The sequence below is a fragment of the Phytophthora cinnamomi genome (assembly GCF_018691715.1).
Source record: "Phytophthora cinnamomi strain GKB4 chromosome Unknown Contig39, whole genome shotgun sequence".
NCBI classification, from domain to species: Eukaryota; Oomycota; class Peronosporomycetes; order Peronosporales; family Peronosporaceae; genus Phytophthora; species Phytophthora cinnamomi.
In genome coordinates this window covers 428,714-553,588 of record NW_027150972.1, presented here as the reverse complement: position 1 = coordinate 553,588, position 124,875 = coordinate 428,714, and the positions used below count along the sequence as shown (strand labels likewise).

Here is a 124,875-nt window from a genome sequence, read left to right as displayed (position 1 = left end):
CGAATGAGGCAGATTCTGAAAAGGCGGGGGAGTGGTCCAAGCAATTGCAGACCAGTCGTTGGGTGGAGTGTCACACAAAACCTCGTAGAGCTGATGCAAGTCAAGGACACTCCTTGCTACCCACCATAACTAATAATCCGAATTTTGAAAAACACTTGTCGTTGTCCGTGTGCAAATAAAAAGGCGGGTACAGAAAATAAACAACACCTTATCTTAAAGTTTGTATACCCTTGTTGCGGGGGAAAGGACACCAATACAAATTTCAAGTCAAAAATCGCTTAAACTGCATATATGCAGTTTAAGCCTTCAAATCTATGCTGCATTATGCAGCATCCGGTTTGGAGGGGTTAAAACATATGTCAGAAAAATAGACGGCTATAGCCGATTATTTACGTATGGGTGCATTTGCTAACTTGCTTTTTGTATGGACGTCACGTACGTAAGCTTGCACGGAACGTGCATCGTGTTTGTGAATGTGGTCAAGTTTTTTTTCCTGGTTACTCAGTTAATTCCCAGTCTGAACCCACTAAACTTTTCAGCAAACCACAGTATTTCTCTCGACTAAGTTTATAGTAGATCTGAGTTTGTATCGCGATCGTTTTAGAAATGTAGTTACACGCGAATGAACGGTGCCACGGTTTCAGTGATGTGCGCCACGTTTGTAGCGAAGGGTCGCGAAGTATCCAGCCAAATGATCCACTTTTGGACCAATGCGAAGGGACGTCTAAATACGGGTTCTTGCACCTTGAAGCTTTGGCCTAACAAGTTGGTTTAGTATGAGTGATTTTTTCAACTTCAAGTTGGGCGCCCAAGTGCAACCGAAACGTTTCTAAGCCATTCCTGTGGAAGTAAAATGTTTTTGTCATGGGCTGCAACACAGTTTACGTAGTTCACAAGAGTAGAGCGAGATATTCTATTGGCTATTAATACAACTAGTGGCTTTCAGTTGCTGTGAAGCTGATGCTATAAACATCTCGACTTGAAAGTATCTCGCTTTGCGGCGTTAGTGATGCGTGAGAGTCGTGTACTCACGTATGCTTCGCAGCAACGTCCACTATGCGCACGGTGCTCAGGTACTCGAGGGCGCTTTCGATGTCGACCAGGCAGCCAGCTTGCCGTCACAGTACGCCCAAGGCATGGGCCTCATGGGCAGTGTGTATTAGGCAGTATAGAAAAGCTATAGCGTTGTGTGATTGAAGCTGGATGCCGAGCGTGATGTTTGCAGGTTTAGAGTGTTTGGAGTAATGGGTGGGCTCCCACCTCCTTCTGCGAATACCTTCTTCACGTATTAGTATGCTCAAACATCCCGACGTATTTATTGAGCATTAAAAATCCCTCTAACTAATCAACCCGTGTCTTCCTAAACCAACAGCGTTACTGAGCGATGAAACCAGTCCATCATATCGACCAAGTACTGAACCTACAATTCGAAGCTTTGTGATCAACAAAAGACACCACCTTCGAGTGGAAGGAGGGAGCTTCGACAGTCCTATGGGTAGTATGTTGGCATAATCCTTCTTATCCCTAAATAAGTTTTGACCTATAGAAGACGTTTGTCGATTTATTGCCTGCATGGCGTGAAGTGCTGTACACAGCGTAGGTGATATGGCAGCACCAATTACGTAATCGTACATAGGAAACCGCAGCTTTTAATGATCGACGTATGCCAGAGTGGGAATTAATGAGCGCAACTCCGCTCCCGACAACGATAATGCGTGATGGCAACGTCTCCGACCGCCATTCACTGCAGCACGGGGGAAGTAAGAATACGCGCGGCTTACAGGTAGCCGTATGTGTTTGACGGTACGAAAGACACGCATAATGATATGCATATGTGATCTAAACTGAGGACTGGTTGTTAGACACACAGTTCTGGTCGCCACACTGGCATATGAATAGGGATAAATTGTTCTCACGGTAGCACCGAAGTCATCAACGATGTTCAACGCCGCTTGGCGCCACTACATACCGCGCATGTAGCTCATCCGCTTGAATTCAATCACCTCCAGCTTTCAAATGATACGAATAGGCAGTAAAAACAATCTGATTACCAGTAGTTACGTTTTTTTATACATTTTTGCAAAATACCTTTCAGATCTGATGATATCATATCTGATCTATTTTGCCATATATGTGGTCTACATACCCTTGCGAATCTGATCAACCCATATCCTATCTCTTTTGCTATTTTGAAATTCCGTCATTCCAGCCACCTTTTGATTGAAGATAAGCCTGCAAATCACAGAGGCTACCTCGCAGCTACAGCATGGCGTGACTCAAGCGCCAAGCTCATTCAGCCGCAACGGACACAAACTCTAACTCAACCACCTCCACGTCGAAGCGGCGCAAGATATCGGGACGCTGCGGTGCCAGAGTGCCTACCCACATGGTGGCCACGGAATGTACATGTTCTCGTGTGCCAGCTCCAGCTCCAGATCCCGCACCGGAAATGGCGACACCGGAGGTGAGGGAAGCATGCGACCCGCTGGAAAAGAAATTAGCACGGGGTAGACAAGGACGGCGACAGAACGGAAGACGCTCCAAGTCAGAAAAAGTCCGCTTAGCGGACAATCAGAAGTTTTATTCGCGAAAGTTTACAAGGCCGCTCGCAATGCAGCGAGGACAGTAGACTACGTTATCCTATCCAACAGCTACCATTTCCCTACGTTCCGAGGGTACCCGCGCGTGCTGGCCGCCATGGAAGCCTCCATCATTGCAAAAATGAAGGCGGCGCTTGAGGAACAGTGCGCACTTGATGCCAAGGCCCGGCCTGATCGAAGCGCCGAGTGGATGGAGGAGTTGGTTCGGGTCCAGGACGCACATCAGCGCCAAGTTGCAGAGATGGATCGGAGAATGCTGACGCAACTGGCTCGACTAGCAAGCTCAGAGACGCTTGTTGAGGACCTGCGCGCGCAACTGATGCGTGCACAAGAAGAACATCGCGCATCGCCCCAGGGGATGGTTTTACCGCGATGCCTCCAGGTGCAGCATCGCAAGCTGCTGGCTCACGCAGCACGGCTCTCACTGAGCAGGGCTTAACCGCTCTCAGGGAGCGCTTACAAGAACAAAATACGATACTTCAGCGAAAGGAGTCCGATCTCGCGGCATTTGCCGCCTCTCTGAGTGGAAAGCAAGCTGCGCTGTAAGACCTAAATCGCCTTCAGGACGAAGAACGGCACTAGCTCAATAGCCGGATTGCTCTCAATGAAAGATTGGAGCAGCGTTACCGTGCGTCACTTGCTGCAGACCAAGAAGAAAAGAAAGCTAGGAAACGACATTAAACCGCAATTCAGAACGAAACGACCCTGCTGATTTCCATGCTCAACGAGCAGAATGCGTTCAACGGATACGCCCCCGCAATTGCAGCATGGAAGCAGAAATGTGATATTGAGCAAGACGTGAACCGAGCTGCGCAAGCAGCTCTCAAGAATGCACTGTGTGACGCAACAGTGTAGTGGGTCTAACTTGACTCACTACTTTTGCTTACACGTTGCGCTACGTGTATGAGGAAGCGTAGGAGTTTATTAATAATTTGAATTAATTATACTTGAGTCCACAAGTATAATATAAATCAAATAAAACACCAAGTAGCTAGTTTAAGGTAAAATGAGAACTGTATTGTTTGTAAATTGATCTTCCTCCTAAATCTGGTAAAACTGTTTATCATCTATGAAAGGGGTTGACAATGGCTGGCTGTCAGAGCCCCGCCAATATGCACGTCTCTAATTGGTAGAAAGATGCTGCTTTGTACCAATAGGATCCTTGGGTAGGTGTGAACCACTCATTGTGGTGGCCCACTTCAATGTATCCATTGGTGTGACTTACACCAAGGTGAGGAAGTATCTAAAACTTTTAACACTTATTTTATCTGCTAAAATCACAGCTGGCTTGTAGCCACTTGTGCGTGTGACCCCGTTACACCATCCCCCCCCCCTTAAGGTTAGACGAGCGGGGTCCCCGCACGTCAATCTCAGAATTGACCGTTCGTCAATTCTCCGCGTTCGGAGAAGAAACCCGCGCTCATTCAACGATGAGCGCGCCAGAAGAAGAACCCGAAGCCGGTGGAGAGCCATCTCTCCATCGATGACTACTTCGAGCGTCAGAAGGCGAAGTATGGCGACGTCGTTGACTTCGACGACGATGATGAAGACATGGCGGACGAGAAGGACTCGTCCTCAAAGCGCAGAGACTCAGTGCCGAGCGATTCGCTCGACACCCACGCTAAGATCATTCGCCCGCGTGAAGGGGACGAATCGAACTGAGAGTGATACCCCACTCGCTTCCACTGGGGCTCTCAGTTCTCCGCGCGCTGCAGTTGCAGCGCGCGATTCCAAAGCTCATGGCTCTCCGCACGTTGCGCCTGCAGCGCACGATCCGTGGATGCCGTCCGCGTCCGAGATCTCGGACCGATATGGGAACTCGGTACCTCCGAATGAGGTGTCGTTGTACGTATGCAGAGCCATCAAAGATGACGCCGTGGCTGCCGAGCTGCACTTTGATGCGGAGACGCATCAAAGGCGCGATTATTACATCGGACGCTTCCATGAGCTCCGATGGTTTCAAAGCAAGAAGACATCTTCTCGCAGCAAAATGCCCGAATGGCAGGCACTTTGTCAAAGCTGGAACGCCTTTGTTGAGAACTTCAACAAGAGGCCGAGTGCTTACCGTGATCGGATTAAGCAAGCGCGTGATCGCTTCGAGACGTACTCGAAGCGTGGAATGTTGGAGCAACTCCACGTTGCTGCGAAGGAGGCAAATGTGCCGTGCGCTGTGCCCGAGGGCTTTCAGTGCACGAAGTGCTTCCCAGGCGCGGTCCGCTTGAGCGACCGCGACTGGAACGGGTACACGTCGTTCCGTGTGCCCGAGAGTCTCAAAGAGCTCCGTGCTAAGTTCTTAGCACGTGAGGGTTCGGGCACTAGCGATGACCGCAGCGCTCGCACTACTTCCGCTGCGCCAGCGCGTACTGCTCTTCGTGCGCCCTCACCATTTCCGGAACGTCCTCCAGCAAGACGTTCCGCGGCTCCCATGTATCTCGATGGGGAGGAAATCCTCTCCAACGAATACGAAAACGAGCCCCTTGAGGGTTCGTTTTCGGGATACTATGGCCACCAATCCGCTCAACAATCCAGCGGGTTGAGCCGCGGGCGTCACAGATCGGCGGTGGCGGGGGTGGGAACACGCCCCGGGTATGATCAGCTCCGGGCTGATCAGTACGCGCCTCTCCACGACCGGGTGCCCGCCGTGGAGCGTCTGCAGGGCGCTGAGTTCGCCGTCCTGAAGCAGGAGCTGGCGAACCAGAAGGCCCAAGTCGCGGCGGTCTCGTAGACCGCCTCGAATATCCAGGTCGAGTTGGGGACTCGGGTGAAGAAGTTGCTCCGGCGCGTCCGCGCGTTGGAGGAGAGGCTGGTCGTCGCCGAGGCCAAGGCTTCCGCTTCTGCCTCGGCTCCAACCGAGGCTTCGGGTTAGCCGAGGTAGATGCCTCGTGCTGCAGGTATTGCTTCAGCCGTCCGACGTAAAAGTCGGATGGAGGCGCACGCTAGACGGTATGTCTAGCGTGTAAACGTTGCCATGCCGTGCCAACACGGTGAACGGCCCGATGAAGCGCGGAGCAAACTTACTTGCTCCGAAATCGGAAACTGCATGTTTAGGCAGGTTTTGAGTAGCTAATGAAACCAATGAACTAACTTTGAATTCATTTGTGTTGCCTCTACCCACATTGTAACGGGGTTACACGCACAAGTGGCTACAAGCCAGCTGTGATTTTAACAGATAAAATAAGTGTTAAAAGTTTTAGATACTTCCTCACCTTGGTGTAAGTCACACCAATGGATACATTGAAGTGGGCCACCACAATGAGTGGTTCACACCTACCCAAGGATCCTATTGGTACAAAGCAGCATCTTTCTACCAATTAGAGACGTGCATATTGGCGGGGCTCTGACAGCCAGCCATTGTCAACCCCTTTCATAGATGATAAACAGTTTTACCAGATTTAGGAGGAAGATCAATTTACAAACAATACAGTTCTCATTTTACCTTAAACTAGCTACTTGGTGTTTTATTTGATTTATATTATACTTGTGGACTCAAGTATAATTAATTCAAATTATTAATAAACTCCTACGCTTCCTCATACACGTAGCGCAACGTGTAAGCTAAAGTAGTGAGCCAAAGTGGGCCCACTACACCTGGTAGCACTTTGCAGTCCGTCCAACGACCGACTGCTTGACGTTCGTACGCGGTGTACGAACGCGGAGCCGAGAACCACATGAGCACGGAGGTGCCCATGGAGAGCTCCAACACGCCTGCAACGCATGCTGCACGCGCTGACTGCCCCCACCTGTCTGACCCAGAGTGGGAGGCCCTCCAACGACTGTCAACAATCATCGGAGAAGCGGCGATAGCTACGATGCTGCGTATGCTATCGCCGACGGAGCAACATGGTGTTGATCTAGGTTTCATCATGAAGGAGCAGCGTGATGCTGCTTCCTCAGTGACGGCGTCTTCAGGGACGACACCGCGTGCTCAATCATTGAAATTGAGCGTAAGCAATTACGTGGGAAGTGAGGGTGCGCCTCTCCACCGCTGGCTTGTCGAACTCGACACAGCCACAGCGACACAGCCATAGCTGCTCGACGCATCGTCGATCCGCTGTTGGAGGTCGCGTTCGCCATGTCTTGCATTGACGGACGAGCGAGGGGTTGGGCGTATGGACGCCGACTCTCAGACCATACGTGCTTAGCACGTACGAAACATTCAAAGAGGAGCTCAGACAAGCGTTTGAGCCTCCGCAAAATGAGTTCCGGTCGAGGGCGGAGTTCCTCGACCTTCAGCAGGGTAAGTATGGCGTCCATGCTGACGCGCAGCTGCGCACGATACTTGGTCTCAAATATCGTGACCAATCCAATTGACGAGGCGACTAAGGTCGTCACGTTCATGAAGGGACTTAGAGATGGGCCCGTGAAGACCTATCTCTTCGGAGAGTACCCGAGTACTCTCGAACCTGCAGTCACCCTTGCCATACAAGTGGAGTTTAGCCTGCGGCAGGCTAAACTCCATGTAAACGTACCGAGGCCGCAACCGCGCCCGGTAGCGAGGACGGGAGGTCCGGAGCCGATGGACCTCTCGAACGCAACAACTGCTGGTTACCAGCAGCAGGGACGTAATGTGCGATGCTTCCGTTGCGGAAGAATCGGTCACTTTGCACGGGAGTGCACAGCTCCCATGCCCCCTGGAGGTGGCCGTCGTGGCGATGCTAGATATCGCCGCGGACCAACAAAAAACGCGAACATCCAGTAGGCGCGGAGCGCCCTACTGGTAATGCAGTCACGCGTGCCGACATTGGGCACGCGACACTGAGGACTGCAGCCCCCAGTGAGACCAGCTCTCACTGCAAGAAACAAGATGACAGGCCGAACCTAGTCATCTTGAAGGTTTACTCGAAGAGAGCGAGCGACTCTCTTCGCGCTTTGGTAGATTCGGGCGCGTCGAACAACTTTGTTCGACTGCGGAGCCTGCCGAGCCTTGACTTCGACGAGGTAAATGTACCTCGAAGTCTTCTGGAAGTGCGACTGGCAACAGGGACATCATGAAGACCGAGAAGCGCGTCGTGAACGTGCGCTTCTCGTACAAACAACGAGTGTTTGTCGAACACTTTACCGTCCTGGACCTGGACGATAAGTTCGACGTGGTAATGGACATGCCGTGGCTTGCATGGCATGATCCGGTGATAGACTGGAAGAAGCGCACGCTCGTGCGCTTCGGTCGCGACAGCGGGACAGAGAGCGATGACTCTGTTACCGCAGCGCACGCACCAGCAGGTGCGCGCGGCTTACCAGTCGAGGCAGCGCTTAATGCCGCTGTCCCGGTGTGCCCAGGAAGTGCGCGAGGATGCGCACAAGTGGGATCCACGTCGGCGGTGCTGCCGACGTCGGAAGATGAGGATGTGTCGGTTCCGGGAAGCAACACTGGCGTTCAAGTACGCATGGGACAGTCCCTGACCCGAAGAGGTCAGGTCGACGACGACGCGTCGACTCCGGGAGTCGACGCACCCTCAGTGATGAGGGGCTCCGCCAATAACTGGCGTCGAGGTGACAAAGGCGTGTCAACTCCGGGAGTTGACGCTGCAAACAGTACGGACGGTTGCAAACGTCCCGTACTAACGCAATTTGCATGCTGTCGTGCAGCCGGGCTGCACGACGAAGCGCCATGCGATCAAGCCGGGCTTGATATCGCGCGCCCAGCTGGAGCTGGAAGCGCTTCACGCGCGACTTGCACGATGGACGCATCGAGCAGGTCTGCGTTCTTTCGAACTGCGAAAGAACGGAGGGCGAGAGCGAAGAGCTGAGGCAGCTCTTCATGGGAAGTACCACTGAGAGTGAAGACTCTCAGTGCGAAGATGAAGCGAGAGCGCTTCGAGGAACAAGGTTGGGCCTCGCTGAAGTCGAGTCCCTATTACGAATTACTGAAAGAGTACAAAGATGTACTCCCGGAAGAGATTCCTGCGGAGCTTCCGCAGGATAAGGGCGTTCAGCACGAGATTGATCTCGTGCCGGGCACGAAGTACTGTGTCACGCGGCAGTGACCACTGCCGCGAGAGCAAGTAAAAGCAATCGACGACTTCTGTGAAAGTCGTCGCAAAGCAGGACAAGTGCGGGAATCAAAGTCCCCGCACAGTGCTCCGACGTTCTGTGTCAAGAAGCCACAGGGCGGATGGCGCATCGTTCATGCGTATAACAAGCTGAACGATGCGACGGTACCGGCGCAGACGCCGATACCGCAAAAAGATGTTATCATCGATTCGATGGCCGGGAGCACCGTTTACAGTGCTCTCGACTTACGAGATGGATTCTATCAGATCCTAATGCGTGAGAGCGACATCCCTCTCACGGCAGTGAGCACGCCAAGCGGCATGCTCTGGGAATGGCTAGTAATGCCACAGGGGCTTAATAACGCCCCTGCGACTTTCAACAGGTGCGTGACGCACTTGTTGCGCTCGGTGCGCGACTTCGCGCCGAGCTACTTCGATGATGTGTTCATCCACAGCCGGGCTGTGGACGGGAAGACCGACATAGAGATGCACCGGGTGCATCTCCGAAGGCTACTTGAGCTTATGCGAAAGCATAAGCTCTACGCGAACCTGGAGAAATGTATCTTCGGGGCGAGCGAGATACCCGTCCTCGGGTGTCTCGTAGGGAAAAATGGTGTTCGCCCTGTCCCGGAAAAGGTCAGAGTGATTAATGAATGGCCAACGCCTTCAAGTGTCAAGGAACTGAGGCAGTTCCTTGGCTTGGCCACGTACTTGTGCAAGTACGTGGAGGATTACGCGGGCAAGATCCGCCAGCTGTCACAGCTGCTTAAGAAGGAAGCTGTGTGGAATTGGACACCCGATTGCCAAAAGGCATTCGATGCAGTCAAGCGGGGCTTGACTGAGGCGCCGATCTTGGCGGTGGCTGACCAAGATCGTCCATTTCACGTCGTATGTGACGCATCTGACTTCGCGATCGGATGCGCGTTGATGCAGCACGACCACGAGGGCCGTGATCGTGTCGTCTATTACCAGTCGCGTCAGCTGAAGCCAGCTGAGTGCAACTATCAGGTAGATGACAAGGAACTCCTTGCCATGAAATACGCACTCGCAAAGTTCCGAGTGTATTTGATTGGAAGTAGACCGTTTGTGGTCTACACCGACCATGCTTCACTGCGCACCGCAGTGAAGTCGCCACACATATCACAAAGAATGGCGAGATGGCTCTCATTCTTTGCAGAGTATAACTTCCGGGTCGAATACAAACCCGGAAGATTGAATGTGGTGGCCGACGCGTTATCACGTCGGCTGGACTACGCAGAAGCTGCTGACGTCAATGCCATTGACGCCATGCGATCGAGCAAACCCACATCGTCTCTATTGGACGACGGGAAGGCCGCGTACGCGCACGACGCGGACACGAAACTCTTGCTGGCCTATGGCACAGCGCCTTCTGACAAGGCTCGTCAGAAGTTGCCCAAGCACCTTCGTGCGCGTGCACACCGCTTTCAAGTGCACGACGGACAGCTTCGTTATAATGCAGTCGACGACAACGCTGACCGCGTTGTCGTGCCGAATGACCATGACCTGCGACTCAGGATCATGTACGAATACCATGATGCCCCGACTGCGGGACATCTCGGACGTGAGAAGACATACGTCCTTCTCACGCGCGAATTCTACTGGTACCACCAGTATAAGTGGGTGCGCATGTACACACGTGCTTGCGAGGTATGCCAACGCGTAAAGTCTGGCCATTCGCGCAGGCTCCTTTGCAATCACTACCGACCCCGTCGGAGTGCTGGAAGTCCATGTCTTTGGACTTCATCTTTGGTCTTCCCCCGGACAGCGGAGGGAATACCGGTGTTGTGGTCTTCGTCGACCGGTTTAGCAAGATGTACCATCTTGCCGCGGTGCCGGCAGAGGTAACCGCGAAGCAGACGGCCCGTCTGTTCGTCGACATGGTTTTCAAACACCATGGCATGCCGACCAACATCGTGTCGGACCGAGACCCACGCTTCACAGCGAACCTGTGGCAAGAAGTGTTTACACTTCTTGGGAGCCAGCTTTCAATATCGACTGCGGATCATCCGCAGACGGACGGTCAAACCGAGCGCGTGAATGGCGTGCTCGTCGATATTTTGAAGAGCTACGCTCACTCGTTCCAATACTGGAGCGAGTGTTTGTCGATGGCGGAATTCGCCATCAACAACTCGGTGCATGCCTCAACCGGGCATACACCGTTTTATGTGAATGCCATGCGGCATCCCCGTCTGCCGAGTTTACTCGGAGTGATGGCTCCCACTTTAAGTGGGGGAGGATCTATGACTGCAACACAGCAGCAGCAGAAAGCCGCTGACACCTGCACAGTGTCAGCCGCGACAACAAGGAATAAGACAACCAGGTCTGCGCGGGGCGCATATCTTGGTAGGAAGAACCAAGGGTCTCAACTCGGTTTTCAGCTCCTTCCGCACTCGGAACTCCACCATTTTTCTTGGTGTTTCTTGAGTCAGAAATTTCTCGATACATTAAGCGATGATGCTACCGAGTGGGTCCGCTCGATAGCATCATCGCTCTGTAGTTTCACGGTTCACCTCATGTTTTCGAACCAATAATTAGCAGGAAGGTCTTCACACATTCTCGGCTTGCAACCTGTTGCGTGTACGTCAATGCTCATCGTGAGTGCATGAAGGCCTAGCATTTGACGGGCGTGGCTAATCCAACCTGTTTGATCGACGAAGCACGCTGCCAAGCCGGAAGCAAATACGAATGTCCATTAACGGAGGCTCAGTGCTCACCTTTTCGTACAGCAATCTTTCTACTTGTGCCAGTAGTCGTAAACGCTGCAGGTTTTGCCACACTCCCTTCTGCACAAAGCATAAACCAAGCAAGTACGCATCGGGATTTGAACGCTTCCACTGTCTATATCAACCCGTGTAAGCGTAAAGAAAGACAGAACTGTCCGACGTGCCCAGAAACATTACTCAACATGTGTACCGATTGCTTCGCGTAGACACAGAAGAAAACTCGCAAAGTACGCGGCTGAAGTGTGGTGCTTCAAGCTACAGAAGCTATGCGTTGCTAGAAAACATCTTATCCACTTGTCAGTTCACATGTCACTACCAGCAACGCAAGCATCAAGGGTTTCACAATGTTGCTGCCAGTTGTCGTGTTCCAGTGAACTGAGCCTTTGCTGTGCAAATGCCAGGACCCTGTCGTGGCTCAGCATTTCATTTCCCTCATGAATCGCTGGTGGTGGTAGTAACAGCAAGTTCCAGGCATACCTGGCTACTGTTATGAAAATTGTTTGGCAGTACATGTAGTGAACAACCAGGTAAAACCTTGCCATTTCCCCTACTATTTATCGTGCAAGACCACGCGAACGTCTCTAGCAGGCACCCTAAGCATTCGAGGCTGTTGAGAGGAATACTATTCCTCCGCCAGCAGCCTGTGCAGCGCACTATATGATGCATTTGATTATTCACAGCAGTGGACGCCACCGTCTGGCGTGGTTTGGGGAACGAGTAACACGATCGCAGCCAGTGATGGCGTGACGTATCTGATTGCTCTGAGCTCATCACTTCGTAGCCCTACATTGCACCGCTGCATCTGTTCCAGAGGCACAGCTGCGGCGACAGTCTTAAAAATGGTGTCTACAATTGATCGATTTGATCAAAGTTACAAAGTGACGGTGTACGTCATTGCCAACCATGACGCATATACATGCACGGGTGTGCTGGTGCAGAGCTGTGCCGTCCTTTTGTCTCCGTCATGTCCGTTCATGACGTATACATGCGCAGACCCGTTCTGTCGAAGTAGACTCACGTCACGCCAAGTCATTCACTCGACGATAACCATGGTCCCGCTAACGCCATGCACCAGGGTCATCCAAAGCCTATACAGTCAGCTTGCTGCTAATTGCATCGACTACGACTTCGAAGACTCTCATGACATCATACGAACCACTATCAAGCTGGAGCAAATGCGGCGTGAGCAGCAGCGCCAGCGGATGGTGCATTATCGGCGCAAGAAGAAGGAGAGTGTGGCAGACATAGCTCAGGAACTACGGCGACTCGAGATGGAGCTCCAAGCGAAAGTCTCAGCCATTGGCCTAGTAGCTGAAACTTCGGTGAAGATGTCGCCACGACCGGTACAAGACGCGTCTCGGCAGCTAAGGATCGAGCGAGCTGAGTTGGCAAGAGGAAACCTGGTGCTACTGCAGCAACTAGAGCGACATCGCAGCATCCGAAGGTGTATTCGGCGCGAACATGACGAATTTCTTCAGACTAGCCGCCCAGAGCTGCCATCTTCGGTGACTTCAAACGCACAATGTGAAGACAAGGAGAGTTGGCGAGTCCATTTCCCGAACAATGAGCCATCGTTCGAGTTTCATCCATTCTCGCGTGACGATTTTGACGAGATTCTAAATCTCTATGGTGTTTCGTACGTGGACCAGCTCCCATGCAGTAAGGCGGTGGGGGCTATCTTCGGCTGGAAAGTGAATTTCGCACAGACTGTGGACGGACTGGCTTATATGGCCCACGCTCGTTTCACAAAAAGGCTACGTTGCTCTGTGGATGATGCCGAAAAAAAATTACAGGACTCAGGGCCCACTTCTTGGCCTATCGTTGTACCACCAAGAAGTTGGGGCCGCGCTCAAAAAGCTAAATTGGATTACCAGGTCCTGCAGAAGTTCGATAGGGACGCGCAGGTGATGGTGTGCAGCATCCCGACGGAGGTTCATCTACGATACATAGCACTGGTGCGGCATCTCAGCACAATTCGTTCAGATGGCAAGCGGGTCGACACGTACGCGTTTGTCGTTGTCGATTCGAAGGACAATGCACGAAGTCGCCAGGCCGAGGGACCGCAACCAGACGTGCAGTGGGTCTTCGAAGGTGGTTGCTTTGCGACTTTCACCGAGGTGGATGACAACACGACTGATGTTGGGTATGACCACTGGGCTGGGTGTCTTAGCGAGGCCCATGGACGCGATCTCTACATCGATTGGGTTAAACAAGCTGTCAATGTAGAGCAGCTCGTCTCCCCAACGAGATTCCTAGGGAATTGAGTCGAAAAGGTTGTGTAAGGTCAAGGTAAATAAATACCCGAGACATCGGTCATCCAAGCTAATTGTTTCCGTCACAGTGCTATACGCTAGTACTTCGAAGGAATGCGTGTTCTTCACTGTGATTCCTCCTAATTACATGGATTGGCGAACATTGACCGCCATCTCTCACAAACCCGTGTTGACAAGCACATTCATCAAGTCAAATGTTCAAATATTATCTATACGAATAACACATTGATGGGGGTAGCTGGTGCTTCCTGGCGAACCTCAAGTCTATTGTGAGTACTAACAAGTAGATTCTGTTCTGCCTGTTCACTGCCCAGCACTGCCTGTCGGCCAGGCAGTTGTTTCTTAACGCTGTAACCAGCACGATGTGAATCGACCTTAGATCTCTCCGGAGAGATAATGAGTTGAGACCAAAAGCATAATGAGCCCATCTTATTCATACGTATAAATGCTTTGCGTGCAGCTCACTCTCACTCACGGCCCAGGGGTCGAAAACGATATCAATTGTCGTAAGGTTCACCTCCGTAAACTGGATAGAAGTATCCATCGGACATTCGGACCCCGATCTCCAGCGATGCGACTTGTTGTCACAAGAGGCCAGTCGTTACTATGATGGAATCAGAGTACAGCTGATGCGGGTAGTATCATCATATAGTGCGCTGCACAGGCTGCTGGCGGAGGAATAGTATTCCTCTCAACAGCCTCGAATGCTTAGGGTGCCTGCTAGAGACGTTCGCGTGGTCTTGCACGATAAATAGTAGGGGAAATGGCAAGGTTTTACCTGGTTGTTCACTACATGTACTGCCAAACAATTTTCATAACAGTAGCCAGGTATGCCTGGAACTTGCTGTTACTACCACCACCAGCGATTCATGAGGGAAATGAAATGCTGAGCCACGACAGGGTCCTGGCATTTGCACAGCAAAGGCTCAGTTCACTGGAACACGACAACTGGCAGCAACATTGTGAAACCCTTGATGCTTGCGTTGCTGGTAGTGACATGTGAACTGACAAGTGGATAAGATGTTTTCTAGCAACGCATAGCTTCTGTAGCTTGAAGCACCACACTTCAGCCGCGTACTTTGCGAGTTTTCTTCTGTGTCTACGCGAAGCAATCGGTACACATGTTGAGTAATGTTTCTGGGCACGTCGGACAGTTCTGTCTTTCTTTACGCTTACACGGGTTGATATAGACAGTGGAAGCGTTCAAATCCCGATGCGTACTTGCTTGGTTTATGCTTTGTGCAGAAGGGAGTGTGGCAAAACCTGCAGCGTTTACGACTACTGGCACAAGTAGAAAGATTGCTGTACGAAAAGGTGAGCACTGAGCCTCCGTTAATGGACATTCGTATTTGCTTCCGGCTTGGCAGCGTGCTTCGTCGATCAAACAGGTTGGATTAGCCACGCCCGTCAAATGCTAGGCCTTCATGCACTCACGATGAGCATTGACGTACACGCAACAGGTTGCAAGCCGAGAATGTGTGAAGACCTTCCTGCTAATTATTGGTTCGAAAACATGAGGTGAACCGTGAAACTACAGAGCGATGATGCTATCGAGCGGACCCACTCGGTAGCATCATCGCTTAATGTATCGAGAAATTTCTGACTCAAGAAACACCAAGAAAAATGGTGGAGTTCCGAGTGCGGAAGGAGCTGAAAACCGAGTTGAGACGCGCATACCGCCGTCTAGAGCTGAAAAAAAAGCATTTCACTTATTGTTGGGGCGCAAATGTTGGTGTATTGGCACTTCCTCCTACCCGGGTTGGTGAGGAGGTTGCCCTTGAAGAGAGTGTCGATGCAGCGAAGAGTTGAAGTCCATGCCCACCATCTGGTTCGACATCGGTGACGTGACTTGCTCATTGATGCGCGTGTATCTCTCAAATGTTGGTGTATTGGCACTTCCTCCTACCCGGGTTGGCGAGGAGGTTGCCCTTGAAGAGAGTGTCGATGCAGCGAAGAGTTGAAGCCCATGCCCACCATCTGGTTCGACATCGATGACGTGACTTGCTCATTGATGCGCGTGTATCTCTCGAATGCTGACGAACGCCACCTTCCGAAGAGCTTGATGGGCAGGCTGTCGACTCCGGCCGCGAAAAGTGCTGTTGCTCCCCCAATGCAGAGTGAGTGAGTAGAGAAATTGCTCGGGTCTTGGCCTGTAGCACTGGCCGCCGCCTTGATCCACATGGATACATCACTTGCTTGTAGAAATTCACTGCCACTTATCTTGCAGAGGAGTTCATCAGGGTCGTTGCTAACAGTGCGGTGATGTTTCACAAGGAACCAAACCGCACGTACTGGACAACACCATGCTGTTGTCGTGGTGGTTAGTGAACGTTCCACACCAACACCAGCTTGGTCGTTCTTGCCACCACGGAACTTTATTTGCACTCGATGGACCTGGCTCTTGGTCATGCAGAGACGACCGTCTCGATCGAAGAAGGTAACATCGGATCGGCGAATGGCAAATCGATATTGTTTGCTGCCTTGCCGGAGGTACTCGCTCCGTGTCAGCAGAAAGAAATAGCCCCTGACCGCAGCCCCCCATAAGACGCGGTCATGGGCTGAATCGAAGTTGAGTTGCTCGTAAAGTGTAGTGGGTCTAACTTGACTCACTACTTTTGCTTACACGTTGCGCTACGTGTATGAGGAAGCGTAGGAGTTTATTAATAATTTGAATTAATTATACTTGAGTCCACAAGTATAATATAAATCAAATAAAACACCAAGTAGCTAGTTTAAGGTAAAATGAGAACTGTATTGTTTGTAAATTGATCTTCCTCCTAAATCTGGTAAAACTGTTTATCATCTATGAAAGGGGTTGACAATGGCTGGCTGTCAGAGCCCCGCCAATATGCACGTCTCTAATTGGTAGAAAGATGCTGCTTTGTACCAATAGGATCCTTGGGTAGGTGTGAACCACTCATTGTGGTGGCCCACTTCAATGTATCCATTGGTGTGACTTACACCAAGGTGAGGAAGTATCTAAAACTTTTAACAGTTATTTTATCTGTTAAAATCACAGCTGGCTTGTAGCCACTTGTGCGTGTGACCCCGTTACACCATCCCCCCCCCCCTTAAGGTTAGACGAGCGGGGTCCCCGCACGTCAATCTCAGAATTGACCGTTCGTCAATTCTCCGCGTTCGGAGAAGAAACCCGCGCTCATTCAACGATGAGCGCGCCCCAGAAGAAGAACCCGAAGCCGGTGGAGAGCCATCTCTCCATCGATGACTACTTCGAGCGTCAGAAGGCGAAGTATGGCGACGTCGTCGACTTCGACGACGATGATGGAGACATGGAGGACGAGAAGGACTCGTCCTCAAAGCGCAGAGACTCAGTGCCGAGCGATTCGCTCGACACCAACGCTAAGATCATTCGCCCGCGTGAAGGGGACGAATCGAACTGAGAGTGATACCCCACTCGCTTCCACTGGGGCTCTCAGTTCTCCGCGCGCTGCAGTTGCAGCGCGCGATTCCAAAGCTCATGGCTCTCCGCACGTTGCGCCTGAGTAGTTGCATTATACCACAAATGACCGCCCGTTTTTTTTCCAACGAATATATTACCACCTACAGGTAATATAACCGTCGAATACCAAAAGTAGTCAAAAAATGGGCAAGACCTCTCGATACCTTCTGATGCAAAGGAGCATTCTCTAATTTTTCAGACGCTACAATACTTCTAAATATTGTTTTAGCTAATGCACAAATGACTGCCAGTTTTTTTAAATATAAAGAACGATACATCCTGATAGATAAAATATAAAGATATAAATAATCATATATACGATCCAACGATCCAGCCATAATTATGTGTGAATATATTATTCCAAGTTCAGGCAGGAAATGTAAAAAGGCACCTAGTAAGCCATTTTGTCATATTGAGAGCCATCATTCGGATTATAAATCATTTACAACTGAATATCATATCCCGAAGCATGGTATTGACCCCTTTAGGGAAAGAAGACACCTATCAGCAATGGATAGAGCGTGACTATTGAAGCACACATAAATTGTAAATATTTTTTTATCAAGCTAACAAGGCTCTATTTTTTTCAAAAAAATTACTATCAGCTTACAGCTCATTTAGAGCAGTAAGAAGCTTATACATTTTAGTACGAACGAAATCATTCTTCTTAAGCCATTCGATATAGTTAGGATCAAGGGCTTGGATCTGTTTGATCGCTTTATTACGGTACTTGCCCCAAGTTAGCAGGAATGATCCATCATCGTTGCTGAATTTAGACTTGAGGAATTCAGCAATATCTGGATTGGAATCAATAAGAATCTTTGATTCAGCAGCCAACGACAGTAGCCTCGATCAGAAGCATATACATCTTCAATAACCTTTCCTTTATGCTTACCAAACGTTAATTAACTCATGATTATTATCCAGTCTATCTATATAGATAGGCATCAGGAATTATTTGAAAAAATAATATTCAATTATGGGCATTCATGATCTTAGAAAAAGCAAATCAATCATTAGCATAACTATGAATAACTTCACAGATAGAGGAGTCTTACACTTACTCGTGTCCCAGGTTAGTATCGATATAAAAGTTAAGCAAATCGCTCGTGGGTCAGGTAAGACGCTCCTATTAGTCAAGACTAATGATGATAGAATTATGTTAAAGAAGGGCGATTATATAATCGTTCGATCCTACAAACGAGAACTTAGTTAGCAGAATATTCGATCACTTCACCTGTGAGTCTATTAAACGTCATCTCGTTCTCGAATCCAACAAGAACCAACATGTTGCAGCCTTGTGTCGAGGCGTTCGTCCCCATTACCTGGATACTCAAGGAACATCCTTCTCGGTCAAACGTGACACATCGGCTACGAGGACACGGTTAGTCTGCTGCCAGGTTTGGTAGTCAATAAGGCCGTTCGATAACTCCTTTATTTGGTCACCATTGATCGAGACGAGCTTAGAGAACTCATTAATGAAATCTTGGAAATCATAGTCATAGCTGATATCAAACACTTGCTGACTACCAATACGTACATTGAAATTACGAATCGACGAACCAGGCTGGACGGTCCAAGGAGCGCTATCGAAGCAACTTTGGAATTGCTGAATGGTAGAGGCATTGAAGTTGCCTGAAGAGGTCTCCCCGAATGGACGTAGAGCAACTACCTTAGCGTTTTTCAGGCTTGCCGACAGCTGTAGGTCAAACACAGTATTTAGCTGAGTAGAAGATACACCAGTGCCAGCTCGCTGGTAAAACCACTGCGCGTAGTAGTCCATATGTCTGATAGTCTTGTTAGGCTTACTGATGATAGCTTGGGGGTTCTCAAGATCAAGGAACGGAACATAGAGACGGGTAGTCGTGAATGGGAAGTATGTAGAATAAATAGTAGGCTCCAGGGAGTTTGTAATTGCACCCCACGCAAACGAGATTTGGCCTGCGGTCGTAGCATTAGACACACCTGAGTTCGGAGCAGAGCCAGCAGCAGATGCTACCATAATAGGACAGCTCTGACCCGAAACAAGTGTAGTTGATGATAGAGTCATTGACTTAGTCGCACCAAGTGTGATGACGGACGCACCCTGATTCACTCGGAAACGAAGCTTGATCTGGGGGTTAGCCATGAGGTCCAACTCCTTGAAAATCGGGTGAAGATCGACGAGTTTGATCTTAAGCATATAGTTCCACGTTCCTGCAACAGCACCTGCAGCAGTTGAACCAGGTACAAAAGCACCACGTCCAAACTGGTTAGCGATCGTATTAGCAGCACCCGATGCGATAGTAGCCCATCCGTTCGTGTTCTGACCACCACCTACTGGAGGGTTGCTTAGAAGACGCTTGACGAATCCATCATTTACAGGGTAGGAAGCAGCACCGGTAGAAGACGTCCCAAGAGCTGGAGTAATATCCGCAGCAGTAGCGCTGTAACCATCACCATAGAGACTACTGGCACCAGATGTGAATAACAACGAGCCCGAGCTATCAGGGAAAAGGAAATCTTCTGCACCATGCTTATTTACATAGTCGAGCGAAGTCTCCGCCTGAGCTCGTAGGTTGTTAGCAAATAATTTGTACTCACTCATGCTAATGACAGACTTACCATTGAGCTCGAGAGACATACCATCGATAACATTCCAAACACCACATTTAAGACCAACAGATAGACGGTTGGCTACAGGTGCAAGTGTTGTACTTGCGTGGGTGTTCTTCATGCTAACTTTGTACGGGATTACAACGTACGCATCGCGAAGGCATGCGAAACCCTCCGCCCCATTGAGCTGAGCAGTAGCATCGATTGTAATAACGCCATTCGCGTATGAACCCTAATTTAGATCGATCACATACGGAACGCACTTGCGTGAACTGACCTTGACGGCCGGGTCGCTCTTCTGCGAAGACTGATATAGAAATTGATCGGCGAGTTGAGTTTCCGACATACTTGTTGAGAGCACTTATATAGCTCTCGATATAGGATCTACGAAAAATAATTAAATGAACTTAGTCAAACCAGTCTCCTCTGATCACGAATTAATATCTTTAGCGAAGCAGCTGGATATCCATCTTGATCACATCTATGAGTCGAATGAGATCAAATCGGTTCTCCCAAGGAACGGATCATTTCTGGTTCTACTACGCAAGCCAAATCAGCATGTAGGGCATTGGACAGCGGTCCATGATCATGAATACTACGACTCAATGGGAGAAGGCCCACCAACAAGCTATAGTATCAACAAATATAGCGAAATTCAAACCCAATCCGCTCATGGATCTTATTGCGGCATATGGTGTATCCTTTGGTTATATGCAAAGCAGCATAATCACATGGATATCTTCAAACAATTTTATAATTTAAATATCGTTGTGCTTTAAAAATCTGAGTTAAATATACTACGATCATGTACCGTGAACTTATCATCTCAAGCGGTGTCCCCGCACATAAGCTACGTAAAGCTGTCAAATCTGGCAAGCTATCGCTTACAGCAGCCGAACTGGCTGGAACAGGTGCCAAATTACACTTGCACCCTGAATCTCACGAGAAGGCGTTAAAAGCCAAAAAGAGCGGTCGTGGCGTCCGGCTTCACATCACGAAGCATGAAATTAAGACAGGCTACAAGAAGGCTCGGGGAGGCTCTATCTGGAGTAAAATTTGGTCGGGAATCAAGTCTGGTTTCAAATTCGCCAAAGACTCAGGACTACTAAGTAAGGCTGCTGATGCTGCCATTCCAGCTGTTGCTACCGCAGTTGGTGCTCCTGAAACTTCTGTACCTGTTAGAGCAGGTCTAAAGTCTCTTACCGGAATCGGTATAGACAATTATGATAGTGATGAGGAAGGAGGTCGCGTTAGTTTCGCAGATGTCAAGCGACATGCGGGCAACGCCCTCCGATATGCTAAGACAAAGGGGATCATCACTGACGTCATCGATGAGGGCGAGTGTTTCTTACACTCTAAGGCAACCAAGCCTGAACATCACGAGCTCATCAGCAGTGTCCGCAAGGGTATCAAGCATCGTTTTGGAGTAGGTCTAGCACCTAAGCGAAAAACCAAGTTTTCGAATGGTTCCCGTGAAGCTAAGGCTCATATGGCTAAGCTTCGTTCTATGCGTAAAAACAAGACCGGGGGCTCTTTCCCTATGTGATCGTACTAAGAAGAAAAAAAACTTATTTTTTTAGCTTCGTTTCTTACGTAGTAGAAGCATGATATTAACGCAATTATCACGAAATTTCACTGGTTGATTGTTCTGGTTCCATATCGAGAGGGTAATGCTCGCCCGAGGGTTGTGATGCGTCTGGCACCAAGTTTCATGCGATGGGAAGTACTGAATCTGCTGACCTATACCAGCATTTCCTTTATCAAAACAGGCCATCGTATCTCCCGAAATCACGAAGTCATTCCTGATAAGATCACACCGAACTATGTAGCTCGTAGAAGGGCTGATAGCTACAATGGTATTGCTCAGAAGACTCGTAGAAGTCGTCTGAGATGCACTTGGATATTTTCCTGTTGTAAAGCCAAGAATCGAACCAAAATTGGCATTATTGATGATCAAACGCGGAACTCGTGTCGTCGTTGGGAGACCAGTTCCCGTTGTCGAATACAGACCCGTTGCTGGTCGCGTGTATCCAGTTGGAAGCGATGTGGGCGTAGCTGAGCAATCAAGCTGGCACGCATAATAGGTTGAATTCTCTTCGATCTGAATGTAGAAAACATTGTTTCCATTACTATCAATCAGATACGCCCCAGCTGCGACCAGCTCCGTTCGTATATTTCGGTTGATATCGGAGTACAAGTAGTATCCGTCTTGGAGATTGACACTAATAGTAGAAGTGGTAGCAGCAGTAGGCACTTCAATCGTGAAACTGGTGTTACCGAACTGCCCTGAATCGATGTTGAACTCGGAGTTGTACAGTGAAATCGATTGAATCGAAGCCTCGACATCTTGGAAATTACAAGCTGAGCCTGGAAATTGATATCACCAGGTATTATTCAAGCCGTTTTGGACTAAGTTAGTATTATCAATCTTGACGAAACTACTCATATTTGTTATATAATCCGACTAATAGTTTTCGCCAATTTTAATCAATTGATCAAAGTTGTACCTGATTTGACCCTTTACAGAGTCTATGAACAGCCTCTGGCCCTTTCCGCGCCCGACAGCTCGATTATAATAATGCAGAATGCCTTCCTCCGTGAGACCAGGAATGTTGAAATCGGTTATTAGTAGCTTTAGATCACGACGAGAGTTAGCTCTCAGTATCGCTACATACTCAGTATTCAAACGAATCATCTTATCAGTACCAAACCAGCTGTGGCTCAGAAATATCGTACTCAACTTATGATGGCGACCTCTCGTGAAATAATGGCTGAAAACGTTCTTCTGTAGACTCTTATCGTTTGAATAACCATCGATGATGACAAGTTCGGGTTTGCTTCCTGGAGTGTGTCTGATGGCATCGACTTGGGGAGGAGTCTCATGAAACGTGATGAATCCTTCCAATTTGTCCTTGAGATAGTCGTACAGCTCTTGATGAGGATTCCTCGCGATGATGTGAAGATGACTGAAAACATGAGGTGAATGCTATAGAATATGAAAAACCAGGTTGTTCTTGCCTGAGAACGATGGGCCAAGGATGGCCATTCTAAATAGCTGTTTGATACCAAGCTCTTTGACATCACCTACCGACTCAGCCTTGTATTTCTTAGGCAGAGAACCTCCATAGTCAGGAATAAGCGGGATTAGAGACTTTGTCTCGTGGCTCGCGCCACTTGACTTCAGTCTAATAGAGCTCATGATTAAGAAAATCGTTCGACGTATATAAGAGAGGCTAAAAATGACAGGATTTAGTTATCCGCCACCATTATTCATTTCTAATTGCTATAACCCAGCATTCTACCTCTCGCTTGATCAGACGGGATACTTGACATATGCATACGCCCAAACACTATATCTGGGTATTAATGATTATAGACTGAGCTACATTACGGGCATAACAGCTGGAACGGCTACTCCTGGAGTAGCTCTTGTCGTTGCTCCAGATGGATCACTCAGCGGATTAGGAGCACTAAGTTGCTCAAGTCTAACTGTTAACGGTGCAGCAGTATCATCGGCGCCAAGCTACGTCATTGGTATTACACCTGGCACTGCAGCTTTATCGAAATCACTGGTACTTGATGTATCGGGCAATATCACTGGAATCAATTTCGCTATCATCTGCAAACCTTACTGGAACCATCCAAACCGCAGCCCAGCCTAATATCACGTCGTTAGGTACTCTAATGGGTCTTACGGTGAGTGGAAACATTAGTGGTACTCTGAGTACATCATCTCAGCTTAATATCACTTCCGTTGGTACGCTAACCGGTCTTACGGTGAGTGGAAACATTAATGGTACTTTAAATACATCGGCTCAACCTAATATCACTTCCGTTGGTGCGCTAACTGGTCTTACCGTGAGTGGCAATATCAGTGGTACTCTGAGTACATCATCTCAGCCTAATATTACGTCTCTCGGCACTCTAACTGGAATAAGCTGCTCTGGTAACATTAGCGGAACCTTAACAACTGCTAGTCAGCCTAATATTACGGCTCTTGGAACTCTTATCTCGCTTGCAATTGTTAAAAATATCACGATTGGAGGCACAGCTGGAGCATATTATCCATCCTGGGGAATTAATGGAATCCAGCACAACTCATTGGCGACAACCTACAACATTAATTCGTCAGGCACCTTCCCGAGCTCTGTAGTTACGAGCTATGCACAGCCTACTATTGGTGGTTTTTCATCAACAACCGTTACAAATGCTGCCACTGTATATATCGATAATAGCCCCGCTCCTGGTACTAGTATGACGATTACTAATGCATACAGCTTATGGATTAATGCTGGGAAAGTACTACTTGGAGATACAACAGCTTCGAGTAGTATCACTACTGGAGCTCTAGTTATTTATGGCGGTCTTGGAATAGGAGGATCATTCAATCTAGCAGGATCCATTACTGGAGCAACCACTATTGGAGCATCTGGCATTGTTACTTTGAGTAATAATACATTCTCATCAAGTCCTAATTTTGGAGCTATTGTCGTATCAGGAGGAGTTGGAGCGCGTAATTTATTTGTAGGGCTTTCTACTACTTTGGCATCATGGACAATTCAGGGACCGCAAATAGCTACGTTAGGGCAAACGTATACTAATAACTCAACAGCTGCTTCTGGCATAGCTGCATCTGCTGTAATGAATAGTTTTGCTGCTTGCAGCATCGCTGCAAGTAATACTGGCGTTACTGTTACTAGAGCATCCAGCGTATATATAGCCGATGCTCCATCGGCCGGGACCAATGTCAGTCTAACCAACAAACATGCTCTCTGGATCAATTCGGGCAGTACTTATATGAGTGGAGCTATTGCTGCTACGAGTCAAGCTACAGGTACGCTCGTGGTCGGAGGCGGTGTTGGTGTTGGCGGCGATATTTGGTATAATCTAACTCAAGCTGTATCAGGCGTAATAATCAATCCTACTCAAGCGGCGACTCAATCCGCATTTGCTACGACTGTGTCCGATGGATTACAATGGCTAGATGGTAGTTTCACAATTGTTCAAGCCTGGTATGGCAGCAACGCAACACCAGTACGAGGAGTTATCGAAATTAATAACGGTAGCAAGAGTACTTCAACCAATTCTTTGTATATAAGAACCTTTACCAACAATGATTTTAGATTAGGAACCAATGATCAAACTAATATTACTATTCAGGCAACTACTGGTAGGGTAGGTATTGGTAGTACTTCGCCTCTATATGGATTGTACGTGGGAATAACCGTTTCAACCACTATAGACGCTAGGGCAACTGGTGTAGCGTACTTCAAGCAATCAGGAGGTCTTGTCTCGACAGTTGGTCCTATAAGCTCTGTTCCAATAGCTATCGCTTGTGCTGGTTCAATGCTTAGCTCTACTGCTTATTATACATATAGTGATCGACGTCTAAAGCATTGCTTTGAACCCGTGGAGGACTCTGTGTGCGATGGTCTACTGAAAATTGAGCCTTGTATGTTTAAATACAAAAACGACTCGGAGGACACTCCTATGCACCTCGGATACTGTGCTCAGGTAATGCTGAAGGCAGGCCTCTACCATTGTATCAACTACGTTTCAAATCCAGATTTACACGTCGAGGATGAAACAGTTGATCTGGAAGGTCTTCAGATGACTGTTGACTATGGCAAGGTCTCCTGTCTCCTTCATAAGCTGGTTTTGAGACAGCAGACTGAGTTGGAGATTCTCAAAGCGGATCGAGACGATGTGTATGCACGTCTTGATGAGTTAATAGAGCTGACTAAGAGCCTTAAGGGAGAGACCAACGAAGTTGGTTGATCGTGCCCTTTCAGGGCTCTCTCCGCACTTGGCGGAGTCGCGAGGCGAGGGTGTCCGTATGACCCCTGAGGGATCTTCGATCCTCTCCCCCACCATCGTGAAGTCGCTCCGGGCGGGGCGTTAGCCCGCGCCAAAACAAAAGTTGCTTCAATGACTTCATAGTGCAAAGGTCTTGACCGATCGCTTCTTTTTTTATAGGCCCATACGCCTGATCCGCTAGTATCACTGTGCTTCTCCCACTGTTCGCCAGAGGCATCAGTTTGTGTTGAGACAGTCTTTTTCGAGTATGGCTTAGAATCAGTCGCCCACACTGTCGGACGATTACGCGATGGAACCTCCTTAACGAGGAGATCCTTCATGATGGATTTGAGCTCTGTTAGATTATGATCAGCATTTAGATTATAGAGCACTCCGCTCTTGGAAATATTTCGTGGGTCGAGTACTAACATAGCTATAGTAGTCGCGTGATAATCGATTTGAATTCAGAATCGGAAATCAATCGATTCGAGTACATATCCACGCAAACGACCTTGAGTTGCTTCAGGATCGATGGATTGGTATTACCAAGCATAAGTTCTCCCTTGAGCTTATCGTATTCCATCCGAAGCGACTCGAGCGGATCCTCAAGATGCTGATCAAAGTTGTATTGAAGATGGGTCATCTCAAGTATCTCTTTGAATAGCTTCTTATCATCAATAGCTAGATGATCATACTTCTCCTGACTGATATCGTTTCTAAATACCAGATCCTTTATCATGGTCTGTAGAGAATCACTGATCTCACGCATCGGACCAACCTTTCTGCGATTTGGCTGAACGATGGTCAGCGTCCTCTTGTCAAGATCTGGCAATCTGATAAATTTAGAACCAAGCTTGCGATAAACATATTCTGATGGAGTCGCTTTGCCTTGAATGTCATTCAGGTTGTAAGTCCTACCTTTACGCTCAACACCTTCCGATGGCACGACACCTGCCCCTTGTAGTCCGCGACCTTTCAGCCCATTTGCCCGTTCAACCTTAGCAAGTGCTGAAGCTGACATTAACGTATCATTATCGCCCATTTGATCATTTTCTCGCTGCTGCTGAAGCTTGGATTTGTAAGCACGAAATTTGATTGAATATGCTGTTTTGGTAGCTTTTACCGCTGCCCTTAACGCTCTTACTGCGTCTTTATCAGCCTTTGATTCCGACTTCTTAGAATCGTGTATATTCTTCTCCAAGCGGCTTTGAGCTTCTCCATATTCTTGAAAAGCAGATTCTGCGTCATCGTGTAGCTCTTGAAGGGTCTCATCGCCATAAGCTTCATATCCAAGTGGTGTTTTGATATCAGCAGCGTTGCTGAAGATGGCTTCTCGTAGCAACTTTAGATTATCATTGAGGTTTTTTTCTATATTTCGATTTCCGGTATCATCAACATATTTCCCACAGTCTTCTAGCTCAGTTAGTAAGGATTGGAATGTGTCCATCCATCAAATATTTCTCATCAAATGCGACATTGCGTCGCCTTTCACAGGCTTGTGCTGAGCGTTTCTAAAATATAGGGGTTTGTTATGAGTTGGCTCACCTAGGTAGTAAGTCGGGTGGATCTTCGAACCTTTATCCGAATTAACAATCGGACGTAATCTTACTATTATCTTCACTTGATTATCAGCAAGCTTCCTGTAATAATCCGTGAGCATGGTTTTAGCTTCAAGTTCTGGGATAGCAAGCTCTTTGTCCATGTATTCATCTTTACCGGTTTTAACACCGGGTCGTTCATCGATGAGATCATCTGCTAATTCATAAGGTTTAGCAAATTTCTCGTTAGCCATCTCAGTATTTGATACTAAGCTAAGTCCTTTCTCCTTGACAATGGTCAAGAATCGTTCGAGCGTAGCAGACGAATTTTTCATTTTTTTGCACAGCGGGGTGATGCTTGTTAGAATCTATACCAAACACGAAGATCCTAAAATGGCTGTCAATCCATAGATATCCACCCAAATACACCTTACCATCTCTAAGAATATGAGTTATGCGTTTTTGTAGGTTGTTAGCCTCTAACATAGCTTTATTCTCAATGATAAACCATGTCAGCTTGTATTTAGCCTCACCATCATCGAGTTTTGTCGAAGTCGATTTATTTAAATATTTTAATGTAAGCCGTGGATCTTTTAGCGCTTTATCGAGATCTTCAATATCATCTTCGCCCCTTCTCTTTCTATCTGATCGCGGTTGGGGAGGCCGACGTTGTTGGCCGATCGAACGCTCTTCGAGCGTTCTCTTATCTTCGGCGCGCATGGCACCAAGTTCATCAATCGAATTGCTTTCACCATCGTAGAGAATATCTCGTATTTTAGACTCCGTAGCGACCCAATCGATTGAGCCATAACTTTTAATTTTTTTGCCACTCTTTACCGATCGAAGAGATCCATTTTCCCGAATGACACGTTTTCAATCGTCTTCACCATCCTTCCTAACTGGGTTGATTCCAATGGTCGCCCAGTTTGGATTAGCTTTGTAGAATGCTTTAATCCAATTTCTTGATGCAACTTAAGCTTCATGATCTCGAATGACCGCGGTTGCTGAGGTCTCGATCCATGCATCAGCGGTATCAGGGTTAACACCGGCCGATCTATCCATCACATTTGGTTTAGCTGTAGACCCCATATGTGCTATAGATGGTTTAGCAACTGCTTCAGCGTCAGCCATGTCTGGTCTGGCAGTAGTTTCAGCATCAACCATAATAGGCACTTTCAGTGGATCAGTATTGATTCCAACCGATGATAACTCAGGTATTTTCTGGGAGGATTTTAGTGAATCATCTTGATTTTCAGTTGCTACTGAAGGCTTTTTTAAATCACCATCTCCAGCTTGATCATTCGAGTCCTGAGTGCAAGTGAGATGGTTTTGCCTGCGTCCGATGCCCATGATGCTTCCGCGTACATCTGTAGAACTGCATATTTCTGTCTGACACGGAGCTTCGTCCGCTCGAGTAGATCGATACGCTTTTGCTCGCGTTTAGCAAGGGATGTAAATGATGGAAACATGTCGAATGCTATTAGATTGAAAATCGAAGGGTCGCAGACCTGAAATTGAAATCTCTAAGCTCTGCTCTATATGTGGCAACCGATATTATTAATAAAATCGCTTCTTATATTCGATAGTTTCAGGTACTTCGTCTGGAGTGTCCCTAAGTCGCATTGTGAATTTATGAACAATTGTGTTGCGCTTCTCGAGTAGCCTTATATAAGTTTCTTGACATTCATCGATTGGTAGCCCAAATATGTCCTCGACTTCGACTTTATAAACGGGATCGCAGCATAGGTAGCGGTATGGGTGTGTTGTGTCTAACTGCTGAAGTCGATACTTGGTGTAGTCAAGGCGGCGGATATCACTGAGCATCGTATTCATTTTATTGAGTTTCTCTGCGTAGAAACGCATCCTCTGATGCCTTTTCTTGAGTTCCTTCTTATACATTTGGATCTTGTAATCTTTCGAGTGTTGAGTACAGAATCCACAAGCGAGAGGCTCTCTTGAGCATGGTTTATTGGAAAGGGTGATCGCGATGCAAGGCATGTTGAACTTATGTATACATATAGTATAGTTACGAAAATTATGGATATTGAGTATATTGACTACGACCCGCTGTCCGCTTACATATATGATAATAGCAAGGTCGTTGAAGAGGCTGAGGGGCTTAGTAAGCATAAGTCTAAGAAAACAATAGATCAGAGGATTATTGAGATGCCTAAGCCAATGCCAGCATGCTTGCCTGATCTAGCTTCGATTACCTTGTGAAAAGAGCCTTAACGGAGAGACCAACGAAGTTGGTCGATCGAGCCCTTTCAGGGCTCTCTCCACACACTCGTGAGGCGAGGGTGTCCGTAGGACCCCTGAGGGATCTTCGATTCTCTCCCCCACCGTCGGTGAAATAAGTTTGCTCCAATTTACTTCTTCGATTCTTATTGATCAATCTCAGATTGTCTTGGGGCTCCCAGGTAGGTTCATCATATCCCTTCCACTTGACTAAGTACTTGAGCTTGCCAGATGGCATTTTGTTATGCTTCAATAGTCGCCCAGCTTCATAGATCTGTCCGTTTTCGAATGGTGCGTCAGTAGGTTTTGAATTGAATAGTTTGATATCGTTGGGACTCTTATAGAGGGTATGTCCATTTTTGGATCGAATCTGAACACGATATCCATCGATACCAACGATCACATAGACGGTATTGCTCCATCGAGCGTTTTCCTTATCAAATACACCTTTAGATAGACGATAGGGTACTGTAGACTTGATTGGTAGATTTCCTTCTACCTTTTCAATTAACCCACGATTATGATCAAGATCTTTTTCTATGGTTGAGCCTTTGGCTTGATTTGGGGTCATTTTGATAGAACTATACCAAGTGTTATTATATCCACTTACAACGTCGCTAAGTAGTTTCTCAGTGATAGGCGGATAAATTTTAAGTAATCGCATCTTCAACGTTCGATTGAAACGTTCAATCTTACCCATTTTAGCGTGATCGCCAGCATCGTTATTGTAGTGTGTGATCTTTCGCTCTTTGAGGAATGCCTGAAGCTTACGATTGAGGAACTCCTTACCATTATCCGACGTTAATACATGAACCCTCTCTTCCTTAACAAATTGCTTGATTCCACCTAATACTGCGATAGCTCCCTTGTTTTTGAGGATCTTCGCGAAATCCAGTCGAGAGTTGATATTGATAGCTGCTAATATTGGAATCTTGTGCCAAAACGCAAGATCCATTTGCCATGAATTCGGGTCGTGAGAGGTGATTCTAAAGTTGTCGTATGTATCCTTCTGCGATACATGTCTTTGGATGTCGAGCTTGTCCTTATACCACTCCTCAACATCTTTTAAACGGATAGATGAATCTCTTTCCTTAGCTTTCCTAAATAAGGCTTTTGCCGATATGAAACCAGTGGCTGGATCATAGTATAACCCCTCAAGTAGATCATCCATAGCTTTATATTATATGATTAAAAAAATGGCAAATGTTTCCCCTTAGATATTGAAAGGAACGGTAGAAATACCATCCGACAGTACTTGTCGCTTGTCGTAGTAGTAAGAAAGGGCTGTCTTTGTCTGAGAGTAGGTAATGATTGAATTAGTCTCTTTGCGAATGCGGAAACCAGTGTTATTTCCCTCGAAAGTGATTTGTTGTCCCTTGACAACGGCTTCAAAGTTGTCAGAGCACAGATCATTAGCATTCTTCGATTTTTGCACACCCTTAGCTGATAGCTTGATCTTCTCCTTACCAGTCTTATCATCGATTTGCCCACTCAGGTAGCAGATGTAGTTTTTGGACGATAGACTGACCATAGCATTGCAACGAAATTCGTCCTTGAAAAGACCTGGCGTTCTTCGATCGAAAGCAGCATTCTCCTTGGTATCATCTCTTGGGAACCATTCATACTTATGTTTGTTGAAATGGTCAAGAAGCTCAGGCTTGATGAGATTTGGGAAAGGATTATCATTACTAAAGGCAATATCTACTATCGGTATCCATCTCCTGATACTGGAAGTCAAATCTATCGAAGTAAAAGTCAATGCAATCGTTGTAAAATTGTAGCATACGTAGCTTAGCTAACTGATTTATGGCAATAGAAATATGGATAGGATTGGTAAGCTTGATTCGTCGTTTATGCTTAACTAACTCAACAGTCCCATTGGAAAACTCCGTTCTTGATAGGTGTGTGAAATGCTCGATAGACTGCTTCATTTGCTTCTCATCATTCAAGAATTTAATTTCCTTGTGGTTGCTCATATCCATGCCAGAGCGACCGAAAGCGGCATTACCGATAAGCTTCATCATATCAGCAATCATAGCTTTGCTATCATCAACATCACCTTCTCGCCGTGCAGCAGACACCTGCTCCATGAATGACTTGAAGGGTCGATGACTGTGAGCCTTGATGAAGCTATACGTCTTAGTAATAACTAATCCATGCTCCAGATACCACTTGAGAAGAGGTGTATAGATGAAGATTTGCTTGCCAAAGTAGCTCCCAATAAGCTTGCGCCCTGCTTTAGCCATGTTCTTACCTCGAGTTTGATTGTAGTCAAACATATGCTGACCAATGACTTCAGCTGTCGGCTCGATCTCAATATTTTTGAAAATAGGGGTCATCTCACTAAAATAGTCTTTTAAGTGGTCTGGAGTTTCTATATCGCATTCAAGAAACCAAAAATCTTATCGTCTTTGATATCGTCAATGATCGTTTCGTAGGCGTCAATAGTAGTCAATCGTCCGCAAGGCATCTCATTTCCTAGACACCACAGTATAGAGCGTTAGCGTCGTATCCAATAACCTTCGTACACTTTTTACCACCAGGACCACGAAGTTTCGTCTCATTACGCTTTGCATAGCGATTGAAGATGATTGATGGTCCGCCGGCGATATTGGCCTTCATTTTGTAATAGATGTCTGACTCTTCCTTATCGATAGAGAATACCAATTGATTGGCATTGTAATCGAGTAGCTTCTTGTATCTGAAAGCCCTAATATCCATGTCCTTGCGTGCGACGTTGCATTTAATGCAAGTAATCATGACATTGTCACCGATATGCCCGAGCTTATTATTGATACGATCGACTGAAACAATCTCTTCATTTAGCTTGCAATAGCATAGGGCACAGAGATACCTCTGCTTCTTCATTAGCTTAGCGATGTGATCTTTCGTCATATCGAATTCACGTTTAGCTTCCTTGCCTTGAGCGATATAGCCTTGGAAACGCTTCGCAGGGAAGACGAATGATTCAGCCGGCTTCTTAGGCGGAAATTTGAGTTCACTCATTGTAGTCTGATACATGACCTTTTCGCTCAACCCTGGCAGAGAGACACCATCACAGAACATATTCAAATCGAAACGCTTGAATAGCTCACGATGCTTTTCGATTGCCATCACGAATGGGGCAACGTCGAGGTTGTTATACCAGATGAGAAGGTCCTTGATGGTCTTCATTCCATAATGCCTCCAAACGAACTGTAGGCGGGCATAGTCCTTATCCTTGATATTGATCTTGCGCCATTTGCTGTAGAAAGCTGATTTAGGTGGAAGCTCAGTCTCATTGAGAACATCATAACTGGTGATGTATTCGTATGGGAAAACACCTTTAGTCATACCACAGACACAACGAATGCTATCAACACATTTACAGCCACCGAGATAAGTTGTGAGATACTTATCAAGAGATGTTCCTGCTGGAACATAGTTGATGATATCGAGAAACTTATAATCGTCAGTCGATATGGCCATGTAGCCACCATTTTTGATGACCTTATCGATACGGCCTAAGACTTCAAACAAATCGGTTTTGATCATATTGATACCATAGCTCCCACTGTTGAAACCGAGAACTGGAACTTTCTTAAGAATACCCAATAGATGCTTAGTTTTCTTATTGATGAAGCAGTCGCAGGAACAATCAACGAATTCGGCCAAATTCGAAAACATTCCGGGTTTGATCCAACGGTGCAGATCCTTACTGAAGAATGTGTCGGTAAGTTCTTCGCCTGGAATCATAGTCATGCCAAGCGAATCCATTAGAGTGATAATCAGTTTCTCATACTTGCTGACGTTGTAAGCAAATATTTTGTCCCTAACCACTTTGATGTAGCACATCATATTAATAACAAGCTGCTTCGGGTCAGAATTGACAAAGCACTTAACCTCCCTTGTCAAGCTGTCGCAAACGCTTGCTGAAACAGGAACGTGTTCATTGAAGAATTGAGTTTTAGCTTCCTTATCGAAGTCTTGAGGTGCTAAAATGGCTTCAAGATCGAATACGATGAAATGATCAATGTAATGATTTACATTCTTCACTTTATAAGACTTCAGAAGCGACTTAATGATGTTAACGTTAGGTTGATAGATCTTAGGGGCCTTAACAAATGATCCGATATTGATCTTATCACACTTACACTTACTGTGCTCCCTCAATCTGATGCAGTTATCAAACGTCATCTTACAATCGGGACAAACGTATCGAGACTGGACCTTGTCTGGGGTTGTAATATAGTGTGCGTGATTAGCATGAGATAAGATATTGATCGTATCTTCGAACTTACCGTCAGTAGGGCGAAAGTTCTCAACAGCTCCTGTCTCTTCATCGTATGTATACACATTAATGTTGAGATTGAAGCACTTCTCAAGGTTATCAAACTCAAGGAGCTCGATAGGCTTAAAGTTCTTATAGAGACTGAGAGAGTATTCAAAACCCTTGAACTCACAGTATTTCTTGAAGGCAGCTTTGACCTGGGCCTGAATTTTTCTTGAGTCCTTCTTCTCCGAGAAATGATATGCAAGGCAATGGAATACGCACTTGTTGTTAGTCTTCGTGAAATTAACGATATATTTATGTTTCTTAATGAATTCAGGTACGAGAGCATCGCTGTCTCCAAGAGCATGATCGCGGTAATCGATTTGAATCAGAAAGCCCGAGATAGCTTTGAGCTTGACACCTGACTTCGGATATTTAAGTCCGTCGGCCAGCTCACGGATTCTAATATCCGAAACAATTTTTCGAGCATCAGCACGGCTATTGACGGTGAATGGCCTGTCGTACACCGCCGTGTTAGCAATGTTTGGATAAAAGCAAAATTCTTCATCATTGACTGGGTCATAAAGCGTATAACCCAGTGCGATGTTGATCTTATAAGCCTTAGGCTGATTTAGAAGCACGTTTTCGAGTTTATCATAAAATTCTCTCGTTGGGATGTATTCATAGAAGTGTCTCTCACCATATTTCTCCTTCTTGAAAATGTATTGCGTGTCGAGTTTGTAGTCGGGTGAAAGTTGTTTCTTGAGCTCATCGATCGAGACATTGTATTGCTTGGCAATGAGCTTCATATTCTTGGATAGGCTTGGTTTTCCAATGAAAACCATTCTACCAGTGCGTCCACGCACCTTCAAACGGTAAGAGGTTCCCCATTTGATGGGCTTAATATCGAGTCGGCGTAGTCCTTCGAGTTCGTATCCAAACATAGCTATCTATGGGTGGCTATATTTCGTCGCGTAAAAATGTCTTTATATTAGTTTGATCTTCGCTTAAGATAGACCTTTATATCTGATTGATGACAAAAAAATGAAACTAATTAATTCGATTCCTTGGTTTCATTTGCTGTTTGCGCTTCCTTGAGTGCTCTACGCCTCTCACGACGTCGAGCATTGATTTTGTCTTTGTTAGCAGTATCATATTCCTTCTGCTTGGCGACGAGAGCTTCATTATTCTTTAGATATGAGCGCCTCATATTCTCTTTGAGGCGATCCTTGTTAGCTTGGTAGAATTCCGGAGTATAAGTCATGACTGTCTATATATTATTGAATACTTTATATCAGGTTCGATGATTTTTTTTTACTATTTATTGATTTGCTAACCATTTCTGATGCTTCTTCGTCAAAAGGTGTTTGCCTTCGTTATAACGTGCAAATGTTGAGCCACAATCACATAGAAGCTTCCTCTTCGGATCAAACGTAGGATTTATGGTTGAAATCTTTTCAATGCCTATTTTAAAGCTGCTGTTGTTGATGCATTCGGTATTATTGATCGCCACTTGCTTGTGTTCATATATATCAGTACTATTAGTTAGCGCATGCTCACTTAGCAGTTTGATATCGAAGCTATCGATCCCATCCCTTTTGAAATAATCAAAGATTTCTCTAAAATATGTTTTTGATTTCAGCCAGGATTTGTAATGGTTTTTAACCTCCTTCCAATAGCATACTTGTGATTTAATTGAACTTCCAATAAAGACAATAGAATCGTCGGTATTCGAAATCTTATATAAGTATCCTTTCATGGTTATGGTTGGTTGGATCGTTGGATCGTATATATGATTATTTATATCTTTATATTTATCTATCAGGATGGATCGTTCTTTATATTTGAAAAACTCGCAGTCATTTGTGCGTGATCTGAAACGATGTTTAGAAGTATTGTGGCGTCTGAATAATTATAGAATGCTTCTTTGTACCAGAGGGTGTCGATAGGTCTTGCCCACTTTTTGACTACTTTTGGTATTCAACGTTTATATTACCTGAGGGTGGTAATATATTCATTGAAAAAAACGGGCGGTCATTTGCGGTATAATTCAACTACTCGCCTGCAGCGCGCGATCCGTGGATGTCGTCCGCGTCCGAGATCTCGGACCGATATGGGAACTCGGTACCTCCGAATGAGGTGCCGCTGTACGTATGCAGCGCCATCAAAGATGACGCCGTGGCTGCCGAGCTGCACTTTGATGCGGAAACGCATCAAAGGCGCGATTACTACATCGGACTCTTTCATGAGCTCCGATGGTTTCAAAGCAAGAAGACCTCTTCTCGCAGCAAAGTGCCCGAGTGGCAGGCACTTTGTCAAAGTTGGAATGCTTTTGTTGGGACCTTCAACAAGAAGCCGAATGCTTACCGTGATCGGATTAAGCAAGCGCGTGATCGCTTCGAGACGTACTCGAAGCGTGGAAAGTTGGAGCGACTTCATGTTGCTGCTGAGGAGGCAAATGTGCCGTGCGCTGTGCCCGAGGGCTTTCAGTGCACGAAGTGCTTCCCAGGCGCGGTCCGCTTGAGCGACCGCGACCTGAACGGGTACACGTCATTCCGTGTGCCCGAAAGTCTCAAAGAGATCCGTGCTAAATTCTTAGTATTTTAGGGTCCGGGCGCTGGCGATGACCGCAGCGCTCGTGTTACTTCCGCTGCGCCAGCGCGTACTGCCCTTCGTGCGCCCTCACCATTTCCGGAACGTCCTCCAGCAAGACGTTCCGCGGCTCCCATGTATCTTGATGGGGAGGAAATCCTCTCCAACGAATACGAAAACGAGCCCCTTGAGGGTTCGTTTTCGGGATACTATGGCCACCAATCCGCTCAACAATCCAGCGGGTTGAGCCGCGGGCGTCACAGATCGGCGGTGGCGGGGGTGGGAACACGCCCCGGGTATGATCAGCTCCGGGCTGATCAGTACGCGCCTCTCCACGACCGGGTGCCCGCCGTGGAGCGTCTGCAGGGCGCTGAGTTCGCCGTCCTGAAGCAGGAGCTGGCGAACCAGAAGGCCCAAGTCGCGGCGGTCTCGTAGACCGCCTCGAATATCCAGTTCGAGTTGGGGACTCGGGTGAAGAAGTTGCTCCAGCGCGTCCGCGCGCTGGAGGAGAGGCTGGTCGTCGCCGAGGCCAAGGCTTCCTCTTCTGCCTCGGCTCCAGCCGAGGCTTCGGGTTAGCCGAGGTAGATGCCTCGTGCTGCAGGTATTGCTTCAGCCGTCCGACGTAGAAGGTCGGATGGAGGCGCATGCTAGACGATATGTCTAGCGTGTAAGCATTGCCGTGCTGTGTCACTACAGGGAACGGCCCGATGAAGCGCGGAGTAAGCTTACTTGCTCCGAAATCGGAAACTGCATGTTTAGGCAGGTTTTGAGTAGCTAACAAAACCAATGAACTAACTTTGAATTCATTTGTGTTGCCTCTGCCCACATTATCGGCGTTCAGCTTCTGTTAATCAACGGAAGCTGCAATCGTGTCCTGGACAAACCGGATTACGGTTTGTCCTTTGGTAAGGAAGTTGATCGCATTCGAGCTGAACTCGTTCAACTCGCTCTCCGCTAGAGGCCCGGCCTCTGCGTGGTTCTTCGCGGTGTCTGCGCCCTGCGCAGACACGTGGTCCTTGTTCCTTGTGGAGTCTGTGCTCTGCACAGACTCGTTTTCCTTGTTCTGGGGGTCAGCGCAGTGCGCTGACCCTTGGTTCCTCCTGCCAAGGTCTGCGCCCCGCGCAGACCTTGTTGGCTTGTTCCTTGTTGTCGCGGCTGACACTGTGCAGGTGTCAGCGGCTTTTTGCGACTGCTGTGTTGCAGTCGTAGCTCCTCCCCCACTTAAAGTGGGAGCCATCACTCCGAGTAAACTCGGCAGACGGGGATGCCGCATGGCATTCACATAAAACGGTGTATGCCCGGTTGAGGCATGCACCGAGTTGTTGATGGCGAATTCCGCCATCGATAAGCACTCGCTCCAGTATTGGAACGAGTGAGCGTAGCTCTTCAAAATGTCGACGAGCACGCGATTCACGCGCTCGGTTTGACCGTCCGTCTGCGGATGATCCGCAGTCGACATGGAAAGCTGGCTCCCAAGAAGTGTAAACACTTCTTGCCACAGGTTCGCTGTGAAGCGTGGGTCTCGGTCCGACACGATGTTGGTCGGCATGCCATGGTGTTTGAAAACCATGTCGACGAACAGACGGGCTGTCTGCTTCGCGGTTACCTCTGCCGGCACTGCGGCAAGATGTACCATCTTGCTGAAGCGGTCGACGAAGACCACAACACCGGTATTCCCTCCGCTGTCCGGGGGAAGACCAAAGATGAAGTCCAAAGACATGGACTTCCAACACTCCGACGGAGTCGGTAGTGATTGCAGTGGAGCCTGCGCGAATGGCGCAGGCTTTACGCGTTGGCATACCTCGCAAGCACGGATGTACTTGCGCACCCACTTACACTGGTGATGCCAGTAGAAGTCACGCGTGAGGAGGACGTATGTCTTCTCACGTCCGAGATGTCCCGCAGACGGGGCATCATGATACTCGTACATGATCCTGAGTCGCAAGTCATGGTCATTTGGCACGACAACGCGATCCGCGTTGTCGTCGACTGCATTGTAAAGCAGTAGTCCGTCGTGCACCCGATATCGGTGTGCACGCGCTCGAAGGTGCTTGGGCAGCTTCTGACGGGACTTGTCAGAAGGCGCTGTGCCATAGGCCAGCAAGAGCTTCGCGTCCGCGTCGTGCGCGTACGCGGCCTTCACATCATCCAACAGGGACGATGTGGGTTTGCTCGATCGCATGACGTCAATGGCATTGACGTCAGCAGCTTCCGCGTAGTCCGGCCGACGTGATAACGCGTCGGCCACCACATTCAATCTTCCGGGTTTGTATTCGACCCGGAAGTTATACTCCGCAAAGAATGAGAGCCACCTCGCCATTCTTTGTGATATGTGTGGCGACTTCACTGCGGTGCGCAGTGAAGCATGGTCGGTGTAGACCACAAACGGTCTACTTCCAAGCAAATACACTCGGAACTTTGCGAGTGCATATTTCATGGCAAGGAGTTCCTTGTCATATACCTGATAGTTGCGCTCAGCTGCTTTCAGCTGACGCGACTGGTAATAGACGACACGATCACGGCCCTCGTGGTCGTGCTGCATCAACGCGCATCCGATCGCGAAGTCGGATGCGTCACACACTACGTGAAATGGACGATCTTGGTCAGCCACTGCCAAGATCGGCGCCTCAGTCAAGCCCCGCTTGACTGCATCGAATGCCTTTTGGCAATCGGGTGTCCAATTCCACACAGCTTCCTTCTTAAGCAGCTGTGACAGCTGGCGGATCTTGCCCGCGTAATCCTCCACGTACTTGCACAAGTACGTGGCCAAGCCAAGGAACTGCCTCAGTTCCTTGACACTTGAAGGCGTTGGCCATTCATTAATCACTCTGACCTTTTCCGGGACAGGGCGAACACCATTTTCCCCTACGAGACACCCGAGGACGGGTATCTCGCTCGCCCCGAAGATACATTTCTTCAGGTTCGCGTAGAGCTTATGCTTTCGCATAAGCTCAAGTAGCCTTCGGAGATGCACCCGTGCATCTCTATGTCGGTCTTCCCGTCCACAGCCCGGCTGTGGATGAACACATCATCGAAGTAGCTCGGCGCGAAGTCGCGTACCGAGCAAAACAAGTGCGTCACGCACCTGTTGAAGGTCGCAGGGGCGTTCTTAAGCCCTTGTGGTATCACTAGCCATTCCCAGAGCATGCCGCTTGGCGTGCTCACTGCCGTGAGAGGGATGTCGCTCTCACGCATTAGGATCTGATAGAATCCATCTCGTAAGTCGAGAGCACTGTAAACGGTGCTCCCGGCCATCGAATCGATGATAACATCTTTTTGCGGTATCGGCGTCTGCGCCGGTACCGTCGCATCGTTCAGCTTGTTATACGCATGAACGATGCGCCATCCGCCCTGTGGCTTTTTGACACAGAACGTCGGGGCATTGTGCGGGGACTTTGATTCCCGCACTTGTCCTGCTTTACGACGACTTTCAAAGAAGTCGTCGATCGCTTTCACTTGCTCTCGCGGCAGTGGCCACTGCCGCGTGACACAGTACTTCGTGCCCGGCACGAGATCAATCTCGTGCTGAATGCCCTTATCCTGCGGAAGCTCCGCAGGAATGTCTTCCGGGAGTACGTCTTTGTACTCCCTCAACAATTCGTAATAGGGACTCGACTTCAGCGAGTCCCAACCTTGTTCCTCGAAGCGCTCTCGCTTCGTCTTCGCACTGAGAGTGTCTTCACTCTCAGTGGTACTTCCCATGAAGAGCTGCCTCAGCTCTTCGCTCTCGCTCGTCGTTCTTTCGCTGTCCGAAAGAACGCAGACTTGCTCGATGCGTCCATCGTGCAAGTCGCGCGTGAAGCGCTTCCAGCTCCAGCTGGGCGCGCGATATCAAGCCCGGCTTGATCGCATGGCGCTTCGTCGTGCAGCCCGGCTGCACGACAGCATGCAAATTGCGTTAGTACGGGACGTTTGCAACCGTCCGTACTGTTTGCAGCGTCAACTCCCGGAGTTGACACGCCTTTGTCACCTCGACGCCAGTTATTGGCTGAGCCCCTCATCACTGAGGGTGCGTCGACTCCCGGAGTCGACGCGTCGTCGTCGACCTGACCTCTTCGGGTCAGGGACTGTCCCATGCGTACTTGAACGCCAGTGTTGGTTCCCGGAACCGACACATCCTCATCTTCCGACGTCGGCAGCACCGCCGACGTGAATCCCACTTGTGCGCATCCTCGCGCACGCCTTGGGCACACCGGGACAGCGGCATTAAGCGCTGTCTCGACTGGTAAGCCGCGCGCACCTGCTGGTGCGTGCGCTGCGGTAACAGAGTCATCGCTCTCTGTCCCGCTGTCGCGACCGAAGCGCACGAGCGTGCGCTTCTTCCAGTCTATCACCGGATCATGCCATGCAAGCCACGGCATGTCCATTACCACGTCGAATTTATCGTCCAGGTCCAGGACGATAAAGTGTTCGACAGACACTCGTTGTTTGTACGAGAAGCGCACGTTCACGACGCGCTTCTCGGTCTTCATGATGTCCCTGTTGCCAGTCGCACTTCCAGAAGATTTCGAGGTACATTTACCTCCTCGAAGTCAAGGCTAGGCAGGCTCCGCAGTCGAACAAAGTTGTTCGACGCGCCCGAATCTACCAAAGCGCGAAGAGAGTCACTCGCTCTCTTCGAGTAAACCTTCAAGATGACTAGGTTCGGCCTGTCATCTTGCTTCTTGCAGTGAGAGCTAGTCTCACTGGCGGCTGCAGTCCTCAGTGTCGCGTGTCCGATGTCGGCACGCGCGACTGCATTACCAGTAGGGCGCCCCGCGCCTACTGGATGTTCGCGTTTTTTTGTTGGTCCGCGGCGATGCCTAGCATCGCCACGACGGCCACCTTAGAGACAGGGGCATGGGAGCTGTGCACTCCCGTGCAAAGTGACCGATTCTTCCGCAACGGAAGCATCGCACGTTGCCTCCCTGCTGCTGGTAACCAGCAGTTGTTGCATTCGAGAGGTCCATTGGTTCTGGACCTCCCGTGCTCACTACCAGGCGCGGTTGCGGCCTCGGCACGTTCGCATGGAGTTTAGCCTGCCGCAGGCTAAACTCTTCTTGAATTGCGAGAGTAATCGTAGCTTCGAGAGTACTCGGGTACTCTCGGAAGAGATAGGTCTTCCCAGGCCCATCTCTCAGTCCCTTCATGAACGTGACGACTTTAGTCGCCTCGTCTATCGGGTTGGTCACGATGTTCCAGACCAAGTACCGTGCACGCTGTGGACATCTGCTGCAGGTCGAGGAACTGCGCCCTCGACCGGAACTCATTTTGCGGGGGCTCAAACGCTTATCTGAGCTCCTCTTTGAATATCTCGTACGGGGAGCACCGTTTACAGTGCTCTCGACTTACGAGATGGATTCTATCAGATCCTAATGCGTGAGAGCGACATCCCTCTCACGGCAGTGAGCACGCCAAGCGGCATGCTCTGGGAATGGCTAGTGATACCACAAGGGCTTAAGAACGCCCCTGCGACCTTCAACAGGTGCGTGACGCACTTGTTTTGCTCGGTACGCGACTTCGCGCCGAGCTACTTCGATGATGTGTTCATCCACAGCCGGGCTGTGGACGGGAAGACCGACATAGAGATGCACGGGTGCATCTCCGAAGGCTACTTGAGCTTATGCGAAAGCATAAGCTCTACGCGAACCTGAAGAAATGTATCTTCGGGGCGAGCGAGATACCCGTCCTCGGGTGTCTCGTAGGGGAAAATGGTGTTCGCCCTGTCCCGGAAAAGGTCAGAGTGATTAATGAATGGCCAACGCCTTCAAGTGTCAAGGAACTGAGGCAGTTCCTTGGCTTGGCCACGTACTTGTGCAAGTACGTGGAGGATTACGCGGGCAAGATCCGCCAGCTGTCACAGCTGCTTAAGAAGGAAGCTGTGTGGAATTGGACACCCGATTGCCAAAAGGCATTCGATGCAGTCAAGCGGGGCTTGACTGAGGCGCCGATCTTGGCAGTGGCTGACCAAGATCGTCCATTTCACGTAGTGTGTGACGCATCCGACTTCGCGATCGGATGCGCGTTGATGCAGCACGACCACGAGGGCCGTGATCGTGTCGTCTATTACCAGTCGCGTCAGCTGAAAGCAGCTGAGCGCAACTATCAGGTATATGACAAGGAACTCCTTGCCATGAAATATGCACTCGCAAAGTTCCGAGTGTATTTGCTTGGAAGTAGACCGTTTGTGGTCTACACCGACCATGCTTCACTGCGCACCGCAGTGAAGTCGCCACATATCACAAAAGAATGGCGAGATGGCTCTCATTCTTTGCGGAGTATAACTTCCGGGTCGAATACAAACCCGGAAGATTGAACGTGGTGGCCGACGCGTTATCACGTCGGCCGGACTACGCGGAAGCTGCTGACGTCAATGCCATTGACGTCATGCGATCGAGCAAACCCACATCGTCCCTGTTGGATGATGTGAAGGCCGCGTACGCGCACGACGCGGACGCGAAGCTCTTGCTGGCCTATGGCACAGCGCCTTCTGACAAGTCCCGTCAGAAGCTGCCCAAGCACCTTCGAGCGCGTGCACACCGATATCGGGTGCACGACGGACTACTGCTTTACAATGCAGTCGACGACAACGCGGATCGCGTTGTCGTGCCAAATGACCATGACTTGCGACTCAGGATCATGTACGAGTATCATGATGCCCCGTCTGCGGGACATCTCGGACGTGAGAAGACATACGTCCTCCTCACGCGTGACTTCTACTGGCATCACCAGTGTAAGTGGGTGCGCAAGTACATCCGTGCTTGCGAGGTATGCCAACGCGTAAAGCCTGCGCCATTCGCGCAGGCTCCACTGCAATCACTACCGACTCCGTCGGAGTGTTGGAAGTCCATGTCTTTGGACTTCATCTTTGGTCTTCCCCCGGATAGCGGAGGGAACACCGGCGTTGTGGTCTTCGTCGACCGCTTCAGCAAGATGGTACATCTTGCCGCAGTGCCGGCAGAGGTAACCGCGAAGCAGACGGCCCGTCTGTTCGTCGACATGGTTTTCAAACACCATGGCATGCCGACCAACATCGTGTCGGACCGTGTAGTGGGTCTAACTTGACTCACTACTTTAGCTTACACGTTGCGCAACGTGTATGAGGAAGCGTAAGTACTTAGTAATTACTTAGGTTAATTATATTTGAATACACAAATATAAGTTAAGTAAGAAAGGATTCCAAGTGACTTAGATTAGGTAAAATGAGAACTGTATTGTTTGTAAATTGATCTTCCTCTAAAAGCTGCTAAAAACTGTTTATCATCTATGAAAGGGTTGGCAGCGGCTGGCTGTCAGACCCCCGCTAATATGCATGTCTCTGATTGGTAGAAAGATGCTTCTTTCTACCAATAGGATCTTTGGGTATGTGTGGACCACTCATTGTGGTGGTCCACTTCAATGTATCCATCGGTGTGTCTTACACCAATGTGAGGAAGTATCCAAAACGTTTAACAGATAACCTATCTGTTAAATTCACAAGTGGCTTGCAGCCACTTGTACGTGTAACCCCGTTACACCATCCCCCCCTTAAGGTTAGACGCGCGGGGTCCCCGCACGTCAATCTTTGGAATTGACCATTCGTCAATTCTCCGCGTTTGGAGAAGAAATCCGCGCTCATTCAACGATGAGCGCGCCTCAGAAGAAGTCCGCAAAGTCGATGGGGAGTCATCTCTCCATCGACGACTACTTCGAACGCCAGAAGGCGAAGTACGGTGACGTCGTCGACTTCGACGACGACGATGAAGACATGGAGGGCGAGGAAGACTCGCCCTCAAAGCGTAAAGACTCAGTGTCGAGCGAATCGCTCGACCCTCACGCCAAGAACGTTCGCCCGCGTGAAGGGGACGAATCGGACGCTTCGAGTTCGAAGCGTTCGCGTACTGAGAGTGATACCCCACTCGCTTCAGCTGGGGCTCTCAGTACTCCGCGCGCTGCTGCTGCAGCGCGTGATGTTAAAGCTCAAGGCTCTCCGCGCGCTGCACCTGCAGCGCGCGATCCATGGATGCCGTCCGCGTCCGAGATCACGGACCGGTATGGGAACTCGGTACCTCCGAATGAGGTACCGCTGTACGTATGCAGCGCCATCAAAGATGACGCCGTGGCTGCCGAGCTGCACTTTGATGCGGAAACGCATCAAAGGCGCGATTACTACATCGGACTCTTTCATGAGCTCCGATGCTTTCAAAGCAAGAAGACCTCTTCTCGCAGCAAAGTGCCCGAATGGCCGGCACTTTGTCAAAGCTGGAACGCCTTTGTTGAGAACTTCAACAAGAGGCCGAGTGCTTACCGTGATCGGATTAAGCAAGCGCGTGATCGCTTCGAGACGTACTCGAAGCGTGGAAAGCTGGAGCAACTTCATGTTGCTGCTGAGGAGGCGAATGTGCCGTGCGCTGTGCCCGAGGGCTTTCAGTGCACGAAGTGCTTTCCAGGCGCGGTCCGCTTGAGCGACCGCGACCTGAACGGGTACACGTCGTTCCGTGTGCCCGAGAGTCTCAAAGAGCTCCGTGCTAAGTTCTTAGCACGTGAGGGTTCGGGCGCTGGCGATGATCGCAGCGCTCGTGTTACTTCCGCTGCACCAGCGCGTACTGCTCTTCGTACGCCCTCACCATTTCCGGAACGTCCTCCAGCAAGACGTTCCGCGGCTCCCATGTATCTCGATGGGGAGGAAATCCTCTCCAACGAATACGAAAACGAGCCCCTTGAGGGTTCGTTTTCGGGATACTATGGTCAACAATCCGCTCAACAATCCAGCGGGTTGAGCCGCGGGCGTCACGGATCGGCGGTGGCGGGGGTGGGAACACGCCCCCCGGGTATGATCAGCCCCGGGCTGATCAGTATGCGCCTCTCCACGACCGGGTGACCGTCGTGGAGCGTCTTCAGGGCGCTGAGTTCGCCGCCCTAAAACAGGAGCTGGCGAACCAGAAGGCCCAAGTCGCGGCGGTCTCGCAGACCGCCTCGAACATCCAGGTCGAGCTGGGGACCCAGATGAAGGGGTTGCTCCAGCGCGTCCGCGCTGGAGGAGAGACTGCTCGTCGCCGAGGCCAAGTCCTCCGCTGCTGCCTCGGCTCCTGCCGAGGCTTCGGGTCAGCCGAGCTAGATGGCTCGTGCTGCCGGTATGGCTTCAGCCGTCCGACGTAAAAGGTCGGATGGAGGCGCATGCTAGACGGTATGTCTAGCGTGTATGCGTTGCCGTGCCGTGCCAACACAGTGAACGGCCCGATGAAGCGCGGAGCAAGCTTGCTTGCTCCGAAATCCGAAACTGCATGTCTAGGCAGGTTTTGTGTAGCTAACAAAACTAATGAACCAACTTTAAATTCATTTGTGTTGCCTCTGCCCGCATTGTCTGCGTTCAGCTTCTGTTGATCAACAGAAGCTGCTATTGTGTCTTGGACAAACCGAATCACGGCTTGTCTTTTGGTGATGAAACTGATTGCATCCGAGCTGAAGTCATTCAGCTCGCTCTCCGCTAGAGGCCCGGCCTCCGCGTGGTTCTTTGCGGTGTCTGCGCCCTGCGCAGACCCGTGGTCGTTAAGCCATATTGTTGGGGGAGTCTGCGCCCTGCGCAGACTCATGTGGTTTGTCCATTGTTGCAGCTGACACTGTGCAAGTGTCAGCGGTTTTCTGCGGCTGCTGTATTGCAGTCGTAGATCCTCCCCCACTTAAAGTGGGAGCCATCACTCCGAGTAAACTCGGGAGACGTGGATGCCGCATGGCATTCACGTAGAACGGTGTATGCCCGGTCGAGGCATGCACTGAGTTATTGATGGCAAACTCTGCCATCGATAAACACTCGCTCCAGTATTGGAACGAGTGAGCGTAGCTCTTTAACATATCGACGAGCACGCGATTCACGCGCTCGGTTTGACCGTCCGTCTGCGGATGATCCGCAGTCGACATGGAAAGCTGGCTCCCAAGAAGTGTAAACACTTCTTGCCACAGATGCGCTGTGAAGCGCGGGTCTCTGTCCGACACGATGTCGGACGGCATGCCATGGTGTTTGAACACCATGTCGACGAGCAGACGGGCTGTCTGCTTCGCGGTCACCTCCGCTGGCACCGCAGCAAGATGTACCATCTTGCTGAAACGGTCTACAAAGACCACAACACCGGTGTTCCCTCCGCTGTCCGGGGAAGACCAAAGATGAAGTCCAAAGACATGGACTTCCAACACTCCGACGGAGTCGGTAGTGATTGCAGTGGAGCCTGCGCGAATGGCGCAGGCTTCACGCGTTAGCATACCTCGCAAGCACGGATGTACTTGCGCACCCACTCTATACTGGTGGTGCCAGTAGAAGTCGCGCGTGAGAAGGACGTAAGTCTTCTCACGTCCGAGATGTCCCGCAGTCGGGGCATCATGATACTCGTACATGATCCTGAGTCGCAGGTCATGGTCATTTGGCACGACAACGCGATCCGCGTTGTCGTCGACTGCGTTGTAAAGTAGCAGTCCTTCGTGCACACGAAAGCGGTGTGCACGCGCTCGAAGGTGCTTGGGCAGCTTCTGACGGGACTTGTCAGAAGGCGCTGTGCCATAGGCCAGCAAGAGCTTCGCGTCCGCGTCGTGCGCGTACGCGGCCTTCACATCATCCAACAGAGATGATGTGGGTTTGCTCGATCGCATGGCGTCAATGGCATTGACGTCAACAGCTTCTGCATAGTCTGGCCGACGTGATAACGCGTCGGCCACCACGTTCAATCTTCCGGGTTTGTATTCGACCCGGAAGTTATACTCCGCAAAGAATGAGAGCCATCTCGCCATTCTTTGTGAAATGTGTGGCGACTTCACTGCGGTGCGCAGTGAAGCATGGTCGGTGTAGACCACAAACGGTCTACTTCCAAGCAAATACACTCGGAACTTTGTGAGTGCATACTTCATGGCAAGGAGTTCCTTGTCATGCACCGGATAGTTGCGCTCAGCTGGCTTCAGCTGACGCGATTGGTAATAGACGACACGATCACGGCCCTCGTGATCGTGCTGCATTAACGCGCATCCGATCGCGAAATCGGATGCGTCACACACTACGTGAAATGGGCGATCTTGGTCAGCCACTGCCAAGATTGGCGCCTCAGTCAAGCCCCGCTTGACTGTATCGAATGCCTTTTGGCAATCGGGTGTCCAATTCCACACAGCTTCTTTCTTAAGAAGCTGTGACAGCGGGCGGATCTTGCCCGCATAGTCCTCCACGTACTTGCACAAGTACGTGGCTGGCCAAGGAACTGCCTCAGTTCCTTGACACTTGAAGGCGTTGGCCATTCGTTAATCACTCTGACCTTTTCTGGGTCAGGGCGGACACCATTCTTCCCTACGAGACACCCGAGGACGGGTATCTCGCTCGCCCCGAAGATACACTTCTTCAGGTTCGCGTAGAGCTTATGCTTTCGCATAAGCTCAAGTAGTTGTCGGAGATGCACCCTGTGCATCTCTACGTCGAGTCTTCCCGTCCACAGCCCGGCTGTGGATGAATACATCATCGAAGTAGCTCGGTGCGAAGTCGCGCACCGAGCGCAACAAGTGCGTCACGCACCTGTTGAAAGTCGCAGGGGCATTTTTAAGCCCCTGTGGCATTACTAGCCATTCCCAGAGCATGCCGCTTGGCGTGCTCACTGCCGTGAGAGGGATATCGCTCTCACGCATTAGGATTTGATAAAATCCATCTCGCAAGTCGAGAGCACTGTAAACGGTACTCCCGGCCATCGAATCGATGATAACATCTTTTCGTGGTATCGGCGTCTGCGCCGGTACCGTCGCATCGTTCAGCTTGTTGTAGGCATGAACGATGCGCCATCCGCCCTGTGGCTTCTTGACACAGAACGTCGGAGCACTGTGCGGGGACTTTGATTCCCGCACTTGTCCTGCTTTACGACGACTTTCAAAGAAGTCGTCGATCGCTTTCACTTGCTCTCGCGGCAGTGGCCACTGCCGCGTGACACAGTACTTCGTGCCCGGCACGAGATCAATCTCGTGCTGAATGCCCTTATCCTGCGGAAGCTCCGCAGGAATGTCTTCCGGGAGTACGTCTTTGTACTCCCTCAACAATTCGTAATAGGGACTCGACTTCAGCGAGTCCCAACCTTGTTCCTCGAAGCGCTCTCGCTTCGTCTTCGCACTGAGAGTGTCTTCACTCTCAGTGGTACTTCCCATGAAGAGCTGCCTCAGCTCTTCGCTCTCGCTCGTCGTTCTTTCGCTGTCCGAAAGAACGCAGACTTGCTCGATGCGTCCATCGTGCAAGTCGCGCGTGAAGCGCTTCCAGCTCATGGCTGGAAGCGAAGTCAACTCCGACGCCGTCGTCGGAGGACTAGCGAGTTCCATGTCACGATACTGGAATCCAGTATCGGTGCGCGTCAAGACGCTTAGCGTCTTGACATTCGGCGTCACCGCCGCAGTCTGCCCAGCAGACTGCTCTTGTTGCGTCTCGGTCCCGGACCGAGACTTGCGCAGCGTTTTCCGCTTGCGCCGTCTTCTTGTTGTGCGGAGCCCGGCTCCGCACAGTTGTTCTTCTTGTCCAGGCCCGGCCGTGGACAGTCGTTCGCCGACGGACCCTGTCCGCGGGCGCGCGGTATCAAGCCCGGCTTGACCGCATTTTTCTTCGTGCAGCCCGGCTGCACGGTAATGTGTCCCTTCGCCGGCAGACCCTGTCTGCGGGCGCGCGATATCAAGCCCGGCTTGATCGCATGGCGCTTCGTCGTGCAGCCCTGCTGCACGACAGCATGCAAATTGCGTCAGTGCGGTACGTTTGCAACCGTCCGCACTGTTTGCAGCGTCAACTCCCGGAGTTGACACGCCTTCGTCACCTCGACGCCATTCATTGGCGGAGTCCCTCATGACCGAGGGTGCGTCGGCTCCCGGAGCCGACGCGTCGTTGTCGACCTGACCGCTTCGGGTCAGGGACTGTCCCTTCCACGCTTGAACGTGGGTGTTGGTTCCCGGAACCAACACATCTTTTTCTTCCGACGTCGGCAGCATTGCCGACGTGGGTCTCACTTGTGCGCGCCCTCGCGCACTTCTTGGGCACTCCGGGACAGCAGCATGAAGCGCTGTCTCGACTGGTGAGCCGCGCGCACCTGCTGGTGCGCGCGCTGCGGTAACAGGGCCATCGCTCTCTGTTCCGCTATCGCATCCGAAGCGCACGAGCGTGCGCTTCTTCCAGTCTATTACCGGATCATGCCGTGGCTTGCACGGCATGCCCATTACTACGTCGAATTTATCGTCCAGATCCAGGACGATAAAGTGTTCGACAAACACTCGTTGTTTGTACGAGAAGCGCACGTTCACGACGCGCTTCTCGGTCTTCACGATGGCACCTGTTGCCAGTCGTACCTCCAGAAGACTTCGAGGTGTATCTACCTCCTCGAAGTCAAGTCTCGACAGGCTTCGTAGTCGAACAAAGTTGTTCGACGCGCCTGAGTCTACCAAAGCTCGAAGAGAGTCACTCGCTCTCTTCGAGTAAACCTTCAAGATGACTAGGTTCGGCCTGTCATCTTGTTTCTTACAGTGAGAGCTGGTCTCACTGGGGGCTGCAGTCCTTAGTGTCGCGTGCCCGATGTCGGCACGCGCGACTGCATTACCAGTAGGGCGCCCCGCGCCTACTGGATGTTCGCGTTTTTGTTGGTCCGCGGCGATGCCTAGCATCGCCACGACGGCCACCTCCAGGGGCATGGGAGCTGTGCACTCCCGTGCAAAGTGACCGATCCTTCCGCAACGGAAGCATCGCACGTTACCTCCCTGCTGCTGGTAACCAGCAGTTGTTGCGCTCGAGAGGTCCATTGGTTCCGGACCTCCCGTCCTCGCTACCGGGCGTGGTTGCGGCCTCGGCACATTCGCATGCAGTTTAGCCTGCCGCAGGCTAAACTTCTCTTGCATTGCGAGAGTGATTGCAGCTTCGAGAGTACTCGGGTACTCTCGGAAGAGATAGGTCTTCACGGGCCCATCTCTAAGTCCTTTCATGAACGTGACGACCTTGGTTGCCTCGTCAATCGGGAGTTAGTCACGATATTTGATACCAAATATCGTGCGCGCTGCGCGTAAGCATGGACATCATGCTTACCCTGCTGAAGGTCGAGGAACTCCGCCCTCGACCGGAATTCGTTTGCGGGGGGCTCAAACGCTTGTTTGAGCTCCTCCTTGAACACTTCGTACGTGCTGAAGCACGTAGGATCGGAGAGTCGGCGTCCATACGCCCAACTCCTTGCGCGTCCGCCAAGGCAGGACATGGCGAACGCGACCTTCGACAGCGGGTCGACGATGCGTCGAGCCGCTATGGCTGTGTCGAGTTCGACAAGCCATCGGAGGAGAGGCTCGCCCTCTCTTCCCACGTAATTGCTTACGCTCAACTTTAATGGTTGAGCGCGCGGTGTCGTCCCTGACGACGCCGTCACTGAGGAAGCAGCGTCACGCTGCTCCTTCATGATGAATCCCAGAGCAACACCATGTTGCTCCGTCGGCGATAGCGTACGCAGCATTGTAGCTATCGCCGCTTCTCCAATGACTGTTGACAGTCGTTGGAGGGCCTCCCACTCTGGGTCAGACAGGTGGGGGCAGTCGGCGCGTGCAACATGCGTTGCAGGCGTGTTGGAGCTCTCCATGGGCACCTCCGTGCTCATGTGGTTCTCGGCTCCGCGTTCGTACACCGCGTACGAACGTCAAGCAGTCGGTCGTTGGACGGACTACAAAGTGCTACCAGGTGTAGTGGGTCTAACTTGACTCACTACTTTAGCTTACACGTTGCGCAACGTGTATGAGGAAGCGTAAGTACTTAGTAATTACTTAGGTTAATTATATTTGAATACACAAATATAAGTTAACATGCGGACAAGACTCAAGTGAGCTAGTTTAAGGTAAAATGAGAACTGTATTGTTTGTAAATTGATCTTCCTCTAAAATCTGCTAAAACTGTTTATCATCTATGAAGCAGTTTCGGATTTCGGAGCAGTGCTTGCTCCGCGCTCGGGCCATTCACGGTGATGGCACGCCACGAGCCCCGCTAATATGGCTCGTCTGACCCGAAGAGACAGACTCGACAGGGGCCCTCTCTCCAGCGCGTGGTTAATACAGTCGGGATGCACGTTGCTTTCCACGACCTACCGTGGAGCAACAAGTTGATCTTTGGGTGCGAGACGCACGCATGAGAAATTCGCTGGATCGTCCAGCGAATTGTTGATCATAGGAAAACAACGAGGTCCGGATTGTTTTCGCATTCGCTGGAGAGGTTTCTCCCAGCAGGCACTACCAGCAAGAAGGTAGTGCGAGCGCTGTGTGTCTATGTTGTGGTCGCGGTTGCTGATATGCACCGCCACCTAGACGAAGTATCCAAAACGTCAGAAATTCGCTCGACGCACAGACGCGGTCGACATCGAAGAATCGTACATAGACACTGGTAAGTGGCTTGCAGCAGAGAGTTTACACTCTGTGTGCCAGTTACGAGATGGTAAGTAACGGGGATGGGTAACGGTTACACACAAGTGACAACAGTCACTTGTGCATGACAACGGTCACAAGTGACAACTGTCACTTGTGCATGACAATGGTCACAAGTGACAACTGTCACTTGTGCATGACAATTGTCGCTTATGGTTTAACAGATAAATATCTGTTAAAGGTTTTAGATACTTCCTCACATTGATGTAAGTTACACCAATGGCTACACTTTCAGCCACCAGAATGAGAGGCCTGCATATAACCAATAATCCTATTGGTACAAAGCAGCATCTTTCTACCAATTAGAGACGTGCATATTGGCGGGGCTCTGACAGCCAGCCACTGTCAACCCCTTTCATAGATGATAAACAGTTTTACCAGATTTAGGAGGAAGATCAATTTACAAACAATACAGTTCTCATTTTACCTTAAACTAGCTATTTGGTGTTTTATTTGATTTATATTATACTTGTGGACTCACGTATAATTAATTCAAATTATTAATAAACTCCTACGCTTCCTCATACATTTAGCGCGACGTGTAAGCTAAAGTAGTGAGCCAAAGTAGGCCCACTACACATGTGCTGGATGATGTGTCCTTTTACACGAGCGTCCAGAGAATCAGGTGCCGCATGTGCCCGGGAGCCGAAGGCACACCGAGTTGACGAACCCGGGCAACCCAGCACGGAGACATAACGTAGACACACCGACGATCCATTGGCGGATGGTATTAGGTCAAAGATTGCGGCCGGTATTCTTGGTTGACGTGGTGTACTTCGGTCACGCGGTGGACCCCCATTGGTCTGTCGCTGGTGGTGCATACCGGACGTCTGTGGCTCGTGCGCGGGACTGCGAGATAGAGCGTGCATGACGTTCTGAAGTTCCCCGTCATTGAGCGATAGCCGCAAGGCAATCTGAAGACTAGATGCTTGAATGTTCTCTCCGCTGGAGTGGATGAGAGAACGGAATTGTTGGAGAATCGAATTGATCCAGTAGACCAGGTGGTGTATGTCGGAGGTTAGCCAAGAATGTCAACCGTCCAGCTGCTGTTAGAAGACGAGATGGGACTCGAGAACGTCTCGAACCTCTTGTACAAAAACTTCTTGTCCATAGCGGCACAATATTCTTGCCGCATCGACCAGCTCTCCCATTGAGGAAACCACGGGAGGTTTTGGGGCGGAAACTCCAGCAGAGAAATTCTGCATGTTGGCACCTCCTGCGTTTAACCACGCCATCCGTTTGTGAACCCCAAATGGGACAAAATGTAGCAGTGATAGTCCATACACTCCAAACTGAAAATCAAATAGCCGAATGAGGATCCCTGGATGGGGCTGAAACCGCACGGCAGCTGCATACACGATGGTTTCAATAAAGACCGATGGAGAGTTTCCTCTGTGCTCCGGCGACGTGATACTATCGTGAACCATGACTTGGACCGGCGTTGGAGCAAATGCATACTTGGAAGTTCTGGGAGCTGATTCGGCCTCAGGCATCGGGACTTGTGGGCGCGGCCGCGCGTCCGACTACAGGACTTGGGCAAACCGCGTCAAAAGGTCGGGGTGATGTAAGAGCAGTTCCATGATCCTTGCGTCATGGGATTGAGATGCTTGTGGTGAGACTTGGTCGAAATGAGAGCCCGGCTGGGGGACGGGGCCGCGTGTCGGCTGGTGCTGAGCCCAGGCTGGCCCGTCGTTTCTTCCGGGAATTATCCCCGGGATAGGGACGGGACGGTCCGCTTGGCCGAAGAGAGACGTGATGCTTTCTGCTTCGTCGAAAGCAGCTGCGTCCGGGGAGATCCCTGATTCGCGGACCACTTGAGAGCCGCTTGGATTTCTGGACAGCATCGTTGGATCGCGGCAGAACGAGGAGCCAATTGAGAGCCGGAGAGCTGGCGGAGCAGGCTGGTTCCATCGACGGCGAAGGCGTAATCGACCACGTGTTGTAGGCGACACGTGCACGCGCACCCGGTGCGGGGGTCGATCCACTGGCCAGACGATTGACCGTCTGGCAAATCAGTTGGCGAGATGATCCCGTCAAGAATAGCCGAGATGGCGTTGGACGCCGGGTTGTCCGTGGTGCCATCCAGGATTCGAGAACGAATTGTAGTTTGCATGTCTGCTAGCTGATCGCGCGACAGAGAGGCGGGAAGGGGCATCCGTTGGAGCAGAAAGGCTACCACTGGGGCGACCGGCGTAAGACGAGAGGGCTCCACCAGAACCACACGGTCTTCGAGTTGCAGGCGCGCCAGACGGCCTTCGTAGCCTATGACTTGGCCGTGCCAAAATCTACCCACAGATTCTGTCCACGCTGCTTGGCGAAGCAAATTGCGGAAGCGGTTGTGTGCGCCTTCAGCCTTTGGGACTACCATAGAGCGAGCCAGAGCTTCCTCGATGTCGCAAGTAGTCGGGTCATCCAGGTCGACAGAGCGAATTGTCGCCGTGTCCGGTGACAGGGCCATCACCCTTGCGTAAAATGGGTACTCGGCGAGACAGCCGACTTGCTCGGGCAGAACCGAAACGTAGCCGTTGACTTGGAGTGAAGCGCGGCAAACCATGACGAACCGTCGGAAGAATGAGTAGATGAATGTAGTTTCTTGTGGACTTGAGGAGTCGAATGCAAAAGGCAGAATGAGCATACTGTTTGCTTCTGCAGACCTACGATGAGAACGTGAGCTAGTAGCCAACCTTTGCTCGGTGGCCAATGACTGGAGTGCAGGGGTGAAATCGCAGCCGTTGAGCGCTTTATGCCGATGTCCGAACCCTTACCACACCGCGTAAAAAGTCACTTCCATTGGGATAAACTCAACAAAAGTACACAATACGTTGCTGCGGCCGAGAGCGATCCCGTTCTCAGCGCCGCCTGCAGAAGTTCTGATGAGAACAAGGCTACCTTGGTCCGTAAACTGCTCCTGCGCCAAAACGCGACCCTTGAAAATAACTTCACGATCAAAGCCTTTCACAACGTGCTGACAAACGGGTTTAGCATCGTATCTAAGAGCAACACACTGCCAAGCAACGACGCAGGATGCTAGCTCAACATTCCTGGTCGAGTGTCTGGCTTCTACTACACCCATTCTCGGCTGAAGAAGTGAACGGACACAAGATCCCCTTGACCCTGGCTTCACCTCTTCATCAGGGACGGTGTCATTCACGGGGTTTTTCATCGGCTGGAACGTCTACCGAGAGCTAACCTGTTCCAACGATCCTCAAACGAGCACAGTCTCATCACGGATGAAATTTACTAAGCGGGTCGGTTGCTCCATTGATCGAGCCTACTCGGCCGCCTATCTTCGCAGCTCATTACTGTATCAAAATGGTTGGAGAAAGAAGCATAGCCACAAGGTCACCGCGCACCTTCTCCAATCCAAGACTTTGGACCTGAAGCACGAGTAATGCTGGGACCTGAGGCACCGAAGCGCGAATAATGCTGCACGATATTCACTTCTCTCCGAGCGTGCGATACATTTCCTTAGCACGAACCAGCCAGTGGCAGCTCCCAGACGGGAGGCGCAAGATGGGGTTAAGTATGATACGGTAGTCACCGAGTCGCGACGTGGCCACGAAGTTGTAGAGCCGAACGAGAACGTTGAGTGGATCAAGGACAGCTGGGCAACGTGCGTATTCACGGAGGCGAGTACCTGCCCAGTAGATGTTGGTTATGAGTCATGTTATGAATTATTATTATGTATTATTATTATTTGCAGCCGACACAGTTATCATAACTTATGTCCACTGTGTCGGCTGCAAAAGTCGTGTTCACTCTGACACATTCTACGTGCAGCTGATTGAGTTTGTTAAGCATTGGGAGGATGCCGTGGTGCTGCCTGATCGTCTCTAAAGCCATAGCTGGATAATATTGCTCAACGATTAATTAACCATACAAAATGCACGTAGAATTTGCGACGAATGATATGTGCTATGCCTCAAGCGCTCGACACAAGGTTAGAAGGGAAGAGGAATCCTACAGGTTTCTCGCTCACTTCCGGCAGCCTGATGATCTTATTAGTGAGCTTTGGTATAAAAGATTGTCACTTTCAAAGAGGTTTCAGATACCTTCTTAGACCCACGCACTCCAGAGAACGTATGATGGCCGCTGAGATTCCTTAGATTCTTGAATTCGTTGGCGTCTGACTTCCTGTTTGTATGAAAACCTTTGCGTTCCTTGTGCGTTTGTGCGCACACGATTTCGTGTTACACCTTGCGACCTTCCGATACAACCACTGTTATTCTGAACGACATTCCAGAGTGCTCCCGAATTTTTTGGCGTCAGAAGCTACCGTAATGCACGAAACTCAATACCAGCCCGTATTACTGACGCTTGACCGTACGGATGGGACCCGGGTCCGGTTCATGTACCAAGTCAAGACCCGACCCGGGTTGGGTCCTGAGAGGAGAGCCAGTATTTATTGGTTGGTACCGGTACTCTACCGCTGCGTCTGGTTACTCACTCTTAGGTTAGCCAGGGCCTGACTGAGGCGTGACGGGAGCAACGACTACGATGGTCTCCGCTATCGCGTCGAAGCGTTCAGTCAGCGAATCAGTCTCAGAGAACAGCCTCAAGGTGCCAAGCAGCACTTCGCCGGCCTCCGACCTCGACGATCAGCAATGGGAATACGAGCAAAACCAGCGGCGCGAGAAGCAGCGAGCTCGGATGGTGCGCTGGCGTCTCGGGAGGAAGCAAGACCTGGCTAAACTGAGCCAGCAGCGTCAGGTGCTCGAAGACATGCTGCAATGCCACATCGAAGCTGCACAGCGGGCCAATAAATTGTCTTCAAACGACGGACTTGAGTCAAGGTACCACGTTCTCCGCCAGCTCGTGATTAAGCGTGCGGCGTTGGCGCGAGAGAATGCCGTGCTACAGAAGGCGCTGGAGCCGTACGAGGATTTTGAAGATGCGATTCGGCAGCTACAGTGTGTGCATGGCGTCGAGCCATCCTCTCCATTGTCGGTCTTGAAAGGTTCAAGTGAGCTGGGCTGGCGCGTGCACTTCTCGGACGGGTCGCCGTCGTTCCATTTCCACCCCTACTCAAGCGAAGAATTCAACGACATCGTGAACCAGGAAGAAGGGCTCTACTCGCTTCAGAATCCGTGCATTGTGCACGTCGGGGACATTTTGGGTTGGTCGGTGGACTACGCCCCAGTGGCGCTGGACGCGACCAATACCTTCTACATGGCCCATGCTCGATTCACCAGACACTTGCGCTGTTCGTTGGACTTTTCGGAGCTGCAACTGACGACTGTGGACCCAAAGTTTCTTCCTGTGCTAACAACCCCAAGGTGCTGGGAGCATGTTCAAAGCGAAAGGATGAACTGCCAAGCCTTGCAGAGGTTTGGCAACAATGCCTATGCTTTGGTGTGCAGCATTCCGGGTGATGTTCACCTTCGCTACATTGCATTGGCTCGCCACACTCGTTCAACACAGCCAAATGGATTCCGGGCGGATAAGTACACAGTTTTGATAGCAGATTCCGAAACTAACGCTTGGCATCGCTTGGCGGAAGGAATGCGTCAAGACGTTCAGTGGGTCTTGGAAGGAGGAGCCTCGGTGACACTCACAGAGGTGGATGCGACGACGGTCAATGTGGAGTATACGCAATGGGGCGCCTGCTTGAGTGAAATGCATGGCCGGGAGCTCTACATCGACTGGATTCGTTTTGCAGTTCACCTGGAGCAGCTTATATCTCCATCGAGACTGCTGAAACTCTGATAAAAAAAACTTCCCAACTCTATCATCAAGAAATTCATGTATAATACGTAAAGATGGCACAGCTTACGTTTACTTACGTAGCTAACTATAATACAGTACATGAACGTTAGTGGCTCGAGTAACCCGCTGCTTTGAACTCGAAGTCTACTCTTCTATAACATCAGCAATCTTGTGGGCGATACAAACTGCTCCAGCCGAACTGCAAACTTAATCCAATCGATATACAGCACGCGCCCGTAGAATTCACTCGCACACCCCGCCCAGTGGTCGTACACAACGTCAACGACGTTGTCGCCCACCTCCGTAATCGTCACGTGCGTCCCTCCCTCTAAAACCCATCGCACATCCTCTCGAGGACCTTCCACTTCGCGAGTGCGTGCATTCTCCTTCGAGTCCGCCAATATAATGGAAAACTTGCCCACGCATTTTCCATCCGGCATCCTTTCGCTGGTATGCTGCGCCAGCGCAATGTACCGGAAATTCACGTCTCCTGGGATGTTGCACACCAGTACACGGGCTTCCGTACTGAAACTCTGGAGCGCGTGGCAGTAAACTTCGCCAGTCTGTGAAAGCCCCCAACTGCTCGCGGACACAACTACAGGCCACAACTTGGCGTCGGCGTTCAGTAATACTGCAGCTGCAGTCTCAAGCGAGGTCTGCAGCCGCCTCGTAAACTGCGCGTGGGCCATGAACGTAGACCCCCCTTCACTCCGAGGTTGTCCTTCTTGATGCGACGCCACTTGACCATGCGACGGCGTTGCTGCTCGCGCCGCTTCTTGTCGAGCGCATCGACCTCCGCGTGCTTGGCGTCGTGGCTATTTGGCTGCATCTGGACGAGTGCAGTGACGGGGGATGACGTAACCTCGAGGGTTACGTGGAAGAGAGTCGGTTCTGTACCGGTACAACTGATACCGGTACTACTTACCCGTGGTAGGTAGGTCGTGTGTCTCCAGGATAGTAGCGTTAGTAGGCATATTATCACTACTACTACTATTACTACAACTATAGTACTGGGGTTCGAGCCATTAGTAGTGCTAATTGAATAGTAGCCCATACAAACATGGATAGTAGTGATAATAGCACTACTAATGTACCCATACTTCAACTGACGGAAGATCTTCGAAAGACGCAAGGATAAGTGGTTCTCCGCCCCCCCCCCCTCCCGCGCACTTCAGTCAGGAACCTCCATTCTTCGACTTCCAGCCTCATACGAACGTATCATGAAGTGCGCGAAGATCAATTGTCACTGGAGTGCCATATCGGAGACTGCTCCGTGCTGTGTATGTGGCCGTCAGGTGCATCACCTGTGTAGTAACGAGCTATGTACTAAAGACGAGCTCTCTCAAAGGTAACGTTGCTGTCTGGTGTTGGTTTTTTGCCGCGGTGATTGTACTGAGCAAGTCCACGTACAGATTCTGCAGCCGCGCGTGTGTTCTGAGGGTCTTCAACGCGGATGACAGCGACCTCCAGGAGTCCACTCCGAGCAGTACCTCTGGAATATCGTGCTCAAGCAGTGCCACCGTGATCGATCTGAGGGAAACAGAGCTCGAGGGGACCCCGGCTGTAGTAAATAGCGTTCCGGATCGCATCACTCACGCACACCCCCCCCCCCCCCCCTGCGAACTCGACAGACTCGATTTGGACTTTCGTTCACCAGCTTGGATAGCCAGTCACGTACAAGAAGAAGCAGTACACGCATATTTGCATGGTGGGTTTGGAGACCAAACCTGGCAAAACGCACTTTGTCGCGCTAGCCACGCCTCAAACGCCAAGACGCATTGGGTATCTGCCCACAAGACGCATTATATGGCAATTCTGGAGCTTCAGCGTCGCCAAGTTCGCGCTGACCGCTTCATGGTGACCACGCCGACGGAGACAAAACGCCCAGCTGAAGACGAGCTATCTACCAAGCGCCAAAAGACTTGGTGGAAGGCGCCGGTCAGCCAAGAACAAATCACTGGTCACATCGCGCGGTGGCTGATTCGGGATGGCGAGTGTTCCGGTTTACTTTTACGGACAATGTTTTACTGTTGTTCTCATTTGTATTATTTATAGGATTGGCCCACAACCTCGTGACAACAGATGCCTTTCATGACTTTCTTGTAGGTGTTACTGGGGATCTTAACGTCACCATTCCATCCCGTAAGACATACAACGACATTATGGAATCACTACGACACTTTCTCGAAGGATACATCGGATTTATTCGCAGAAGAGTTCCAAGAGTTGGACGAGACTCCGTTTATGGCTGTGGAGCACGACCTGTGGACCAACAATTCGAGAAACAGTATTGTGGATGTATCGGGTAGCTACATTAATCGGTATTGGCGTCCTGTGCGTCTCGCCCTGCTCGCAGAAGTAAAAACAATGATGGCCATGATTCCGAGGGTGTTGCAGAGGGGATGGATGAGCAGCTCAAGGCTCGGTACGGCATGGACACTAAGAAAATGGTTCGCTTCACAATCTCAGACACAGCACCAGCAGCTCGAAAGGTTACTAGACAATTTGACACAACTGTGGTGAAGCAGACCGCGAGATGAGAAGTGACGAGCGAGGGGCGACAGAGGACCGTTGCCCAGAGTGAAAGAACGCGACCTGTACGGAATCTTCTGCGGAAAGGGTGAAAGACACCTCAGATGCCAAGGCTGAGTCGGAGCTGTCATTCAGGGCTCTCGGACTACCTCACTTTAGTGACACCCCGCTTGAGTGACCCCGTCTCAGAGATCAAGCGTCATAAATCAGGGCATGGGTCATCGAAGTAGGGTTAGGCATGGAACCGTAGCTTAGCAATCTTCAAGTAGTCAGTCGGTAGCATAGGATAGGTGTAAGGCTCAGTCCCGAATCTTCTTTGTGCCGCTCAAGTGGATTTCTCCCTTGCGGTCCAAGGCTTCCGAGTGCCGGCAAGCAGAGCCGCCCCGATAACGCGGCCCCCCGTCGCTCGGTCGTCGGTGTACTCACCCTCAGACCCGTGCCCAACAGGAGGGACACGTTAAACGATACCGCTCAAGCACGCCCGATAACGCGTCGCTGAAGGCGAAGACCCGTGCCGGCTCCGATAACGCCGCACAAGACCGCGTCGGCCCCGATAACGCCACGCACCCCAAGGACGCGACGCACCGATAACTGCGCGTGTTCAAGGGCAAGAAAGGAGAAAAGACGGATCAAGGACAAGACCGTCCCAGTAAGGAAGACTTCACGCTCCAAGCTTGAGCTACTCGTTACCCTATCCTGAGATACGCTACTCAAGTCCCGGGGAAATACCCGACGCGCCTACCGACAGCGGACGCGACGGGTTTGTGCGAGGACGACTTTGCAGATTTCTGCGAGGGCGCTTCTCCACACAACTTTTCAAACATATTGCGCGATGCACACTCTCAATCTCTGTATTGGTTATGGAATCGGCCTCAAAGAGAATGTGCGCAATGAATACGTGAAGGATCCGAAGACAAACGTGTTCGTGAAGAAGCGCGTTGTAGTGACGGAAGGCGGTGCATTTCCCGAGGGCGGTACACTCATTCGAAAACTTCGTGCTCTCAACAATTTCTTCGCGTCGAGTAAATCACCTGAGCGTGTTGCCCGCCCCAAAGAAGTCCAAAATTTCCACAAACTACTGCAGTTGGCGGCGCTAATTGATATTGACGGCCGAGTGGCATCTACAGTCAAATTATTTCAACGTTCGATCATTAATTACCCAGCGTTCCAAGCATTCTTTCAGAATGCGAACTTGCCAAAGAAGGATAAACGCGTTTTCAACTGTATTACGGGCGCTGAGTGGGAACTTGCAGTACAGATGGAGGCAATCATGCAGAGAGTCTCTGAACTAGCTCTTGTCGAGTCCCAGTCGGCAACCATGTTATCGTCTACTATGTACGTGTTACTCCGAGTGGCATCGACTCGAATGAATTCGTACAAGTTTGCAACCTACTGCCTGCATGGACCTCGTGTAACGGGGTTACACGTACAAGTGGCTGCAAGCCACTTGTGAATTTAACAGATAGGTTATCTGTTAAACGTTTTGGATACTTCCTCACATTGGTGTAAGACACACCGATGGATACATTGAAGTGGACCACCACAGTGAGTGGTCCACACATACCCAAAAGATCCTATTGGTAGAAAGCAGCATCTTTCTACCAATCAGAGATTTATGCATATTAGCGGGGCTCTGACAGCCAGCCGCTGCCAACCCTTTCATAGATGATAAACAGTTTTTAGCAGATTTTAGAGGAAGATCAATTTACAAACAATACAGTTCTCATTTTACCTTAAACTAGCTACTTGGAGTCTTGTCTAAGTTAACTTATATTTGTGTACTCAAATATAATTAACCTAAGTAATTACTAAGTACTTACGCTTCCTCATACACGTTGCGCAACGTGTAAGCTAAAGTAGTGAGTCAAGTTAGACCCACTACACCTGGTAGCACTTTGTAGTCCGTCCAACGACCGACTGCTTGACGTTCGTACGCGGTGTACGAACGCGGAGCCGAGAACCACATGAGCACGGAGGTGCCCATGGAAACTCCAACACGCCTGCAACGCATGTTGCACGCGCTGACTGCCCCACCTGTCTGACCCAGAGTGGGAGGCCCTCCAACGACTGTCAACAGTCATTGGAGAAGCGGCGATAGCTACAATGCTGCGTACGCTATCGCCGACGGAGCAACATGGTGTTGCTCTGGGGTTCATCATGAAGGAGCAGCGTGACGCTGCTTCCTCAGTGACGGCGTCGTCAGGGACGACACCGCGTGCTCAACCATTAAAGTTGAGCGTAAGCAATTACGTGGGAAGAGAGGGCGAGCCTCTCCTCCGATGGCTTGTCGAACTCGACACAGCCATAGCGGCTCGACGCATCGTCGACCCGCTGTCGAAGGTCGCGTTCGCCATGTCCTGCCTTGGCGGACGCGCAAGGAGTTGGGCGTATGGACGCCGACTCTCCGATCCTACGTGCTTCAGCACGTACGAAGTGTTCAAAGAGGAGCTCAAACAAGCGTTTGAGCCCCCGCAAACGAGTTCCGGTCGAGGGCGGAGTTCCTCGACCTTCAGCAGGGTAAGCATGACGTCCATGCTTACGCGCAGCGCGCACGATATTTGGTATCAAATATCGTGACTAATCCGATTGACAAGGCGACCAAGGTCGTCACGTTCATGAAGGGCTTAGAGATGGGCCTGTGAAGACCTATCTCTTCCGAGAGTACCGAGTACTCTCGAAGCTGCAATAACTCTTGCCATGCAAGAAGAGTTTAGCCTGCGGCAGGCTAAACTCCATGTAAACGTACCGAGGCCGCAACCGCGCCCGGTAGCGAGGACAGGAGGTCCAGAACCAATGGACCTCTCGAATGCAACAACTGCTGGTTACCAGCAGCAGGGAGGTAACGTGCGATGCTTCCGCTGCGGAAGGATCGGTCACTTTACGCAGGAGTGTACAGCTCCCATGCCCCTGGAGGTGGCCGTCGTGGCGATGCTAGGCATCGCCGCGGATAACAAAAAACGCGAACATCCAGTAGGCGCGGGGCGCCCTACTGGTAATGCAGTCGCGCGTGTCGACATCGGGCACGCGACACTGAGGACTGCAGCCCCAGTGAGACCAGCTCTCACTGCAAGAAACAAGATGACAGGCCAAACCTGGTCATCTTGAAGGTTTACTCGAAGAGAGCGAGTGACTCTCTTCGAGCATTGGTAGACTCAGGCGCGTCGAACAACTTTGTTCGACTACGAAGCCTGTCAAGACTTGACTTCGAGGAGGTAGATACACCTCGAAGTCTTCTGGAAAGTACGACTGGCAACAGGTGCCATCGTGAAGACCGAGAAGCGCGTCGTGAACGTGCGCTTCTCGTACAAACAACGAGTGTTTGTCGAACACTTTATCGTCCTGGACCTGGACGATAAATTCGACGTAGTAATGGGCATGCCGTGGCTTGCACGGCATGATCCGGTAATAGACTGGAAGAAGCGCACGCTCGTGCGCTTCGGACGCGACAGCGGAACAGAGAGCGATGGCCCTGTTACCGCAGCGCGCGCACCAACAGGTGCGCGCGACTCGTCAGTCGAGACAGCGCTTAATGCTGCTGTCCCGGAGTGCCAAGAAGTGCGCGAGGGCGCGCACAAGTGAACCACGTCGGCAATGCTGCCGACGTCGGAAAAAAAGATGTGTTGGTTCCGGGAACCAACACCCACGTTCAAGCGTGTAAGGGACAGTCCCTGACCCGAAGCGGTCAGGTCGACAACGACGCGTCGGCTCCGGGAGCCGACGTACCCTCAGTCATGAGGGGCTCCGCCAATGAATGGCGTCGAGGTGACGAAGGCGTGTCAACTCCGGGAGTTGACGCTGCAAACAGTGCGGACGGTTGCAAACGTACCGCACTGACGCAATTGCATGCTGTCGTGCAGCCGGGCTGCACGACGAAGCGCTCATGCGATCAAGCCGGGCTTGATATCGCGCGCCCGCAGACAGGGTCTGCCGGCGAAGGACACATTACCGTGCAGCCGGGCTGCACGAAGGAAAATGCGGTCAAGCCGGGCTTGATACCGCGCGCCCGCGGACAGGGTCCGCCGGCGAACGACTGTCCACGGCCGGGCCTGGACAAGAAGAACAACTGTGCGGAGCCGGGCTCCGCACAACAAAGAACGGCGCAAGCGAAAACGCTGCGCAAGTCTCGGTCCGGGACCGAGACGCAACAAAACAGTCTGCTGGGCAGACTGCGGCGGTGACGCCGAATGTCAAGACGCTAAGCGTCTTGACGCGCACCGATACTGGATTCCAGTATCGTGACATGGAACTCGCTAGTCCTCCGACGACGGCGTCGGAGTTGACTTCGCTTCCAGCCATGAGCTGGAAGCGCTTCACCGCGACTTGCACGATGGACGCATCGAGCAAGTCTGCGTTCTTCAGACAGCGAAAGAACGGCGAGCGAGCGAAGAGCTGAGGCAGCTCTTCATGGGAAGTACCACTGAGGTGAAGACACTCTCAGTGCGAAGACAAGCGAGAGCGCTTCGAGGAACAAGGTTGGGACTCGCTGAAGTCGAGTCCCTATTACGAGTGTTGAGGGAGTACAAAGACGTACTCCCGGAAGACAGTCCGGCGGAGCTTCCGCAGGACGAGGGCATTCAGCACGAGATTGATCTCGCGCCGGGCACGAAGTAGTGTGTCACGCGGTAGTGGCCACTGCCGCGAGAGCAAATGAAAGCGATCGACGACTTCTTTGAAAGTCGTCGTAAAGCAAGACAAGTGCGGGAATCAAAGTCCCGCACAGTGCTCCGACGTTCTGTGTCAAAAGCCACAGGGCGGATGGCGCATCGTTCATGCTACAACAAGCTGAACGATGCGACGGTACCGCGCAGACGCCGATACCACGAAAGATGTTATCATCGATTCGATGGCCGGGAGCACCGTATACAGTGCTCTCGACTTGCGAGATGGATTTTATCAAATCCTAATGCGTAAGAGCGATATCCCTCTCACGGCAGTGAGCACGCCAAGCGGCATGCTCTGGGAATGGCTAGTAATGCCACAGGGGCTTAAAATGCCCTGCGACTTTCAACAGGTGCGTGACGCACTTGTTGCGCTCGGTGCGCGACTTCGCACCGAGCTACTTCGATGATGTATTCATCCACAGCCGGGCTGTGGACGGGAAGACCGACGTAGAGATGCACAGGGTGCATCTCCGGCAACTACTGAGCTTATGCGAAAGCATAAGCTCTACGCGAACCTGAAGAAGTGTATCTTCGGGGCGAGCGAGATACCCGTCCTCGGGTGTCTCGTAGGGAAGAATAGTGTCCGCCCTGACCCAGAAAGGTCAGAGTGATTAACGAATGGCCAACGCCATCAAGTGTCAAGGAACTGAGGCAGTTCCTCGGCAGCCACGTACTTGTGCAAGTACGTGGAGGACTATGCGGGCAAGATCCGCCCGCTGTCACAGCTTCTTAAGAAGCTGTGTGGAATTAGACAACCGATTGCAAAAGGCATTCGTTGCAGTCAAGCGGGGCTTGACTGAGGCGCCGATCTTGGCAGTGGCTGACCAAGATCGCCCATTTCACGTAGTGTGTGACGCATCCGATTTCGCGATCGGATGCGCGTTATCAGCACGATCACGAGGGCCGTGATCGTGTCGTCTACCAATCGCGTCAGCTGAAGCCAGCTGAGCGCAACTATCCGGTGCATGACAAGGAACTCCTTGCCATGAAGTATGCACTCGCAAAGTTCCGAGTGTACTTGCTTGGGAGTAGACCATTTGTGGTCTACACCGACCATGCTTCACTGCGCACCGCAGTGAAGTCGCCTCACAAAGAATGGCGAGATGGCTCTCATTCTTTGCGGAGTATAACTTCCGGGTCGAATACAAACCCGGAAGATTGAACGTGGTGGCCGACGCGTTATCACGTCGGCCGGACTATGCAGAAGCTGTTGACGTCAATGCCATTGACGCCATGCGATCGAGCAAACCCACATCATCTCTGTTGGATGATGTGAAGGCCGCGTACGCGCACGACGCGGACGCGAAGCTCTTGCTGGCCTATGGCACAGCGCCTTCTGACAAGTCCCGTCAGAAGCTGCCCAAGCACCTTCGAGCGCGTGCACACCGCTTTCGTGTGCACGACGGACTGCTACTCTACAACGCAGTCGGCGACAACGCAGATCGCGTTGTCGTGCCAAATGACCATGACCTGCGACTCAGGATCATGTACGAGTATCATGATGCCCCGACTGCGGGACATCTCGGACGTGAGAAGACTTACGTCCTTCTCACGCGCGACTTCTACTGGCACCACCAGTATAAGTGGGTGCGCAAGTACATCCGTGCTTGCGAGGTATGCCAACGCGTAAAGCCTGCGCCATTCGCGCAGGCTCCACTGCAATCACTACCGACTCCGTCGGAGTGTTGGAAGTCCATGTCTTTGGACTTCATCTTTGGTCTTCCCCGGATAGCGGAGGAACACCGGTGTTGTGGTCTTTGTAGACCGTTTCAGCAAGATGGTACATCTTGCTGCGGTGCCAGCAGAGGTGACCGCGAAGCAGACAGCCCGTCTGCTCGTCGACATGGTGTTCAAACACCATGGCATGCCGTCCGACATTGTGTCGGACAGAGACCCGCGCTTCACAGCGCATCTGTGGCAAGAAGTGTTTACACTTCTTGGGAGCCAGCTTTCCATGTCGACTGCGGATCATCCGCAGACGGACGGTCAAACCGAGCGCGTGAATCGCGTGCTCGTCGATATGTTGAAGAGCTACGCTCACTCGTTCCACTACTGGAGCGAGTGCTTACCGATGGCAGAGTTTGCCATCAATAACTCAGTGCATGCCTCGACAGGGCATACACCGTTCTACGTGAATGCCATGCGGCATCCACGTCTACCGAGTTTACTCGGAGTGATGGCTCCCACTTTAAGTGGGGGAGGATCTACGCCTGCAATACAGCAGCCGCAGAAAACCGCTGACACTTGCACAGTGTCAGCTGCAACAATGGACAAACCACATGAGTCTGCGCAGGGCGCAGACTCTAACATGGCAACGACCACGGGTCTGCGCAGGGCGCAGACACCGCAAGAAACCACGCAGAGGCCGGGCCTCTGGCGGAAAGCGAGCTGAATGACTTCAGCTCGGATGCAATCAGTTTCATCACCAAAAGACAAGCCGTGATTCGGTTTGTCCAAGACCAAATAGCAGCTTCTGTTGATCAACAGAAGCTGAACGCAGACAATGCGGGCAGAGGCAACACAAATGAATTTAAAGTTGGTTCATTAGTTTTGTTAGCTACACAAAACCTGCCTAGACATGCAGTTTCGGATTTCGGAGCAAGCAAGCTTGCTCCGCGCTTCATCGGGCCGTTCACTGTGTTGGCACGGCACGGCAACGCATACACGCTAGACATACCGTCTAGTATGCGCCTCCATCCGACCTTTTACGTCGGACGGCTGAAGCCATACCGGCAGCACGAGCCATCTAGCTCGGCTGACCCGAAGCCTCGGCAGGAGCCGAGGAAGAAGCGGAGGACTTGGCCTCGGCGACGAGCAACCTCTCCTCCAGCGCGCGGACGCGCTGGAGCAACCCCTTCATCTGGGTCCCCAGCTCGACCTGGATATTCGAGGCGGTCTACGAGACCGCCGCGACTTGGGCCTTCTGGTTCGCCAGCTCCTGCTTCAGGACGGCGAACTCAGCGCCCTGAAGACGCTCCACGACGGTCACCCGGTCGTGGAGAGGCGCATACTGATCAGCCCGGGGCTGATCATACCCGGGGCGTGTTCCCACCCCCGCCACCGCCGATCCGTGACGCCCGCAGCTCAACCCGCTGGATTGTTGAGCGGATTGTTGACCATAGTATCCCGAAAACGAACCCTCAAGGGGCTCGTTTTCGTATTCGTTGGAGAGGATTTCCTCCCCATCAAGATACATGGGAGCCGCGGAACGTCTTGCTGGAGGACGTTCCGGAAATGGTGAGGGCGTACGAGGAGCAGTACGCGCTGGCACAGCGGAAGTAGAGCGAGCGCTGCGATCATCGCCAGCGCCCGAACCCTCACGTGCTAAGAACTTAGCACGGAGCTCTTTGAGACTCTCGGGCACACGGAACGACGTGTACCCGTTCAGGTCGCGGTCGCTCAAGCGGACCGCGCCTGGGAAGCACTTCGTGCACTGAAAGCCCTCGGGCACAGCGCACGGCACATTCGCCTCCTCAGCAGCAACATGAAGTTGCTCCAGTTTTCCACGCTTCGAGTACGTCTCGAAGCGATCACGCGCTTGCTTAATCCGATCACGGTAAGCACTCGGCCTCTTGTTGAAGTTCTCAACAAAGGCGTTCCAACTTTGACAAAGTGCCTGCCACTCGGGCACTTTTGCTGCGAGAAGATGTCTTCTTGCTTTGAAACCATCGGAGCTCATGAAAGAGTCCGATGTAGTAATCGCGCCTTTGATGCGTTTCCGCATCAAAGTGCAGCTCGGCAGCCACAGCGTCATCTTTGATGGCGCTGCATACGTACAGCGGCACCTCATTCGGAGGTACCGAGTTCCCAAACCGGTCCGCGATCTCGGACGCGGACGGCATCCATGGATCGCGCGCTGCAGGCGCAGCGCGCGGAGAGCCTTGAGCTTTAACATCACGCGCTGCAACAGCAGCGCGCGGAGTACTGAGAGCCCCAGCGGAAGCGAGTGGGGTATCACTCTCAGTACGCGAACGCTTCGAACTCGAAGCGTCCGATTCGTCCCCTTCACGCGGGCGAACGTTCTTGGCGTGAGGGTCGAGCGACTCGCTCGACACTGAGTCTTTACGCTTTGAGGGCGAGTCCTCCTCGCCCTCCATGTCTTCATCGTCGTCGTCGAAGTCGACGACGTCACCGTACTTCGCCTTCTGGCGTTCGAAGTAGTCGTCGATGGAGAGATGACTCCCCATCGACTTAGCGGACTTCTTCTGAGGCGCGCTCATCGTTGAATGAACGCGGATTTCTTCTCCAAACGCGGAGAATTGACGAATGGTCAATTCCAAAAGATTGACGTGCGGGGACCCCGCGCGTCTAACCTTAAGGGGGGGATGGTGTAACGGGGTTACACGTACAAGTGGCTGCAAGCCACTTGTGAATTTAACAGATAGGTTATCTGTTAAACGTTTTGGATACTTCCTCACATTGGTGTAAGACACACCGATGGATACATTGAAGTGGACCACCACAGTGAGTGGTCCACACATACCCAAAGATCCTATTGGTAGAAAGCAGCATCTTTCTACCAATCAGAGACATGCATATTAGCGGGGCTCTGACAGCCAGCCGCTGCCAACCCTTTCATAGATGATAAACAGTTTTAGCAGATTTTAGAGGAAGATCAATTTACAAACAATACAGTTCTCATTTTACCTTAAACTAGCTACTTGGAGTCTTGTCTAAGTTAACTTATATTTGTGTACTCAAATATAATTAACCTAAGTAATTACTAAGTACTTACGCTTCCTCATACACGTTGCGCAACGTGTAAGCTAAAGTAGTGAGTCAAGTTAGACCCACTACACCTCGCGATACCGACACTAACGAGAGGAACTTCTCTCGAGTTGAACTGAAGCTGACTGATCTCTCGGACTTGGCGCACCGGTGCATTAAACGCACTCTGCATCAAATTGCAGAGAGGTTTCCCAAACCATCAGTACCCGTAGGTATGGCGCTACTGCTTGACCCACGAACGAAATCGTCAGCCAAAAATTTTCTACGATTTCCGGACACGGCAGAGGCTGTGATTGACACTATTTTGGAGGAAACAAAGAGTCTGATGCGCATTGAACACCGTGTTTTTTACAAGGGATTACATGCAAACGACGGGCAAGGAGCTGGCGAAGCAGCTTCCAGCACCAGGTCACCTCAAGCAGAGGGCAGCAGCAGTTCTGATAACGAAGCAGACTTGATTTACGGCGATGCGGTTTCCCAACCAGCCGCGGAGAAAACGTCGGATGCAACACTATATGCTCAAGCTGACGCGCTTGTGGAGGAGTGTCTGAACTTCCGAATTGAGTGGTCTGACGTAGCGATAACGCAATATCCAGTCAAAGAGGAGTATGAGAAGGTGTTACCCAAGCTGAGCATGCGCGACAGAAAACGCAATGTTTGCGTTTGGAATGTTGAGCAGCTTTGTGGGCACATTGACGCATGCCGTTGGTTCGCGGAGGTCAGCGACAAATAATTTCCTTCTATTGCGAAACTTGCACGTGTCTGGCTGGGACGTGGGTGCTCGACGGCGTTTCAAGAACGCGTGTTCTCAACCGGTTCTTTCGTGATGAGTCCTCTAAGGACGAGAACCAACAACGAGCGTGCGCAGCGGCAGCTCATACTTCGCCACAACCGGCAGGAGATAAGGCGTATGGAGGCTAGTAAGCGCCAGATATGGCAACTTCAACTCAGTGATATTAGTAGTCATATTAGTACCGTCGATGTCCCACCACTAATACATATAACATTCTACTATTGCCCGAATTTGGATAGTAGTAGTAGTAGTAGTATGACTACTATCCGAAATTCCCACTACTACCGAACCCTGTGTCTGAGCCACAGACTGCGAGTCTGATTGGCGCACAGCAAAGGTGCTGTGACTTCTCTGTCTGCTGTACATGTACCAGGCTGGTTGTGTGTTGTGGTATTTGGAGTTGCAAACGGGAGGTATATATTGTTTTCGATTGTGTTTGCAGCTCCAAATCCGCGTCACAAACGCGAATGCGGATGCTTCTGTAAGACACTCGGACCGATCCCCGTGGGCCAGTGGTCACTCCCTGATGCGGAGACCGGGAGGTACCGGGATCGATCTCCGCCGAGTGCGGGACTTTCTACGGAGGCCGGAGATAGGCAATATCTTAGACGAGCAGCCACTCCGTGGAGTGGTCCGCCCTGCCAACCCGCACCTCAGTGTAGGATAGTTGGGTGGGCTGGAGGCCCCAAGCCGAAAAATGCCCCATAGTGTAATGAGGGGTATCGGAACCCGGTCCCGAAATGGGTCGGATAGCCACAGGCATCCCCACCAGAGCAAGCCTCAAGCCTGGTGTGCGGGTTCCGGTGGCTTAAATCTCTGTAAGACACTCGGATGATAGTATCCAAGGGCGGCGCTGGACCGTGGCACAGAAAGTTGATGATTGATCGTTTATTGATACTCTCTTGTGGGGGACCTGTTTAGCCCATGTCTGGTACTATCGCCTCGATCGTCGCTGACAATTTTTCGCGCCTTCGGTGGTCGTGAGCGCAACTGGTTGTTCATGTCACCACCAACTACACGTACGCTCTTACCTTAGCTGATTGAGTGGCATGGCAAGTAGGATGTGGCATTGGAAGTGTCCAATTCGTGTACTCCTGAATGGCGTGACATCTGTAGGAGTAGGAAACCAGTTTGTGCATGAATCCCCTCCAACTTGGAGTCCAAGCGGGGATTCCCGGTGTTTCGTCTCAAATTACGCTCCAGTAGCATGATGACGCGCAGCAGCGCCTCTAGCAGCTCATGTTTGTGTTATTCCAAGTAAACATTTCCCCCAGCTCAAGCGTGCGACGGTCGTTTTGATCTGAGCAATTCTCGTTTTTGATCTTGAAAATGATCCATAAATGGTGTGCACTGCATCAGTTTGGGCTGTGGAGAATCCTTGCACATGTACAACGCGGCACGGCTGTGCTGATCCCATTGACTCTCTTCTAGGTGGAGGGGGGTTTGCTACTTTTTGTATCCGACGTCCGTAATTTTTGCCGGCTCCTCTGCAAAGTCCATGCAGTCAACTTGAGTAATCCCCTTTCAAATCTACGAAGCAAAAGCAATCATACAGATGGAAACGACAAGAAACTGAGTCTACTAGTAGTCTACAGTACACTTAACGAAGCCTTTAACGATCAGTGCGGTCGTGTACGAATGTAGTGCAGCCTTCACCTCTACAAACTCGCCCACTGCTGCCTCTCTTGCGTCGTTTCCAGTAGCGTGGTGCTTGGTTCTGCCTCCTTTGTGTAGACTGATTCCTCAGTGAGGGCATCACCGGAGCCCGTGAACTCTGGCATTTCGTGATTTGTCGCCCTTCCCCCGCAATCTCGTGCTGTTGTGGGGTGCAGTCACTGGTCACCTGGGTAGGTCCCAGCCACGTGATACGTAAGGATGATGTGCAGAGCAGTTTGGGGTGCTCACGTCCGTGGCAGTACGAGTTTCGCAGCGCAGGGGGCACACCACGTTCAAGTTACTCCTCGCCTGAACTACAGACCGATGAGCTCTGATACCTCCACGGTCTCAAGCCCTTTGAGTGTGCGCCAAGCCACTGCCATCGCCAAGAAATGGTCCAAGACGGACACAGACCCGGCGTCGAAAGCGCTATGGGAGGCCGTGATGCGGGAGCAGTGTCGTCGCGAGCAGCAGCGTCGACGGATGGTGCGTTGGCGACAGAAGAAGAAAGAGAAGGTGGCCGACATGGTTCATGAGCGACGGCGTCTCGAGAAGGAGTTGCAGCGCCGAGTGCTGGAAGCTCGCATGATCACTGATGGAGTGACACCTGAGTCGTTCGAGGAAGCCTTCCAACTGATCACGATCGAAAAAGCGGCGTTAACGAGAGATAACTTGGTGCTACAGGAGAGAATCGCTGAGAACATCAAGTTCCAGAATATGATGCACAACGACGTCGAGGAGCTAATGAAAGTGCCATGCCAAGACTCGACACCGACTATCTCAGTCGTCGCGAAAGCGAATGCAAAGTCGAAGGCTCCGGTGCTGCAAGATGAAGGAGGGTGGCGCGTGTTCTTCCCGAATGGAGAGCCTTCGTTCCACTTCCACCCATTCACTAGGGAAGAGTTCGACAGCTACGTAAACCACGACGATGTCGTGTACGCCGAGGGCTTCCCGTGCACAGCTTCGGTGGGCAAGCTTTTCGGCTGGAGGGTTGATTATGCGCCGCTCGCTCTCAATCATGACGGCATATTTATGGCGCACGCGCGTTTTACAAAACGTGTATGCTGTTCGATCGACCGAGTTGACAAGATTTTGCCGCGGATAGACAAGAGTTTGTGGCCGAAGCTGGTGATCCCAAGGAGCTGGGGCCACGTTCAAACTGGTAGTTTCACCTGCCAAGAGCTTCAGAACTTTCACAAGAATGCGCACGTGATGGTATGCAACATTCCGGGTGAAGTCAATCTACGCTACTTTGCTTTGGCACAGCACACCCGCGCTCTTCGGCCCGACGGCAAGCGTATGGACTTGTACGTAATGACAATTGCGGACTCAGAAGCTAACGCTCGTAACCGAGAGGCAGAAGGATCGCAGTACAATGTGGAGTGGGTTCTCACAGGGGGGACTTGTATCTCGGTTGCGGAGGTAGATAGGGGAACAGTTGATATTGTGTATGATCAGTGGGCCGGGTGCCTCAGCGAAGCTCACGGCCGAGAGTTGTATATTGACTGGATACGATTTCCTGTTGGTTTAGAGCAGGTTGTATCAACTACAAAACTCCTCGAGTTTTAAATACATTGTACGTTACTCTTGTTAAACACCTCTGTTAATTACCGGTAGTCGGTTATATCGTCACATGTTATGTCGGCCTGCTCTGCACAAAAAGAAAGTTTACAAACCGCAAGTCAAATAATCATGCATATGCATTTTTTAAAATGCCTGATTATTTGCCTTGTCTCTTTAAAGAGAAGTCAAAATCAGCCGGTTTGAAGGGTTAACAACATGCTCCAGCAACCTCACCTCGTGACGGTGGGGAAGCTCTTTAGGTGGGCAGCGGCACAGGCGCGATTTACCAAGCGTCGCTCGTGTTCAATCGATACATGTTTTTTGTTATCTATGATAACCTACATGATCTAGTCAGCAGAAGCAGGGGTATTCTGAGGACGTGGATACTCCTAGTACATTCTGCTCATGTTTGCAGGTAACGGGTTTCACTTAGGAATATCCCTTTTCACACGGTGCGTTTGCTCTAGGAGTTGGAACACACTCAAGGAGTAATAGAATAAAACGATCATTCATCAGAGACTACAGGAGCCTTGCAGACGAGATGGACTGCTCCAAACGAACAGGAAACCGAACCCAGTCGACGTATAGTTCCCTGCCGTGCATCTCGCTCAGGCTCTCAGCCCATTGATCGAATACGACATCGATCGTCGAGTCATCGATCTCCGTTATTATCACGTTGACACCTCCCTCCATAACCCATTGAACCCTTTTCTGATGACCTTCTGCCTCTCGGTTGCGGGCGTTGGCGTCTGAATCAGCTATGGTCATGATGTACTTGTCCACGCGCTTGCCATCGGACGTCCGTTCCCTCGTGTGCTGCGCGAGAACGAGATAGCGGAGGTTAACGTCGCCCGGGATGTTGCATGCCATGACATGAGCATTCTCGTGGATGCTTTGAAGCAATTGGCAGCACGTATCCCCGAACTGGACGTGGCCCCAGCTCCGGGGCGTCACTAACACGGGCCACAACCTCTTGTCCAGTCTTGGCAGAATCTGTTCGGAATAGTCAAGCGAGCAACGGAGACGTCTAGTGAACCTTGCATGCGCCACAAACGATGTCCCAGTGGTGTTGAGCGTGAGCGGAGCGTGGTCCACCGTCCAGCCAAGAATCTTCCCTACGGTTGCCGTGCAAGGATGCCGCTCAGCATACGCAACGCCGCTGTTGCGCAGGATGGTGTCGAACTCGGTTTTTGAGAACGGGCTGAAGTAGAATGACGGATCGCCGTTCGGGAAGTTCACGGGCCACCCGTCCTCTCGTTCGAGACGTTGAATATCCTTCGCCGGTGGGTCCGCCGCGCCATCGTGCCTTGACATCTGTGCCTCTAACTCCTGTGCCTCGATACGAGCGAGGCTGTTGAACTTGGAGTGCACCTCGATGGCCTCTTTCAGAGCCAAGTTCTCTCGCTTGAGAGCTGCGCATTCGACCGTAACCTGGCGGAATGCGTGGCCGATCAACTGCGGGGGACTCGACTCAGACCTCATGCGCTCTTGCACGACCCGGGATTCCAGTTCTTTCTCAAGACGCAGGCGCTCTTGCAACAACTCGGCGCCCTTCTCCTTCTTCTGCCTACGCCACTTGACCATCCGCTTGCGCTGCTGCTCCCGCCGCCCCTGCTCGCGCATTGCGGACTCCCATAGTTCGGTCGAGTCAATGTCGTCTTGCACGTGGTCGATCATCACGCTCAAGTCAGCGTCACTGAGCATTCTCATGGGGCTGGAGAGAGACTTGGTAGTGGAGATTATCGGTTGGCGGTATAGGTAGTGACTCGGAATGACGTAAGCCGTGACCGCGAGTTTCGAGTCTGTGCGCAACTCGTTGTGTTGTTGTTGGACGAGCACATCATGTCTGGGTATCACGTGGTTTCTGCACAGTAAGGTGAGATCATCTTCGAGCCATGTGGAGTTCCTGGTGCCTTTCTAAACTGTCGCAACTGCCTCAACTGGAGTAATCTTGTAACCTACGTCCTCAGCGCCGTTCTTATGGCACGTACGAACAAACCTATCCGGTAAGATTGGAGTCGTGGGTTTGTCGACGACAAGCATCTCCAAAAAACCGCATCACCTCGAGACTGTACAGTGCAGTATAGCACACCAAGCATCGAGTCGCTACATAGTAACCTCATGGCTGTAAAATGACTGTATTCCCAGTAACTCAGTCAATAATTAGGTAGAACTTTTCTGCGCCTCGATTGAGCTTCTTGTATTCCAATCTCACAGCTGATTATCACGTGCTGCGTCCCATCTTCGAGCTGGGTCCTGACTCTTTTCTGCCGAAGTCTGAATTGAGATCCAGTCATTATTGTGCTTTGCAGATTTTTTCCTCTACATGTAATTTAGAGTGCTAAAACAGACTCGAAAATAAATATAAACGACTTGAACGCTTACCTAATATACTAGCTAAAACCGCACCTAATTCTTAGCGCAAGAACAACAAGTATTTAATGCAGCCCATTATGTCACAACTCCCGACTACTACTAGCTTCGTGCGGTCTACCTGGACCGACTCCGCCGACTTGCCCCTGGAAACGCCACACTCGTACCTTGCTTGCTTGCCTGCCGAGACACATTCCACTAGATGCGAACGCCACCGTACCCCTGCAGATAGTTCCTTATCAACTCGAAATGTAAGTTGGCCGCTGTGGCAAACGTAATATCCTCAGACTTCGGGCATGAATACCTCGACCCATAAAAAAAGATCAGAAGAGGCAAAAGAGCAGTCAATGGAGCTTGCTATACTGTAAACAACTTCCCAGGTTGCAAACGCCACGTGAGATGAGTTAGAGGGCCGGTCTGTCCGGATTGATTTCAATGTTTACTGTAAGGCAGCTGTAGGCGTGAGCGAAAACATCCAGAACGGTGTACGTGGAAGCACATGACCATGTCGTGTTGAGGTACCGCATCGCCCCTGTCCTAAGCGAAGTTTTGTCCTAAGCGAATTTTTATTTTAGCCAATGAAAACAATGCATTGACACCACATGTCTGTAGTTAACCCTTTCACTACCAGAGATTTCTTACGGGTCCCCTTCGACCTATAGCTCAGCAAATCAATTTATCGCACAGAAGAAAAGTTAACCAATCAAAACGACAGATTAGTGCACGTGGTGTTGCTGGTTTGCTTTACGGTACTTCCATTCAAAAGTTTGAGGGGTCGAGCAGCATGCAGTCGCGCCCTAACCAGTTGTGTCGCTACTGCGGCAATGATCCGTGCGAGTGGGAGCAGTTCGGAGAGGACATCGTGGCGAGCCTACTGAGGATGCTGACGTCCGAAAAGCGGCGGCGAGGCGCGCGCAACCCGGACGCCGTGTCGCTGCAGCTCTACCATTATCTTAAGTACGGGTTTTTAGCCAAGCACCACACGCAGCAGCTGCCAGTCTGCATTCGCCAACACCTCGGACTCGTGAATATGCAAACGTAGGTAATATTTACATTTTATCCCTACGCATCTGGTAATGTAAGCTCATCTAGTTTTGTAATGGTTCTGTTCTTTTTCAGCCGTGGGCGGCCTGAAGCAACTCCATCGGCAGCCGCAATTACTTCGTCCAGTGCGGATCGAACTGTCAGCGAGCGTGATGTAAATGCATCACGATAGTGAAAGGCTGTAAAGCATTCCACGTGGTAGCCACGCAGGCACGCAGTGCACCCGTACTTAGATTTTTTGGAGAGCCCCCTGAGCGAACAAAGGTAGCAGGTTAGTTTTCCGTTCGAGTGCTTGGTGGAATTTGGTGTGAGCATGTGCTGACTTGTGTCTGTGCCCACAATATTTTGAACAGGCTGTCGCTGCGGTGCTGCCTGCCGTTTCCGCCGAACTTGTTGAAAGTATGGTGCAGTCATGCTGTCAGCGACTCGACGCTTGAACTCGCGCAGCGTGACCTGCTTGCAGTCAGGCGGGGCTACTTTTTTCATTAAGCAGAATGCGTTTATCAGCGAGAGATCCATTGCCCACGTAAAAATGCTCATCTCTAACCGAGTTTCCTTCCGTCGAATTGGATTGGTGCTTCGGAGTTGATCAACTCTATCTACCCCGTTCATAAAAATATTGTAGACAGCTATAATAGCTGGCACCTGTAGTATTCTGCGATGCAAGTTCTGTTCACTAGTCCATCGACGAATTGGAGCGAGACCATGACACAAATTAATTGCCTCTTGCGATGACCCACTCAGGACGCGTTGGGTAGGAGTTCCACTAAGATCATTTGAATAAAACACAACGGGCTTCTTGTCCAAGAAAATAATGTAGCCAGCATTCTTTGCGATTCTCATGGTAGGAATGAACTCCGTCCTTTTGGAAGCTGGAAGCTTCTTCTGCGCACGTTTGTGAGCCTCTTGAGCTTTACTCCAGTCAGGCTGAACGTCGACAGCAGCAACTAGCTCCCAGCTGCCGCGAGGCATTATTTTCACACGAGCAACAGACATTGCAATTTCTATCTCATTCCACTTCCCCATTTGTGACACCTTACAGGTTCCTATCATACGCACTTCTCCATCCGTGAAAGCTGACACAGCTTTTGCCAATGCATGTCTAGTATAGAAATTATCACAAACAATGATCCGGCGGCCTGCAACGGCCTGGTGAATCTGGGTCATGTGCCCAACCATCGCTACCCACAGAGCCGAAGCTGAGTCACGTGCCACTGAAATATCATCTCGCGATAACGTCCGCTCAAGCGGCCTCCGTAGTTCAGGAAACATGCTGTAATAGCGCTCTGCAGGATTCCTCGGTTCACTATTGCCAGATCCATTGTCGTTGATAGTATGAATGTACAAGCTCTCCCACCCAACTACAGCGTAAAAACGTATGCCGTACTTATCGGGCTTACTCGGCATATATGTCCTGGCGGATGATCGTGCTTTAGTTCGTACTGTGTTCTCGTCGAGGCTTGCAGCACCAACCGGAACAGCAACCTCCGCGAATCTACTTTGGATATGACGCAGCAGGTCTCGACTATGCCACAGTGGATCCATCAGCTTGTAGGTTTCGGTAGCGCTACCAGGTGCATGAAATTGGATGTTAGATCGTATACATTCAAACCTGTTCCGGGCCATAGTCTCAGCCACGTCCTTCTGCCCCAAAAAACGCTTCTCAGACCAAAATTCCTTGATTTCTGTTAACGGCAAGATGCCCATTGCGATCTCCAGACCCAAATACGCGTCAAACTCCACTGCCGACACCTCAGCTTTCCCACTCCCGCGCAACTTCGTGTTCGTCCAGCCTCTAAGAGTCTCTCGATAGGTGGCGCTAAAAAAAAGAGAAAATAACCCAACTTCTTGTCGTTCTACAAACGCTCGGCGCACTTGACCTAATTGAACGATGTGCAGGTCGCTTTCGTTAGCGATGCCATCGACATAGGCGTTCCCTGTTCGACCGCTTGGTGCAGCGTGCGTCGGCGCAGCCTGCATTCGTGTTGCAGCGAGAAGATCGCTAGCCTTAGCCTCCTCGTCATCGTTGTTTGAGCGTGGAGAGGGGGTATCCTCTTCCAGGCCAAGGTCCGTGTCGATCTCCCAGTCTCCGGTGTCGTCATTGGCTGCATTGAGCAGCGCCTCTAAGTCCATTTTTCCACGAGGGTGGGGGGGATCTGTTGGCTAGATGAGAATAACGAGTATGGCAGGTCACGTGAACTGTTTGTGGCTCACACGGTAGTGCATTTTACAGGTTCAGGGAGACCTGTTAGGCTGTACAGTGCTTTGCCGTCGTCTCGTAGCTTTTAGTTTTGGCCAATCGCATCTTGCGATTAGACCTCTCATGGGTCCCTATGGACCTATAAATCACTCCAGCCGGCTGGTAGTCAAAGGGTTAAAATTCCATGTTGACCAGCTAATTATAGGCCATTCGGTCTCAGTGTTCAAAGTGCTATGGGTAGACCACGCACCACAGGAACCGGCAAAAAGCCAAAGCGCTACACCCGCATTGCAGTCGACTATACGCACAAGCGCCGCCTTCTCGAATTCCTGGCTGCTGGCTATTCTGTAAACGAAGCTATTGCACACGTCTACCCAAATTGCAGCAGGCAAACAGGTTTGTAGTGATGGTGATTATTCCAGCAGCTCCAACGATGAGTTTTTCTAGATGCACAATACAACATATTACTTTGATAAGACTTAATTGCGAAGGTAACCAAGCGAGCTTGTCAATTGGGAAAGAGCACCGCAATTTTATGCGGGTTCAATTCCCGCCGTGTCCATATTTTTTGATTGGTCCAAAATACCAAGAATTATTATAACTTTTACTTTTTATCATTTAATTCTGAGACTTGGCAACAGATGTACCGTAAACTGCATACATTGCAGTTCGCTTAGGACAGGGGCGATGCGGTACAGAAGCAAACTTCCGGGGTGGTTACCAGCCACCACGTGATACGAGTCCGTGATGTGTTCACCGCTGTATCCACACAACTTCTCTGCCTCCCTGACGCAGATAACCTAGCCCACGTCATTCCAACACATTTGCCCACACCTGCCATCATGGTCTCCGTTATCCCGTCCTCACGCCGCGCGGCCCGCACCTTTGAAGACGAGGAAGGATTCAAGCTCCAGCCAGATCCATCGACGCCAACAGAGCTATGGGAAGCCGCCAGGCGCGAAAAGGGTCGACGAGAGCAACAGCGTCGACGTATGGTGAACTGGCGGCGCCTGAAGAAGGAGAAGAAAGCCGAGATGCTCCAAGAACGTCGAATCCTCGAGAAGGAGCTGCAACTCCGAGTTAGGGAGGCTCGTGTTGCGCGCGACCAAATGCAAGTGGGGTCAATAAGCGAAGCATATCGCCAGAGCCTCGTCGAGTGTGCGGCTCTGACGAGCGAGAACATGGCACTGCGAGAAGCAATTCAACACCAAGCCACCACCAAGAATCGACTTCAGCAAGAAGCGCAAGAGTTTCTGGAACAACTTCGTCCTGTGGATTCCACTCAAACTATTGAGATGTTAGCCTTGCATGGTGAAGCTGAATGGCGCGTGCAGTTTCCCAACAACGAGCCATACTTCTACTTTACTCCGTTCACGAAGGCCGAGTACGGTGACATTCTCGAGCGCTCTGACTTTGCAGACCGCCATCCGTGCATTGCAACGGTGGGCAAGATCCTAGGCTGGACGGTTCATTTCAATCCGCTGACCGAAAATGCGCCGGGTGAGTCCTTCATGGCCCGCGCTCGCTTCACAAGACGCTTACGCTGCTCTCTTGACGAGTCGTGGAGAATTTTGCCTCGTCTTGACAAGAATTTGTGGCCCGTCCTGGTGACGCCGAGAAGCTGGGGACTCACTCAGAGCGGAGACATGTTCTGTCAAGTGCTCCAAGACTTCAGCGAGAACGGCCACGTTATGGTGTGCAACCTTCCTGGGGAAGTGAATCTTCGCTATCTCGTCCTGGCACGGCACACGCGACAGAGGAGATCGGATGGCAGGCGTGAGGACAAGTACATTCTGACTATCGGCGATTCGCAAGCCAACGCACGAAACAGAGACGTCGAGGGACCTCGAGATGACGTGCAGTGGGTGCTCGAGGGCGGAGTCTGTATCACTATCACTGAGATGGACGAATCGACCATCGATGTTGTGTTTGACCAGTGGGCTGGGTGTCTGAGCGAGAAGCATGGCCGAAGGCTTTACATCGACTGGATAAAGTTTCCTGTTGATCTCGAGCAATACATTGTGCCAGCGAGACTGCTCGGCCTGTAACTAGAGGAAGGCTTATTAAAGTCAGCACAGGAGAATTCAGTTATACTTCGCATCCATAAGAGTCTGTCGCATTTTCGCAGCGCCAAGCAAGCCACATTCGGTGCGCTTTATTCGTTTACTACCAGTTGCTCTTACACTCGATACAAGGCGCGCATTTCTTGACTGTGCCGTCTTCAGTTCATTTATCATACACGCAGCCATATTTTCCATTCCCTCATTCTCTCTCTCTCGTCGGCACACCGCAGCTTAAAAAGTAAGCACCCTGGAAGGAGTCACCAACTGTTCCCAGCGGATAACGATGTGGCCCCAGTCGACCAGGCAGTGCTGCGCGTGCTGCTCACTCATGCACCCGGAACAATGGTCGTACACGACCTCGAGCGTGTCGTGGTCGATCTGTGAAAGCGTCATGTAGGCCCCACCTTCGTTGATCCAGTGCACGTCAAGACACTCCGGCTCTGCTTCCCGACTGCGTTGGTTCGCTGCTGAAGTCACGACCACCATCGCGTATGTGATCGACCTCCGGCCACCGGGATACTGAACTCGTCGCCGACTTACGAGGTTAAGATATCGGATCGTGACGCCCAGCGAGCGTTCAGGTGCGTTGCGCACAAGTACGAAGGTGTCTTCATCAACAGCTTGCAGCACTTGTGAGGTCACCGAGCCGTTGTGAATCCGCCGCCACAGCTCTGGAGTGGTCAGAACAGGCCACGAGTCTGCGTCGAGTTTGTCCATCGTAGCGTGCGCCGATCCTCCAGCACAATGGATGCGCTTCGTGTAGCGGACTCGCGTGACCAGCACCTTGAGCGTTGGGTGTTGTATCAGCGGAGCGCGCTCAACTTCCCACCCAAGCATGTCTCCAACGTGATTCAGCGGCGGCAACACAGCGAACTTGGCGTCGTAACCTTCCCGGATGGCATCCAACTGCTCCTTGGCGAAGGGATGGAAGTGGAAGGACGGCTCGCCGCCTGAAAAGTTCACGCGCCAGCCGCGCTGCAGCGATATCAACTGAGACAACGACGACGACGACGACGATGACCCAGCAGACAGCGATCCCCCAGACACCGACGAGTCCGAGCTGCTGTCGTCTCGACTGGCGACGCTGCTGGTCGTTTCGGTAATGTCGGACTCGAGCCCGTCGCCCGCATTTTCTTGCAGTGTCTTGTGTTTATTGATCTGGTCCTGTAGCGCCACGTTCTCGATCTTGAGCGCCTCGGTCTCTGCGATGAGGTGGCACACGGCGGCGTGCTGCTTGTCTCGGCTCGTGACGTAGCGCTGGCTCTGGGACGCGCGCGAGGCGGCGCGCCGCTGCATGGCCAGGTGCTGCTGCAGCCGCTGCTCGAGCTGCTGGTGCTCCGTGCGCAGCTCCGCCTGCTGCTCCTTCTTCTTGCGGCGGAAGAAGACCATGTTCTCGCGGTGCTGCTGGCGCTTCCACTCCCTCTCGTCCTCCTCGGTCCATTTGCCCGCCGTGGACAGAAGCCAGTGGCTCTCGCTGGCCAGCGGCCGCGCGCCGTGGCCGATCCGCAGCGGCGCCATCGTCGGCTGCATCGTCGCGGTATGTGAGTCCTGCTACCAGCCGTGCCGCCCCAAGATAGCGACAAGGGAAGACTCTTATCAGGCGCAAGTGTATGCTGTTCAGAGCGCTCCGAGTCGAACGTGGCGGCGGTGTGGGGCCCCCACGACTCGACGGTCTCCGCTATAGAGCCGGTTCCCAGTCACCAGAGTTGCTGAGACCGTCCAAGAGATGCGTCCACCCCCGCTCTCTGGTGGACACATCAGGCCTCGACGGGGCCAGTACAGTTGTACGTACACACTGTACGAGCGAGCTGACTCACACCCAGACTTTCGTTCGTAGCAATCGCCACGGCCCGCGTCATCCCCGAACCTTTACCGTCGAGCTCAAGGCGCCTCTAGCAACAAGCTTAGTGAGCTGCAATCGTCCTGGGACGGCTGCTTGCTTAGTGCGCGGATCGTTGTCGAATGGAGGATTTTCATTCGTGCGGAGATCGTCGCGCTAAGGGTAAAGCTACGGGTCTGCGGCGTTAATTAATCGGGTGGTGGCTGGTACAGCACAGTGCGTTCGCACTGTGGAGGGAAATTCAGAACGTGAGGCGGTGCGACGGCATGACCAAGTGCTCCCACCTGCAGGCGATGCCCAGCACCTCCACCATGAGGTAGCGGGCGTGGTCTTCGCTCACGCACTCGTAGTCGCAGCCGTAGTGCAGGCGAACGTGGCGTGCCTCGCTTTTCGGTGGTATCGGCGGCTCCTCAGTCAGAAGCAGGTAGGAAATGCCGCGCTTCATCCACTCGATCTCGTGCAGCTGGGTCGCGACCCCGCCCGCGCCCTGGCAATCGCTCGGGTTCACGATGGTCTTGAGAAGGGCCACGACGCGCTCGTTCTGCGCGCTGAGCCCGCGCACGCGGGCGAGGATGTTAAAGTAGCGGATATTGCGCTCCTGACCTGGTTGGACTGGTGCGTTCTGAAGCAGTACGGTCATGTCGTTGCTGACGCGCTGGATGACGCGCGTGATTACCGGTGTGCTGTAGATGGTCGCGAACTGCTTGGGATCGTGGAACGCGTCCCACGTGCGATTTACAATGTCGTCCATAGAGTCCTCGAGCACGCGCACCGTCTTGGTGAACTGGAAGCGAAGTATCCTCGGACCCGCCTCCAGCGGTCGCATCACGCGCCAGCCAAAGAACTCGAGCTCGGAGATCGGCATCCGCCGCTGCAGGAACTCCGTGTACAGGTTGAGCATGCGCTGGAAGACCGTGCGCATGATTTCTTCGCAATTTTTCTCGGTCATCGGCACGTAGTAGATCGGGTCTTCGTCGTCTTCAAAGTAGATCCATGAGCTCGTTCCGCTGGTCGACGTATCGCCGACTTGCATGCTCTCGACGCCTTTGATACACTCGCGATAATTTGTCGTGGCCTCACACAGCACGCATTCCTTCTCTATTGCGTCGCGCAGCTTGGTGTGGTCCTCTATCCTGCGTCGCAGCTCCCTGTTCTCCAGCAGAATGCGCTCCTGCGTCGCCACCTGCTCCGCGTACCTGTGGTGCAGCTCCTGCTGTCGCGACACGCCCTCCTGGTAATTGTGCAACGGGACCACCGCGGATTCCGACGCTTGTGTCACAGAGTGGCCGGTCTGCTCGAGCAGCTCGTGCAGCTTCCGACCTAGCACCAGCTCCTGCTGCTGGATCGCGGCGGCCGTCTCCTTGTGCCGGAGTCGCGACCGGGCCACGACCTCTTTGTGCCGCTGCCGTCTTCGCGCCGCCTTCGTCTCTGCGAGTTGTCGCTGCTTCTCCTTCTCGAGGTCCTCGATCTTCACCTCGGCGTCGAACAGGGTCTCGCTCTTGAACTGCATCGGGGTTTGCTGGCCGAACGCGCCACCGTTGCGGTCCCAACAAGTTCCGCTGGTGTCTGCGCCGCCGCCGTTGTGATTCATCCCCGCTCAGACAGATCAGGTCGTCGACTAAAACCCGAGTGGCAGGGCAGGCAGGGATCGGCCCCGTTGACACCCAGCAACTCGTTTGTTTTGCACCGCCCGCCCGTGTTTTTGGCGCTTTTTGCGTGCGTTAGGCCCCGTGCGGATCCCTTGCGCGGCCGATTGCGGAGACCTTTAGCTTTTCGTCCGGTCGGGCAGCTCACACTCAGGGCACAGCTAAGCTGCAGACCGGATCTGTGGGGCACGCCAGTGGCGACAGCTCGACTGGCTTTGATTGATTGGTCCTAGGCAGCGAGCGAGTGCAGCGTAGCGTAGCGGCGAGCCTTGGCTTCGCTTCGGTCAGCTCACTTTGGCACGGCTCGCGCAGACTCATCTGTCGATATCTGATATCGGATGGCCATCACGCTTCGTTTGCCAAGGTGCTGGCCGATTGGCGCTAGGCGGATGGCACGAGGGCTACGAACAGGAAGTTCGTGCAGAACTGTAAACAAACAGCAAGCGAGGCGAGGCGAGGCTTGCTGCGTCCGAGGCCGACGCGATGTGGCCATGGGGTGTAAAGTGCCCTGCGCGATCTCAATGACGACAGCGACCACTCTGCGTCGATTTGCGTTGTTGGCGTCGGGCGGAACGTGGACAAAAGATGGCCTTGACCTTGGAGGGGTTTTACGGCCACGCAGCCGCAAACAACCTCAACGTGAATGTTGAATGCTAATGCCGCTGTCCAAGTGAGCATACGTCGAGCTTGGCAGGAATGCTGCACTGGTCGCACAAAGGATATCATGCTTGGTCACATTTGATACAGTCACCTTGGTACTGTACGGTACCCGCTGGTGGTGGTCCCAGCTCAGGTTCGTCGACGAATTCTACAGTAAATTTCCGATCCATCAGGTCAGGTCAGGTCTCATGACCAGGACCGGCGGAAAGGTTGGTCGTCGTTTTGCTTAACAGAGCCGTTCCTGAATCCCTGCAGGCAAAGCAACGCTCTCTACGCGCGGATCAAGCAGGACGTAATGCATGTAGCGCTTCAATTGTGTTTGAAGAATCTAGGATCCGCAGACGTGGCGCCAAGCGGTTCTTATGATAGATCACCTTAGCACAACTTGGGGCTCTTAAGACCGGGCGAGCAACGTCACCGAGTCCGTGGCGGACCGCAGCAGTGCGTTTACGCTGGGCCTTGACTGAATCTTCTCAACTGAGTATTTGACCTGCGATGCTGCGCCCGAGCAACACGCACAGGGTTCCGGGTGGCTAGTCTTCAACCGCTGCTACATGTACATGTCGATCTTCTTGCGTTCAGAGGTCCGATTACCACTCGAATGCAAACAGCTTGCTCACTTACGGGCACATACAATTTAGTTTATGGGTGGACGGACTTTACAGGCTACTTTTCAGTGATCGACAGGGTGCGCGCGGGGGTGACAAGCTGCTCCCAGCGCACGAGGGCCTCGCCCATGTTCATGCAGACGAACGGCAGTCCAGTGCAGGACGCCGTCTCGCTGCCCACATTCATCAGCCCGCCATACTCAATCTCGATGCTGTTTTCGTCGTCGATCTCCGTGAACGACAGGTAGCTCATGCCTTCGCGCATCCACTCGGCCGCCGGGTCGGGCGTGTGGGTCGTGGCTCGAGGGAAGCACTTGTCCGGGTCCAGAATCGAGCTCAAAATCGTCACGCGGCGCCGCGTATCGCTCTTCCAAACGAACCCCATCGTATCTGGTGTCGCGTCGATCACGCAGTCCTCCACCTGGACGACCATGCACACGAACCGCAGGCGCATCACGGCGTTCGCGTCGGGGAACGTCCGCATGAGCACGGACGTGTGCGCATCCACGCGCTGCATTATCCTGGACGTCATGGGCTGCCGGTACATTTGCGTGTACAGCTCGGGCGTGCTGATGATCCGCCACGTCGCGTTTGCGAGCGTGTCCCCCGTGATGCGGTCTCCGTTGGTGTCCACAGCTTTGATGCGCTTGGTGAACCGGTGCTGCATCCTGACTGTGCGCGTGTCAAATTCACCCTCCTCATGCATGGAGAAGTAGACCTGCCAGCCGAAGGCCTCGTTGTAGAGCTTCCTGGCGCCGAGGCCGCCCAGCACCTCCTGCATCTTCTGGTATCCCCTGAACGCCAGATCGTGGCACGCGTCCGTGGCCAGAGGCTGGTAGAAGATGACGGGCTCGTCCTCGGAGAAGACGACCCATCTTCCCTCTCCTCCTGCTCCTCCGTGCTGCATCATGGCCTCGTCCGCCTCGAGCGCGCCGTACTTGGGCAGCCGCTCGTGCTCGACGCCCAGCAGCTTCATGAACCGCTGCCACTCGCGGAAGCGCTCGGTGAGCCTGCGGTTCTCCTCGGTGATGGTCTCCTGCTGCAGCACGAGGCTCAAGTAGCGCCTCTGGATGAGGCGCGCGGCCGTGCTCTGGCCCTTCCAGGCGCGCGCGTCCTCCTCTTCCTCCTCTACTAGTGACAAGTACTTGCGCTCCTCCTCTAGGCTAGGAAACGTCTCGACGCCGCGCGCGTCGCCCTCGTCGCGCAGGCTCTTGAGCTGGCCCGAGAGCCGCGCGATGGCCTGCTCCAGCTCGCGCGTGAGGCGCTCCACCTCCACGCGCTTGAGCTCGATGCTCTGCTTCTCGGCCAGCCGCTGGCGCTGCATGCGGTCCCGGTGGCGCGCGCGCCGCTCGTCCGCGGGCAGGCGGCGGCTCTTGGGCTTGAGCGGGTTGGCGCCGGCCGGCGCCTTGGGGCGCGCCGTCTTCTTCTGCACGGGCGAGAGCTCCAGCTCCAGCAGCGGCTCCAGCCCCAGCTCCATGGTCTCCGCTCGACGGACGCAATTCCGGACTGACGGAGGCGACAGACGCGAACTGGGCTCCGAATGACTTGGGATTTCTATTACGCGCTGCGCCAGCCTGTGATTGTGCCGGTGGACGCTTCTATGCCGACGGGAGCCATGCAGCTCGAGATCGTCACGCGCTTCAACGCTGTGAGGGACCTCGGTTGATCCGTGTTGACGTGCAGGCCTCACAGGTCTGACGTGAGCTCGCACGGTACAGTATCGTGCATCTAGCATGTGACTCTCGTCCAGGCAGAACTGAGCTCTCTACAGTACGCTGGCTGCGTTGTCGCGCGTGGCAGATCCGTTAAGCGCGTCTCGATTTACTCTCATCAGCAGCGCAGGATGTCCTCGATCCACCTCCAGTCACGTCAGGCGGGCTTTTCTACCTAAGTTATCTTTACCTGCGTACTGCAATTGACACGTCAAGTGCCCGGCCGGGTCTTTGCTGCGGATCTGCACAGCCGGCAACGTCGATCCGAGACGAATCCACTCGGCTGAGCTGAGCCATGCACTCACTGTCATGGCAATTTCTGTTGATACATACTGTCCACCGTTAATCGATGAGTACGTTAGTCAAAGTAGAACACGAGATCTCTTTTTTTCGGTAGACGAGCATGCGTTTCATAGGCATGCTCGAGTATCTATGTATTAGAAGTCCTACCAACCAAACAAGGATCAAGCTGGGAGCACTGCGCTCCCCGTCAGTCTAGACTCGAGCAATATTAATTCTGGGAGCAATCCCCGATCACCACGCACAGCGCTCCGATGACGTCGAACTCGGCGGCGTGGTCGACGAGCTGCCCTTGCGCGTTGAAGTACGCCATCATGCGCAGCGAGCACGAGAATTTCTGTCCGATGAGGTGTGATACCAGTACTTCGTCTTGGAAAAGTCTGGGTAAGATGGCGGTGATCGCGTCGCGCTTGAGACGCCCCGTGAACTCGCCCGTGGACTCGATAACGCAGCAGCCGCTCGGGCCGCAGCGTTGCTGGGCCTCGGAGGTGCAAATCGCGGCGCTGTGGTTGTCCGTCTCGGTGTGGTCAGTGTGACTCACCAGCCGAATGGATTTGACGGTGTACGAACGGTGCGTGAAGAGCAGCTTGAAGTTCTTCCAGGTCTGCATGAAGCCCGGGACGTCGTCGCGACCACCAGCGGAGGAGTTGGTCAGGCGGTCATGCACGCGAAACAAGAAGAGGTGGCGGTCGTCTGGCTGCTCCTCGTTCGTCCCACAAGTTTCGTCGCAGAACAAGCGGAAGAGCCGAGCAACCATGCCCACGGCCTCGCCCGCCTCGTGCTGCCGCGCGATGGTCAGACGTGTGATATACAGATCACGGCATTCTTGGAGGTAGCGCACCTGCTACTTGAGATTGTTCACGTCCAGGGTCAAGTTGAACGTGCGAGACTCCAACGCTTCGTTGTCAAGGCGACGCTGGCGCTGCTTTGAGCTCAGGCGGTACGGGCGCTTGCGGTCCTTGTCGGGGATAACCGAGAGCGTCGTGGCCGGTGTCGCAGCTGTCGACCGCATGGTCTTTTTGGCAGGTCTCTTGTCGGTTTGGGGTGAACGTTGGATGGTGCTAGGTCCCTCGTTTGGGTTGTCGCCGGTGTCGCACAGCAAGAATTGTATCTCGTGTCTAGCATTTGGCTGCGAGTTTTGGTTTTCGGTATCGCCGTTGTATGTGTTCAAGAAGTGCATCGACTTATCGTGCACAGTGAATTTGAATCCGGGAGTGACGTGTTCCTCGTGCGGATTACTCAGCAGGTTAGCGAAGTTCATCAAAGTGTAGTGGAGTGCTTGAAGCAGATTGGAAAATGAGTCGGCCAACGTTTTGCAAACTGGAGTTTTCGATGAGGTTGGACAACACGGACAGCGGCTCTTTCCACCCGCTGAGTTGTTGTGGTGTGTACTTACATGTATTGTAGTGTCATCACGACCGCGTGGAAATTGTGAAAGTCATGACGCCAGTGAGAGACGGCGGAAGAAGCGTACGATCCTATTCACTCAATTTGGGTCCACTGGCGCTAAAGACGTCAGTCAGTTCGTCCATGTTGAGAGTTCTGCGTCGATGTCAGGTGTTTGTAATGCTTATTTGTAACGTAGTTGACAAGAATTGTGAGAAGAGGGGTCTCAATACGTATCGGAGCGCCAGCTTCAATTTGTAGCATTGCAGGGTACCGACAGTGTTTCAGATAGATGTGGGAGGAATTAAATCCGCAATAACAAACCCAATTTACGCCAAACTTTGGTGGCCAAAGGAAAGTGAAGCAGTATCAAATTGCGCAACAAAGGAAATGCGACGGAAATCTCGCGCTGGTCGTCGAGGTCATTTGCTTCTTTGATGCGTGGGCGGTAGAGACAGGAGGGTGGCATTGTTCAGTTCAAGATACCCGTCGTTCGCTTCGTGAACATTTTCCGTAAACCTTGAATCGCCTATAGGGAGCATTAACGAAGGTGGACGAATAATTCTCAACACCCTTAGGTTCAGCAAATGCAGTGGTGAAGGGGCCAGTTTAAGTGTATTGTGCGTTTGCACGTGTTCATGACCGTCGACGTGGAAGTTGTTATTGCACGTCGAGGAAAAGTACTGCCCCATCCATCTTCTTGGTGCATCATTAAAAATGTCCATAACATTCATGGTGTGTGTTGTGCGTGATCACTTCAGCAACAACGTCGATCTTCCACATCGTGTGCAATAGCAAAAGAGAAACAAATCAACCTGCAACGGGATCCTGCGAAATCAGACCGAAGAAATAACAAGATCAAGCAAAATTCCCTATAAACAGTGTTTGTCCTATGGGTTTGGTTCCATAATGGGCCATCGTTCAAAGCGTTAGCTTCATACAGTGGTTAACGATTTTGACGCTAGTAGGTTTAGTTTTTTATGTTTAGACAGTGGTTTTGGCCTCAACTTGTTTGCGTAGTCTACAATTCTCAATCCGAAGAGTAAAATTTGGTTCTTGCTCTGCGAAGACAACGGATCCGATTCCACAGGAAACCAGGACGAGAAGATTAGCTGCTGTTTGCTTTAAAAAAATCTCGCAACATTTCTTTCTCAGTCAGGATGATATTTATGCGTGGCCGGGTAATTGTTACTAGCGCGTCCATCGAAAGTTTATTGCCGCACTTGGCTTTGTAGGACGGTGGACTTATTGGAGCGTTAAGATCTTCGAGCATAACATTTCATGGCCAATTTTCGCACGCGTTGGTATCTTGCAATTAGTTTGTCTGTAGTTTAGTTCAAAAGGTAGCCTATATCGTACCGACTTTTTGCGCTCGACGCCTCGCTAACCCCTTCGGAAGAACCATCTCCATCAGCTGATATTTCACTTGACGTTTCTGTTTTGTCGCCAATAGAATGCAAAGCAGTGGCCGATACGTTAGGAAGCTCAGTGAAGCGCTCGTTCGGAGCTATACCCGTGTTTCGACTAGAATTCACTTCCACGATTGCTTGCAGTGCGGCAAAGGCATCCGCCTCCAGGACGTGCTTCACAATTTTCCTCCTTACATCAAAATATACGAATATGCGCGCAGGGAAGTTCATGGTTTGCAGCGTGAGCGACGCCGTGAAGCCTTCATCAGACAGCAGATTCGGGAACATCGCAGCTACCATCGCCCGAGTCGGTTTTCCCGTGAACGCACCGATCAACTCCACCACACACCCGCCAGGACCGGGCGCTTGGCTGCGTTCGTGCATTGTGACACTGTCATATTCGACGTCGCCTTCTTCGATGAACGTAATGATACGAGTCGAGGTCTCTGTGAACCTCCAGTGGTGGAACCTGTTGTTGTAGCACCCCCACTGCCACATGAAGAACGGGAGGCTTCCTTTGGCGTTCATGTCGGGTCCCAGCATGCACGGATCGACGTGAGACAGAAATGCTGTCAGTTCATTGCACGTCCGGCGTCTCGTAAGTGCGCCAAAGACTCGCATGTACCGCTCCATCACGCGGTAGATGTCGTTCTCGAATTGTTGTCGGGCTACTATCAGCCTCGTAACGTGTAAGTCGCGGCGCTCTTCTAGCAACCTGATCAACTGCTGAAGGTCGTTGATATCCAACGTCAAATTGAGCACTCGAGACTCGAATGCAGCATGAGCATCTCGCTCCGCTTTCTGCTTAGCACTCAAGTAGGTTTTGTGTTTGCGAATGGACTCAGTTGTAGTACTACGCTTGCGCTTGGGTTTCACGCTGGGTTTCCTCGTCGACTGCTGCCTGGGTGCTGTGTTTCGCGTGCTGTTTCCCGCTTGAGACGCTGTTCCTGGAAAATTAGCTGCAACACAGAGGGTATCTGGTAGCTGAGACCCTGAAATCACGGGATCGAGTCGCGGGGTAAATTCTCCTTGGCAAGGACCAAGCAAGTCTGAGATATTCATTTCTTGCGAGGGAATAGCACGCGACTTGTTGCCAGTTCACTGCAATAGTAGAAATGAACGAGCAGCGCCCAGTTGGCTCCTGCGAGAAGTGTCCAGCGAGGTGGAATTTAGAAGAAATCTGTGGTCGGTCTGGTGGGCAGTTGTAAGAGAATCTGGTGCAGTTGGGGCATTCCCGTGCGCTTTTAAGCGCTTAACCAACAGTACGTGAGCTGGTGTTGAATTCTCCAGTATCATCGTCGCAATATATTCTTTAATTTTCCGCACGGGTGACTTCGGTTCCAACGGATAGCACGCCTCCACGAAACCCTTTCACTACCAGAGCTTTTAACATAGAATCGCGTTGCTCGTCGAGTCAACAATGCAGTGAGTTGTCATCGAGCCTTTTAACCCTGTGTTTGTGTAGTTACCGGTAGCATAAATTGTTTAAATGTTGGTTCAGAATCTACTGACCAGTGGTAAGCCATCGCTCGCCTGGCCAGCTCCACTTCCAGAGCGCGAGTAGCGGCGCTCCAGCGCTGGATTGTGGCAACGGCACACCTGGTGGAATTTGGCCGTTCCGTGTTGGTAGCAGGTGAAAGTAGTTTTCTGACACTGTGTTGAGGAATCCAGGGGTGCCGCGAGTCTCCAACCCAAGTTCATCGTCCTCATCGTTTTGATCAGAGGCAACGTCGTGAATACCTCGCTCATTCACGCTTTTTGACTGATTAATTTGCACAGCTGGATTCCAACTAGCAAGTAGTTGGGCACGAAGCGACTGCAGCGCTTCAAAGCGCACTCGAGCCAAGCATTGCTTTGCCAAGTACAAACGCACAAGGCACTGGATCTGAATGGCTGCTTGAGTCTTCAGAGCGTGTCTCGCTTGCAACTTAGGCAGCAAAAAGTAAGCAATTCTCTTCGCTGTCGCCGCGCGGGATAGTGTTGTGGCTGCGGTTGCTTCCTGTAGGTCGGGAGTTGGTTCTTCTTCACCGACATACGCGGATATACCGAGACGCTGTTGGATATCTCCTAGCCCCGAGAGGATAGCAGGCGGCTCGACGTCACCAACGCTGGCATTGTTATCGTACTGCTCGTCATCCTCTTCAGGTTCAACAGTAAAACTCGGAGCGTCGTCCTCCATAGATTTTTCATCGACCTCGTTGGGTAATGCGGAGCTCTCCAAGGCAGTGATTTGGTTGTCCTGCGCTGAAAATTCCGGTGGGGGGTCATTTCGAGCTGTTGAGGTCTGCTTCTCATCCACAGGAGCAACCACAGCCAAGTCTTCGAGCTTTTCTGTGGGGCGGTCCTGCTGGGGTAGAATACAGTCGCTATCCACACAAGAAGAAAGTTTTCCCTCCAGCTTAGCGTTATTCTCGCTAAGCATTAGACACGTCGGGGCAGCATCCTTCGCCATATTGCCAACGTCGTCTTCAGGCAATCCCATGGTAGTCCTCGGCGTTTCAGTAGGATCAAGATCGTTCCTGACGAACGGAGTGCAAGTCCCAATCGCCTCGACATGGTCACGCGCAGTGTTCGGATACGATGCACTCGTCTCGTGGCAGCAGGGCTCACTGGTCTGAGTGTTATCTTCCGAAACGCTGGCGCCGCTTTCAGATTTCGGGTCGGCCCCCCTCTTCGAGCTCTTTCGCCACGACTGATACCTACGCAGCAGCTTGAGACGCGCTTTCTGCAGCACACTCGCCCGCTCAAGTTGACGCTGCTCTTCCTCACGCAAACGGCAGTTCTGGCGATACTTCCTGTAGTATCGTCGCACAGTCCGTGCCGCGGATGAACGAGTGAAGCGCTCAATCTCCTCTAGCCGAGCGACTTCTGCCAGTTTTCGCAGTCGCTCCACCGCAAGAATTCTCCTGCAGACTCGTTGAATCTTAATCGCAGCTTGGTGTCGCTGCAGTTGCTTTGCCTGCCGACGTCGAGCCAGAAACCTGAGCGCCATGATCTGGATCACGGCCGCGCTTCGAAACTCGAGGCGATATCTTACTACGCGCTCGGCCGCACCCGCATAACTGTGAGTCAGGTTTCTGCGAGCAACGATACCTACAAGACGGCGATAACGCGCGAGCGTTGAGCCTCGAATACCCTTTGTCATCATAATACGGCGAATATATCGCCTCCACTCCGGCCGACGGCTCTGGATTTGGTTTTTGCACGGGCTAGAGCGCTTGCATGTTGGTACAACAGGCGTCTCCGGTTCATCGGACTCGCTATTGGTGCTGTCATCACGACTCTCGCCTCTCTCACTCAGCACTTCGCTCGAGTCTTTACCAGCTAAAACCTCGTTGATAGCAGCTTGAAGCGGTCCAGGAAGTGGCCGGCGTTGGGTTCGGGTCTTTTCAAAGCTGGCCGGGTCTAGTGGCGCCAAGCGCTCGGCGCTGCTATGAATTCGTGATGCACTATTGTTGTTGTTGCTGCTGCTGGACAGCAATTTGGCGCTCGTCATGGCACGCAGTTGGCTGCGACTGTAGTTTTCTCGCTCATTGTTCTCGAGCTGCGCGACCAAGAAAGCGTGCAGCGAGGTGCTGCGTGCCCCCACACCAGGCATGCTAGACTGCTGGCCACTGGGACGTCGAGACAAGACGGGAAGAGTTACTGCCGGCTCCTTCCGATGGAGGTGGGTGTTCGCCCTCTTCTGGCGCGGGGCTTTCGACCACAACGGTCTGGACGCTGCAGCACTGGAGAACGCGTCCATGCTGGTCGATGAAGGTGATATTCTGCAGTCGACTGAGAAAGCTTGTTATATTTGTCGAGGGGTGGTTACTACTCGACAAATTCGCATCGACAGCCCTGCATTACTGCGTCTCAAGTGTTGCGAATCGCTACTAACGACTCAGTGGTGAAGGTTCATGTGGCCGATACCTCGCAGGGGAGTCCAGTTGAAGTTGGTCCTCCATTTTTGCACAGCGACAAAGGACCGATCAACTCAAGCTCCTTGTGGGAACCGACCGCGCACACACAGCTCGATTAGCGTTTCGCGTCGGCCATTTCGTCTCTCCTTCATTCGTAAACCGACCAGGTAGATCTCAGTGACTCGCTTCCATCCACCACCATGGAGATCGCTCGACTGCTGGACGCGTCTTCCATTGATAATAATACGTGCAAGCATCTACTCAGTCCGCACAAGACCAAGCAGAGCCAACTTGTAGTCGCCACCTGCTTCCCCGAGAGGAAGCGGCGTCGACGGCCGTCAGCTCAGCAGATTCGGGACAAGAACCAGCGCGACGCCGGCAACTCGCTCATTCTCAACCTCACGCTGGACGTGAACGACCTGCGACAGCAAGTGCACGACTGCGTCGTCGAGAAGAGCATCCGCGAGACCAGGATGCTCGTCGCGCGCGAGCAGTTCAACGCTCGGTCGCTGCAGACCGTGGAGCACTTCTTCCACCTGTTCGAGGACGGATACCCCGAGGCGTTCCCAGCGAGAGACCAGAGGTTTCTGTCCGAGCTACTGGACGACAACATCTCGTTCGGCGGAGGCGTCCGCGGCCAAGCCCAGTTCTTCGAGCAGTGGCACCGCTACAAGAAGCTGTTCCTGGTGCGCCATCTCCGCTTCTGCTCGGCGCAGATCATCACGAGCGACACGTCCGGATGCCTCATCGAGTGTCTCGGCGAGTTCGAGGGCCGCGTCACCGCTGCTGCGCTGGAAACCGTGTTCCCTCACGTGCTATGCGATAGAGCCCTCGTGGAGCGAGTGCTGAGCCGCAGCTTCGTGTGTCCGACACGGACCCTCATCAACCTGGACAGGAGCGGCCACGTGGTGCAGTACGACGCCTTCTCCGACGTCTTCGAGGCCATGAGCACTCTGCTAGACTTCAACCCCCTCCGCGTCGTCAAAATGATGGACAACGCCATTATCAGTGAGGAAGGGAGTATGCTGCCGCCCTGTGACGACGATGTTGCCCCATGTTGCAGCTACATGTACCGAGGAGGCCAACTCTCGCCTTCAAGTGGCTCGAGTCTGCCCAGGAATTCCATCGACTTCATCCTGTCGTGAAAAAACTGGTGGACGCTTCTGAACATACACACACACGCAGCGATGATCACTAGAACACCCGTGCATCATTTTGTCCAGCACAGCGCAAGGTACAAGAGGCCTGAGCGTCTCGTGGTCCACGCGCAGTGCAACGCCAGACACGACACTTCATTCCAGAATCGCCACGGTATCCGACGCGACTCCCGCGGTACTTACAGCTGAAAGCAGATTCCAATAGACAAGTTCAAGGATGAAGCTCTCTCGCCTGCTCGACGCAACTACGCATAATAATGACCTTCAACGCAAGAGAGACAATCGAGGTTATGTGGATAACGAGGTGGAGGCTACGGACAGCAGTACATGTACTCTGGTGGTCAAGACTACCAAGAAGAGACGACGGCGCAGACTTTCGTTTCTTTGGAACAAGAACCGGCGAGAGGCCGACAACTCCAGGGTGCTCAACCTCACGCTGGACGTGAACGAGCTCCGGCAGCAGGTGAACAACTGCCTCGTGCAAAAGAGTATCTGGGAGACGCGGCGCCTCGTGGCGCGCGAGCAATTCCACGCGCGGTCGCTGCAGTCGGTGGACCACTTCTTCCAGCTCTTCGGGCACGGCTACCCGGCGGTGCTCAGTGACAATGAGGAGAAGTTTCTGTCGGTGCTGGTAGACGAGAACATCGCTGTCGGTGACGGCGTCAGGGGCCGAGATGCCTTCTACGAGCAGTGGCGCCGCTACAAGCAGGTGTTCAATGTGCGGCGTCTGAGCAACTTCTCGGCGCGAGTCGTTACCAGCGACGATCGCGGCTGCTTGATCGAGTGCTCGGGCGAGTTCGAAGGTCGCGTGACTGCTGCAGCCCTGGAGACAGTATTTCCCAGCGCGTTGGCGGACGAGGCTCTGGTGGAGAGGGTGCGGGACTGCCGCTTCGTGTGCCCCACGCGGACTCTCATCAGTCTTGACTCGAGTGGCTGTGTGGTGCAGTACGATGCTGAGTCCAACGTGTTCGAGGCCATGAGCGAGCTGCTCGAGTTTAATCCCAATGAAGTGGCGAAGCTCATGACGGACGTCAGGATTAGCGAAGGGAGTTTATTACCTCCCGTCGACGACTGCGCGAGTGTGAGCAGTGATTGTGCTCAACAAGAGTACGCCGTTCCCCCGGCTGCCAGCAACTCGAGGAGCTCGATAGACTTCATCTTGTCATAGCAAGAGATACAACACAAGGACAGGTATACAAACAGCAAGCGACTTGTTGTAACGTGCATACTGCACTTGTTAGCGCTGACTCGCAGCTAGAATCGCCCACTACATGAGCAAGCAGGCGCAGTCGTTCCTGAAAAGGTCAACACATCAAATGGCGACCTTCGGACAGCACCAAAGTTCCAACTTATTTCGGTGCCATGAACTCTCATAGCTGCTTGGTGTCTCCATGACTGTGGCTCCGCCCTACGAGTGAGGGTTCATTCAGCCAGAATCGATCTGCCGCTGCTGGTGATTCTGGTGCTTCTGGTGCTGGTGCTAGAAGTGAAACTTCAGACTCATAAGACTCAACACGAAGTCGACAGGCTCAAGATCTTCAGCACGTGAACAATCTGCGGTAGCAGGTGCACGACGGTCTTGTCTTGGTAAAAGAGTTTGTGGGAGACACCTGTTTATACTCGAGAGCAGTTTCACACGCGATCACTGTGGTCTGTGGAGCTCTTCTTCCAGTTCGAAGCTGTTTCCCATGAAAGAAACGTCGTTCCTCGCGACATGGCTGGGCGAGAGCATACCGGCCAGTGGTAGTGTAAGGGTCAAGTGCAGTTCCTTGAGCAGTGGCGTCGGTACAAGAAGCTGTTCACCTTACTCCATACAGATTATCGCTATTAACTCGGCTGGCTGCCTGACCGAGTGTACATGGGGGGGGTGACTGACGACGCTCTGCAATCTGTGTTCCCTTAGGCTCTCGACGTCGAAGCTTATCTGTCCAACGAGGACCTTGTAACTCTAGATGCGATCGGCTGGCTTGTGCAGTTCGATGCGTATTCGTTGTGTTCAAGGGCAAGGGCGAACTGCCACTCATGAAAATAATGATCAGCGAAGCCAGTTTGCATGCCTCCTGTTACCCGACGACGATGGCGGTACTACTTGTTGACAACGGGCTCAAGGTTGTCCAGGAACTCCATTGATTGCCTCTTATCTTGACCAAACGTAAACACGTCAAGCGAACACGAAGCCGCCCTTCACGATCAAGAAATCCAATATATGTCCACCAGTTCTCGCTAGTGGTCGGTCGACTTACTTCACCTTTGCTGCTGATATTGACTACAAAATCTCGATCACGTCGTTTTCGTCGATCACTGCCGCAAGAGCAGCGACGTTGCTGCTAGTCGCTATTCCGTTATTGGTGGGCGTCTTTGGGGGCTCCTCGTCGTCAGAGTCCAGGAGTTCAATGAAGTCGCTGCTACTGTCCACAGTAGTTTGCGGGCTCTGATCGTTGACCGTCGTGGGTGCCGGCGACGGAGTAGTGGTGACAGGTGCCATGGAGTTGATGCCAGTCTTGGAATCAGCAGCATCTGCACCTGTTGCTGACGACTGGGGGGCAGAACGAGAGCCCGTTTCCACCGGAATAAGCGGAAGACCCTTCTCTTTAGCGATTTCATTGCGCAGCCATATATCGTCGTGCAACTCCACGTCGCCTGGTAGCTTATTCAACTTTAGCCACTTGAGTGTCTCCGCCTTGCTCATCGCACTAACAATATCGGTCAGCTGTGAGTTGACTTCGATAGCAAGGGTAGCACCACATTCTTCTGCCTTGCGTTTTAAGTCTTGACAACCCTTAATGCCTCGCCGCAGTACAAGCACATACCGATCCTTGAGTTTCATAGTTAATCGCTCCTGTCTGCGCGCCGCCGCTGCCAATTCTGCGTGCTTTCGTGCCAGCAATTCGCGTTGCTGCTGAACCTTTTGCCGTTGACGCTCCAACTCAGCAAGTTTGTTAGCCCTTTGCTGCTGATCGTGTATTATTTGCAAGTGAGGAGGCAGCACTCGACCATTCTGAACACTCGCGTTCGGAACAGCACCTGCTGTAGTCGATGGTATAATTCCTGAAGCAGGCATGGGGACACCAGGCATGGGGGCGCCGGGTATACGTGCCATAAACGGGTACGGAGCAACAGGGTTTGCCGAAGGAGGTGCTGCCCCCGCTGTCTGTACGGGCTGCTTGCAGTAAACGCATTCGATCGTCGCAGGAACTGGCACATTAGTTGTCGAGATGGGGTAAATCTCGTTCGGCACACGACAATAGTCACACTCCTTCATCAACACACCCTCTCTGCTAATCAGGTGGGTGCCTCCCTTGCGTAGTTTCGTCACCGCCTTGAAGTACGTGTGAGCCTCCAGAATTTCCTTCTGCTCGTCAGGAGAACATTGCTGATCCAGGTCTTCTTCAAACATCGTTTCTTGCTCAAACCAATCGATAATGCATCTTCTATCAGCCAACATGCCGGCAGCACTGATTTCTCCACTTTCACTGGTTGTCGAAGCTGTCGTAGCTCTGTCCCGCATTTCAGTCAAAATATTTTCGAGAACGGAATCCTCGTGAGGAATGGCTTGAACAGCTAGTTCTTCGTCATCCGCTGCCTTTCCCTGAGCATGAAGCAATGAGTCCTCAAAGTCATCGATGCTGAAGTATTTTTGAAGCTCCGACGACATGAACTTTCTTTCGGTTGTCTTTTCGTCCACAATACGCTTGGCAACGCCCTCTTTGCGAATTTGCAAGTCATACACTTTTTTCTCCATCGTGCCCATTGTCACAAAGCGATACACGAACACTGGCTTAGTCTGTCCAAATCGATATGAACGACACATTGACTGGGAGTCGTTGCACGGGTTCCAACACACGTCGAAAATAATAATTCTGTTGCCCGCGCAAAGGTTGATACCCTCCCCGCCTGCTTTCGTCGAAATCATAATCAAGTCAACATCTTCTTCCAGGTCATTAAATTGGGCAATCTGACGGAATCGGTCTTGCGGTGATGTACTTCCATCAATCCGCAAGTAGTTGAGCCGCTTCGCGTGGCGTCGCTGGTACTTGTTATGCTTAGAGATCATTACTCCAATAGTGTTCAACGTCGGAATACTTTGCGAGAAAATAATCACGCGGTCACCAACGTCTTGACACGCAGATAAGAGTTCCATTAGGATCATCATCTTGCCACTGGACTCTAGCTGACTCGGGACATACTTTTCCATGAATTCCTGGGCAAACTTCAAACGATGCCATGCTCCACCCATTGGAGGTGCAGTAGGCTTAGGTGCTCGCGTGGTATTGCTGGGTGTATCCAGCATATTCAAGAGCGCTGCTTCATCATCGTCGTCGTCGTCATCGTCGTCATTAATAACGCGAGGGCCGTGTGACTGCTCAGGCGTACTGCGTCTATTTGCGCTCGACCTCGGCGCTCTAGAGCTGGGTGCATCGTCATACGGATCAAAATCATTTCCACCGTCCTCAACGCCGAAAATGTCCGATACGCCGCGCTTCGACTTCTTGCTGGACCCATTACGTTCTTCTTCTTCCAGCCGCTTGTAGGTATCGCATATTACATCGGGGTGGTTTGAAATGGCCAACGCAATGTGGTAGCCACCGAGAACATCCACCTTGTCAGAATTGCCGCGAGTCGGCACTCCACGCTGGAGAAATTCCCGATACAACTGAGCTTGTGCATCAGTTAGTTTGCACATCAGCACATATTCCTTCTTGGGTGGTAATTGTTTGAAGAGGTATTGCTGGTCTCGGCGTAGTACGAGCGGCTTTAGCTCCCGTGTAAGGACAAAAGCCCTGCGGCGAGCCAATCGCAAATCAGCCTCCGAGCTGTCAATACACTGCCCGTTCGTGATAGGGGCCACAAATCGGTTTTTGAACTCCTCCAGGGATCCAAGATAGTCTGGTCGCGCGAAATTGACCATTGTCCAGTACTCCTCCAGGTGGTTCTGCAGTGGGTAGCCCGTTAAAATGATGCGTCGTGGCGTCTTGACGTGCGCTAGAGCCTTAACCATTTTGGACTTATGATTCCTGACACGGTGGCCTTCATCCAGCACGATAAGATCTGGTCCTGGGTCGCTCAAACACGAGTAGACCTGTTTGATCAAGTGCGAGTACTTCTGGTTGCCCGCTGCGATCTTCTCCTCGCCACTCGATTGGAGCACCAGGAGGCGGTAGAGTTCGTAGCCCATAATAAGTAGACCCCCGCGCTTGTGCCACCGTTTGACGACCTGCACGCGGTCACTCATTTTCTTCTCACGACTCGACTCCAGCGTGTGCAGTCCGATACGTCTTGCTTCTTTCTTGCCCAGCCACTTGACGACTTCGGCTTCCCAGTTTCTCACGCAAATCGTCGGCGCCAAGATCAGCACGTGCTTGTGTCGCGGCTTGATGTTCCCATCCTCGTCCAGCGTCTTCTTGCTCAAGAACGCCTGCACCGTCGTGATAACCTGCAGCGTCTTGCCGAGGCCCATGAAGTCCGCCAGCACGCAGCCGAAGCCCACGGGCTCCACAGCCACGTGGTTCCACAGAAACCTCGCACCCTTGATCTGGTGGGGCTTGAGAATGTTCACCAGGTCCTTGTAGACAAAGATCGGGGCGTCCTCGGTGCCCTCCTCCCCGTCCGGCGGCGTGCCGTCGGTCGACGCGGGGTTGAGGCACAGCATCTTCTCGTTCTGCTCGTCCTCGTCCGCCGGCACCGCCAGCTGGTCCTCCGACAGCTCCGAGAAGTTGCCGAGGATGGCGTCGATCCGCTGCGCGCGCTTGGCCTCGGCCTCCCGCGCCCTGCGCGTGCTGTCGTCCAGGTCGGCGTCGTCCATCACCTCCGCGATCTTGCGGCGGCGGTTCCAGCGCTCGGCGCGTGCTGACGGCTGCGCGTCGTCGGCCTTGCGCTTCCTGCTGCTGTTCTTCTTCTTCTTCTTGGACGCGCTGTAGCTCTGGTGGCGGCCTCTGGGCTGGAAGAAGGCGCCGATGGAGCCCTCTTCTTCTTCTTCTTCTTCATCTTCTTCGTCTTCGCTCTCGATGGCGTCGTTCTCTTCTTCTTCCTCTTCATCCTCCTCTTCTTCGTCGTCTTTTTCAACGGCGCTGGGGTCCCACTCGGCCTCGCCCTCGTCCGTGCTGTGCGCCGTGTCCTCCTCCTCGTCCATCAGGATGTCGATCTCCTCCGACGACATGGCTCCTGCTCCTGCTGCTCCCTGCGCTGCGGCGACCAACTGGCACGCCTCGAGCGGGTTTTGGCGCGTGCGGAATGGACTTTTGCCGCGCTTTGCGGAATGGACTTTCTTTTGCGGAAACATGATCATCACTCTGAGTCCATACTTGAAGCAAGTGAGATCGGCTTTCGCGGGGCGGCCGCCAGAATATGAAAACGAGTTCAGTACCGTAACGACGCGTCTATTTCCGTGCCCAATCTCTGGAGCGAAGTTGAAGTGAAGTGGGTCCCTCCCTGCTGGTGAAATGCGGGTGGTTGGCTATTGGAAGCCCGGGCACCTACTTACTTTCTGCTGCCCGAGCGGTCACTACATGGCCCTAGTTAGCTACAGTACAAACTCATAGAGAACGTTTTCGGCCGGCGTGTCCGCCGGGTCGCCCTTGCTCTTGGTCGGCGACGTCTCCGCGGACGCGGTGCCCTCGGCGGCCTTCTCCACGGTGTCAGGCGAGGTCACGTCGTTGCTCGGCGCCACTGCTGGCGCTGCGGAACTGGTTTCGCTCTCCTTGGCACTGGTGGTTTCGTCCTTGGTGCTGTCGCCTTCGCCACTTGCTTCCGAGCCTGTTGTGGCAGTCTCGCCTGCTTTCGGTGACCCCTTGTCGGGCTCCGCCGAGTCCGCGCCTGTCACGTCCTTCCAGCTCGTGACCGAGGAGGTGCCGTCTTCGCTCTGTGTCTCCTTCAGCTGCTGCTCCCAGACCGCAGCACTCGCGGCCATGAAGGCTTGGTTGGCTGCCAAGGCGCGTACGTTCCGCTCTCGTGTCAGCATCAGCTGCTGGTAATATGCCTGCACGTGCGCTTGCTGTCGACGACGCTCCTCCAGCGCAGTCAGACGCTCCTGAATTATCCGCGGATCCATGATGCCACCCTGGAGTGGGATCGTGCTCAGGTCTTCACTGCCGGCGACGCTCATTGACAGGCTATTTGCCAGCATTATCTGCTGGTGGTAGTAGTACTGTTGCAGTTGTCGCTGATACTCTTCTGCCGCCGCGAGCTCCGCGTTGACTGCCGCAAGATTGGTAGCTTCAACTTCTTCAGCATCAGCTGAGTTATGGGGTGTATCCGTTGTCGTCGCTACGGTTTCTGTTTCCGCTTCGTCTTGTAATGACTGCTGGAAGCCCGCTTGACTGGCGTTCAGTTGTTCCATCTGTTGCCTTTGCTGCACGCGTAGCCGGAAGATAGCGGCCAGCTTCTCTCGTGTAGCACTGCCCAATCCACCCCGACCTGAGCAAGGCGGTAACGGGACTGTCTTTACTGCAGATGCTGGTTTACTTGCGGCCTTGTTGGCAGCGCCACCCTTCTTGGGCTTCTTGGACTTGTTCGCTGGGCTACGTTTAGCCCCAGTAGGTGTCGAGGCAGTTAGCTCCACTTCATCTTTACTCGCATCTCGTTTCCGCTTTGACCCACCAGGACTCTCATTGTCACCTTTTCGACGGCTCTTGGTTTTCGTAGTGGCTCGCTTTTTAGTGCGACTCGAAGAAGCTTCCTCTTCCTCCTCTTGGTCCTCCTCAGCATTTTCCTCCTCAGCGTCGTCGTTGGATGCCTCACGCCCTTCGACCTCTACTTCCAGTACCAAGTCTGCCGTTTCAGTATCGTTCTTGCGCTCACTATCTTCATCTGTCGTCCCCACAGCAACTTGAACGCGCCTTGGTGCTCGTCTAGCAGGCGACGACTTCGAAGACACTTTCTTCCCAGCACGCGGAGACTTTGTTGCAGTGTTTTTCGCAGTTTTCGCGTTTTTCGAACTCTTCTTCACGATTCGTTTTGCTGCCGGCTGTGCTTCTTCAGTCTCTACGACCTGCTCATTGTATCGCTTGCGATCCGTGCTGACACTCTCTAGCGCTTTCCGTGCTGCCTGCCGTGCCTTAGGCGACAAGGCCGTGCGTTTCTTAGCTTTCGTCGTCTTGGGCTTGGTCTTCCCGCTCTGGCGTTGCGCAGCCGCCTCCTCCTCGGTGGCAAAAAGTGCGATGTCGCCGTCCCAGCTCACGTCCTTCTTCTTCGCCACGCCGCTGTGGCTGCCGTGAGCCGCCACCTCCTCCAGCGGCACCCACGCGTCGAACCTCGCGTTCCAGCCCATGTAGTGCACGAAAAGCAGCTCCTTGACCGGGTCCAGATCCAAGATCCTGGCCTCAGCGTACTGCTTTCCTCGGTAGTGCACATCCACCATCAACTGGTAGCCGTGGAGTTTGGACACGTCCACGGCGGGCGTCTCATTCTCCCCCTTCTGCTGCTTCTCCTCCTTCTTCTTGATCTTCTTATGGCTGCGGCTCTTGTTCTTCTCGTCGCCCCCGTTCTCTGTCTGCTTGGGCGACGTCTTGGCTGCGCGGCTACGAGCTGCGGGGCCTGAGGCGTCGGCCACCACCTCGCAGATCTTGGCACTCGCGCGCACGGCGGCGCGTCTCTTGGGCGTCGGTGGCGGGAGAAATGGCGCGTCCTTCTTCTCCTTCTCCTCCTTTTCCTTATCCTCCACGGGCTCGGGCGGCATCGTGGAGCGCAGCAGCCTCCGGGTCACATACATGGTCACGCGGTATCTCGGCTCTACAGCACCGTCTCGAGGCCGGGAGAGCTCGTCTGGGGCCGCTTTAGCCGCTTTAGTCTAGGCGTGCAGCAGCGCGGACGTTGCGGGAGTGTATTGCGCCCCTCGGAGCAGCGGCGCGCGTCCAGCAGAGACGTCCAGCTCACCTCGTGGCTCCGCGGCGAATGCTAATGTGGGCGGCAGTTTGCCCGTGAAGGGTCGCGGCTGCGGGGTTCGAGCTCGTAAGCTTCGAAATATAGGGTGCTGCAGGTCATCAAGTTCGGCGACAGAGATTGTATGGCTGCTTGTATGTGATCGGAATCAGGTGGAGCATTCGATTTTGGAGGCGGACGTTGAACTTCCCTCGAAAGCGATCTTTCCGGTTTCGGTACAAAACTGGCGGCGCACGGTGCGCATCTGAAGTTTGGTGGCCCACATACATGGCTACACTGCAACGTACGTGTTGAAGAGGTCGATGCATTGTTGCAGGTATCGTTGCCTGCTCGTGTCACGTGAAACAGCGTCAAGTTAACGGGTGAAGGTTGCGCTCCATCTGACTCAGCACGACTAGCCAGCATCAAACGGACGAGAAACGGTGTTCAAAACGGAGTTTGGGCTGGAGGTATTTGTGGTACAAGTTTTCATTCAACTTCGTTTTCATACTGTCAATCACTGGTGCTATGATACGGAGCTGCGTGGATTTTGCAGCCTACAACTCTGCCTCCTTCATGGCGAGATCGCTATGGCGTGAATCGGCGCCGGGCTTGCTTGCGTGCTGCTCGTCGACCCATACGAGCTCATCCGCCGAAGACCCCGCCTGGAGGGAGTGCCCTTGTTCTCACAGCCGTCGCGAGGCAGGTGGTGCACGCGCTGCGACGCAGCCGAGAAGAGCGTGCGCACCGGCGTGGGGCTGGATGGCCGGACATCCGGCGTAGCCGGCACACTGCGCTCTGATTGCCGCACGGCGCGGCGAGCCATTTCACGCCAGTCGATGCGCCACAAAGTCAACACCATCAAGCTGAACTTGACAATCTCACCGCAAACCGCGCCCCACCATAGCCCATGCAGTCCCCAGTTCCAAGTGATCCCAAACAAATATGAAGTCGGCAACATGGTGAGCCAAGATCCTGCAGTCGTAATGGCTACCAGTGTTGCCGCCAACGACATGGCCTCCACCACGGCAGACATGATGATGTGTAGTCCAGACAGGAACACAGCGAAGCAAAAGATGGACATCGTGCTATCGATGTCTGCAGCCACGACTGGGTCCTCTGTGAAGAACCCAATGATCGGAGCTCGGAACAAGTACGTCAGCAGCGCGCACACGAAGGTCGTGATGCCTCCGAGTAGTGTACTCACGTACAGCGTTTGTTTTGCGGCTGCTGGGCGGTTCGCCCCCAAGAAGTTGGCCGAGCGTACCTGCATCGGCAGGCCAAATCCCCAGTAAATGCCAAATGTGAGTCCCCAGAGACTGAACAGAACGCTGTTAGCTGCTAGCTTCACCGAGCCCAATGACCCCGCCAGTGCTGAAATCACGTTGTACACCCACTCGTCAAGAGCTTGGTTAATTGTCATTCCCACAGAGAGAGAAACAAAAGCGCGCACTCGTTCCCATTGCATGCAGGCTGCAAGATCAAAGCCACCCCAGGTCTTCCGATGGTAACCTTTGTACCAGAAGCCGTACACCACGAGCGCCACCGGCTGGAAGATCGACGACACGCTTTGTGCGATGGGCGCACCAATGAAGCCCAGCGCCGGGAACGGGCCACAGCCATAGATGAAAACGTAGTTAGTCACCAGCGAGATACCGACGCTGCAGACACCGATGACTGCTGGAGGCTCCATGATCCCCTGGGACTGAAGGTACTGTCGAAGCGCACAGTAAATTGCCTGCGGCAAGACGATAGGAGCAAGATAACGGGCATATCTGTCTGCAAGCATCAAAACTTCGTGGTCGTCCGTCACCAATCTCAAGACAATGTCCACGTAAAAGAACGAGATCATCACTGGAATGGACAGTAGCGTGATGAAGATCAGTGCCAACTGCAGCCACACGCCGACCAAGTGGTAATTTTTCGCCCCATACGCCTGGCCGCAGAGCGTGCACACCGAAATGGCGAAGCCGAAGATGAGCATCTGCACCCCGTTGGTCCAGACGCTCGCCAACGCACTGGCTGCGAGCTCCTTGGACCCCAAGTGCCCCAGGAACGCCGTGCTCACCGTAGTCAGCGAGATGCGGCAAAAGGTGGTGACGCTCACAAGCCAGCCCATGTTCCAAATGGCGCACGATTCCTCGTTGAACGTCGGCAGCGGCTCCTCCGCCTCCTCTTCCTTCATGGACGAGAAGGACTCGTCCAGCAGCAGCAGCGACGTCCGTTCATCAGTGCGCTTAAGGTTGAACAAGGGGTCGTCTCCCTTTGACTGCGGGTCGATCTGCACGACGACGTTGGCATCGGCAGCGCGCCACCGCGACGTCGGCTGCCCGTCGAGCGTCTTAGGCAGCGTGGGCACCGTCATGGCAGACAGCAAGTTGTCTCCTGGATCCAGGGGGCGAAGATGTTATGTTTGCAGCGGCGAGAGATCTAGGGAAAAGCCCATATGAGCGAGCTAGCGCCTCCTGGCGGAGAGCGGCACAGGAGTTTCGCTCGCTTTCTATCAATACGCGGAGAACGGAAACGACCTGGAACGAACGTGGATAAGAAACGTGTGGTCTCGAGCCGCGCTTTGCCTTTAGGCCGACGCCCCGTGACGTGGACGTGGACATAGGCTCCATTCGTAGAACCCAGACTGTCGACCGGAGTTGACTGCAACGCCGGTGTTGTAGTTGAAGTTGTTCAGTTTCGGTGGCCCACACCAAAGATCGCTTCAACTTGAGATGGCTACACTCGACTCGGGTGGTCGATTTTCAGAGCTATATGCTTGCTAGCTACTACATACGCTGCTGCTCCTGTTGCTGATTTACTGCTCCCGGTTTATGGTGAGGAGCGTGCTTACAGAGCCATAAGAGTTACTGCGCCGTAGATTCCTCTTCGCGCCAGAGTCGCCGGCAGCAATGTGATGGTGGTGGTGGTGGACGCGCGGTGGCGTCGACAGGATGGCCAGCACGGGCGTCGTACCAGCCATGGTGGGCGTAGAGGGCAGTACGAGCTCGGAGCGCAGCAGCACGTCTTCCTCCAGCTCCTCCTCGGTCAGCACGTCGCCCTCTGATTGGATCACAGCGCGCCGAGCCATCTCGCGCCAATCGATGTGCCACAGTGCGAGCGCCATCAGACTGAACTTGACAGTCTCACCCCACAGGCTGCCCCACCAGAGTCCGTGCAGTCCGCCGTTCCACTGCAGGCCCATCAGGTACGAGGCTGGCAACATGACGACCCACGACCCGATCGTTGTGATGACCACCAGCGTCGTGGCGAGTGACATTGCTTCCACCACAGCCGACATGATCACATGTAGCCCGGAGACGAACACAGCCGCGCAGAAGATAGGCATTGTGCTGGTGATCGCGGCGATCACAGTCGGGTCGTGAGTGAAGAAACTCGCAATAGGGTCGCGGAACACGTACGTCAGCAACGCCGACACGAACGCTGTCAAGCCTCCAAGAACAAACCCGACGTGGAGAGTGCGCTTCGCAGCCGCGGGACGATTTGCTCCCAAGAAATTTGCCGCGCGGACCTGCGTGGGCAAGCCAAATCCCCAGTAAACGCCGAAAATGAGTCCCCAGAGGTTGAAAAGGATGCTGTTGGCCGCCAAATTCCACGCGCCGAGCGATCCCGCGAGGGCTGAGATCACGTTGTAGACCCATTCGTCCAGTGCGAGATTAATCGTCATTCCTGCCGACAGATACGCAAAGGTGCGCACGCGTTCCCACTGCAGGCAGCCGCGAAGGTCGAAGCCGAACCACGTCTTGTTGTGGTAGCCTTTGTACCAGAACCCGTAGACTAGCAGCGCCGTAGGTTGGAAGATGGACGACACGGTTTGCGCGATGGGCGCGCCAATAAACCCGAGCCCGGGGATCGACCCGCAGCCGTAGATGAAGACGTAATTTGAAGTCAGCGACACCGCCACGCTGGCAATGCTGATGATTGTCGCGGGTCGAACGATCTCCTGCGCCTGCAAGTACTGCCTCAGCGCGCAATAAATCGCCTGGGGAAGCACACTGGGTGCTAGAAAGCGCGCGTAGGTGTCGGCCAGCGCAAGCACCTCCTGATCATCCGTCACGACGCTCAGGATCCGGTCCACGTAGAAGAACGAGACCATGACCGGCACCGACAACACCACGAGGAAGAGAAGCGCTAGTTGCAGCCACACGCTTACGAGGCGATAGTTCTTGGCCCCGTAAGCCTGGCCACATAGCGTGCACACCGACACTGCGAAGCCGAAGATGAGGATCTGCACGCCTCCCGTCCAGACGTTGGCCAGCGCGCTGGCCGCCAGCTCCGTGGAGCCCAGGCGGCCCAGGAACGCCGTACTGATGGTAGACAGCGAGATGCGGCAGAAGGTGGTGACGCTCACCTGCCAGCCCATGCTCCAGATGGCGTGCGCTTCCTCGCGGAACGAGGGCACCGCATCGTCGCCTGCGTCTGTATCTGTCAACAGGCGGGTTTCGTCCGTCGTGGCGAGGGGTTTGGCCTGCCACCCGGCGGTGTCATCATCGTCCTCCAGCGAGTAGCGGTCGATCTGCAGCGCGTGGGCCGACGGGGGCGCGTCCATCGACACCGATCGCCTGTGCGCGGGTTCGGCCGAGTTGGTTGTCGACGACGTCATGTGGCCAGGTCTCTGCTAACGAATTGGCACAATTCAATTGGGGCCACGCACGAGAGCGGAGCCCTATTTTTTGCCGTGGGTGAATGAATGGCGGATGGGAGGAACGGGGCAATTCCGCAAAAAGTTGGTACCAAAGCGTCAACCTCTGCGTCAAGGGCAACACGTCGCTACTGCAGCCTGGCGTTTTAACTGCGCGCAACGGCCCAAGAGGTCGAAGGTGAACCGACGAGCAGTTTTTCTTTGTAAGAGCGAAAATACGCTATATAGCGCCGGAATACATGTACTGCTCCTCGTTGAGGAGTCCTCAATCGGTGAACCAATCTGAACGGGCCCCGCGGACATCCAAGTTTGGTGAGCAGGACAGTAACATGCTTCGCTACAACTATGGTTGCTTTTGGAGCAAAGTCCCCCTGAATCACTCGCAGACCCCCGCAAACCTTCACGCAGATGAAATGCGAATACCCACAGCAGCAGGGGGAGTACAGGCAACCCATTGCAGCCGCTGGACTGGTATCCTCGCTGGTGAAAGTGGATACGAATCGCTTGGTGCCAGCAGGCAAACTTCACACTTGTTCGCTTGCAGTTGACAAGGACCAGCTGGGCGATCAATTTACAGGATTTGCCATCAATCCAGCAGGGCTGCAATCCCGAAGAGACGGAGAAATGATCGCGTCGCTGGAACATTGCCTCGGGCGTGACGACCTTCCTGCTTCCTTCTTTGTGAAGACATATCCGCTGCCTTCGCCCTGCACGACTCGTGCGGTGCCAGTCAAGGTCAAGTGCGAATTCCGCGGTCAAGTGCGGAATTCTCGCCGGAGTACGGTCTATGAAATATGGAAGCCAGCGATCCATCATCAGCAACTTCAGAAACAGGAATTGCTCAAAAATGCGTTGACGGCAAGAGTCTTGGCGCTTGTTGAAATAACACCTTGCATGTAACAGCGAGGATGAAGGCCAACTGATCGTAAATAATAAATTATCGACTTAATAACTCGCGATACCAAAGTGTATGCGGCCACAGGGCCACGCTAATAAAAAACTGGTGTCGCGAAGGTGTCACGATGTTCACGGCGCCTTGGCCGTCTGCGAGGCGTTATGCTGCTTGCAGAAGTAGTTGTGCTTCTGGTACGAGCGACGGTTGCAGCCCTCCATCTTGCAGCGGTTGCCGCCGCCGTGCGCCCAGCAGAAGCCTCCGGGCGCGGCGACCTTGGAGCACCCGGGGGCGTCGCAGATGTGGCCGCCGCCGTGCGACCAGCAGTAGCCGTAGCGCTTGGCCTTGCTGGTGCAGCCGGCGATCTTGCAGAGCTTGCAGCCGCCGTGGTGGAAGCAGCGGTTGTACAGGCGGGCGCCGTGCGTGCAGTTCGGGTACGTGCAGCGCGAGCCGCCGCCGTGGCGCACGCAGCGTCCTCTCGAGACGGCGGCGCGAGGACACTCCTCCTGCGCGCAGATGGACGACTTGCGCACGCGCATCTTGCCGTGGTGGTTGCCGGTGGCCAGGAGCTGCTCCACGCGCTTCTCCATGATGGCGTTGCCCGAGAGCAGGTTGCGGCCGCCGATGTGCAGCCCGGAGAGGCGCGCGCCGCCGTCGGTCACGGCCGCGTCGTTGTCCTCCTCGTCGTTGCCGTCCGAGTCGGCCATTCCCATGTCCGCCTTGCTGAGCGGGGACATGGTGGGGGACACGGAGGCGCTGCTGCTGCCGTGCGACGGCGTGTGCAGCGACGAAGGGTTCAAGATGAAGGCCAGCGCCGTTTTGTTCTCGTCCTCGCGGAGCATGATGGTCTTTGAGACTCTCGGCTTTCGCAGGACTGCTTCAATCGGGGAATGGCGGTCCCGGCGAGAGGCGAAAATGAGCTCGCGAAGCTGCTAGTCCGGCGCGAGGATGGACGCGACCGGGGCTGCGGCGACGGCCAATCCCGGCGCCGGAGTCGCGCGTGACGCTCGCTCACACAGGGGATGGGGCGCGTGACGTCGCCCCCTCCGGCAACGGCTGCCGTGCTGGTGGTGGAGTTGCTGCCACTTCAACGCAGATGGCGCCGGCAGTGTCCGTTCTCGCCAGCCGAGCGCGCTTGGGCGTTAAACCAGGATGGCCTTGTGGCTCACTGTGCCAGGAGGCAGGAAATGCTGCTGAGCAACAGCAGCAGTAGCAGCAGCGATGGCGGCGGCGAATGTGCAGATTCGCGTGCATCTGCCAATTGCCAACAGCCGCAGCAGCCAGCAGCAAGCAAACTTCGCGGCGGCCGCGCCCCGCTAGAGCTACTACATCGGCATCGACGCAGGCCTGCGTCGATGGGTCGGGAAGGTTGCCTGCGTGTTGCCAGCGGGCCGCAGGAGGGTCCCCACGCCGCGGCCTGGGGACCCTCCTGCTGATGCCGAGCCGCTCTCTGCGCGTGCCGGTTCTCGAGGCGCGCAGAGCCTGAGCAGCGCCCGTGACGCGCAGCGACAAGACGGCGGGCTCTTCGACCAGCATGAACCGCGGGGGATGCACCAGAACGCAGCACTCTCCTCCTCCGGATGTCCGTGGGCAAGGTGCTGCCCGCCTTGGCATCGAGCCCGGGGCTGCACGCGCGTGTAGGCTCTCCGCCGATGTGCGCAACGCGGGCTTCCTGTGCAGGGCGTTCCTGACACTCACACGGCAGGAGTTTCCAGGGGATCGACCGGCATCAACTCGTTGCGCAAGGTGTCGGTGGGCCCAGATGGGCCGATGGGCACTTCTGAAGATTCGGGGTCAAACGAGCGAAGTCCGGTGTCGGGCCGTGGCACCTTTACCGGCATCGCCGATGGTCTGCCTGGTACATGTAAGTCGAGGCAGCCACGAGCAAGCCGCCGCTCGCGATTCTCCGTGGCTCTGCCGAGCACTGCCCAGTGAGCAGCAGCACCAGCAGCGAACACGAGTCCTGTCCTACCGAGCCGACTGCAGGCCGTGGCGGTCGCTGATGCTTGGCTTGTTTCTGCCTGCGTGATGGTTTTCGGGCGTCAGCGCGTGGAGCCGCCAATCGGGGCTCAACGGCGGCCGCGTCATGGCGCCGGAGTAGCGCTACCCCAGGTGTGCATGCATGCAGGCGGCAGTGGAGAACAAAAGGAGGATGCGGCCCTGCGGAGGTCGATCGCGTTTAACAGCGCGCGCTGATTGAACCGGCATGCCACGGCGGGATGATTTCGTGGCGTGAATCACGCCGGTCGCGGTCGCTGGTAGGTCCTGGCACTCGTGAGTCACGAGTCGTGACGCTGCCTGCAGCGAGAAGAAGAGATGAGACGCATGTCAACGGGGCAGTCAACGAAAAGATCGTTATCGTGCTTGCAGTCAAAGCACTGCTTTGACGCCGAGTGGCCAAGAGCTGTGGTGACAGCTTGGTGGATGGAGGAAACGAAGGCCAGCCGTGTCAATCAAATTTGCACATGTTCATGCTTAAAAACGCTACGGGAAGCTAGGTTCGTCGTGCAGACCAGGCTAGGTTCCTCGTGTCCGATACTCGTCGTCCAAATAAATAGGCACCGCGGGGCGTCCCTCGTCACACGTTGTAGGCGGCGTGGGCCTTGCAGTAGTAGCCGTACTTCTGGTACGAGCGCTTGCTGCAGCCCTCGAGCTTGCAGCGGTTGCCGCCGCCGTGCGCCCAGCAGGAGCCGCCCTGGGCCGCCACCTTGACGCAGCCCTCGGCGCTGCAGATGCGGCCGCCGCCGTGCGACCAGCAGTAGCCGTAGCGCTTGGCCTTGCTGTTGCAGCCCGAGGCCAGGCAGATGGTGGAGCCGCCGTGCTGGAAGCAGCGGTTGCGCAGCTTGGCGCCGTTGGTGCAGCCCTCGAAGGTGCAGCGCGATCCGCCGCCGTGGCGCACGCAGCTGCGGCGCGACACAGCCAGGCTGGTGCAGCCCTTCTCCTTGCAGAGGCGCGTCTTCTTCTTGCCGAGCGAGCCCGCGGCGTCCTGTTTGGGGCTCAGGTCGGCGTCCGAGATCTCGCCCTCGGAGCTCGTGGCGGCCGACGCGCAGCTGTCGAGCGTCGGCGAGCACACCGCGGGCACGAATATCGAGGGCAGCACGCCAGCGCCGCGGATCCGCTTGCTGCTGGGCGCCGGCAGCGCCAGACAGGGCAGCTGCGGGGCGTCGCGCTTGCGGCGCAGCGTGGGGGTGACGGGCGAGCGCAGCAGCGCGGCCAGGACGGCCTGCTCGCCGTTCCAGGCGGACACGGAGCTGAGCGAGCCCGAGGAGGACCAGCTCGGCGCGGCCAGGCCGCAGCTCTGCAGCGAGGCGGCGGCGGGCAGTAGCGGCGCCAGGCGCTGCATCGAGGCGGCCGCGGCCTCCCCGGCGGGGTTCAGGATGAAGTCGAGCTGGGTCTTGGCGGCCATGTTGGTTCGGCGCAGCGGATTGAGTTGTGGCGTTTCTTCCGGCGCGAGCCTGGAGTCGAAGCAGCAGCAGGACGAGATCTCGGCGGAGGTGGTGAGCGCGGGCAGCTTTGGGGCCGGTCGGCGTGGGGCCAGCGAGCGGACTCCGAGGCCCAATGAGATTCGCGCGCGTGCGGGCGTCGAACCAAATGCGGAAGTGGGCGGCGGCGAAGGCGCAAATGGCGCAAATGGCCTGACCGAGGGCACATCGAAGCGCCCAGCCCTCGGAAAAAGGGGAAATGCCACTGCGGGGCGCTGGCCGAGCTCATTGGCGCATCCGAGGTCCGCCGTAGCCACTTAGGTATCGCGGCTTCGTCTACGTGGACGACTTGAGGCTGCGACCCCATTTTCGGCCAATGGGAGCGATGGAAGCCAATAGACGCGCGCACTATGCACGGTCTCCGAAACGGACTCCCCTGCAACACCAGAACGCGGTCTGCAAGCGCAGGCGTGGCTGCGGGCGGCATCCGGTCCAATTGCAGCGCCCCAGGCCACGACGCGGCGCGCGGCTCGCCAATGAGCGCCGCCAGGGAGGCCACTGCACCGCGCAGCGGGATGCGCTCCAGGCCGCCTCTGGCCGCTACCGCTGGCGAGTTTAACATATCTGCATGGCGGCTTGCCCTTTGGCTGTGCGGCTAGCAAAATGGGCGGCATGTCTGGGGCCGCAAAACATCCAACACCCAACACTCGTCTGCCATCTCGTGGCGGCGGGCGCTACATACATCTTCCACACCGTACTGGCCGGCGGCACGCGCGAAGAAGCCAAGATCGCGCTGTCACCGCCAGCGTGCCGGCGTTCGGGGTGGCCTGGTCAAATCGCACCCGAGAGGGACCTCTGCCGCCGTTCGCCCCGACACGTGCTCTGCCCAGCGTGCCGCGGAGCTGTTCTTGGCTCTGCTTGGCCAGCCAGCGACCGTGCCCCTTTTAGGTCTGCAGGCTGCCGTGTGGCCCGGTGACGACCCGCACCGTCCACTTGATCGCGGCAAGCCTGCCCTTTGCGACTGTCGCATGTGTCCTTCGGCGGACACGCCCGAATCTCGCTGCACTACAGTATTGCCACGAATGAGCAGATAGATTTCTCCGCTCGAAAGAGATCCGGAGGCGGTTTCCGCAGGGAACACCACAGCGGTGATGCAGAGTGCAGCCCAGCAGATTCCTTGCCTGCAGCGCCACCATCGAGTTGCTTCCGAGAGCGTGGGTTTCCGACAGTGTGAACCTGCATTAGTAACTTGGCTGTCAGTCCGGAGAAATCATCAATCGTTTCTGGTTGACGGCGCTCGCTTTCGCCAAGTAACCTTACATGTATTACCGCGGCCTGCATTGTCGACACCTCAGACGGGCGAGCGGTTGCACAGTCCAGTTGGGCTCGGACGGCATGTCCACCCGTGATACCGTCGGCGCGTGCCTTCAAGCACTGCGCAGCCAACTGCCTGCGCATCGACCGAGACGCGGGTGTATGCACCCCGAATGGAGGTCCCTCATGCGGCACCGGGAAACCGCCGGCTGGGTAGCACTGAGCGCGTGCTCGGTTCAGGCTAGACATTACGGTCCACCCAAAAGCCTGCCATCAAAGCGCGTGCTCAGTTCAGGCGGGACGTCGCCAAGAGCGCCAACCTTTCAACAAGGGTCTTGTGTTTGTGGGTTTGCCATCCAGTGGCTGGCAGCCACTGCGTGCAAACGCTCATGTAACACCGTGAATCGAGCGTCTGGTATAGAGGTGCGCGATGCCACCGCTTGCCCGAAGTTGCCGTTGTTGAAGCGCGCAAGCAGACCTATCATGCACGAGATTCGTCTCGAACGGGAGGATCTACTACAGAGCCGGAATTGTCATCCTGCCGCGTGGACGCGGTGCGTTAGTGTTGATTTCAACTTTGATGCACGCGAGTCAAGCGCGTTGCTGCACCGCGTAACGGCGGCATGACTCGGCCACCCTAGTCGAATCTGCTCCGCTTCTTATATCAGCGCACGAGCATCCAGCTCTATCTGCACAATTCGCGAAAGCAAAACCGGAAACCAACGAGTACATGTACTGTGCACGTAAGTGCGCACGCTGGGCATCGATGTCTCTCGCTGGGCAACTACAAATTAAGCAAACTGCACGTGTCGCCTATGAATGGATAGGTAAACGAGTGCAGCGTGTTGTATCGAAACAATGGAGTAGTACAGTACCGAGCTTGTAGCTGCATTTCCGATCAAGCCTTAGTACCTGGGGGGTTAAATTGTCAAATGTTGTCCTTGATGCTTCTGTACATCAATAATTACTATGGTTGCTGCTACGTATGCTCATAGCGTGGATGCAGTTGCAGTCGATTGGACAGCTATTTGCGCCTCGGTCTAGGCGAGACTACCGCTAAAAACAGCAAGGGGGGCGATGGCAGAGCCCTCCTCGCTATTTAGACGGCGCCCTTATCCTGTTTTCCATGATTGTGCATTGCTCTGGTCAATCCATTGCGACCCGGCCAAACGCCCCACTCGATCGTAGTGTTCTCGTGACAGCCGCGGGTTGCTAGCAAGTACCAAGATGGCGGTAGCCGCTGACTACTCAGGCTGGGTGCGCGAGCTCGATGAGTACCAGTCCAACAACGACGGTCAGTATGACGAGCGGCTTGAAGCCGCTGGGCCCGACAATGTGAAAACCTCCAAGGTGGCGGAAAGTTCTCGCGCTGGGGGTAGTGGGGCTGCAAACACAAGCAGGAAATTGAAAACGAGAGGAACCAGTGCCGCCTCGGCAGCGCCGATCTCACAAGCGGAGGAGCTGCAGCAAGAAATGAAGCTGCTGAACTGGCACAAGCTCGCGAACGAAGCAGCACTCAAGGCTGCAATCATCAAGACCAACAAGATTAAACAAGAAGATACACAGTTTGCGAGCGCTCTCACGCAGGGCGAGCGGGAGGAGCGGGCGCAGCGAGCGCAACAGATTATAGAGGAGGAGCAGCTCAAACCTCTGCAGGTCAATTCGGAGTTCTTTCGCAACCTTGAGGCGAAGGGCCAACGCGATGAAGCTAAGCTAGACGACGACGTACAGCGTCACATTCAACACCTCCGGAAGCTGAAGGAATCGATGACACAACGAGAGGATATGCAGCGACGGCGCCAGCAATATCGTGAGAAGATGCGAGAGCTTCAAGTGAATGGGAACACTACCAGCCGATCTAAGCTGCAGCCCAAAGGATCCAATCAAGACGAGGAATCAGCACACTTAGACAAGCACGTTCGAGGCAATAACGACAGTGTTTACCACCGAGCTGCGATGGCTGTAGGAGGCAAAGCTGCCCTGGACAATGCAACTGTGGTGTCCAGTCTCGATAAACTTATGGAGCTTGAGCAGCGCATTCGCCACCTGGAAGACGCCGGTCTTGCTGTTGATGACCTCGACGACGCTCGAGATGGCAACACCTCAAGTAGAACAGCAGGCCCCAAACAGTCAACTGCCAGCGGGCTCCGTTTTGCGAAGAGAAGGACTACCGGTGGACTCCATGAGCCCTCCAAAACCGTGTACGCTGTCACTGGAGCCACCAAAATGCGCGCCAGAGATAAAACAACAGTATCATCTTCGCGTCGGGCACAGGGAGCAACCGCAGCGACAAATGCAAAGAAGCGTGCGCTCAATAATAACAACGCGGGCGCTAGGAACCGCTCCAAATCGAAGAATGATACGTTCCTCACGAGCCTTCCTGAGAGCAAACAGCGGCAGCTCCGACGAATGACGGAGCGTGAACGGCGGAATTTCCTCAAGAACGAAAAAACAAAGGAGGCGCAAGAGCAATCTCGCAAGCAGGATGTAGTAATTGAAGGTTGGCTCGAGAAAAAGCGTGCCGCCGCTAGCCAACGGAAGGCATCCACCTCACAAGTTCGTGCTGGAGCAGCAGCAAAGTCGTCAACCACAGCTTCGGCGCGAAATCCCAAGCAACGACTACCTCCACCACCACGAGTAAGAGCCCCTACGCTTGGAGCAGCCTCCGGCAAGCGTATTGCAAACCCACACCTTCAGAAACTCGACGATATCAAGAAGGGGTTTACCAAGCGGAAGGAAGCTTTCCAGCGGCTCCCGCCTGCGAGCGGTAGACCCAGCGGCCGGTTCAACGCAGCAGCAGCAACAACGACAGCTAGCCGCAGCCAGCGCTCGTTCACCCGAAGTGCAGTGATCGGGGCAAACACTCGCCAGACCGCTTCGGTTCAGCGCTGTGGCGGGTCCTCATTACCCCCAGCACGCTCTGCAGTCCCATCCCGAACATCATCAACCGCAGCAAGCCGACAAGCACCGGCTCAACGCGCGAGTCTAGCTGGGGCAGGACCCGCATCAGGACATGTCACCAACAAGCTGCCGCTGATCCAGCGCAACACCGCGCCTCCCAGCGCTCTCCCTGGAGCCGCGCGCCGCCTTGGAGGACCGGGCATGGTAGTGGGGACCAGCACGGCGCTGCCGAGACTCGCCGCACCGCAGTCTCGCGCGGGGCCCATGCCGTCTCCGCCCGCCGCGCGGAACGCCAACATGCCGACGTTCAGCCGGCTGCACAAGCGGTGAGAAGAGAAGGACCCCTCTGACCGCCCCGTACGTAAGCTTACATGTCATAACGACACTAGCAAGTTGAAGTGAAATCGAATCGGCCTCCCCATCTTTTGTTGGTCCCTCTCAAACGTGCAAAGCGAATACACAGGTCCATCTGATATTGCACGTCCGCACCACGTCCCAGCTGGCGACTCTCTATTGGCCAAAACCCGAACATACAAACCGCAAGAGTCCAACGGCCACGCTTTGAACCACACACGCACACACAGTCGGCCATTCCCTCTCTCGACTAGCGGAGCTCTTCGTCGCGCGATGTCGTCGCTGTTCGTGAACGCCGTGGGCGACGTGGCCATCGAGGTGGTGGCGGTGGCGTCGCTGGCCGCCGTGGCGTCCGTGGCCGCGCTGGGCGCGCACTGCTCCAAGCGCCGGCACGGGCCCGAGGAGGCGTCCACGCGCGCGCGCAAGAAGCGCCGCCAGAAGAAGAAGAGCGCGGAGCCCAAGCACCCGGTGGTGGTGGCCAACGGCGTGGCCGTGGACACGGAGCCCGTGGTGGCCGAGCTCAAGCGCCGCGCCGCGTCCGACAAGTGGCGCCACAAGATCGTGTACACGTTCCTGGACGACTTTGGCCGCGAGACCGTGAACCTGAGCTTCGAGGACGTGGACCGCGCGGCCCGCAAGATCGCGGCAGCGCTGCAGCGCGACGCCGGCGCCGTCAAGGGCGACAGGGTCATGCTGTGCTACCCGCCGGGCCTGGACTTCGCGCTGGCCTTCTGGGGCTGCCTGTACGCGGGCGTCGTGGGCATCCCCGTGTACCCGCCGTACCCGGGCACGCTGGCCAAGGATCTGCCCAAGTTCAACCGCCTGGTGGAGGACTCGGGCGCGGCGGTCGTGCTCACCAACACCACGTACCACCTGGCCAGCAAGATGGCCACAGTCAAGGGCTACTTCTCCACGGACAGGACGGCGTGGCCCGCCAACTTGAAGTGGATCACCACCGACAGCCTGGCGGACTCGCTGGTCGCCCAGTACGACGAGGAGGACGCGCTGTCGCTCACGCACAACGACGTGGCTTTCTTCCAGTACAGCTCCGGCTCGACCTCGGCCCCCAAGGCCGTCATGATCTCGCACGGCAACTTGAGGGCGCAGCTCAAGACGTGGGAGAGCATTGTGCCCACGGACACGATGGTGAGCTGGCTGCCGAGCTACCACGACATGGGCCTGGTCGGGTTCATCATCACCCCGTGTGTCACTGCGGCTAGATGCGTGAGCATGTCGCCCATCAGCTTCATCAAGGACCCGGCGCTCTGGATGCGGACCGCGAGCAAGTACAAGGCCACGCATGTGTGCGCGCCCAACTTCGGCTACGCGCTTGCGGCTAGGAAGACGAGCGACAAGCAGGCTGCTGAGATGGATCTCAGTACCCTCAAGCAGACGATCTGTGCCGCCGAGCCTATTCGTCGCGAGTCGCTCGACGCGTTCACGAGCAAATTTAAGGGTGCGGGATTCGACCCCAACACGTTTAACTGCGGCTACGGATTGGCGGAAGTGACTCTGGTGTGCACCGGCCAGGAGCCGCCCCAGAAGCCGACGCTGCTGGACATCCACAAGCGCATTTTGGAGACGCAGCGCAAGGTCGCCGTGGTGAGCTCCAAGAAGGGCAAGCAGCCCCCTGCCAACGATGTTATGCAGCTTGTGGGATGTGGTAAGGCCATGCCAACGTTTAGCGTGGCTGTCGTGGACCCGGACACCAAGAAGCAGCTTGACGAACTTCAGGTCGGCGAGGTTTGGGTGCAGGGTCCGTCAGTGGCCATCGGATACTGGAACCGTCCCGAGTACACGGAGGAGATGTTCCGTGCACAGCTCGCTGGCGAGAAGAACTCAAAGAACACCTATCTTCGCACCGGTGACATGGGGTTCCTTCGCAACGGCGAGCTCTTCGTAACGGGCCGCCTGAAAGACCTCATCATTATTCGAGGCCGCAACGTGTGCCCGCAGGATGTAGAGGCTTCTGTTGAGCACGCTCACGAAAATGTTCGTCCTGGTTGCACTGCCGCCTTTTCTATTGAAAAGGGAGACGAAGAAGCTCTCGTGGTGGTTACAGAGGTGAAGAATGGATCATCGCAGCAGATGTTGGAAGAGATTTGTCGTGAGATTATCAAGATGGTGCTCTCAGAGCATCAGCTGAAGTGCGAAGCGATTGTGCTGCTGCGCCAAAAGACGATTCCTAAGACTACGAGCGGCAAGATCCAGCGCAGCGCCTCGAAGGCCCATTTCCTTGATGGAACCCTTATCAAGCCTCTCTTCGAGTATAAATCAAAGGGCAACAATGCTCAAGTATCGTCTTCTCCGGCGCCGGCAAAGCATGCAAGAGACAAAAGTAATAAGGATGACAAGCCGTCTGGAGAGCTGAAGACGCCTGATGAGATTCTCGCGTGGCTGCTGGAGCACGTGGCTCAAGAGATGGAGGTGCCAATGACGGTTGGGGACGGTGAAAACTCGAACGCTGTGGCGGCAGCGGCTAATCCGGCTGAAATCGACCCGAACACTCCATGGGCGATGTTTGGCATGGATTCGGTGGCAATTGTTGGACTGTCGTCGGACTTGGGTGAATTCCTCGGCTGCATTGTTTCTCCTTCCGCGTTCTTCCAGTACGACACGCCCTTAAAGCTTGCGAACGCTCCAGGCCTCGCGTCGGGCGATCTTGCAGGTGGCGATGAGAGTGACGAGCAGGCTGGATCCATGCAGACTGCTACGACGGTGGAGGAGATTGACTCGAGTTGCTTTGAGATCGATAGCTTCCCGGAAGTCCAGGGGCTGTTTAGTCAAATGAAGGAGTTCGAGAGTGCAGGATTGCGCGTGCCTTTCTTGGAGACGCTCACGCCCGAGAAGCGCCGCATGACGAACTTCAACACGTACAACTACCTTGGAAATGCCTCGAACCCTGATGTGGCTGCTGCGTCGAAGGCGGGCATCGAGGAGTACGGGACGACCATGAGTTCGTCGCCTATTGTGGGTCAGACGCAGATGAATGTGGACTTAGAGAAGGCACTGTGCACGTTTTTCAATGCTGAGGCGAGCATTCTCTTCGTCGGTGGCTGGGTGTCCAATGTTACGACGATCGACGCGCTGGTGTCCAAGGGCGACTTGATCCTGTGCGACGCGCTTAACCATGATTCCTGTGTGAGTGGACAGCGCCTCAGTGGCGCCACTATCCTGCCATTCCCGCATAACGATACCAAGGCGCTTGAACGCATGCTGTCGAAGCTGCGCACGAAGTACCGCCGTGTTCTCATCGTGATTGAGGGCGTGTACAGTATGGATGGGGATATCCCGGACGTGCATGAGATGATTCGCATCAAGAAGAAGTACAAGGCGCTGCTTTTCATCGATGAGGCTCACTCTTTTGGTACGATGGGCGCTACGGGCCGTGGTATCTGCGAGCACTTCAACGCGGACCCGAAGGACATCGATGTACGAATGGGCACAATGAGCAAGGCTTTGGGTTCGGTTGGCGGCTTCATCCTCGGCTCCCAGACGCTGATCAAGTATCTGAAGCACTGCGCTGGTGGCTTTGTGTTCTCGGTTGGCTTGGCCCCGGCTTGCGGCTCGGCCGCGCTGAAGTCTGTGCAGCTTATGACGGAAGGTCCGTCGCGAACCGTGACGCTGCAGGAGCGGAGCAGCTACTTCTACGACCTGTGCAAGGAGCACAAGATCCCAATGGGCGAGAACACCTTCCGCGGCGCGCCGGTGGTGGTGGTCATGATCGGTAGTACCATCGCGACCGCCAAGGCCTCCGAGTTTTTGGCGGCCCACAAGATCAATGTGAAGCCCATCGTGTACCCTGCTGTGGAGGAGGGCAAGTGTCGTTTGCGCTTCTTTATCTCGGCGCTGCACACCCCGAAGCAGTTGGAGGACACTGTCCTCGCGTTGAAGACCTACCTTCGTGACGGATTTGCGAACGGGATTAAGTCGGCGGTGATCACCGACGCGACTCCGACGGGTCTTGTCACTAAGGCCACTGAGGACGAAGGATTCAAGACGGTGAAAAAGCGCAAGTCCAAGAAGAAAAAGAGCGCCAAGACGAAGTCGACTGCATAGGCGCAGGCCGTCTCTGTTGTGCGAGACGGAAGGTGGCGAAGATGAGGAGGAGGAAGATAGGTTTATGAATCAGACAAACATCATTGTAGACGATTCACTAGGATAGTTGCAAGTACAAGGTAGGCTTTCAGCTGCCAAGATAATGCTGCGCAATTCGACTTACCTTTTGGTACCTGTATGTGAGAATACCCATCGCCAAGCTGAAAATTGCTTTTCAGCCAATTGGAACACGAGAGCATAAATTTCTGATGTTCGTGAGGTTTACTTACAAATATAGGATATGCCAACCCTCATGAACTCCAACTCATACTTACCTGACTGGTGCTTGACGCTGCTCAATGAGGGCGTTGACATGAGCCGGAGCAGGCCCCTTGCACTCCGGTGCTGTAAGGGTTCAGGAATGCTCTTTTGAGTAATTCCACAGTAGAATTTTTGTCAGCGGGGGTGAGCGCGTGCGCCGCCCCCACCCCATTTCCTTTCTTATTTTCCCTTTCATATGTAACCAACATACATCTTCGATATCACCTTTTATTGCCAAGTGCTAACGCAAACCCACGTTTGTGAGCACAACTCGGTCAGTACTACGAGTTGAGGCTCGCGAATCCGACAATGTTATTAACGAATAATGCCGAGTAGAGTACTTTTCCAAATAGTATACCTAGACCAAATTGTATACCGCTTGGGCGGTACTCAAATAATAGAGTACCGTACCAAATATAATACCGTCACCACCAGCCACCAATGACCAGAACCACCAATTTTCTTGGTCGGCTCTCTACGTTCTGCGTTTCACCAGTCCCTACAACCCCCCAGCAGCCAAACCACTCCCAGTGAAGATGCCGTCATCACGCATGCCCCAGTCAATGGCCGAGAAGAAAGAGGTCGTTCAGTGGATTGAGAAAACCGGCGGTGTGCCCACCCCAGCCGCTGCTTACTTCAAGAACGAGCGCGACTGGAATGTTTCCGAAGCTCAGGTGCGCTACTGGTGGAAGCAGCGCAGCGCTATCAAGGCCGCGCCAGCGCTACGCAGCCGCCTGAGTGGGGCGGGCGCTATGCCACGGCTCTCCGAGATCGAGGATATCCTGTTCGATCAAGTGCTGTTTCGCCGGTCTGCAAAAGAGAAGGTCTCTCGCGATTGGATTCGCGACACTGGGCAGCGGCTTGCCGCCTCTGAGCTGGGCGATGCTGATTTCGTTGCATCAGACCGCTGGGTCTACGGATTCATGCGTCGGTACGGACTGTCGCTGCGCCGCACCACCATTCTTACGGTGCTAACCGATGATGTGTTGACCGACCGAGCGGTAAGCTTTCTAAGCTATCTCAAGTCACACATCGATGGTCTTAGCGACGATCGCACCATCCTGATGGACGAGACGGCAGTCTACTTCGAGGACTCGCGCCGCCAGACAGTGGACCAAATTGGAGCGCGCCACGTCGTGCTAAAGTCTACGGGATTTGCTTCAATGCGGGTGACGGCTGTGCTGGCCGCCACGCCAACCGGCCGAAAGCTGCCCCTGCTGATTGTTTGGAAAGGGGCCAAGCAGGATGGCAAGATTGAGCGCTACGGCAACGTCTACATCGTGAACCAACCCAAGGCATGGGTCGACTCGACACTTCTCACTCGTTGGCTGGATCTGGTGTTTCCGCCCATTTTTGACACGTGCACGCAGGGAAAAGCGCTGGTCTGGGACAGCATGCGTGCACACATCTCCAAGATGGTGAAGGCTCGGTGCACCGCGAAATGGGTGCAGATGTTCGTCATCCCAGGCGGATTGACACCCTACGTGCAAGCGGGAGATATCGGTATCTACAAGTCGTTCAAGGACAAACTGTCGCCCATCAGCGACAGCTGGAAGAAGTCTGATGCTGTGCTCTACACTCGCGGAGGAAATCCAAAGCCGCCATCGGTTGAGACCGTGGCGAACTGGGTGAACGTCGCTTGGCGCGATGTTCCAGCTGACGTCGTTGAGCGCTCGGTGGCAGCAGCTGGGTTTTCTCTAAGATTTGGAGATTGGCATGTGGCGAGACACGACGTTTACGGCGAGCTCTTTTGATCGAAGTGGAAGGAGCGCATTGGAGAAAATGCTAACGACGTGAGCGACAACGGAGGTGCCCTCAGTGAGGACTGTTTCGATGAGTTTACGATTTGGGACAGCGAAGAGTCTGTGTAGGACTAGAATTAGTGTACCGATCCAATTTGAGTACCTTTTGGTAACTGAAGGTATAATACAGGAATTGTGTACCGTATACAAATTGGCATTATCCGTTAGTATGTGTTGCAGGGTACTGAACCTTGGTACACTGTACCAGTTCCGAGGTACCCGAACCGGTTAACCGAACGGTCTAATACGACCACACGTTGATTAGACGAGTAGGTTGATTGGACGAGTAGTGTAGAATGATGGCTGATTAGACGCACTAGTTGATAGGACGCATGGCCGCGTGTCTTTAGCACTAGCCTAGGGTGTAAGCTCCAACAATCCAATCACTTCTGAATTTCGATTCAACCCCCCAAGTGACCTTCCTCGCCTCGCCCCAAGCCTCGGCGGTGTCTACGACCAAGTCTCCAAGTGCAAGATCCCAATACGCCTTCTTCAGTATTCCTGCAAACCACCTACACGTGTTAATACATGGGATTAAACACGTACAACTGAGAAGTTCGGCCCTCGCGTGTAGTAATACGCACACGAGTTCAACATATAAAACCTACTTTCAGTAGACTGATGACCAAAGACAACTGACTGGCTCTTGAAACGATGGGCCGAGGCCCACCACTTACGGAGTAGGAGAGAGGGAATATTGAAGGACTTGACTAAGCTGGCGTAGTCCAGAGAGATATCTCTTAGCAGGTGAAGTAATCCACTGACGCTGTGCGGCGTGTGCTACACGGAGACGACCCGAAGTCTCGCAAATTGATGGGGCGATACCCAGCTTGTCCGTGCGCGACGTCCGCTGTCTAGTTAAACAAGCTTCTACGGGTGAATTCACTTTCCCTCAGCTTTGGTCTATGCTTAAT

General features: G+C 53.1%; 18 protein-coding genes across 18 annotated transcripts; 7 read left to right on the top strand and 11 right to left on the bottom strand.

Moving 5' to 3' along the window:
- Nucleotides 1-55,968: 55,968 nt before the first annotated feature.
- On the top strand, nt 55,969-73,078 carry IUM83_10619 (Phospholipase D; the record flags this gene model as incomplete). Its single annotated transcript, XM_067935132.1, has 3 exons — nt 55,969-56,747; nt 71,808-72,929; nt 73,006-73,078. The coding sequence occupies 3 exons, from the start codon at nt 55,969-55,971 to the stop codon at nt 73,076-73,078; spliced, it is 1,974 nt and encodes a 657-aa protein (XP_067791636.1).
- A 551-nt stretch (nt 73,079-73,629) lies between these two features.
- Nucleotides 73,630-74,820, bottom strand: IUM83_10618 (Phospholipase D; the record flags this gene model as incomplete). Its single annotated transcript, XM_067935131.1, has 1 exon — nt 73,630-74,820. The coding sequence occupies one exon, from the start codon at nt 74,818-74,820 to the stop codon at nt 73,630-73,632; it is 1,191 nt and encodes a 396-aa protein (XP_067791615.1).
- A 1,447-nt stretch (nt 74,821-76,267) lies between these two features.
- IUM83_10617 (uncharacterized protein) lies at nt 76,268-76,924 on the top strand (the record flags this gene model as incomplete). Its single annotated transcript, XM_067935130.1, has 4 exons — nt 76,268-76,521; nt 76,603-76,652; nt 76,730-76,798; nt 76,881-76,924. The coding sequence occupies 4 exons, from the start codon at nt 76,268-76,270 to the stop codon at nt 76,922-76,924; spliced, it is 417 nt and encodes a 138-aa protein (XP_067791642.1).
- Nucleotides 76,925-79,569: 2,645 nt separating this feature from the next.
- IUM83_10616 (Phospholipase D) lies at nt 79,570-80,775 on the top strand (the record flags this gene model as incomplete). Its single annotated transcript, XM_067935129.1, has 1 exon — nt 79,570-80,775. The coding sequence occupies one exon, from the start codon at nt 79,570-79,572 to the stop codon at nt 80,773-80,775; it is 1,206 nt and encodes a 401-aa protein (XP_067791641.1).
- Nucleotides 80,776-81,021: 246 nt separating this feature from the next.
- Nucleotides 81,022-82,320, bottom strand: IUM83_10615 (malate dehydrogenase; the record flags this gene model as incomplete). Its single annotated transcript, XM_067935128.1, has 1 exon — nt 81,022-82,320. One exon carries the CDS (start codon nt 82,318-82,320, stop codon nt 81,022-81,024), a length of 1,299 nt encoding a protein of 432 aa, XP_067791644.1.
- A 551-nt stretch (nt 82,321-82,871) lies between these two features.
- Nucleotides 82,872-84,221, bottom strand: IUM83_10614 (uncharacterized protein; the record flags this gene model as incomplete). The annotated part of the gene is made up of 1 exon (XM_067935127.1): nt 82,872-84,221. The coding sequence occupies one exon, from the start codon at nt 84,219-84,221 to the stop codon at nt 82,872-82,874; it is 1,350 nt and encodes a 449-aa protein (XP_067791643.1).
- A 1,381-nt stretch (nt 84,222-85,602) lies between these two features.
- IUM83_10613 (putative membrane protein, predicted efflux pump) lies at nt 85,603-87,021 on the bottom strand (the record flags this gene model as incomplete). Its single annotated transcript, XM_067935126.1, has 1 exon — nt 85,603-87,021. One exon carries the CDS (start codon nt 87,019-87,021, stop codon nt 85,603-85,605), a length of 1,419 nt encoding a protein of 472 aa, XP_067791638.1.
- A 746-nt stretch (nt 87,022-87,767) lies between these two features.
- Nucleotides 87,768-88,568, bottom strand: IUM83_10612 (uncharacterized protein; the record flags this gene model as incomplete). The annotated part of the gene is made up of 2 exons (XM_067935125.1): nt 87,768-88,337; nt 88,419-88,568. 2 exons carry the CDS (start codon nt 88,566-88,568, stop codon nt 87,768-87,770), a joined length of 720 nt encoding a protein of 239 aa, XP_067791637.1.
- Nucleotides 88,569-94,453: 5,885 nt separating this feature from the next.
- On the top strand, nt 94,454-95,398 carry IUM83_10611 (Bzip transcription factor; the record flags this gene model as incomplete). The annotated part of the gene is made up of 1 exon (XM_067935124.1): nt 94,454-95,398. The coding sequence occupies one exon, from the start codon at nt 94,454-94,456 to the stop codon at nt 95,396-95,398; it is 945 nt and encodes a 314-aa protein (XP_067791640.1).
- Nucleotides 95,399-95,627: 229 nt separating this feature from the next.
- IUM83_10610 (uncharacterized protein) lies at nt 95,628-96,578 on the top strand (the record flags this gene model as incomplete). The annotated part of the gene is made up of 1 exon (XM_067935123.1): nt 95,628-96,578. One exon carries the CDS (start codon nt 95,628-95,630, stop codon nt 96,576-96,578), a length of 951 nt encoding a protein of 316 aa, XP_067791639.1.
- A 1,098-nt stretch (nt 96,579-97,676) lies between these two features.
- On the bottom strand, nt 97,677-101,567 carry IUM83_10609 (transcriptional regulator ATRX; the record flags this gene model as incomplete). The annotated part of the gene is made up of 1 exon (XM_067935122.1): nt 97,677-101,567. The coding sequence occupies one exon, from the start codon at nt 101,565-101,567 to the stop codon at nt 97,677-97,679; it is 3,891 nt and encodes a 1,296-aa protein (XP_067791519.1).
- A 363-nt stretch (nt 101,568-101,930) lies between these two features.
- IUM83_10608 (RNA binding activity-knot of a chromodomain) lies at nt 101,931-104,117 on the bottom strand (the record flags this gene model as incomplete). Its single annotated transcript, XM_067935121.1, has 1 exon — nt 101,931-104,117. One exon carries the CDS (start codon nt 104,115-104,117, stop codon nt 101,931-101,933), a length of 2,187 nt encoding a protein of 728 aa, XP_067791520.1.
- Nucleotides 104,118-104,840: 723 nt separating this feature from the next.
- IUM83_10607 (Multidrug/Oligosaccharidyl-lipid/Polysaccharide (MOP) Flippase Superfamily) lies at nt 104,841-106,631 on the bottom strand (the record flags this gene model as incomplete). The annotated part of the gene is made up of 1 exon (XM_067935120.1): nt 104,841-106,631. The coding sequence occupies one exon, from the start codon at nt 106,629-106,631 to the stop codon at nt 104,841-104,843; it is 1,791 nt and encodes a 596-aa protein (XP_067791513.1).
- A 441-nt stretch (nt 106,632-107,072) lies between these two features.
- IUM83_10606 (Multidrug/Oligosaccharidyl-lipid/Polysaccharide (MOP) Flippase Superfamily) lies at nt 107,073-108,878 on the bottom strand (the record flags this gene model as incomplete). The annotated part of the gene is made up of 1 exon (XM_067935119.1): nt 107,073-108,878. One exon carries the CDS (start codon nt 108,876-108,878, stop codon nt 107,073-107,075), a length of 1,806 nt encoding a protein of 601 aa, XP_067791514.1.
- Nucleotides 108,879-109,943: 1,065 nt separating this feature from the next.
- Nucleotides 109,944-110,651, bottom strand: IUM83_10605 (WRKY transcription factor 19; the record flags this gene model as incomplete). Its single annotated transcript, XM_067935118.1, has 1 exon — nt 109,944-110,651. One exon carries the CDS (start codon nt 110,649-110,651, stop codon nt 109,944-109,946), a length of 708 nt encoding a protein of 235 aa, XP_067791511.1.
- A 1,736-nt stretch (nt 110,652-112,387) lies between these two features.
- On the bottom strand, nt 112,388-113,215 carry IUM83_10604 (TonB receptor; the record flags this gene model as incomplete). Its single annotated transcript, XM_067935117.1, has 1 exon — nt 112,388-113,215. One exon carries the CDS (start codon nt 113,213-113,215, stop codon nt 112,388-112,390), a length of 828 nt encoding a protein of 275 aa, XP_067791512.1.
- Nucleotides 113,216-115,772: 2,557 nt separating this feature from the next.
- IUM83_10603 (Transmembrane protein 56 B) lies at nt 115,773-117,776 on the top strand (the record flags this gene model as incomplete). Its single annotated transcript, XM_067935116.1, has 2 exons — nt 115,773-116,652; nt 117,556-117,776. The coding sequence occupies 2 exons, from the start codon at nt 115,773-115,775 to the stop codon at nt 117,774-117,776; spliced, it is 1,101 nt and encodes a 366-aa protein (XP_067791517.1).
- A 297-nt stretch (nt 117,777-118,073) lies between these two features.
- On the top strand, nt 118,074-121,859 carry IUM83_10602 (Fatty-acid-CoA ligase; the record flags this gene model as incomplete). Its single annotated transcript, XM_067935115.1, has 1 exon — nt 118,074-121,859. One exon carries the CDS (start codon nt 118,074-118,076, stop codon nt 121,857-121,859), a length of 3,786 nt encoding a protein of 1,261 aa, XP_067791518.1.
- Nucleotides 121,860-124,875: the final 3,016 nt, after the last annotated feature.